Consider the following 144,179-nt stretch of genomic DNA (forward strand, 5'->3'; position numbering starts at 1 on the left):
AGTCTCACGAGAGCTGTTTTGAAGAGGGGGAGAACAACAAGTTATATAAGGGGCATTCTCCCCTCTAACCATCCTCTTCTTTTTCTTGCACTGCACAAGAAAGAGGACTCTGCTTGGCTGGCTTACTATTGATGCGTCACTTCGAGGATTGTCGTGTCAAGATGATGGGAGGGTAGCACTAGCTCCCTCCCATGGTTTTGTTCTCCTTTTAATTTTATTCCTTAGGACAAGTCTCCAATTTCTTTATAATTGCCTAGAGCAAGCTTGTGGGACCGGAGTAGGAGTGGGTGTAGCGGCAGCATGACTGCGCCACCCGCACTTAGGCATGAGCGGGTCTAGGCCAACAGGCAAGCCCTTGTCTAGATCTTTAGTTTTTAAAGTGGTGTGGCAACCCTCCCCCCCCCCCCCACTCATCACTTGCGAAAATGCTCGGCGCGGCTGCAAAGCTTCGGCTTAATACAGAACCACACCCCCCCACATACATTGTTTTTTTTTATCCCTTCCCACTGATAGCTGCATTTCATAACGAAGAAAGCTTGTGGGGAGCGGGCTACTGGCCTAGCTCACCACTTTGAAACTTAAAAAAAAGTAAAAAGTAAAATGTAAATAAAATTAAATAAATAATAGGTTAAAGTAATTTTAATAAATATTATTATTCTAGTTAAAATAACCTTAACATAAACATTGATCGATAGACACAGTGCAGAAGTATATTGATCATAGCCAAGTACTAATTGATAATAGGATTTAAATCATAATTAATTGATAATCAATCAAATAAATAAAATAAACAAATAAAATTAATTAATTAATTAATTAGATTAATGTTAGAGATTATACAATTAAATTAATTATATTAGTAATTTATTAGGGCATTAATTAATTAATTAATTAATTAATTAATTAAATTTTAGCAATTATATCATCAAATTAAGTAAACTGGTAATTAATTAGAGTAAATTGATCTAGTGACTGGATGCCTTAGGGGAATAATTAATTAATTAGGCTAAAATTCATTACATTGTCTGTAATTAATTAATAAACGACAAGTTGTAAGGTCAAATATGATAAGTAAACAATTGCATATTTGAAATTAAAAAGAAGAAAAGGGAAAAAAGCCTATAAGGCACCAAGACTCCACACACATTTATATGGTGTATTTATTCTAGATGCTAGAGGGTGCTTGAGTTACCATTGGTACAATTTTAGTTGTTTTGATAGTTATATTCTACGGTTGTAATTCATTAACATCACACTAATGGCGTCGAGGAACGGCCAGGGCAACAGGAAGGGGAAACAGCCAGCCAGGAAGAGGCCAGCACCACAGTTGTCCCCTCCTCAGTCTTCCTCAGATGAGGAATCCTGTCCTGTATGGCAGGAGCTCCAAGAAGAGATTTCGGCTCTAGAGGCTGAGAGGCTGGCTAAACAAACTCCGCAGCCAGCTGAGATTCAATTGCGTAGATCACCTAGGGAAGCTAAAAGCCACCACAGGGCAAAACTCAAGGCTTTAGCTCATGATTTAATGAATTGGTTTGCTGTTCTTGAGGCGGAGAAGCTACATGAAGGAACCACCAGGAGCGAGACCGAGGGTGTTCTGAGATGGGAGGAAGATTTTGAACTACAGCAATGACTGCATCAACAACCAAATGTCAGGAGGTCCACGAAGATGTGATTGAAGTCTGCCCCTACAGGGTTAGCAACCCTCCTGCAGAAGCATAAGGTGTCACTGAGGGAGCTTCAGCAAATAGCAGGGCATTTGAATTTCATGTGTAGAGCTGTGGTGCTGGGATGCCCTTTCCTCAGACAATTGTGCACTGCTATGCAGGGTCTTCATCGGTCATGACACAGGACTAGAGTCACACAAGGAATGAGGGAAGACTTATTAGTATGGAGTCAGTTTTTTGAAGAATTTAATGGTATCTCCTTTTGGAGAGGGGAATTGGCATTAAAAGCTGGATTCCAAATGCATTCTGACGCAGCGGGATCTTTGGGATTCAGTATCTACTTCGGAGGAAGGTGGTGTGCAGGTACCTGGCCCGAAGAGTGGCAAAAAAAGGTATCACCAGAGATACCTTTTGACTTTTTTAGAATTCTTCCCTATAGTTGGCACGCTCTGGCTATGGGCTGAAGAATGGGCAAATTCTCTGGTCCATTTCCGGTGCGACAATCAAGCAGTTGTTTACATTATAAACAACGTCACATCACATTTGGAACGGGTCATGGCATTGGTTAGGGCATTTACATTGTGGGCATTGCAATTTAATGTCTTGGTGCATGCCCGACACATTCCAGATCTGGAAAATAGGATAGCTGATGCATTGTCGTGCCAACAGATTAAACTGTTCAGGGAGCTAGACCCTGGAGCCAAGGAATTTCCTGAAATACTGTCTCTGGAGGTCTGGCAAATTGGTGTGAGGATGCATCAAGAGTGATAAGTTGGCTTTGGCACCAAGGACAGGGAAGGGTTATCCGGACGTGAGTATGGAGTTTCAGGAATTTAGGGAAGTGTTCGACCTCGAGCCGGTATGGCTGGCTCCGGTGGAACACTTATAACAATTTATGGTACATTTAAATAAGAAAGGGGATGGCACCCGGAACCATTCAGGGCAGGCTGACTGCTCTAGTCTATTATGTGAAAGTCAATGGATTTAAGGATTATTCAGGGGACTATCACATAAGGAAAATGTTTGAAGGGTGGTCTAAGGAGAGAGGTAGGATTCAGGACACGAGAGTCCCTATTTCACCCCAGATATTAGAGTGCATTTGCCATCAGTGGGCGATCTTATGCAGGAATGAATATGAGAAGGCTCTTTTCGAAGTCTTTGTTGATGTTCTTTGGGGCCTTTAGAATTCCTGAGGTTGTTGCATCAGGAAAGCAGGATAAGTCCAGGTTAGCTCTTCAATGGCAGGATGTTAAGGTGGAAGAAGGAAAGGTAAAAATCCTCATTTGGTGATCCAAGGCCGATCAATTAGACAAGGGTACACAATTACATTAGGACAGTGCAACATAAGTAACATATGCCCTGTCAAAGCCACACAGGCATATTTGAGAATCAGAGGATACTATCCAGGATATTTTTTCCAACATACTAATAGGTTGGCCCTGATGAAATATCAGCTTTGGAAATTAACTGACCTAGCCTTAGACAGAGTGGGTATTCAGGGTATGAGATTTGGTACCCACTCTTTTATAATAGGTGCAGCCTCTACCATGGCTGAGATGGGTTACAGTTCAGAAGAAATTAAGAGGCCGGGCCGGTGGTCATCCTCTAGTTATTGTAGATACGTGAGAACATTACCTAACGTATAGTCAGGGGCTTGGTCTGATTATGTCTCCACAGGTCCTTTAAGGTCGGTGAGACGAAGACACATTACAATAATTGGACACAGTTATATTCATTGGACAGGGCTTTATGCCATTGCATCTCCATGGGGAAGCAACCTGGCCCTCGGGGCCGGTGCACAAATTACATGGAAAGGATTGCGAGGCATGCAACAGATCCAACTGTGCAGGTTGGTGGCCTTTGGCCAGTCTCATCCAGATATATTGGTTGTGCACTTTGGCGGTAATGACTTAGCCAGGCATCCCGGTAAGGCTTTGATTTTGGACATCATTGAGGACCTGAATTGGTTGAAGGCCAGGTACCCTGTTATGCATATTGTGTGGTCCATAATCATTCTGCATTTGGTGTGGAGAGATGCCCTGTTTTTCCTCAACATTAACACGGCTCGCAGGAGTGTTAACTATGAGGTCTGCAGAGCAATCTGCAGTGGCCATGGATTGGTGATCAGTCACCAAAGGATCCAGATGGATAGGTCTGAGTTTTTTTGGAACAATGGAGTCTATCTGTCTGATTTGGTTTTGGATGTCATGAACAACCAATTATGGGCACCCACATGTTACCAGCAAGTAGGGCTGAACTGATGGAATAATACCAGATCGTTTCGGCAGCTGGGTAGGGGGTGAAGAAGAGAGAGAAAATCCTGTTATAGGCTTTTTGTTAGCATGACCCTGGATTTAGTACTGAGTCTTTAAAGCATGGAGTAGCTCTTTTCCTTTTCTATTTTTTTAAAGGGGCTCTAAACAATTTTAGATTGTGAAGAAATAACAGAAGTAACAGAATAGGCAGATATAGAGAGACAAACAGACATGGTAATAATTGTGTTTCTGAATGTGCTGTCCTGTGCAGGCAGCACAACATTCTCTGTTCTGCTTTTCAGCATTTGAATTCCACTTCAAAGTCATAATTTAAATTTTTTACAATATGTATATACATACACATACGGTATGGCAATTTGACAGTTGGCTATCTACTCATATTTTATTGGAACTGTCAAAACAAATTAAATATTCTCTAAAAATGTTGCAGAGAAAACTATATGTGTTCAAAGGATATAAATTATAATATTTCCTCTAAGGAAATGATTCCTAGATTTGTTTCATTACTTGAAGCAACCCAATTTCACTTTTAGTTACCACTGACAGAAATGAAATGTTTTGATACTATTATTTCCAAACTGTATTTATTAAACATTCAGGCAATAGAAACCCAGTACATATCCAACAACATTATTAATCCTTGCACTAGCATTATCATCAAAGCTAAGGAATAACTGAGATAGCTAGACTAAGAAAATAAGGAAGGTCTATTTCAAGAAACTCTTAATGACTGTTGGGAACCTGCTCTGTTCTGTTTCATTGGTGAGTGGAGGGGGGAAAAGAAATAGAAAGAATAAAAACATTTTGCTACCTTGGGAATTGTAGACATGGTCTAAATGGGCGGGATATAAATTTAATGAATGAATGAATGAATGAATGAATGAATGAATGATTCCGAAGACAGAGCTTGTTTGAGTAATGTTTTTCCTTCTTCAATATCAGTATCTTCGCACCATCATCCACAATAATAAGAGTAAAATGGCCATGTGCATATGCTCCCTCTTGGTATAAAACACTACATTCTAGGGCAACGTTACTCAACCTAGTATTAACCATCCAACTCCTACCATCATACTGCGAAGCTGGTGGGCATTCTGGCTAGGGATGATAAGAACTGGCAGTCCATCATATCTGGGACCTAAGGTATAAGGCTCATTAAAGAGAGGTTGCTTACCTGTAACTTTGATTCTTCTAGTGGTCCTCTGTGAATTCACACTAATGGGTTTAGTCTGCGCATGTGCAGAGGTCTCGGAATATTCTGGAGCTAAGAAACCCCTTTAGGACGGCCCCCTAACCCCACATGGTCTGCCCTTCCCAGCTGTTACCTTAGTTCCCCAATTCCACTGCTGCCCCAAAGGAGAGACAGACGTGATGGAGAGAGGGGAGGATGGGCAGGAAGTGTGAATTCACAGAGGACGACTCAAAGAAGCAAAGTTACAGGTAAGTAATCCCTCTTTCTTCTTCATGACCTCTGTGAATGCACACTAATGGGTGATTAGCAAGCTTACCTTTGACTGATGAAGGGATGTCACGGTAGTGCAGCAAAAAGAACCACATGTGCAAACCGAGCATCCTCCTTAGCGCGGACATCAAGCCAGTAGTGGAATGCAAACATAGAAGGTGTGGACCAGGTAGCAGCCTTGCAAATGTCCTGTAAAGGGATACCCCACAGGAATGCCGTGGAGGTAGCCACTGCTCTGGTAGAGTGAGCCTTCACCGCGTCCGGAAGGGGCTTGCGGGCCCGTTCGTAAGCTAAGTGAATGGTCTGACAATCCACCTCAAGATGGTCTGAGGGGAGACTTGTTGCCCTTTGTGTGGCAAGTGTGGTGAAATGAAGAGAAGAACATTTATTTTCCAGATCTTGGTGCAGACTTCCCCAGAACCATAGATCTGCCTATTTAATATTTCTTTACTAGATATATTTCTATAATGTTTCTAATGTACATTAGTTCCAACAGAGTTTACAAAACCACTTTAAAAATATATCACTACTATTGGATTCAGTAACTAGTACTTAAAATAAGTAAAGAAAATATCTAGAAGGATCTTAAATAGAAAAAGACATATTTACTTACATTTACAATGTTCAGTTACAAACAGAAGAATAAACAGGATAAAAGGGAAAAAATTGCAGCCTCAACCCTGTGAGAGGCTGAATCCACCATGCTGGTTGTGTGCTCAGAAGTCAGGAGTAGAGAGCTTTCATGTCTGCTCTGGCTCAGAGTCAGAAAGATCATACAAGCAACCAGAAGCAAATAGACAGGAAGATGGGGCAGAGGCTTATCTGGTCTGGGAAAAAAGGACTTTGGTAATTGGTTAGCGACAAAAGACAGCCACCTTGTTGCGAAAAAACTCCTACTTAAATCCAGAGTTAGTGCATGCAAGATTGTTACCATACCAATAAATACAACACTAGAGACAACTCCACCTAGCTCATGGGTGGAAGAATTTCAAGGTTAAACGTTTAGTTTCCAATAAATGCCAAGAACAGACCAGCATTGAAGCCTGATGTATCTCAGAAGGAATATCATTTTGCAGGTTTGGTGTTACCATGGAGAAATCCTACTTTTATGTTGCTGCCAAATAAATCTGTAGCCTGCATCATGGGCCACTATAACTCCCTTTAAAATTATAGTTCTCTGTAAGGGGTGACATTCCCAGAGGTAATCAGGACCCTTGCTGAGTAGGGTTTTGCACAGAAACACCAATCAACAGAGAGGTGGAACAAGTGTAATATATGGCTGGCAAGATATCTTGGGTAGTAACGTAGTTGTTGCACTCTGCATTTGAAGTGGGAGAAGAAGCACCACCTCCTTCACATCCAGTGCTGTCTCTCGCGTTCTTTCTCCTTTTCCCACTACTGCCCTTGTTCTGCCTTGCCTTCAAAGCTGCCTGCCCACCCATCCCTTTAAAAAGGCACCAAACACAACCAGTGGCTGCCTTCCTTCCTGCTTGCTTGCTTCCTTGCCTGCCCTAGAAGGGGGAAGCTCCAGCTGCATAAATCATCCAGAACATTTTTGCACAGGGCCAGTGCTCTGGATACAGATACCAAGTCTGCATAAAGATTCAAGAGGCAATTTATGTGCTGTCTTTTCTCTGCCCTGGGAGAGACAAACAAGTGAGAAGGGAAGTGGTAATGGCACCACAGCAGGAGGCAAGTGAGAGGTTGATGCCCAAGGAAGGAGGGAGATGAGGCAGTGGTGGAACACTGTGTAGCAAGCAGCACAATGTGTAGTTCCCTGTGTCTGCTTGAGGTGGCTACATTACATAGTAAGAGTAGCCCTAGAATTCTGCATTAGCTGCAATAGGGCTTAAGGGTAGCCATGCCTAGAGCACAAGAGGCAGTGTGGGTGCAGTGCATACAGTGGCAGACTAGGACTCTGGAAACCTGGGTTCAAATACCTGCCTAGCCATGTAAACTCACCAGGGTGGTGGTGGCTGGCAGTGGTAAACCACTTCTTGAACATCTTACTCTTCTACCTTGTTTGGCTTACTATAAGTGGGAAGTGACTTGATAGAATGTAAGAACAACCACCTAGAGCACTTTATAGCACCCCAGTCTTACCACCGTGTGGCTAATCACTACTTATTGAAGTCTATCTTTTAATTATTGCAAGCCACCTTGGGCCCTTTTAAAGGAGAAATGTGGATTATAAGTAAGTATGTTTTGGATAATGCTTGCTCCTGAATAATGCATAGACTAATCAGGCAAGCACTAGCTGGATTGCTCAGTAGTTTAGGTGAAGCCAGTAGTTGGGTGTTCAGTGCCCCAGTGTGCCCCCTGGGAGAAGAGCCAGCCTGTGTAGTTACAGGCAAGCTGCACAGTCCCAAGATGCCCCAGAAGGGGGGGGGGAAGTAAACTACTTCTGAGTATTCACTACCTAGAAAAGCCTGAAAAAAATTGCCATAAGTCAGAATCAACTTGAAAGCAAACAATTATTATTATTAATCACGTAACTACTGTGCTTTTTTCTTCCAATGCTTATTATAAGCAACACAATTGTTCTTGAACACAATGGTTCAGCTGAAAAAAAATTCTTGCAGGATGAAGAGAAAATGATTAGGCTGACCTTTGCACTCACACATCGCACCCAGTCATCTATGGAGGCAGGAACCATGGGTAAGCTGAAATTTATGACAGGATATAATGTAAAAGACAGCAACTGGATGGGAGGTATCTAGCAACCAATTGTACATCTCACTTCTTGATGTGACAAGCAAGTTCCCATTTGAAAAACTGGAAGGTCACACTGCAAAGATCAGGAGGCATTCCAGGTCACTCCACAAGCAAACCACATTTATTTTTCTGCTTGTGACACACACAGAGACACCTGATAGTGCAAAAGACATGTCATGTGAAGTGACTGCTTAAGCTGCCTCTCTGCAACACACCTCCCTTTTCCAAGTCACAGTACAGATGAACTGCAGTTGTTCCTATTAAGCAGCCCATTCACCTAGAACCTTCTATGCACCAAAATGCACAAATGGCTGCAGAAATCGCTTATTGGTATGAATTAGCCTTGGAATGGGAGGAATGAACGTGCCTTAACTAATTTGAGTTTCCCTGCATTGCTCCTTAATGATGAGCAGTGTACACCAGGGGTGGACATCATGTACCCTGCAAGACACACTCCAAATACTGTTTGATATTTTTCAAAATCCCTGGAAAATATCCCAGACACTTTTTCACCTTCTCTGTGGCTCTGTTTATTCCAATTTGCTTTAACTAAATCTATGATCAAACATAGTTTACCACCTTCATTTTTACTTAAAACTGTGTTTCTGCAGCATAGCTGCATTAGTTGATTATGGAGGTCTTCATGTGGAGTCATTCTTTCCAGGTTTCTGATAGCCAATTAATCATGAAGGAAGCCAGGAAGTATTTCAAAGAGATATCCTCATGCAATGAGGCCAAGGAACCAAATTTTTGAAACCAAAATAAAAACTGTAAGCAATGTTACATCACCAAATATGTTAAAGTAACAGAGCCAAAGAGAAATCTGGACAGCAGCTTGGAAGCCATGCATCCAATTTTAATTAACCAGATTGCACTGCTAATTTTGGCAGGTTCTTTTGTTTTGTTTTTGGTCAGGGCATATCCTGGGCTGCTAGCCAAACTAGAATTTGGCCCTAATGCAGCTGAGATCCCCTGCCCTTGCTATATATACTTTTTAATAAGTAGTTTTTAATAAGTAGTTTTTAATTATAAACCTGGTGGGTTACCCTCTCTCTTTCTGCTGCTGCTCTGGGCTCATGCAGCTTGCTGAAGGTTGACTCTTCTCCTGGGAGACCAAGTGATAAGTTGAACTCCTGATTCTGGCTCCAACCCATGGAGCTATCCAGCCAGCTATCCGCACTTAATGGGGCTTATTTCTCAGTAAGCATGTGGTCACCGAGACTTGCAATAATCTAGACCACCACTAATGTTAGACCTCTATGCTCAGAGCTGGAAATTCTCATTTGCTCAAGGATCCACAAAGCCAGAAAAATTGAAACTCAAGTTAATGCCCTGACAGAGATACCCTGTGATCAGGAAAGATGGCATGCAATACCAAAAGTGTTTGAATGCAACTTATAATCCATGTACCTGCACCTTGCTTCAGTTTTTCAGGTTCAAATTCAGATGGGGAAGATAGAGTCCATGAGACCAAATACAATCTCATCTTGATCCTGTGTCACACAATGAAGAATCTGAGCCTTAAAATAGGCAAGCCATTGCGGTGACACCCATCAAATCTGTTATATAATACCAGATATTATTTTTTATAATTGTGATTGACGGTGTTTGGTATTTTTTTAAAATAATAATCATCTATCACATTCTGACTTATGGTGACCCTTTTCCAAGAGAAAACCAGCACAAACAACGGAAGCAGTGAAGGTGGTAGCTGAGCCTGTGGTGCCATCCCTACATGTCCTCAGAAACAGTGAAAGTGGACATGGTGGCATTTCTAAAGGCCAGTCCTATGCAAAGATATCAGTGGGCTGGAAGGAGCTTATCTGTATATAGCTCCACGGGCAATATAAGCCTGGGAATGGGGAGCTGGAAAATAGTCTCTGCTCAGGTGATTTTCCAGATAGTACCTTGACTCAGAGGACTCAGTGGAACTACTGTAAGTGTTCAGGTAATTGCTGCCTTTGAAATGACAGCTCCTCAAAGCAGGACAGGCCCTCCTAGAGTGGCAGAAGGTGACTGACATGTTTTTCACTTCTCAGTTCCCCACAGTCTGAGGCAATAGTCTCCCTAGGCCTTATGGCAGGCCCAGTCCTAGATACTATAATAAGTCTGAATGACATGAACATTCAAGTTTCTTATTCTGGATATGGAGAGCAATTTTATGAGTGACAACTAAATCTTCTGTTAGCATGCTGCTAGGCCTTAGCACAAACTGCTCTGTGACTATTTTCATCATTTTAAAATTGCTTGTGTATCAGTGGTAATTGTTTATGTGTCAGTGGCAATATATTGTAAAAGTATAAATTGCTTATTGATCAGTGTCAATTTTTTATCAGATCTGGCTAGAATTTTGCACAATGGTAAGCTTCTTGAAATTGATCATCAGTGCCTATTTTCAAGTTATCAAAAGATGTCACCATTGAGGAAGTCAAATTATAGAAACATGGGGCCTATATTGGCTGGATAGTTCAATGACCTACATTTCTGGTTGTGGAGCCAGAGGTTGGGGGTTCAATTTTCCACTGTGCATTCCTATGTGGCCTTGCCTGTGTGGTGTTAGATAAGATACACAATCCCAAGATGTCTCCCACAAGAAGAGAATGGTAAACTATTTCTGAGTACTCGCTATCTCAAAACCCTGAAAAGGATCACTGTAAGTCAGAATTTATTATTATTCAAAAATACCAGACACAGTCAATCAAACTTATAAAAAATATTATCTGGTATTATATAACAGATACAAGTTTTAACCAAAAAAACCCTAAGTATCCATTAAATATTGGCACAGTATATATGCTATTCCTAATGGTGTATAGCTGTTTTTTTTGTAGGTCTGATGGTGTTTTGAGATCTGCTACTGCTTGTAATACTGTGTGAAATTTCTTGATATTGTTCCCAAACCCCAATGACTACCGGGACCACTAAAGTGTGTTTCATCCACAAGTGAGGTGTTATGATTGCTAGATCTTTGTATTTTCTCAGTTTTTCCAATCATTATTTTCAACTCCGGCATCCCCTGGAATTACAATGTCAACGATCCAGACATTTCTTTGTTCTATTACTACTATGTCTGGTTTAATATGTTCAAGGTGTCTGTCCGTTTGGATCCAGAAATCCCACAAGATTTACTAACACTTTCTTTACCTGATGTTCCTATGGGCTTTTGGAAGCTGGTAAGATTAATAATAATAATAATAATAATAATAATAATAATAATAATAATAATAATAATAATAATAATAATAATAATAATAATAATAATAATAATAATAATAATAATAATAATAATAATAATAATAATAATAATAATAATAATAATATCATCATCATCAATAATAATAATAATAATATTGTTTACGTGACATAAAAATAAATACAACAGCCTTTTCCAAACATAATTTCTCATCTGAAAGTGAGAAAAAAATCTAGTCTTTAAAAAAACCCTGTAAATTACAGCTGTAATTCTCTTTTAACATGAGAATCCTAATGTGATTAAATATGAACAAAGCAAGACTATGAGTGTGCTGTTATTTAGGATTAAAGCAGTATAACGGTTTCAGCGATATAGCTGGTTCTGTATTTACACAAATGATTTCTATATGCAGCTTCTGAAATCTGCTCTTAGCTTTATTATGCAAGCAGTTATGTGCAGTTCTTCATGACTTTTTTCTGATTCTCCTGTGTGGCAACAGTGCCCTCTTGTGTCTATATATATACTTTTCCAGAGATTTTTTCCCCTCTATAACTGACTACCTGTTAAATAGAACAAAGTGTAATGGAATAGTTCACTGAACACTTGGATTGTGGACTCCCTCTGAAGCATTCCGTACATGCAGCACTGATACACATCCCAGTACAGGTGTATTAATCCACGACAAACTGTACATACAAAAAGTTGAGCTTTGCCACCTTAGGCATGAGCAGGTGGAATGGGCAAAACCATCCATGTAGAGAAAGAGGTGCAGTGAATATTTATCTCCCCCTCTGCAGGGGCAATAACTCTCTTACCACTTGGCCCCACAGAGAAAGGAAAAATCAGCTTGAAGGGTTCAGACTAGAACGTTAGATCTAAGCTAAAACCCACTGGCTGAAATCTGGTTGCACAGCTCTTTGTACAAAGTGGTGATGATGTCAGCAGCAGGAAGAAATGGCCACTGATCAAAGGTGATACAAAGTGCATAAAACTTGTAACAATGCAAGAAAGTCACATGCACCCAGGAATCCCAAAAGGAAGCCTCCAGTTGCAACACCTGCTGCTGCTGCTGCTGTCATTGTTGCACACACACTGTGCAACAGGTTTTCAGCCACTATATGGTTCATTTACTTCTGCCTTAGTTCTCTAATTAGAGATATATTTTATTTTTATAAATATCAAATTATCATTCTCAATTTTAGAGCATTTTAACAACACAAAATGCCTCAGAGCAAATATTTATTTATTAAATTTATATCCCGCCCCTCTAGACCCTGTCTAATCGTAATATAATTCAACATATAACAAGATTTGATATTATCTCTAGTACTAGCCGCCTAGAATGGTATCAATCAACTAGATAGGTGGGATATAAATAAATAAATAAATAAATAAATAAATAAATAAATAAATAAATAAATAAATACAAATAAACATGTATAATTTTGGCCAACAATGCTTGTAACGTGACTTATGCCAAGCCTCCTCCAGGAAGTAAAAAGTGATTCAACCTCAAATAAGACCAATCAATCAGTCCAAGTTGGACTGATCCAAAAAATGCCAGAATGAAAAATTGAACATGGGGCTAGCCAATTATACTCCCACACTGCCCTTGTGTCTCCCATTTTGTCAAAACTCATATAGAACAATCTCATCCTCATTGAGTTAACTGACAATAGGGTTGCCAAGTCTCATGATGGCCTGCTTAAGTTTCAAAGAATTGTCATATTTCACTGGGTCCGCTGACAAGGAGACAAATCTCATTGTGAGTGGTACTGGAGGAGAAAATTGGATTGTTGTGTGTGTGAGAGGGCTTGGTGTAAAGCAAGGCATCCATCACTACCCATTTCTCACTTGTTCAATATGAAGTGCTTGTCTGAATGTTGCTGTAGCACAATGTTAGAGCACTAAGATTCAGAAGAAGTCAATGGGTGCTTGTACTTGTGACCACTGTCTCATTTGAAGAAGTTAGAGACCAGAGGGCCAGGTTTGTAACTTCTGAGCTTCCTTATTGCAGTATTTGCAGCTCAGCGCCTGAGGAAAACACTTCCCTGTTGGCTAGTAGTAACTACACAGCCCTACAGAAGTCTAGGACCTGGAGAACGGCTTGACGCCGTGACGAGACAGCAGCAGGACGGAGCTCTGTCCCCTGGGCTGAATTCTGACCTGTTTGGGACACCTCAGGGTGTCAAAACCACCCTGAAGAGGTGGTGAACTGGGGGGGGGGGAGCCTGTTGATCATGGGGGGGGAGTGGCAGGCATCCCCGTTTGATCCAGGAAACTCTCCAAACAGCCAACAGGCAGAAACAAGCAGCTAGGAAGCCTGCTTGCAAGTCGTCGGCAGCCAGCAATAAGAGAAGCAACAATCAGCTATTCAACATCAGTGTTATTATCGGGTGAGATATATTTTTACAACTAATTGCTTAGGATTACCTCTGGAGAAGACAATTCCTATATACAGAAAAAAGAATCCTCTATCAATCTTATCATTCATAGAGTGGCAAAAAAAACCTGGGGAGAGGGATAGTTGATGCAAAGAAAATAATTTAAAGATTAATGGGACATTAACTACTAATTTAAATACATTTAAATATATTTTAAGAATATTTATAATTTGGCGTTATAAATCTTAAGAAACTTTCTCATAAGCTATAGTAGTTAACTCTGGAGTTATCTTCTTATGTTTTGGCTACCTAAAGTCTTTTGGCATAATGCCCAGAACAGTGACCTTGAGCACTCTACTACTGTTTAAAGCTTGGAGACCTGTTTTTATTTCCTTTTGATTTTTTCATGCCTGGCTGGAACATAGACAAATTAACCCTAAAGCGGATCTTTTTAAACTGTACTTTGGGAATCAGCATATTGGACCAAAGTGAACTTTTTGGAAACACCTCCAGGGACTTGGAATTTCAGTTTTGGCCAATGCAGAATTGCAGGAACTAGGCTGCCAGGACATGGATACACTGAATTGGACTGTGAAATTTGGGGGTTTTGAACCTTGGTTCAGGCCTATTTGGCCAAAGTCGATCCTCTGAAATTGCCCCGGGAGCTGGAAGTGTTTGTGTTTGACTAGCTGCCGTAAACCTGTGGAATTAGGCCATCAGGCCACGGATACAACCTTTGCATTGCACCTTGGTACTTTGGGGGTTTAAATTTTGGTTCAGATCTATTTAGCCAAAGCAGACTCTTTGGACTGACTCTGGAGACTTGGAATATCTGTTCAGCTAGCATTAATTTGCCAGGGATCAATTAGGACTGTGAGACTTGGAGGCTTCGAATCTTGGCTTAAGCTCTTGGGCAGCTGGAACAGAATGGCACAACAAGGACAATTTTGGGATGAAACAAAATCTACCCTTCAAACAATCCTAGAAATAGTGAGATCCCACTACCAAGAGGAAAAATTATTCAATGAACATCTGATGAATTATAGTCAACAAGAGACGGGGAATAACAAAAAAGGAAATGAGAGTGTGCCGGATGATGTATGCCAATCGAAAGAGGAGCTGGAGGAAATTAATGGGGAAAACCTAAGAGAAACCACTTCAATCTTCGATCCGAGGGGAGTATTAAGGGAAGACAAAGGGAGAAAATCAGCACAATTAATTTTAAAAAGCCCGGAAGATCTATTGAAAATAGACCAAGTACATAAAGATCTAGTGGAAATTAATCAGATGCACAAAATGGTTTCAAAGGGCATGAAAGATGGCAGAATGCTTAGAGAGACAGAAACAAAAAGTGAAAAAAGAGAAATAAGAGAGGGAATTACTTAGAAATATGAAAAAGGGAAAAATAGGAAGGTGGCCCTTAATGTTGAAAAGCATGTATATACAGTATCTAACTTCGGGAATTGTAAAGGAGCATATCCTTTATATTAAAAAGGAGAATTAAATTGAAATAAGGGATCTCTAACCAGGGTAAAGATGTAATATGGTGGGTTTTCTTTTTAGGTAAATTAAACTAGATATAAGATTGGGGCATGGATCTGGAACTACTTTTATTAAGAATGTTATTAGATCTTGAGAATATTGTACACTATGAAAATAATATGATAGTAGCCAATATTATACACTAAAATATGTACATGAATGGTTTGAATGTCTGAAAGATGTCTGGAATTTGGGGGGGAAACTGGGAAGACAGTGAGATGTAAAAAACAAATAATTGTAGGCAAATCATGCAACAATATGTTTGATAAACACAAATCAAATGTAGATAGAGTGAAAAACTAATAAAATGTATTTAAAAAAGAAGAAGTGTAGGGCCCGTGGGTGCCTGAGGAAACAGGAGCCCCCCCCAATATTTAAAATGTTTTTATTATTGCTGCGCGAAAATGCAGCAATAGATATTGTGCAACAGCTTAATTCAGCATTCTATAAGCAAACTCAAAATATAAGGGTGCTCCAAAACTGGATCTTGGATCTGTGTCAAATTTGTTAAAGTTATAGCAGACAGTCTGTTCTTGCTCTGTGCCAAATCTGGGGATGGCTGGGCAAACAGTTTTCATGTCACAACTTTTTAAAAGTAGAAATGCCCCCTACCATGCAGACACTGGCGACCTCCTGTGTCTGCAGATTTACAAAGATAAAATACATTTAAAAGACCAAACTTGCTCACCTTGAAAATGGTTAGTTCCAGCCCTCTTGTTTATTTGGAAGGAGGCAGCAATATTGATTTTGAAAAAAAGCCATTTACAAGGCAAAAGAATTCTGAGTTTCTGGCCTTCTTATCAACACAAATGTTATAAATACAAGCATTCTTGTAAGACTGAAGGGGAAGGAGATCTGAACTTTTGACTCTGTCAGTCAGGATCAAATTAAATGACTTCCAGTAGAACTTTTTATTTCCTTCCTGGCCAAACAGACATTAAAAAAAATTCTATTCCTGATGTAATTTTTTAAATAGGAAATAAGCTGTGAAATTAATATTTTTTGCTTTGTGGCTGGGGATGGTTTACCTTGATGTTAGTAGAACTTGGGTGCCTATTCTATCCCCCTTGTCCTATATAATTGTTTGGTAATGAAGAAAAAATGTCAAAAAGTAACTTCTGATGTGCGGTGACTGTAGGCCTGTCCAGACTATTTTGTGTGTGTGGAGGATTGGGCTACAAAAGGGCTGTTGAGGTGGGTGGGGAGGAGTGATGTGCCATTTTGTGTGCTCTTCCTGTCCCAACAGTAAATGACTCCTTGTAGCCCAGCCAGCTATCATTTACAAGCTTTCCCTGATCCTTGTGGAGAGACAGGGAAAGTGGGTCTTTTCCTGTGCTACAGATCCATTCAAAGCAAGGTTTAGTCATGAGCTTATTTACTCATGAGTAAGGTGATAGCAGGGATGGCTGCAATGTGAGGACAGAACACTGGAGTGACGATTGAGGAGATAGAAGGGAAATAACTCCCCCTTCCCCTGCCTTTCTCCTGAACGGAGTCTACCAAGTCCCCTACCCAGACTTTTGTCTCAGACCTCATTCAGGGGGCTGGGGTGATTTTCTTTTCTTTTTTTCTTTTTGTCGTTTGTTAAAAACATAAGTGGCATATTAAATGGCAATGCATCAACCTGGCATGGCTTAGCATTTCACTGTGTTGGTTGGGGAATTGTTAAAATAAAAGATGATAATACAGGAGGTTTCTCCACCTTCCCTTTCAATGTCACAAGTCACCTAATACATCACAGGGCTATCTCTCCAGTTAATGCCACTCCCAGTGTCATTTTAGTAAAAGTACACACCTGCAAAGGCTGAACAGTCATTTTACATCTCAATGAATTGTGCCAAATAGATTGCATGTTCTACTCCTGTGCCAGTTTGGTGCGGGACAGTTATTAAAGGGGAAGGACGGACCATTCTAATTAAACACATGCAATTGCTTTCTTTCATGCCAAAGAGTGCCATCAGGCTTCCATATACTGTAACTATATGCCAGTGTGAACAGGCCCACATATTCATAAGATGTTTTTAAAGAATTAAATTTCCTGCCATTTAAAAATGGAAGTTTAAATAAACATACAGTAGACACAAATTCCAATATAAACTTCTCTCATGTAGAATTACCCAGCACTAGAGGATCCCAGAAGATGAGCATGTGATCTATATTATGATTTCTTGGAGAAAACAAAAGTGAGAACAGCTGGGGAATGTGGCTATAGTTCCTATTTTGAAGAGCTGTTTGGGGGTTTAATGAAATGGTGAAATGAAAGTGTGAGTAGGTACAACACATACATTGGAAAACCATACACACTCTTTTCTCGAGTAAACTAATGCTGCCATGTCTGCTCCACAGAATGCAGACTAAAAAGCTATGTTCCAATTTCCATTCTTTTTCCTTGGGACAGGCAAAATGAGGAAGAAAAAGTGTATCAAACCAAAAGCTCTATGAACACGTTGTGCGCGTATATTCCAAAACATATTCCCTTGCCTATTTAAAAAAAAAAAGGAAGTTGGGAGTTAGCAAAGACTATCACTGGAAATCAAGGTCAAAATGATCCATATTATAAGAAAGACTGTGAACAAAAACAGGGACAAAAAGCAACTCATTGAAATGTGGTGTTGGAGAACAGCTGTGCAGATATATATGAAAGACATCCAGAAAAGGAGTGGGTGCTCAATCAAATCCAGTCTGAACTCTTAATAGACCACAAATGAGTCAACTGAAGCTATCCTACCATGCACATATAATGAAAATTGCAAGAAAAAATTTGCAAGAAAAAAACAATATTGCTGCGAAAGGGGGGGGCAAGCAGTAAGAAGTCCTAAGATGAGATTGTCTCAATAAAGTAAGCAACTGTTGTCAGTTTGCAAGAGCAGAAATTAGTGGAAAATACAATTGTGCTGGGGGGACAGTAGGAAGAGAGAACAAGAGCTGCTGTTGGTTTCCAGTATATGAAAAGAGCTGTTAATGATACAACATTTTGGAGGCCATTAACTCACACAGTCACCACACATCGGAAGTGATTTGATGAGACATAACATCTTCAGAATCGCCCTCCCCCTTAGTTAACAAACAAATGTACAGTGGGGGAAATGGGTTTAACCAATACAAGATATTGGTACCAAAACTCTGCTAACATCAAGTATGACTATCCTCAGGAACAAAGCAAACACAGTAATTTCACAGCTTAAACAATGAGGTTCTGAATATTTGTTCTCTATTCTTGTTTAAATATCTTTAAAAATATTTTTACAACCAGACTCAGAATCCCTTTATAATGTGTTTGGCCAGGAAAGTTAAAAAGTTCTCCTTCTGAGAGTCAGCTAATTGGGTACTGACTGACAGGGCCAAAAGTGCAGATTGCCCCAGACCTAGAGATAATTTTTCCTTTGAAGTCTAATATTTTGAACCTGAGATAACATTTACTGAAGGCATTCAGGTCTGGGACAAACACAATTGCTTTGTGCTTTTTATTTATTTAAACTATTTTTCCCTGCTGTTCTCCTTTAAAAGAATCCAAGGCAGCAGAAATACTTTGAATATGCCTTGCAAAATTTCATGCAAATTCCCTGGAACCACATGGCAAAATATCTCTTTCTGAAGGACTGTCACTACATTTTCTTCAAAGCAACCCTGGTTTTTTGTCTCCTTAAAGAAATTCTGTCATTTGACTCCGTCTCTGTGATCTTTCATTGCCCTACATCCTTCCTTGCAGAAAGCTGCAACGATGTATCTACTCTGGAACCCTCCTGCTGGTAACCTTGTGTAACAAAATCAGTTTTTCCTATTTGAAAGGCTTTTTAAAAGGATCAATATTTCAGCCTTTGCAGCCTGGATTCTTTCCAAATTAAAAAAAAAAAGCAGATGGAGTCTCTTTCTCATTCTCTTTCAAAATAAGCCAGGCTAGTCTTTTAAATTTATTTGATCTGTTTGAAATCTAGGGCTGCTTAAGATTGTTTGTTTCTGTGTGGAGAGTACTTTACCGACAACCAGTTTCCTTCATGGATATCACAATAAATTACATTGGAGATGTTTGTGTGCAAAGTATGATAGAGCACATAGCACTATTACTTCATTCATTGTGTAAATTGAAATTACCAGTGTGGCTAACTACAGAAGTCTAAAATGTGAAATATTTAAGTTATGTATTAATTCTATACTGTTACTCAGCTTTAAATCAATTTTTTTCAGGAGGGATGGCTGAGTATGCACACTCCTGCTCATCTCACATAAAAAGAGGTGTGTCAAGCCTATAATATTTCCATCCTTTTCAAATTAATTGAGTATTAGTGATGCAACCATGGCAATATTTGTACTTTGTTTAAGACCAAATTATTATCCAGACCAGCAGTCCAGCCCGTAGAGACATTCTTGCAAAGGTGAAAGTAGAATACAACAGACCCACCTGCTCTTCTTATCCTTGATTATATAGCAATTGGTTACTCTATTTTTATTAGACAAATACACTGAGTACGAATGTAATTTTAATGTTGAAACTTCCTGAAAAACATAACATAACTTAGTCACTAGTATGCTGTTTAAAACTTTTAAAAGAGGAGTTTGAAAACACAGCAAGTCATTAAACAAAATAAGCAATGGGAACAATAGCAGAGTTTTTCTGTGAGCACAAATTCATTAGACATTTTATTGAACTGTAAGAAAAGGTTTGATTTTGATTCAGTTTGGATTTAAGCTTTTATTTCAAAAGTAAATATAAATCCAAGAATGTGAAATAAAGCCACAAACACAAAAGAAACATTACTTCTTTGACATCCCCACCTTAACATAGTGACTATTCATACCTCATCTATTCTCTATTTGAACAAGAGTACAAGAGAATGGGAAACACACATAGAATCATTATTAAAAAACAAACAAAAACACTATCCTGTTTGAAGTTCTATCCTGAAAGACAATTATATAACATTTTGCACTCAGAAGACTGAAAAAATATGTTGAAATTTCAAGTCTAGAAAATACAACTTGAATTTTATAATGCCTAAAACATCATTCCTTTTAATAAAATAAAATTGATGTGCTATATTCAATGCTTCCCACAGATTATCTGTCAAAAGCACTGCAGTAGTTTTACTGTATAGGACAATCTCTACTCCTCGTCAGTTTTTACTTCTGTGAACCAAAGCTGGCACACTTATTTCTAGCCATGAGTGTATTTATTCATTAGTGTAAATTTGCACACATCTGGTTAACAAACCAGAAAAACTATTTTGTTGTAGAGATATATTTTTCATAATCAAGACAAAAAGCTTTAATTTGCATGAAATACAACCTGAAATTATAACCATGTGTTTTAAAGGCATGAGTCCAATAAAATACTTATAATATTGTAGATACCTACAAAAACATGACACTTAGATCAGGTATACTTTAAATGGTTTTCCTCTGTGAATAAAGTATCAGGTTATAAGAATGTATACAGTGTTCTCATGTATCCTGATTTTATTTTGCTTTAATAATTTTTGTTTATTACAATTGTAAATTACACAAGAAGTTTCTCCATAAGGAATGCTTTTGATTGGGCCCTAACATATAAGGTATCCTTAACTCTAACAGTTTTACAGCATATCCTGAACTCTTTCTCACTGATATTTAACATTAAGTATTAATATGATAAGGCTAGTAGAAATTACATATTCCATCATGCAAAAAGATTTTAAAAAAACCAAACAATGTCACTGAATAATGAAAAATGTCAGATGGAACAATATTCGAGCAATGTCTGTTCCCACGCTTGCAATGTAATTGGTTTCCAGAAGGATGAGTATCAACAGCAAATGTAGGAACTACTTGCCTTGCCTTATCTTCATTAAATAAGGAACAGAATCCACTTAAAAGTGCACCTTCTGAAAAAACCCTTAAAATTTACCATTACAACTAAGCAAATAAAGCAATGCAAGCTCAACTTTTTGTTTATTCTACTCTATAAAGTAGTAAATATAACAGTAAAAACCTAAATTACAATCTTTAATATATGAAACAGGTTTTCTGTACCACGAACTTTAAAAAGATTTTTTTTCTGTGAATGCTGGAAAGTTGAGAAATATTTTATAACTATCATAGGCTGGTGTTAAAGAAAATGGGTTGTAGTACATTTTAAAAAGTGTATAGTTGATGCAATGTTTTCTTAAGGCTCTGAGAGAGAAGCACTCATTTTTCTTGAGATCTTTTGGCAAGAGATATAGAAAGAAATATAGTAGGGCCATTTGACATTCCTCAACTTGAATGTTCGTGTTTCATTCAGTGTCTGCACAGTTATTGCACACATGTATTCCTCGGAATACATTCACATCAGCATAGTAACAATGATTGCAATATAGCGATGACAAAATTAAGGGTTCCAATTCAGTATAAAAACAGAACTGTCTGCATGTTCAAGAACTTACATGGATTAATGTAGACAGTCCCTACTGATTTCTCAGCATAGTTGCTCAATTATTCACAATTACAACATTTATCTAACTCTCATCAATACAAATCTGCAATGGAGCAAAAAAGATTTATCATTCAGATTCTTAATTAGTGACATATACTGCTTTGGACTATATTTCTATCAGGGTTAAAAGAGATTTTTTTTGTTTTGGAAAAAAAAAGCATCAAGTGAATTTAAAATAGGAATCTACTACTGTATGCAAGTCGCTGTAGCACAGTTAAGACAAATCATGTTTCATTTCACCACTGCATCTTGCTTGCTTGCTGAAAGACTATGGGTATTTGTCCCTGTATTTCTTTGTAAATGCTACATTTCAAGAATTATGGAACTATCAAGTAGACATTATCATATTCTGTTAAAATTATTTCTGTCTGTAGTATGTCAAGTAGGCTTTCAATGATTCAGGGAGTGGTAAACTCATAATTTTTTCCCTCAACAGATTTCGTGGCGGTTCCTCTGGTTTCAAAGCTTCATTGTGTTCTTTGTCATCCTCTTCTTTGTTGTCTTCTTCCATCTTTTCATCCTCTTCACTATCTAGAGGTTGAGGAATGAGCTGATTGCCTACAAACACATATGTATTAATCCTGCGCCTACGGCATTTTCTGCGCTTACGTTTTGGTGGAAGCTTCTGAGTAATACCCTTGGCTTGCATCTCTTCATTTATATAGTTTCTAAGAGTACGCCTAATGTAGATACGAGCCAAATCTTGTAGATTTCTAACAGCACATGGTGCTAAAAGAAAAAGAAAATCAGGATATTTTTCAAGGTCAAAAACTGAGCTAACATGAACTGTATGTACTTACTGTAAAGTGACATGAAAAGTTCAGAAACAACACATTTTGAAATAAGTTTTATTCGTTTCTTCCAGTTTTAGCCATAATTAAAACAGAATAACTGAAACTAACAGGCCTCAGACATAGCTACTTATTAATAAAGCTAGAATTATTCCAGCAATACTGTAAGAGGTAAAAGAACCACACACTATAAAATATGTCAATATTTAAAGCTTCAGAATTGTTTATTTTGCTAGGATCTAGACAACATTAAAATAATTCAAAAGGCCTACAGGGCATTATCTTTTATTTACAGTAGCTCTGTGTTCTAATATAGAATCAGTTTTGAAAACAGTTTCAATATTAGTTTCTCATATGATACAGAGTTTCGTTGCTTTTTAATGGGGATGGGTGGGTGGGTAGAGATAGAATAATCATGCATAATTGTTCAAAATAGCTTTTAAATCCTAGCTTTTATATGTGGAGTAAATGAACAACTTAAAATGCAAAAACATAAAATTAATTGAGAAAATGTATTATAATAACTTTTAATAGAAAAACAAGAAAATTATATCAAAGGAGGCAGCCCATCTAGCTTATTTCACAGTTTCCTTCAACAGTCTTTCCCCCCTCATGTAGATATCACATTAAACACCTTGTTAATGCAATGTATCTACAGACACATAAACAGATTAATGAAATCTTTCTGGAATTTTCTTCTTGGTACAACATCAATAATGTTTATAACTATATTACATCAATAGCATAAAAAAGGGTTCTGGGAGAACAAAAGTATTAACCATGGTGAAACTATGTACAGATGCATCGGTTTTCATATCCATCACTAAAAGCATCTTTTCTGCCTACTAATGAGCTGTTTGTACTTTCATTTTGAAATGTTTAACACAAAATGTTTAGGTCCAACATAGAATGTAGACTATAAAGTTTCATCTAAATGCTTCCCTCTATGAAAATATTTGTCCACAAAATAATTTTATTTGTTGTCACTTTTTTATTATTTATGTGAAGAAATCAAAGATATTTCTCATTCTCAAAGCATGAAGACAAGTTACACTGCTACACCATACAGGATAAATCCTCAGAAAGATGGACATGATTATGTCAGAAAGAGAAAAAAATACACTTGCATTTAGATTAATCTGTGCAGAAAAAAGACATTTTACGTATAGTTCTTAGAATTCTTATGGAAGCCACAATGTGCTTGCTACTGTAGCCAACACAAATACTGAAACAGTTGTCAACATAAACCTGTCACCAAGCAATGTCACAGAGCTATCATCAGAGAGTGGCTGTTCCTGTTGGCTTTATGGCAAAGGGATGGCTGAGGAAGAGGCAAGTAGGAAGAACTGATTTTGCTCCCACAGCAATGCATGCTAGTATATCTTTAAAATAGGGCCACCAATACAATTCACAGCAAACACTAGCTACAAGGAGAAGGTGCAATAAATGATACTTACGCAATCCCACTGTGTCATTTTTGCTAGAGTCACTCTTGCTTGGTTGCACAAGTGGAGCAAAAGAAACAGCAAGGATGTTTTTGCTTTCCCAAGTATTCTGTCCAGTTCTCAGAATTTGCGTCAGCTGCATGGAATCATTGACACAACTGATTAAATATATGGTGTAATCTACACCTGTACTACTTTTCATGCAGTGTCCTCATTCTGACATAATTATATGCAATAGCTTTTTTTATCTGAATGACCAGGTTTAACCTTTGGGCTTGTAAGCTTTTCCAATCTCCTCCGTTGTGACCACATAGATATCACAAATCTCTCTCTTGCTATCACATGCAGTAGCTCATTTTTCTTCAAAAGGTAGAGAAACTGTGGTTACTTTTAACTATGATTTACTGAAATCAGCTAATCAGAAATCTTGGTTTAGGAAATTTCCTTGTTTCATTAAAAAAGAGGCAGTTCATAGTAGCCCACATCACTTTCCATTCCATCCCAGCTGATAACCTACCAACTGCCACTGCACATAGCCCTCAAAGCTGAAAAGGTTGCCAATCTCTGCAAAAAACTACATGTAACCAAAGTTCTGTATCTACAGATAACACTATTCTCTCGTGAATTAGAAACAGAAATAAAAGCTTCCACTTTCCTTCTCATGGATATACTAAAGAAGAGATGGAGCAGTTGAGAACTTGTACAGACTTATTTATATAACAGTAAACCATACGGTATCATTAAGCCTGTATGAGATCACTAACTACTGAGTCATGTCTCCACCAATGAACTAAAATACAAACACAGCATTTGCCTGTGCACACAGAAGCTTTGTTCTACCTTTTGCTCCCTTTACTGAAAGGAGTAATCAAACTTGGGAGTCTCTGATTACTAATTAGAAATAAGTTGATTAGTAACTGTTGTTTTTTTGGTAACACTTTGTAGTCAATCATATGGCTTCTGTGCCAAACCTCATTCTAGAATGTTGGGACCTCAGCTAATCACATACACAAGGATGAGTAGAAGCGAACTTACCAGAGATGGGAAAGGAGGTTAAAATGCCTTGGGATCAGTGTAGCCCTTCATTTGAAAGGGCCCACTTCGTACTGAATCTGAAGTCTGTGCAGGTTAGGTTTGTGATCCAGACCACAGTACAGCAGAGGCAATTGTCTGAGGAAAGCTGTGGAGGAAATTACTCTTGGTGGAGAGTGCATGGACCTTTCTTGTAACTGATTTTTTGTTTGTTTGTTTAAAGAACAGCTGCATGATCAATGAAATTCAGAGAGTAAACTAGCGAGCAGGAAATAAGAATCCTTTCTTATTAAACATCTGACTACACTGCCTTAAATTTGCTGTTGTGTTTTATCAAAAACAAGAGCCCACTGAATGCAGAAATATTCTTTTAATGGTGAGAAAAGATGGGTATGTTTTGTCCCCAGGTGAGTGAGGGTCACAGGGTCAATCCTGTGAACAGAGCTAGAAAAGTACCTACTTGCAAACCTGAACAGCAGCTGTCCGTCAATGTTAATAATACTGGACAAAATGGACCAATGGCCTGATTCATATGAGACAGCTTCCTATATTGCTAAAAGGCTAGGAAAGCATGTACCCAAATCAAGTCTACAATTATTGTGCACGAAAAAAGAGATAAACAGTACAGAACTGCCCTGTGTCTCTGTAGTACATGACTGGGCAACATTAGGAGGTTTAGGACCAATTTTATCCCACCTCCTTTGCACACAAACTGCCAATACGCTGAACCATGTTCCCCAAATAAAAAGTGAACATAGATAGAAATTCAGTTTCAGTTTTTTTAAAATGTTGTTGCGGTGTGCTAAACAGTGCAAAGGGCTCCAGTGACATATACAAAAGACAAGTTGACACAAAAAGACAAGTTGCCACAAAAGGCAGGTTTGCCTGGGATGCAATTCAGCTATATTGGCTAGAAAAAAAGAAGGTCACTGGGATGGCTGAGAGCTACAAAAGAATCGTGGGACAGGATGTAGCCATAAGGATGCACTTGAACCACCCTTGGATGTAGGGTTAAAATATAAAGGGCTGGCACACAACTTCCCAGCCTTTCATTCAGAGATAATAGAACAAAAACAGCACCAGTTAAGGTAAGACAGAGCACAAGCTACTGAGGGCTTACAAACCTTAGCTAATAACTGTGTACAGTATGAGCAACAGAACATCTTCCTTTTGGGAGGTGTTTTGTGAAAAAGGATGAAGAATAAATGATTCCCTTCAAAAACGTCTTGGCAATAGATGAGTAGACATTATGAACTAATTGTTCACAAGGATGTGAAATGTGCCACAAGGCAGACCTTAAGAAAGAAAACTGCAAATCTCTATATCTGAAACAAGTCTAATACAAAGAAGGCCCACATATTAATTCATTACATTGCTACACATTTTAAGAATCTTGCATGCAAATGACTGACATGGATGTAACACATACAAGCCTGTTCTACCTTCTGGTAGAAGCAGGTGTGGGACCAACGCGATAGGCAGTTGGGAATGTCAAGATGGAGAATACAGCCTTAGTCTCGAAACAGAAGTTCCATTTCATATGGTAACCAAATGCAAACTCAACAGGAGAGTGAGAGCAAGTCTGTTAATCAAGGTGGTTTCAACACCATGAAATGAGCAGGATGCCAACTGCACAATCCTGCTTAAACATGGCCATCATCCTGATGAGTAAGATTAGCACAAATGACCTTGTTCGCAGCATATACTATATATATATATATATGGAAAATTAAAATAGCTTACAGTCCTATAGTGAGCTACTCCCCTACAGCTCTGTTTATGGCAACTATTGACTGAAGGCATGAGTGGCAAAGGGCACCTGGAATAGTATTAACTGTAAGATGATAATCTATCAGAGCCACATTGTTGCATATTACCGTGAGTTTCCCCAAGGAATCCAGAAAATGGAGAAACAATCTCACCAATGTGATACAGAACAATGGTTCCAAAACTAGCTTTTTTGAATTCCATCTGTAGTTATAATCAGGATGCTAACACTCCCCAAAAGGTGATGTACTTAATGATAACCACCTAGAATCAGCAAAGCAATGTGCATCACAAGGCAACAACTGACAGTATCCTTTTGTCAACTTAATGGAATAGTATTCAGCAAGTGGACAAGGGTTATACTCTCTACTTTCTCCTTCTGGATAAATTTCTCCTTTTACTTTCTCCAATTACGCATATATTTTCAACCATCAGTGACTGAACTCAAGTTGCATTTTGTTCAAAACTGAACAACAATGAATCCAAGAGATGGCTTATTTTTGCTATTTCCAAAATGATTTACGTTAGTGACTGCTAGGGTTATTGTAGCTGAGTGTGAAGAGTTCCTACTGAAAGAGATGGCCATTATCAAATGAGCTATCTCATCTCTCTGTTTTTAAGCACATGGACATGAGTGAGACAAGACTAGTTTCAGCACTGATAGAGCAGCCATGGAGATAGGAAACCTAGGGGCCAACATCATGTCAAAAAGTTGAAGTCAGTGATATTGAAAGATCCTCCAAAGTGTGACTAATTCCAATAGCAAGTGGCACTATGGTAAAGCCAGTAGAGACTACAGACTGCTTAGTGACAGCTTGATCTGTAAGATGGCCCATTAGTCCAACAGACAGAGCCATTAACAAACAGAAGGGTCATGGAACAGAAGAGACTTGGCACTGGTATCTCCTTTGAGAAGCAGGGGTTCCCAAAGCAGTTTCCTATGCTGAAATGACTTGTTGGGCCATAGTTTCATGGTAAAGTGCTGAAAATGTTGGCAGGAGCTAACAAGATGCCCTTTTCTGAAGCACAAAATAAGATCTGTGCTCATCACGGAAAGAAAGTTTGCTTCCACAAGAAAAGCTCTTAAGGGATGGTAGTGCTTTCACAGTCAAAGTCTAAAAAGGCCCAGAGTCACATGAAATAACTCAAAACAACAACTAAGACATAAAAACTAAGAGTTAACAGACAAAGAATACACAGGAATTTATTTTCTGGGAAACTAGGGTTATCAGCCTTGGAGCATGTCAACTCTAGAACGTGCTTTATTATCCTGACTTGTCCCAGAATTGACAGAATAAGCAAATGTAGGCTACCAGAAGCTTCCTAATTAGATTGCTCACATGATATAGGGAACAGTGAAGTAGTTTCCTATATAGGCAAAATGCTTGTTCATATTTTAGCTTATTAGGCATAGACAGATATGAATCTCTGATGCAAACAACAGCCTCTACAATTCTCAGCACAGTTACATTATATGGTGAAATCTGATGCATGAAAATCTGTGAATTGCCCAAGGCAACTACTTAAATATATATGATATGTACAGAGGTGCTTCGCTTAACGAGCGCTTCATTTAACGATGAATTCGCTTAGCGATGACTTCGGAGCGATCTTGCGCTCCGTTTAACAATGTTTCCTATGGGCGATTTTTGCATAGCGATGTTTGGGACCATGCTTCGCATAGCGATGACAGTTGGGGTCCCCCTGTTTCGCTTAACAATGGTTTTGACAGCCTCATGTTGGCTGTTTTTAAAATGTTTAAAAATGTTTAAAAATGTTTACAAATGTTTAGAATGCTTGAAATCATAAGTGCACTTAATAAACCTTTTGTTAAACTAATTTGACTTTGTTCCGACTCTTAATTTGTTGTTGAATTTTTTCCCCCATTGAGGTGCATTGAATAGATTTCAATGCATTTCAATAGGAAACCGCGTTTCGCTTAGCGATGTTTTCCCATAGTGACGATTTTTTGGGAACCAATTAAAATCGTTAAGCGAGGCACCACTGTACAATATTTAGAAGTGAAAGATTCATGCCTAGCAGCAGTTGTATGTATAGTTTAAACAAAGGGACACATGTTCACTTTGATGATTTGGGAGTATACACATTTGCTTGGCATGGCTTTCTTTGGAAGTTGCCATTGATGGATAAGGATCAGTTCCAGAAATTTTCTTTTTCCTCACCATTTTAATATATAAGATCTGTTAACTACTCACTCAACTACAGATTCAATTGTCTTTGCAAATACATTAGCTTTCTCTGTGTAGGTCAGTACTTCAACTACAGTGATGCCTCGCAAGACGAAATTAATTAGTTCCGCAAGTCGTGTTGTATTGCAAAATTTTCATTTTGCGAAGTGCGGTACTAAAGGCTGTGCGATTTAAAACAAACCCAAAAAAGGAAAAAAATCATCTTGCGAAGAACAGCCATAGAAAAATTCATCTTGTGAGTCACCAAAAAAATCGCAAAATGCTTTTGTGAGGCATTCGTCTTGCGAGGCATCATTGTACTTATTTTGACATATCCTGCTCCTATTCAATGTACATTCTCTCTCCCCTCGCATGGATAACTCAATCATTATCAGACAAACATAGTATAACGCAAACTTTAAATGTTTAAAAATCATATTATATTAGCATATAATAAAACAAGCTGATAAAAACTGGTTGGTACTTGTGACATTTGAGTGGTCATCTGTTCATTCACATTAATGGGTGCATGCCTGTGCAGAGCACCTCCTTCTAAGCCTTTTAGATGGAGAGAGATAGTTTTGCTGGCAGACCCATGCTATTTATAGCATACATATCAGCATGTATTATCTCAATTCAACATTTGGATAATAGAAAAACAGAGCCAGGAGATGCTGAAGATGGAAGGGTGGGTGCGTTGTGTGAATGCACAAAGACAACTTGAAGAACACACACTACAAAAAGCAACGTGTTATTGTATCTCTCTATGACTTCACACTAATGGGTGAAGACTAGCAAGCTGATTTGTAGAGGAAGGAGGATAGATACCTGCATCTACAGAAAAATGGGAAATGGGTTTGATCTTCCAGAAGAAGCCACCTTCTGAGATCTCTACCCAGATAGAGTGCCAGATAAAAATGAATTGCTGAGAGCAAGCTGTGGCGCCACACAAATCAGGTTAAGGAGGCCTCTTGAAAAGGCAGTAGAAATAGCTACAGGTGGGGTGGAATGGCCTTTAGGGGTGTTAGGCAAAGGAATCATGGCCAACCCTTCAAAATTTCCCCTAAAATGTCAAGAGAACTGCCTGAAAGGTGCTGTTATTTACACAGAAAAAGGTTAATAATTTATTTCACATCAAGAGTATGGGGAGCTTTGTCAGTGTTGAGGAAGATGGGAAAAGAAATAGGTAGTACAATGTCTTGAGAAGGAGGAAATCGGATGCAACCTTGGGGCAAAAAAGAAAAAGAAAGTGGTATTGGGTCACAGTACTATATTGTCTGAATACCAATGAAGGTAAGGCTGGTCCACTCTAAAAAAAGAAACCTCTCCTACTCGAAAATGTAACAGCCACCAGAAAAGTTGTTTTGACAATCATAAACTCCAAAGAGTTTCAGAAAAGACTCAAAAGGAGGTGTTATGAGTTTCATCAGGGAAAGTCTTTCAGGTGGAAGTGGAGGAGATGTAAAAAGAACTCTATGGTTTCTCTACTCCCTCATCCCAAAACGAAACCTTGACACACTTTAGTTTCTGGGACAATATAAAATGAAAGCTGAAGACTATTAGATGGAGTTATAAAAAGGTGAGCTGACAAGGCTTTTACACATTTACAGAAGGGAGACCGACCTTTATCTAACAACATAAGCAAAACTGCACCACATGCGGATTTGTGAATGACCAGACATGTCAACAGACTCTTGAGTAAACAAGCATGAATTTCCTATTTATGAACGTCTTATATCTCTTGCTACAGATCAGTGACATGATTTGTCTCTCCCAGTTTGTGTGCTGCAATCAGAAAGATATTGTACACCAAAAACAAAGCATGACAACCCTAACAGAGTTTTCAAGATAACCGGGATATTTAAAAAGTTCCAACCCCCTAGTGAGTTTCCATGGCTAAGAGGGGATCAAATGCTGTTTGCAAGAATCCTAGTCCATTACTCTATCCACTACACCATATTAGGAATCCCAGTTTGTTTGCTTATATACTACACAGTAAAGGAATCGCTGGTGGCAACCTGCACAACAATGATTTGAACACTGCTATGAATTCCACAAAACTAATGTTATGCCTCTCTGGCTGTCTACTGGCCTTAATGAGTATGTTACTGAATATAACCTTTCCACCCCTAACCTTTGTTGGAAACATCAGCTGAGAAACCTAAATGAAAACTGGGTGGAATGAAAGATGCCTTGGAACATCTGACATGGTTCAGAGAGAAATCTTCAACAGATTTGCTCTTGGCTGGAAACAAAAGTAGGATTGTAGCAGTGTAAAAGCCAGGACTGCAAAAGTATCATGTGCAGCCTGGCAAAATGGAAGATAAGAGACCGGAGAGGCTAAAAGTCGAGTGTAGTGCTGGTAAGATGATCGATGATGATGTGAGATATTGACACAATGCAGTGAGCACTTTCTTCAAGAATCATGGCTACAGCCTGTGGGGAGATTAATCTAGCTCCTATGAACAAGGTATCTCATGTTGGGATCAGGTGTGATTTCTCAATATTGACACACAGGCCTGGATTGTACTGACTGGACAAGATGATATTGAGATGGCACTGAAGTTAAAATTCTATGTGTGTACTAAACAGCTGATCATCAATGAAGGAAAAAGGACAGCTTGCTTACCTATAATTATGTTTCTTTGAATGATCATCTGTAAACCCACACCAATGGAGCTACCATGCTTGGTTCTTGAAGGACAAATCAACCACTTTGTCTTGATCACCTTGTCAAAGAACAGATGACCAGGAATGGTGACTCCTGCTAAAGCTTTTGTAGAACACTTAGCTGCATGGCCAGAATTGATTTACTGCTGAGCCACATTCTTGGCTTCTCCGAAAGAAAGTCCCGTGCCCTGTTTCTTGTCCTCTGGCAGGTGTTCAAAGAAAACAGCCACCTTATTCCACAGGAACAGCTCACACCAATCCAAGTAAGCTGCTGATTTGCTGTACTGAGGCCAAGTGCTGCACTAGAATAGGATCTGCCATCAAGCAGATTTAGGTGTTGTCCCTTTTTATCAGGAGGAGCAGACACTGTTTTCTTTCAATTGGAAGAGACTGCTATTACAGAGTTTGGTAACAGGAATTGAAAAAAGAAAATCATAACCCTTCTCCTGTATTCTATATACATTGTCTGAAAAGGTGGAAAATTTGTGCTACTAAGGGTTTCTGATATACTTTATTTATAGACTTCATCATTGATGAAAGCATGGAAAGGCATACTGGAATTGGGACATGGAACACAGAGAAGACAGGACCATTCTCTGGAGGGTATTGTACAGGTACAAAGATAATTTGAGACATTTGACTAAGTTGATTAGCAGTTCTCAGTGAGATGAAAAGTGCTCTGATAGAGACAGAGGATCATCAGAAATCACTGATGGATCTGGCAATGAGACCTGCATTGTGTTGTAGAGAAGACAAACCTCATCTCATTCAATGGTGGATCCAGAATAAGATGAAGAATGGTCAACAATGGTTTCTCTCCCAAGAGCCCAAAAAACAATGATAGAAGTGGGAAGGAACATGGCTTAGACTAGACTGTTTGGAATTACTTTGGAAACAAAAGACTTCAATGGTGGCTGGATTAGTGTACAAATAAGAATATGGCTGAGTATGGTGGATGACAGAGAAGTGAAGGGATAGAGAAACTGCTGTAGTCAGTGGAAGACTCAGCACAGAAAAAGAAGTTACTTACCTATAACTCTGGTTCTTCAAGTGGTCCTCTGTGAATTCACACTAATGGGTTAATCTGCACTCGAGCAGAGCATCTTCAGAAACTTTCACAGCCTTAAGCACTTAGTGCTTGGACCTCCACTACACCAGCTATATAACTCCACCCCCGGCACTAGTGCCTCAGTTCTAAGAAACCAACCACCGCTGCCCAGTACGCCATGGCACACATGAGCGACAGAGGGGAGGAGGGCGGGATGTGTGAATTCACAGAGGACCACTTGAAGAACCAGAGTTACAGATAAGTAACTTATTTTTCTCCTTCGTGGCCTCTGTGAATACACACTAATGGGTGACTGGCAAGCTGACTAACCAGGAGGAGGGACGTAACGAAAGTGCAGAAGCCAGGATAGCTTGACCTACTGCAACCTCAGCCTTCAGCTGGACATCCAAGTGGTACAGCGAGATGAGGATAGGCGGAGAGGCGCATGTGGCAGCACAGCAGACATCCGTGATGTCCACTCCACGGAAAAAGGCTATTGAGGATGTTACAGCTCTAGTAGAGTGAGCTCTCACTGACTTTGGAAGAGGACTCTCTGCCAAATCATAGGGAAGATGAATGGTCTTGACTAACCATCTAGAGATGGTCTGAGAGGAAGCCGGTGCTCCGAAGGAGGAGCTGGCAAAGGTGACAAAGACGCTGTGAGGCACGAAGTGGTCGTGCTATGCACATAATGTGACAGAGCATGCTTCACATCTAGAGTGTGCAGAGCTGTCTCAAGCAGTGAAGAGGGCGTGGGAAAGAAGACAGGAAGGACAGCTGGCTATTTCAGATGGAAAGCAGAATATACCTTAGACAAGAAGGTAAGGCCTGGCCATGAGGTTTCTTTACAGAAAGGACGACCCGCCCTTAGTGTAGACAGTCCTCCAGTCCTGCAAGCTAAGGTTATTGTCAAGAGAAAGGCAGCAAGCAGAGCAATGCAGACGCCAAGGGCTTGAAGGGAGGCCTCATAAGCCACGAAAGAATTGATTGGAGAGACCACTGAGATGCTAGTGGTCTACAGGCAGGGCACATATTCTCCAGGCCTCCGAGAAACAGCTTGCAGGTACAACGGGCCAGTGCCAGGAAAAACAGGTGAAGGAGAAACTGAAGGAATGCATCCAGAGACATTGGCCTAGTAGGCAAATGTCATCTTGATGCAAAGTGACAAAACACCTATTTATTTATTTATTTATTCTACCACCTTGACCTACTCCATTCTAGGAGTAGGTCAAGGTGGTAGAAGGTTTGCACGCATGATTGAGCATGTCTGTTACAGTCAGGGAAGACTCCATGTGGACAGGTAGGGGGACTCGGGGTCCGAATGAAATATCCAATCCTCGTCCCGAAAAAGCAGATGGGGGACCAGGTGCAGCCTGATGTATTCCACAGCTCAGGGGAGCAGGATCAAGAACCATGGCTAGCGAAGTGACCAAGCATGATGTTTGCTGGACCTGTAGGACAGGGAAGCAAGCGCCTGAAGAAAAAAGAAGCATAAGAAATCAAGCAATTTCACAGACTTGTCTTCAGGGAAGAAAAACCCTGCTTCAAGAAAGCATCCCAAGTCGCATTAATACAATCTACACACTGTGAAGGTTGCAAAGTCTACTTCTCTATGTTGACCTTCAATCCTAACGCTGACAAAGGGACGTCAAGGGCATGTGTTTACCAGCTTGTGACTTGGACTCAGCAACCAGGAGCCAGTTATCCAGCTACAGGTAAACAGTGATTCCCCTAATGAAAACCTGAGAAAATGTTGATGGCCTGACTGGATGCCATCATGAAAACATGCATCCAACCAACTCTCTGGATGTAGATGTGAATAAAAGAGTCTAAGAAAGCCATACGGAATCTACATAGAGTAATAAAAGAATTGAGGCATTCAAAATCAAGGATGAGCCAGAGGCCTCCATTCCTTTTTTTTTGGGGGGGGTGGCCATAATGTGGCCTATGACAGTGGGTATATTGAAGTCAATAGCATAGCCGATAGCTATGATAGAGAGTACCCACGTATTAAGCATGAAGGAACATCAATCGGAAAGACGAGGGGCCAGATGGCCTGACTGGTCAACGACAGAGAAGTCAGGTGCAGTAAAGAAACCGCTCGGTTTTGTGGTCCTGCCTGCAGATCTGTTGGTCAAGGAGTTGCCTGCCGACATGTCTAGGGGGTGGTGGTTGGTAAATTTGGGGTTGAGGCCTTTGATGTTCCCGATATGCTCTGGGCTGGTAGGAGCATCACCAGGTACCCACAGTTGTTACACTGCAAATGACCGTGCCGCCTTCCGGAGCTTGGGCAGGTTATCAAGAATAACATCAGTTTTCTGACTAAAAGCCATACACCAACAAACGGCAGATCCTCAACCCGTCAGTTGTTTGGATGCTGTTTTAAGGCATGTTGAGCAGCAATGCACTCGTGATGTGCCCACCCCATTGCCTCCTAGTAATATGGGAGGCCTTAACTGTAAAGGTGCACAGGAGTTACTCACAGAATTGGCAATGCCAAATTCAATAAGTGATGATGATAAGCACCCATGGCAGAGGACTAGTTGTCTACATGGTGGCCAGAAAATAAAAATGTCCACCAAAGAACTCCTTATCTGTTAATGGTAAAGGAGGGTGACTATCTGCAGCAACTGATATGGGAGCAGGAAGCTTGTTTGGAAGTCTTCCTCCTGTTCTGACTCTTGCGAGTCCCAGCTGAATAAGGTAAGTCCTTCCTAGCATGAGCCACAATACAGTTGCCAGGACAGAGAAGGCTGAAAGAGTTAACAGCGGGTTAGGTCGAACCCGTGGACACTTTGCTGCCAGAGCTGAGTTCGAGGGAGCACTACACCTTTGAGGCATAGGTGGAGGCACAAAGCACTCCTTAGCCTGTGGCTCAGAACAGTGCCAGGTGGAGTGGGGCGGTGGTGGTGGCAGAAAAGGTGGCGGAAAAGGCTCATAGCTCCTGTACCAGATAAAAGGGACTGGTGCTGCATGAACTTGTTGGCATGATAGGACCCTCCTGAGGAAAATTACTCGGGTCTACCTGACAGTAGCAGGGATTTAGGGTTGATTCCTATGAGTCCTTTCCTTATGAGCCTATGCAGGTGCTGGTGGCTAAGGTGGGGCTGCAGGCTACTGTGTGAACGAGCCCATTGATCAAGAGGCTGTTTTGTGCCAAATTACGAGCCAACAAACAAGTGCTACCCCAGACAGGAATATCACTGACAAGTAGGGCTAGCAGTGGGAGCTGCAGCCCCCCCCCCTTTAAAGGCAAAGCTAGGGCTGCCAAATGTTGCCCGAAAGCTCTTGCTTTGGCATCTAGCTGATTTTGGAAATAGCAGCTGTGAGAACAAGCCCATTGATAAATGAGGGCTGTTTTATGCCAAACCACCCAAAGGTGCCACCCTAGTCAGGCATATCACTGACAGGTAGAGCTGGCAGGGGAGCTGAAGGGGGCCTATTCTATCCCCAAAGGCAAAACCAAGGCTTACCATATGTTGCCGGAACATCTACAGCCTCAGCACACAGCTTGCTACAGAATTAGTAGCCGTATGAACAAGCCCATGGAGGGCTGTTCCACGCCAACCTCACACAGAGGTTTTTACTCCATGTCAGGAGAATCACTGACAGGTGGGGAAGGCAGCCGGCACTGCAGGAGGCCCTTTCTTCTCTAAGGGCAGGGCTGCAGACACCCAATTCACTGCAAGTTAAACAGCTGTATGAACGAGCCCCTTGTAGCAAGAGGGCTGTTCCATGCCAACCTCCACGGAGGCTTTACCCCAGTCAGGAGAATCACTGACAGGCAAGGATGACAGCTGGCACTGCAGGGGCCCCTCTCTTCTTCCAAGGTTCCCAACTCTGGAGCTATAGGTGCCGAACTTACCGCAGACTTGACAGCTATATAAACAAGCCCCTTGATGCAAGAGGGCTGTTCCGCACCAACCTCTCAGAGAGGCTTTTATCTCGTGTCAGGAGAATCACTGACAAGCAGGGATAGTGGTCAGAGCTGTAGGCGGCTCTTTCTTCTTCCAAGGGCAAAGCTCAGATGCTGTCCTCTTCTTTTGATAGAAAGAGGAAGATTGCAAACAGGCAGAAAGCTGCTGCTCTCAAGCCTGGGGTAGCCTGATAAAGAAGGTAAAAGAGACCTTATTTCTTTAAGAGAAAAGTCCTGAGGGCTGCAAAGCCGGCTTTGTAAAGCCTCTACAAAGAACAGCTAATGCCGGCTAGTACTTTTCCCCCCAAGCAGTTGTTACAGAAGAAAGAACAAGAGAAGGTCAAAGAAAGGAACAGTTTTTACTTGCGAAGTTCCAAACAAAGCTGCTGCTACAGCGGCAGTCGAAAAAAGAACGGAGGCATTAGTGCCGGGAGAGGAGTTATATAGCTGGTGTAGGGGAGGTCCCAGCACTAAGTGCTTAAAGCTGTGAAAGTTTCCCAAAATACTCTGCTTGAGCACAGATTAACCCATTAGTATGTTTTCACAGAGGCCACGAAGGAGAAAGTGTAGTTACTATCAAGGAGGATGACACCACTGATAATGAAAACAGACGAAGTGTAACATGAAGGTCAAGTGTAACAGGAAGATAAAATTAGTGAGCTGCTAGCGTGGAGATTTCAAATGAGATCCATAGGAATCGTCCCACTGACCCTAACGCTCACAGCACTCCTGTTCTTCTGACCCTCTGGAACAGAAAGAACTGTAAGAAGATAGTGTAATTGCTTGAGGGTACATGAAATAACCAGCAAGGCATATAGAATAGATTACTGGGCCTGAGCCAGTATGAACAGATCTTTGATGGATCCAACTCATTTGACCATGGCATTGGCATTGATGTTGTGTTAAGCTAAGTCAGCTGGTCTGATTGAGATGTTGCAGTGATAGTTGTGACAGAAGCTGCTGGAGTAATCAGGACTTTAAGGACCTCATGAGCTCCCCAGATTTATATATTTGGTGCTGGGGAAGCTGTTGCCAAGAGTACCTTCTTGAAAAAGAGTGATTTCAACTTGGTGCTGTGGTTTCTCCACATTTGAGTGGAGAAAATTTACCAAATTTTACAAGAGGATATTATATGCCTCCACAAACAAATAAAAAAGGCACTTATAGTGATTCCTGTAATAAGGATTGCCCCCTTACACTTTATGCATACAGTGGTGCCTTGCTTAACGAGCGCTTCGTTTAACGATAAATTCGCTTAGCGATGACTTTTTCGGAGCGTTTTTGCGCTCCGTTTAACGATGGTCCCCATGGGCAATTGTCGCTGAGCAGTGTTGGGACCATGCTTCGCATAACAATTAAATTTTTGGGTCCCCTGCTTCGCTTAACGATGGTTTAAACAGCCGCATGTTTGCTGTTTTTTAAATGTTATACAGTTAAAGTTTACTGTTTAAAATGTTTGAAATCATAGAGTGCACTTAATAAACCCTTTGTTAACCAAATTTGACTTTGTTCTGACTCTTTTTAAATTTGTTGTTGAATTTTTCCCCCCACTGAGATGCATTGAATAGATTTCAATGCATTTCAATTGGGGAACTGCATTTCGCTTAGCGATGTTTCTTATGGCGATTTTCGCTTAAGGATGGCAATTCGTTCCTATTGGAACGGATTACCCAGTTTTCAATGCATTTCACTGGGAAACCACGTTTCGCTTAGCAATGTTTTCACTTAGCAACAATTTTTTTTGAACCAATTAAAATCGTTAAGCGAGGCACCATTGTATTAGAAAAAAGTCCCTGGGGTTGCAGACCCTAATGCACAGGTGTCAAAAACAAGGCCCACGGGCCAAATCCGGCCCGCCAGACCTCGACTGATGGCCCGCGGAGCCGCCGCCAGCCTTGCAGCCTCCCCCCCTTTTTTTTCCAATGAATTTACTCCGTGCCTACACGGAGTAAATTCATTGAAAAAATGGCTCAAGTTAACAAGGCTATGTCCTCCTTCCGATTGGCTGTGGCGCTGTCACTCCTTTCCTCTCCCTCCGCTCCCCCTCCCTCCCTCCCGTGCCTGTTCCTCGCTCGCTCTCGGCCTGAGGCGAGAGCCATTCCCAAGGCTGCGCGAGGAGAGGGCTCTGCGCCGCCTCTGTCGCCCCGAGGGGAAGGGAAGGGAAGGGGAGCGGTAGGAGTTCCTGGCCGGGCTCCGAGGCGGAGGGAGGAGATGCTGGGGGGACGCAGGAGGCAGCGGCCAGCGCGGCCCTAAGGAGAGGGAGAGAAGAGGGAACGCGGAGCGATGTGCCGGCCCGGTTGGGTAACGTCGGAGGCGGCCGTTCGACCCAGCTGCGGAGAGAAGGGAGGGAGGGCGGGAGGGCTGGCTGGTTGCTCGCTTCCCTTCCCTTCCCTGACGTTCCATTCTCTCTCTTGCTCGATTGGAATGCCTGAGGATTTGAAAGGACCGAAGAATGCGTTTTTTTGCAAGATCCAAGCAGAGTTGCATATACTAAATAACTCTCTCTCTCTCTCACACACACACACACACACACACACACACACAGACCCCGGCACTTTCCCTTCCTTCACACACACATACGCATTCTCTTCCTTCCTGTAACTCTCTCTGTCTCTCTTTCTCTCACACACACACAGAACCCGGCACTTTCTCTTCCTTCACACACACACACACACACACACACACACACACACACACACACACACACACACACACACACACACACACACTCTTCCTTCCTGTATCTCCTCACACACAGAAACACACACACACACACACACACACACACACACACACACACACATTCTCTTCCTGTATCTCTCTCACACACACACACACACACACACACAGGCGCTTTCTCTTCCTTCACACACACACACACACACTTTCTCTTCCTTCCTTTTCCCACCAAGTCGGATGGGGTCCTTGCAAGGCCATCAGTACAGATACAACCGGCCCTTTGATGGGGACCAAACTGCTGATGCGGCCCCCGATGAATTTGAGTTTGACACCCCTGCCCTAATGGAAAAAAACAAAGTTTTTTTCCCTTCCTACAAAAAATAAGTGAAAAAAACTATACAGTACCTACACAAAAATAATGTGACAAGAGAACGAACCAGATGTTGCAACTCAAGGAAAATTATTTCAATTTATTTCTCCCTCTCAAGAAGTTTTATGAGAATATGGCTGCTGTACTAGATGAACAAAAGTGAAGGGATGTGTGCTGACACATTCATTATGGATAGAGGAGTGGAGGAGTTATTCACAGACCTGTGTGTATATGGAAAGTTCCTAAAAGGTGGCTCTATACAGGCACAAACCTATTACTGTGAATGCTTAGAGAGCATGATGAAGAAAATTTACCATGGCACTTCTTTTACTTATTGGGCACTTCTTACGAATACAGTCATCTTCAGCAAGTCATGTTTCACTATGCCTAAACTTCCCCATCTGTAAAATGGAGATAATTATACTTACCGTAGAAAAGCCCTTTGATATCTATGAATAAAAAATAGGTACTAAGTATTACTGTATCACTAAAAATTTCATGTCTTTTAAAACATTGTATCCCTAATTGGAAAAATATAAAGAAAACTTACATTTTATCTGTACACTGAGCATTTTATATCCATACCAATGTATCTAGATACAGATAACTTGATCTGTCTTGTTTACATTACTTTTAGGGACAAATTCCCATGATACTGGTTATTTTTCAGTTAAATCCTTCTACACTATAAAACTACTAATAACTGAATAATGAAATAATATGAGTCTTCTGATATGACTAGGTAGTTCCATAAAACTCCATTAAATACTACCAGAGCATGCAGGGATCCACTTAGAGAAGCTGTAGCTATACTGCCTGATATAAAACTATATAAATAAGTTGTCTTTGTACAAACACCACAGTCTCCTCTTTGCAATCATTTTTATTTGCTCATGTTATTTTTTTCTTGTTATTTTTTAGAAGGCTAATTTACATAAAATAATTGATCACTTGGCTGCAATTATTGCCATTATTTTTATTCCTAATGGCTCAAGGCATCACTCCTAATGTACCCACATGGGGAGAGGACTCAGAGATACCAAAGATCAGCACTGCATATGGCTTCCCCATCCAGCACTTCTCATACAGCACTAATGAAAAAAGGCACGTGGAAAGCTGGAACTGCAATGTGATCAGCACAATTGCCTGTGTGATGGTGCTATTAATCTATCTCCTAAGCTTAGGAGGTCCATCAGGGGATGCACTGTCAATAAAACCCAGTCCTGGCCCTGAAATTAAGAAAGTCTGTGTCTAAACAAATAGGATATAAAAACCACAAAACACAAGGACAGAAAGTAAAGCAGGCACTAACTGAAAAAGTTTGATTCTTAAATTTGATGAATTGATGCATAATAATGACTTTGCTGTCAGCAAAGAACAGTTAATTTAAAGCTAATTTAAGAACAAAGATTGTCAACTCATTTGAGAATGGGGCAGGACATTATTAATGTTAAACACCTGCCCCCATATGCTTCATTTTGGTAGCAATGTCTGAAAACTTAGTTTATGTGCCCCAATCAATGTTCCCTATAATTTTCTGGAGCACTTTGTGGGTGCCATGCCCCATGTGCGTGGAGATCCTGTTGCAAATGAAAGCAAATGGGTGGTCCCAATCCAGTGTTGTGTGCCCGTGCAGCTTAGGGGGAATGTTGGCCTCAATAATATTTTATAACCAGAGGAGGGACTCGTATCCAAAGTAAAATTGAAAATCTACTCAAAGCTAATTGAGCAGAGAACCATCCTCATAAGTTATACTATACATGAATGAGAACACCTTTGGAGGATGTAGGCACTGGAATGGTATGCTAACCATAGTTTGCCGTATGTTGTCATTCCCCTCTTTAAGGTTTATAAAATATCTTCATGTTTAATGCATGGAAGCATTTGCTATTAAAAGAAAATCAAGAATAAAAACCCATAGACAATACTACATTTTAACAGCTACTGAAACATATAAGAAAAAAATAATAGTCACCTGGTCTTCTATTGGCATAACGAGGATACCTCCAACTTTTAATAAGATTTTCATGTAGTTCTCATGGTCTTTTTGTACACCTGCTCCACAGTAAATCCGATCATACTGATGACTGTCTGATGCTATTTGCAAGCAGTTTCCAACAACAAAAGCTGGTTCACAAAATTCAAATCTGGGAAAGAATAAAAATTTAAGTTGTTTTTTTTTTGTTTGTTTTTTTGTTTTTGGAAGAGCACATTAGAAAAGTGTTAACACTTCCATGAGTTCTGCAGCCAAAATATGTCAGTTGATGGCTAAAATCTTGTTGTGCAGCTCTGCATGCACAACACTGATAACGTGATCAGCAGTGGCAAGGCCTAGCTGACTAAAGGCAATTTCAGCATGCATGTAACTTGTACACAATGTGACAAAATTGTGTGCACCCATATTTTATTTATTTTATTTTATTTATTCTATTTATATCCCGCTTATCTGGTCATTATGGCCACTCTAGGCGGCCATAATTGCCACAGGAAGCTTTTAAAGTAAGGATAGATTGTTTCCTGAATTGCAGTAAAAATGTCACATTTACCAAAACATACCTAAAGGCATATGACTATCCAAATTACTTGCAAAACTGTTCATTAGATGTATCTAGAAAATATGTGGACATGGCATTTAAACTGGAATGCAATAGAAAATAGATTAAAAATAGGTGCAGTAGATGGAAAACAACTTTGCAGTCTCAAAAGAATACATAAAAAAAGTTGGAAGAGCTGCAGTGTCATCTTAGTATACAGACCATCCAAATCTACCATGAAGCTGAAGAATTGATTTGTTTCTTTGGATTTCAGGAACTTTTCAGGTACATATAATCACAAACTTATAAAAAACAGCACATGACTTTTATATTGACGCAATACATCTCTGTAAGTGAATATATTTATTTTTATTTATCTATTAATATGCTGCCTTTCTTCCAAAACTGGGGCCCAAAGCATCTTCTGATACAGTTACAAAATAATTAAATAATTAAATAATTAAAATACACCTCAGTTAAAATGATTAAAATAGAATTAAATTTGTTCTGTCATTAAAATACAATTAAAACTAAAACACAATCACTTAAAACATTAGTATTAGTTTACCTAAAAAGAAAGGAGAACCAGAATATGTGGAAATATTGTACTCTTCAGTACAAGCCTACCCAGCTTTGAATTCTGCTGGAGAGGCACTTTGTATAGTTCTGATGTCTTTAAAAAAACTTACCGTAACTACAAATGGAGAGACAGCGTTCTCTGTGGCAACCCCCAGGCTCTGAAACTCTTTGTCAAGAAAGGCAAGGTTTGACCCTTCTCTGCTGTTCTTTCACTATTAGCACTAGATGTTAAATAACAGTACTTGACAAAATTTGCTTATTATTCTTAGTATACGCTTAAATAGCACAGTCACCTTAAGGCTAACAAATTTTATTTGTACAATGCACTCTACTTGAGCTGTTTCTGGAAAATGTTAGAACACCTCAGTGGCTCCACATTGCTACAGCTTGACTTCTGAATGCAGTTGGCTATAGGTACAATAGAAATTCCTGCTAAATCAGCTGCATAGACTAGCTATCCATTTCTGGGCACAACTAAAAGTGCTTGTTCTCACCTGTACTGCAAAACTAGCATCCAGACAATCTGAAGGGCTGTAATTGTTCTGTTACTTCTATTTTAAAATCTTTGTAAGTTTCTTGGATCCCTCTTGGAAGAAAGATAGCATATAAATTAAGTAAATAAATAAATCATAACTAAAACAACTTATGGACTGCAGCCTACTCCCTCAGATGAATTCTGCTGCCACAGAAGTCGGCTACTGACCATGAAAACATATGGTAGAAAAATAGAAGGGGAAGATATGGAGGCAGTGACAGATTTTACTTTCTTGAGCTCCATGATCATTGCAGATGGAGACAGCACCCACGAAATTAAAAGATACCTGCTTCTTCGGAGGAAAGCAATGACAAACCTAGACAACATCTTAAAAAGCAGAGACATCACCTTGCCGACAAAGGTCTGCATAGTCAAAGCTATGGATTTTCCTGTAGTGATATATGGAAGTGAGAGCTGGACCATAAAGAAAGCTGACCACCAAAGAATTGATGCTTTTGAATTGTGGTGCTGTAGAAGGCTCTTGAGAGACCAAACCTATCCATTCTAAAGGAAATCAACCCTGAGTGCTCAATGGAAGGACATATCCTGAAGCTGAGGCTCCAATACTTTAGCCATCTCATGAGAAGAGAAGACTCCCTGGAAAAGACCCTGGTGTTAGGAAAGTGTGAAGGCAAGAGGAAAAAGGGACGACAGAGGATGAGATGGTTGGACAGTGTCATCGAACCTACCAACATGAATTTGACCCAACTCCAGGAGGCAGTGGAAGACAGGAAGGCCTGGCGTGCTCTGGTCCATGGGGGTCACAAAGAGTTGGACATGTCTAAACGACTAAGAAACAACAACAGTCTCTGTTGTTTTTGCTACCAACAGACTAACATAGCTATCCCCTGGTATGACCTACTTTATTTCGCTAATATAAGATACTTTAGAATTAAATAAGAAAACCTCTGCTCAAATCAAGCTTACAAGCTTAATGCTATGTGTAATGCTAATAGATTTACAACTTTGTCCTTTTATTTTCAAAATGTAACTTTCAACAGCTCTACATTTTGTGGTACCTGTGAAGAATCCAAGGAAATGTATAATACTGCTTTACTACTACAGAAACATTTAAGAAGATCTATCGTTTTGTTGACTATTAAGTTTTAAGGCAACTTCTACTTAAAACTAGGGCTGGAAATTTTCTATACAAAAAATTCAAACAGAACCTTGGCAGTCTAAAAATACATCTGTATAATTTACTCCTAGCACATATAATTTGGGCTACCTGGAAACTTTAGTAACTCCAAAATACACTGGCTGGATTTTAGCCAACATATTCCTTCTAGTATCTCCATAAATTTGGGGAATATTGACTACCAGCATGTGTTCTGTGACATCAAGTCAGAACCGACTTATAAAGACCTCAATAGGGCTTTCAAGGTAAATAAGATATTTAAAGAGTGGTTTTACCACTTCCACTTCCCCACTGAGTTTCCATGGCTATTGTAGTTAAGCAAAACAGATAGGAAGTAGGCAGCGGGATGTCTATTATCAACTCCCATTGTCTTGTAAAATATCAAGGACCAACTCCCTGCCCTTGCATTAAACTCCCCAGTCCAAACAAGAAAGAGAGGAGGGCCTGGCATGCTCTGGTCTATGGGGGTCATGAAGAGTCGGACACGACTGAACAACAAATTTTACATAAACTCTTAATGAAATTTTACTTATAGTTATGACAATGTATTTGCCTTATGATACTGGAGCAAAGGAGGAGCTAGCTGACAAAGAAAAAAGGCACTTGGAATTTGCTCAAGTTATGATTACAGGGCCACATCCTGCCATCTATTTGGCTAGAGAATCTAATAGTGCATGACAAAAGTTAACTTTAGTACACGTGCATTATTTTATTTTGTGAATACAAAATACATAATGCAACCCATTTTCCCTCTGATTATAATTTGTGCAATCTGCAGAAATAATTTGATTGTCTACAGATTCTATAGCATGACACTGTAGAAAAAGAAATGATAATGACAGGATGTACATATCAATTGATTCATCTTAATTTTTTTTTCCAGAGCAAAACATGGGTTTCACTCACAGGTGAATAGGCAGAGGAAGATAAGCTTGCAGGTCAATGTGCAGAATAGCAAGACACATAAGATATCAAAAAGGATAAGAAGTTAGCCAAATGATTAGCATGTTTGACACTCCAGACAGTAAGGTTATAGTGGACTGATCAGATTCAAATACATAGTTTCTGGCAACACTAAAGTCACCCAGAGAAGGCCTTAGCAGTATTCTTTGTTCGAAATTCTAACATGAAACTTCAACTGTTAAGTACCAATGTGCAAGATGACACAAGTTCTCTCTTTTTGTAAGAATTTAAAGAATAATGGAGTTTTCAGGGGAAAGTGAAAAGTCATTCAGAGATGGTGGACATGCCTGTGAGAAGCCCAAGTTCAACTTCACACATGGCCTTGAAATTCATACATTAAATGCAGGTCATCCACTTAAAGCTAGTCTCTCCTATCTCAAAAACTAAACACATTACATAGTGAGCTCTTTGAAAGAGAAGAAAACAAAATAAGGATGAACTAGCCTTCTAGCTCTAGGTAATAATCAACTATAATGATAAGGCTATCAGGGCTCTGCCTCCTCAGTATAGTCAATTGAGAAATGAGGTTTCAGGAGGAACAAAGTTCACATTCCTTCTTCTACTACCCCCTATAAATCTAGCAAAATGATTTCAAGATCCATACTGTTTATGGAGTTATTCCCAAGGCTGAAATAAACTTTCACATAAATAATTTGTTCTGAGCTACACAGTAGGGATGATGGCCATTGGGCACTTAATGAAATGTTGCCTTCGCAGTATAGTAGAACCCCAAAGCATTCTGCTTTTATCACAGCCTCCCTAGAGTTTAGGAACTCATATTTTTAAGATCCCCAAAAGACAATAAGGGATGCCAGATTTGAATCAGCCATTCAATGTGTCTCTTGTAGTGACTAAATATAATTATTTGTATTCTGAATGATGGAAGGAAATTCCATTAAAAGAAAATTTTATCATAGTACTGTTTCTAGATTGCATTATACATTTATGCAGATCGTTTACTTACAATTAAAACAGTCTTTGTCCTGTTATATTTGTAAGCTGTAAACAAAGCAAATTTATTTACATGTAGAGAATAACCTGAATTTTCTTAACACAACAATACAGTCTTCTCTGTATAAGCCACAGCTATATGTTAACAAAAAACACAAAATAAATAAAAATAAGAAAAATTAAATTGAAAATACTTCTATAAAAGGTATCCAGTTATGAAATAAAATAATATTATGTACTAGAAATTAGCCTCTGCTGAGGTATTCATCTCCCATCTTGGAAAATTCAAAATTCCTCATGAAAAGGAACTATCTGTCCTGGCTTATAAAAGCTAAAGAGGGACTGGTTGAGTGGGTCCAAGGAGTACTGAATGCCTGATTGCAGCAGAGTAGGATCCCAGCTTGCTTAAAGGAGGAAGTAGTAAGACCATTATTGAAATGGAGTACTCCCATAATGAGTATTGACTCACTGGCCAGTCTGTAATATCCCATTCTTGGGCAAGACAATGGGGTTGTGGTTTCTCAGTTTCAGGAGTCCTTGGATGAGCCTGATTCAGATCCATTTTAATTTGATTTCAGGCCTAGTTATGGGATGGAGACTGCTTTGGTAGCCTTGGTGGATGACCTACGTCAGGAACTGGACAGACAGTGTGTGTCCCAGTTGGTTCTGCTGGACTTCTCTGTGGCGTTCAACACTTTCAACCATGGTGTCCTTCTGGGTTGTTTCTCTGGGATGGGACCGGGAGGCACTGTTTTACAGTGGCTCCAGTCCTATCTGAAGGGGAGGACCTAGAGGGTGGTGTTGCGGGACTCCTGTTCAACGCATGTGGATGGCACCCAACTCTCTCCTTTCTATCTAAATCCGAGGAAGCGTTTCGGTTCTAGATCAGTGCCTAGCATCAGTAATGGACTAGATGAGGGCAAATAAACTGAAACTTAATCCAGACAAGACAGACGTGTTCCTGGTAAGTCGAAAAGCAGATCAAGGAATAGGGATTCAGCCTGTGCTGAATGGGGTTGCACACCCTCTGAAAACACAGGTGTGCAGCTTGGGGGTGCTCCTGGACTCATCTCTAAACCTGGATGTCCATGTTTTGGTGGTGGCCAGGACCACCTTTTCACAGTTAAAACTAGTATACTAGCTGCACCTGTCTCTTGAGAGCTTTGATTTGCCTATGGTGATACATGCCCTAGTTACATCTCAGTTGGGTTACTGTAACATGCTCTATGTGGGGATGCCTCTGGAAAGTGTTCGTAAACTTCAAAGGCTTGAAAATGTCACAACCAGATTGTTAACTGGGGCTAATAGGGAACATGTTCCACTGGCTGCTGATCTGTTTCTACGCACAATTCAAAGTGCTGGTTTTAACCTATAAAGCCATAAGCAGCTCAGGTCCAAGCTATCTAAAACAGTGGTTCTTAACCTTTTTGAAAGAAACGCCCCCTTGAGCCATTGAGGAAGTTATCATCGCCCCCCTCCCTGAGGTGATGATATCTTACCCACCCACCCACCCACCCACCCACCTAGTCTCCCTCCCCACCCGGGTGCGAGGCAGCACTTCACGGGGCGAGGATGAGGACCCAAGAGACCCTTTCCTTCCACCCGATCCACACAGTGCTCCCCTAAAGAAGAAAGGCGAGACGTGGCAGGTAGAAAGAGCTGGATCATCTGGCGGCAGCAGCAGCACCGGATCTACTGCCAGCACTACGGCTGAGGTCGCCTTCATAGGTTTGGCTCACTCCAGCGCCCCCCTACCGCCCCCCTTCTGTTCTTTTGCCCCCACACAGCCCCTTTTTGTTCTACCGCCCCCCTGAAAAATGAAATCGCCCCCTGGGGGGCATTATTGCCCACGTTAAGAACCACTGATCTAAAAGACTGCATCTCCCTCTATGAGCCTGCCTGGGCATTATGGTTATCAGAGGAGATCTTTTTCTTAGTTCCACCATCCTCACAGGTGCGGTTTTGGTGGGGACTGGGAAGGGCCTTCTCTGTTGATGCTCCTAGACTTTGGAATTCTCTTCCATGGGAAACCAGGCCGGCCCCATCATGGGGCATCCTTGCTGTCCTTCCACAAGTGGGCAAAAATATTTCTCTTCAGACAGGCTTTTCCTTAGTGAATGGCAGTTTGAGAGGGATTTTGTCCTCTATAGCTTTTAAATGTGATTTTAGTATTGATTTTAGTTACTACTTTTAATATGATACTTGTTTAATTCTTCTTAAATATTTGTACACTTTTTAGCTTTGTATATTGTCTCTTTAATTATGTGAGATGCCTTGGTTCCTTACAAGGAGAAAGGCGAGGTAAAAATAGCTTATATAAAGAATAAATATTAAATAACATGCTTGAAATGAACTTACATTTCTATTAAAAACATACAAATTAGCAACATTTGTGCATTGGCTACAACCTCAAGTCTTTCTGACTTTAAAATCTTAAATGATTCAAGTTCAAGAAAGATACTGGTTATCTTTCTCAAGTCAGGGCAAGGCGATTATCAAGATATATAAAGTAATATCCAAAGTGCAGTACAGATAGAACATGAGTTTCTGTTTTGCTACTTGAAACAATATTTTCTACTAAAATCAATTTTTAATGTTTTTCTCAATGTTTCCATTTAAAAGGAGAACTACATTTTTAGGAAACAGATCGGTAAACATGGGAATAAAAGTTATCAGCAGAATATTTTTCTCTGAACAACCTGCCTCTAAAAGATAAACATAGCATTTCAGAAGACATGCATGTCTAAGAAGGTTAATACTAAAGTTGTCTATATTTATAACAACGTTAGTACAGTGGGGTCTTGACTTAAGAACGGCTTGAGTTAAGAACATTTTGACTTAAGAACCACTCTCATAGGAAAATACTGACTTGACTTACATACTTAGATTTGAGTTAAGAACTGAAAAAAAACCATGTGGGAGGCAGGGAAAGTGCAAAATTTGAACTTTCAGTTAACTATTGGCCAGCGAAAAGGGTGCCTGTCTGCTTTCTCACTCCTCCCAGCGTTTAGAGAGTGGATTGGGAGACAGTCTTCGGACTGCCTGGTGCTGTACTGCCTGGACTGTATTTTCCCTGCCTTCCCTGAACCTTTCTTGACCTAAGAAAAAAAAAGAAACAAAATATCCCCCTCTAGTGGTCGAAGGCGGAATAGCAGCTTCCCATTAGTTTCTATGGACGGAAAAGAGCAGATACGGATCAAAAGGTTTTCAATGCATTTCTATGGGAAATGCAGATTTGACCTGAGAACTTTTTGACTTGCGAACTGCCTTCCAATACGGATTAAGTTCTCAAGTCAAGACCCCACTGTATAAAACAGTGGTTCCCAACCTTAAGTAACCCATGTGTTCTTGGACTATAATTCTCAGAAGTCTTAACCGCAGCTATACTGGAGGAGTTTTCCAGAAGTTCCAGTCCAAGAACACCTGGATTACTCAAGGTTGGGAACCACTGGTATAATAGCAAGGAAGTACTGATCTGTTCATCAGTGAAATAATACAGTAATTCATTGGCAGACATAATTTTAACATATGCTTTGACACATCATAGACCAAGCTACTGCTCCAGCACAACATGACATTTTAGAATGTTTGCCATTTACTGGTTAAAGGACTGTCTTAACATTTTTTTATTCTATGAACAAATGTGCTGCTTCTTTGCAAACATTATAATCATGCTATTTCAAGTAACAGAAGTATCGCAATCTAACTGCTGACTAAATCCACAATGTACCCATGGAAAAAATAAAATATGTGCATATAAAGTTGTGCAATCTTCTTTTGAGCAGCACTTCTCTTTTGATTCCTGGGTAAGGCAATAATTTAGCCACAATCCTTACATTTCCCTCTCTTTTTTCCCTTTTCTTTTATTTCTTTCGACTGTCAAATTGAGAATGGTTTTTCCCTTATTAAATAAATCTTTAATTCTATAAATTCCAATTTCTTCCCAGTGTTTAAATTGCACATCCTTATCTTGAAATTTAAAATTAGGATATTCCAGGATAGTATACAGGAGGAAGCAAGATATTCATATATTTACACCATATACAACTTAATTCACAAGTTCTGCATTTTAACCCTATTTCTCAGCAGTTTAACTAGGTATAATAAGAGTTAACATCACATACATCCCCAGCTCCCTCCAGTCGGAGGTCTTACTCATTTGTACAAGCCACGGCTATCTGACAGGCTCCATAATATCTTATTAAATATGGTATAACCAATCCTCCTCTTATGGTTGGCCCATATTTTACACTATTTATAAATGTTAAGGTTTTATCATTCCCTGATATAAACTTTTTTAAAATTACCAGATTTTTTTTAACATTTTGTTGTAAAGGAATATTTTGGAAGAAAAATAAAGATTTTGGTAATATGTGACCTTTTACTATCACAAATCTACGTAATAAAGATAAATTTAATCTATCCCATTTCTTATTTTTCTCCTTTATAGAAATAAACATATTCTTACAATTTCAATATGTTAATTGATTTATATGTTTTGTTAGCCAGATTCTTAGACTAGAATAACAAAAATCTAAGTTAGACATTACCTTACTTTGTTTTTTCTTTCTTTCTTTCTTTTTTTAACTAAAGAAATGTTTATACAGAGTTTAGATTTTTGGTAGTTAATTTTCAATCCTGTATGGCAGTTTTCCCAATATGTATTTTAATATCTCTATATTTTGTAATGGATTCTCAAGTAATGTTGTCAGCATACACATTAATTTTATGCTGTTAAATTTAACTTTTATACCAATAACATCAACATTTTCTCTAATATAAATAGAAAGTGGCCAAAAGAAATATTATAAGAGATAATGGATCCCCTTTTCTTGTTCCCCTATGTACCCCTAGCTTCTCAGATTCTATTCCATTAATCATCACTATGGCACATGGTCCTTAATACAGATTTTTTTAGAACTATAGTATTTCACCCATATTCACCCTCTCCATAAGGTCAAACATATATCTCCATACAAGACGATCAGTTTCAGTAGCAGAAGATTTATTACCAATGATGGTTTGCCAAGGTGCACTTATTTCTTACACTATCATTGCTCTTGTACTTGTAGCTGCTATTTGATTTTGATGGGGAAATGACTAAATGGCAAAGCAAGAACTCAATGAATTGAACCAATCACTCATTTTTGGCAAAATTAATGACTAGACACATATACTCTCAGCCATCCATCTTTTTTTGTGTGTAGTTTTTTATTCACACAGAACAAAAAACAAGACAAATAGAAACAAGAAAAAAAGAAAGGGGGAAAAAAGGAAAAAGAACTAACCTCTAAGACTAACCCCACTCCCCTTTGGAGTCCGAGACTCCAGCTTCGTTAACCCATCTGCTCCCCCAATTTCATTTCCAGTATGTGCTAAGTAGATATACATACATCATAAACTTTGCCCTACACTCCTGTCTTCTTCTGGGCCCAAGAATATATTAGTTCCCAGCTTTGTTTTACATAGTCTCTTGGTTGTTCCCGTCGTGCTTCTGATAGAGTGTCCAGTTCTGCTATACCCCATAACTTCTTTAACAGCTCTTCTATCACTGGAACCTCTTCGGTTTTCAATTTTTGGGCCCAGAGTAGTCTAGCTGCTGTGAGTATATATATAAGACAATGCTTCAATTTATTATCATTAATGCCTGATATGACATTCAATAATGCCATTTTAGATTTTATATCTAATTTCTGCTGGGTAATTTCTTTTGCTACATCCCATACCTGTGTCCAATAATTTTTTCGCATGTCCACCACATATAATAATAAGTTCCTGCATTCTTTTTACACTTCCAGCATATATTGCTGTTAACCTCTGATATTTTTGCTAATCTTACAGGTGTGTAATGCCAACTGTAGAACATTTTAAGGATATTTTCTCTAATATTTGCTGGTTTAAGCATCCTATAGCTTTCTTTCCACATCTTAGTCCAATCATCAAGATCCATACTGTATCCAAATTTTTTTTGCCCATTTTACCATTGTCTCTTTCACCCTCTCATCCTCTAAATCATATTATACTAAGTATGTATACATTTTTTGATTATTCTTTCATCCGTATTTATCCACAATCTATCCACTTGTACTTTACCCTCAAAGAAACCCACCATCCTATCTTTTTTGTATCTTGATTTTAATTTTACCATTGACCACCAATCAACAGCTATACCCATTTGTTCAAGCTCTTGTTTGTCCTTTTTCTTCTGCTCATTAGTTAACAGATTTTCATATGTAGTCAGCATTCCTTTCTGGTTCAGGGCTTTTAATGTATGGGTCCCACCCACAATGGGATTTTCTCGTAAATTTGTGCTTGAAATCAGCCATCCATCTTAATCTGGCATCTGATCTGACTCTCCAATCAAGAGTTCTGTGGTAAGCCTTACTGGCTGGTTTGTTTCAGGAAACAGGCAAGAAAACACTTCCACGGCTCATTATTTTTCTTCTTTTCTACCAGCTTTTAACATTTCATGGTCTACAGATACTTCTGGGCAAGATACAAGGAGACATTCTTTTACAAAAGTTGAACTCCTATTTCACAGGCTGTCCATTAAGTAAAAATGTCCTTTGCCGTCAGTTTATTTTTTAAAAAAAGATATAATCATGAACAACAAAAGCGAATACTCATACTGGACTTACATGTTGGGATCCCCAAAGGATCAATCTTATCTGCCATGTTTTTAAAATATGCCTGAAATCAATAAGGAAATTCAGCTAAAGTTTAAGCTGAGGAAACACATAACATTTTTTTAATTCTTTCCTAATCTAGAAGTAATTGTGAATAACTTTCAGAATGCTAGTGGGCCAGCCATTATCCAGCAAAAGGAAATTGATTTCAGGTAATTGCTAGGGGACAGATAAATTGGAAGGTGGATCAATGTTCTAGAGTTTGGTCTCATGGTGTTTAAAGTATCAGTCTTTCTGATAGGAAACACTGGAAGATAATGAAGTGATGATAGCAATGTTCTGGAATAATTGCTACAAGCTTTTCTTGGTTTACTAGCAATCATATCATATTCACTGCTACTGAGGAAGAGCGGAGGACAAGTACAAGTAGCTCCAGAGCTAATGAAGTGGATGGTCCAAAGCCGAAAGGATGCTCAGCTGCAGATATGTCTGGAAGTGAAAGGAAAGTCCAATGCTGCAAAGAAAAATACTGCATAGGAACCTGGAATGTAAGATCTGTTGGTACTGTGTAGAGCTTCTCCATCTTTGTCTGCAGAGAATATAATCAATCTGATTTTGGTATTGCCTATTTGGTGATGTCCATGTACAGAGTCGCCTCTTGTGTTGTTGGAAAAGAGTATTTGTGATGACCAGCTTGTTCTCTCTTGACAGAACATAATTAACCTTTGCCCTGTTTCATTTTGAACTCAAAGACCAACTTCCCTGTTGTTCCTTTTATTTCTTGACTCCCTGCTTTAGCATTCCAGTCCCCTATAATGAGAAGAACATCTTTCTTTGGTGTCAGTTCTAGACGGCATTGTAAGTCTTCATAGAATTATTTCAGCTCTTCAGCATCGGTGGTTGATGCATAAACTTGGATTACTTTGATGTTGAAAGGTCTGCCTTGGATTTGTATTGAAATCATTCTATCATTTTTGAGATTGTATCCCAGTGCAGCTTATCCCACTGTTTTGTTGACTATGAGGGCTACTCCATTTTTTCTATAGGAGTCTTGCTTACAGTAGTAGATATGATAATTGTCTGAATTGAATTCATCCATTCCTGTCAATTTTACTTCACCAATGTCCAGGATGTCAATGTTTATTCCTGCCATCTCATTTTTCACCACATCCAGCTTACCAATAGAGGGCCTTCTTAAATCAACAGTGCAAAGAAATGGAGAAAATAATAGAAAAGGGGAAAAAACAGATCTGTTCAAGAAAATTGGAGATATCAAATGAACATTTTGTGCAAAGATGGATATGATAAAGGACAAAGATGGGAGGGACCTAACAGAAGCAGAAGACATCAAGAAGAGGTGGCAAAAATAAACAGAGGAATTATACCAGAAAGATTTGGATGTCTCGGACAACCCAGATAGTGTGGTTGCTGACCTTGAGCCAGACATCCTGGAGAGTGAAGTCAAGAGGGCTTTAGAAAGCACGGCTAACAACAAAGCAAGAGGACGTGATGGCATACCAGTCAAACTATTTAAAGTCTTAAAAGATGATGCTGTTAAGGTACTACACTCAATAACCCAGCAAGTTTGGAAAATTCAGCAGTGGCCAGAGGACTGGAAAAGATCGGTCTACATCCCAATCCCAAAGAAGGGTAGTGCCAAAGAATGCTCCAATTACCGTACAATTGCACCCATTTCCCACACTAGCAAGGTTATGCTCAAAATCCTCCAAGGTAGGCTTCAGCAGTATGTGGACTGAATTCCCAGAAATACAAGCTGGATTTCAAAGGGGCAAAGGAACTAGAGACCAAATTGCTAACATGCTCTGGATTATAGAGAAAGCCAGAAAGTTCCAGAAAAACATCTACTTCTGCTTCACTGACTATGCAAATGTCTTTGACTGTGCAGATGACAGCAAACTATGGCAAGTTCTTAAAGAAATGGGAGTGCCTGACCACCTTATCTATCTCCAGAGAAACCTATACTTGGGATCGGAAGCAACAGTTAGAACTGGATATGGAACAACTGATTGGTTCAAGATTGCCGGAAGAAATATCAACAACCTCAGATATGCAGATGATACCACTTTGATGGCAGAAAGTGAGGAGGAATTAAAGAACCTCTTAATGAGGGTGAAAGAGGAGAGCACCAAAATGGTCTGAAGCTCAACATCAAAAAAACTAAGATCATGGCCACTGGTCACATCGCCTCCTGGCAAATAGAAGGGGAAAATATGGAGGCAGTGACAGATTTTGCTTTCTTGGGCCCCATGATCACTGCAGATGGTGACAGCAGCCACAAAATTAAAAGACACCTGCTTCTTGGGAGGAAAGGGCCGGTCTACCCCCTTCAGGAAAGCCTGAAGGCGGCGATTGGCGGCGGCGGGGGACCCCTGGGAAGTCTCCCATGGCGGTGGTTAAGCTCTGGGAGGCCTCCAAAGGCGGTGGCAGGGGACCCCTGAGAGGCCCCCGGCAGTGGTGGGGAAGCCCCGGGAGGCATCTGAAGATGGCGATCTGCGGCGGTGGGGGACCCCCAAGAGGCCTCCCCATGGCAGCGGGCAAAACCTGGGAGGCCTCCAAAGGTGGCGATGGCAGCTGCTTCGGACCCTTGAGAGGCCTCTGGCAACAGCAGAGAAGCCCTGGGAGGTCTTCATAAGCAGCGATGGTAGCGGCACCAGAAGCCTGGGAGGCTGAGCCTCCCTTTCTCTAACCGTTGGGGCAAAAGAAGCACCCTCGGTGACACCAACGGTTAAGTTTTATTTTATTTTCCCACCCTTTTCCCTGACTGTTTCTGTTCATAAGTCAAAGCTCCAGCTGCAAGTCAAAGCAAAATTTTGTGGCTGGAGCTGTTCGTAAGTCAAATTGTTCGTAGGTCAGGGCGTTTGTAAGTCAAGGCACCACTGTATAAACTTTTATGGATACTGTCACTTCTTCAGATGCATGAAATAGGCATGTTTTTCTTTTGTAAAATACAACAGAGCACTTGCTGGCAAATCATGGCCTGCATCACACTGAAAGATGTGATGTATGAATCCTTAATGCTTTGAATAACACTATTATCTTCTGTGTACCTGCAGCAGGTTAACACTGTCATCAACAACATTGGATCTATAGTCTTCCCAATGTGATACTGTGATAGGGTTCGTTGTCAGCATCTGACAGTTCCTTAGTTTTGGCGGGAAATGATAAGAGAGATGTTTCTTTAACATCAAACTCTTTATTAAGAGAACTCTTAGGTTTCTCAACAATAACTTCTCTAAGGTCAACGTGACCAAAGTCTACAGGAAAATCTGTCCTTTATAAAGGTAAATTTCCTCCATAGCTTTCTTTCCTCAACAGGGAGACTGTCCAAATCTCTCCTGATCGGTTGGTTTTCTCAAGCATCCACTCCTCATTGTGCATAAAGCCCTGCAGCAGGGCTGACGAGTCTCCCTCAGGTGACTTCTGATTCAGCTGCAGAGGTCCTGGATGGATTACCTTCCTCCAAGGACCCCAGCCTCGAGGATACACCAGCATGGTCCATTCTTCTGGCCCTAAACCTTCTATTGGTATTTTTACCTCACCCTCTTTTCTATCTGGCACTATACTCTCACACCTTCCATCTCTTGTCTCTTTCTTCTGTGGTATTTTAAACACTTTCGGTCCTTCCTCCTCCTCCTGCCACTCGTCTTCCAAAACCACCACCTTTTTTGTCTCCCCTGATTTTTACCCCTCCTCCGTCATCAAGAATACATCTACCCCCTTCTTCATCTTCTCCAACTCCTCCCCCTTTTCTCCCACCTTCAGCACTTTCAACTGCTCTGTAACCTTCTCTATTTCTGTATCTCCATCCTCTCTATCCCTATCCTTCTCTATAGACATGTGAGGGGATGGCTCACTCTCTCTCTCTCCTGCTCTTTTATTCTGCAGCTCACAGATACACAATCATTTTGCAATATCCAGTATCCAAGATAAAACATAAAGAGATGCAAACAGCACATCAGGAATGACTGTACGTGTAATTAAAAATTAATAGAAGAACATTTCAGTCTCCCATTTGTGACTTCAGATGACCATTTCTGAATAAACGAAGTCCAAGGACAAAAATTACATTCAGACATCTGTTTACAAAATTAAGAGCAGAAATAGGCATCATCCAGCACCCAAGACAATTTTTTCCTGCTTCTAATATGGCCCCATTGCACTATATACTGCCTTCCCCCCAATAAAAAGAAAACGGTGGCATGGTTTTCAAATACCTTTTAGCTAATATATAGCTATTTTTATATATTTTTTTAAATATAAGTTTTAAATGTGTAGCTATTTTAAAGTTAACCTGCCATATTTATATTTATTTAGTAGTCACTATTATTTTCAGCAGTAATTTCTATGTAAATCATAATGTGTTTTGTTTGTTTGTTTGCTTGTTTGGGGTTCTTTTTGCCTTAACTGACCTACTGTATTTGCCGGCGTACAAGATGACTTTTTGGGCCCCCAAAAAATGCCTCCAAGTGGGGGGGTCATCTTGTACACCGGGTGCACTACATTTGGGCTCACTCGCCCGCCACCCGCCTCTTTCCCTTTTCCTCCTCCTCCTGCCGCCCCCTCAGCCTCTTGCCCTCTTCCTCGCCCTCAGCCAGAGCCCACCGCCCCGCGCACGTTGAGCCAGCGGCTCGCTCGCTCGCCCGCCACCCCCGTTTCCCCTCCTCTTATTCCTCCTCCTCCTCCTCCTGGCGCCCCCTCAGCCTCTTGCCCTCTTCCTTGGCCAGAGCCCGCCGCCCCACGTGCGCTGAGCCAGCGGCGCGCACGCTCGCCCGCCACCCCCATTTCCCCTCTTCTTCCTCCTCCTCCTCCTGCCGCCCCCCTCAGCCTCTTGCCCTCTTCCTCGACCTCCCGCTGCTGAGCCAGCGCGCTCGCCCACCTGCCACCCTCCGTTTCCCCTCTTCCTCCTCCTCCTCCTGCCTCCGCCCACCCAGGATCTTCCTGTTGGGGGGGTCATCTTATACAGCCACTCGCCTTGTAGGCTGGCAAATACGGTAACTGATTAAGGAAGCTTTTTGCAGCCAGATATCCAACTCACTAACCTACCTAGCCTTTGTTAATGCATACTGTTCAAATAATTATTAATAAATGTAGTTAGTCGTAATATTTCTATTTTCACTTACTTCACAGATTACAAAGCAGTCACCAGGTGTATCCATCTGACAAATGAGCTAACACTTCATGGATATGATGAAGTAGACAGTTTCCACAAAAGCATCAAGTCCAACAGTTACTCTTTAACAGCGGCCCCAACATTTTTAACCCCATGGACCGTTTGGGGAAGGCAGGCCATGCCCCACACTTGTGCACATGCGTGAAGGAACAGGCACGCTCTCACCAATTAATGGTTACATAATATATGAAGCACTTATAATCTCAACTCATAGACAGGGCATATGTTGGTATTTAGAAGAATCAAAGTTGGAATAACAGAATTTTAGTGATTGCTTTCAAATAAAAATTAGATGGAATCAGGGATGCTTTCAAATGAACAGCTCCAAATGAACAGCTCTTAACATCTCAACCAAAGAGCATTCTGAAGCTTTTCTATCTTCTCCTGTCTGAAAATGTTTCAGAATGACAGTGCAGACTTTTTCAAATAAAAAAATTACTGAAACCATGAAAGAGTTGTTAATATGCTTTTACTTTTACTCCATGTCTAATCACAAAAATAACTTATATAGCCCAATCTGAAATTCAGTGGCAGAGAAATCTAATAATTTCCTCTTAACAGTGAGACTAGATAATTTATCCCATCCACAACATTTGGAAATCTACATCAAAAACATGCAGGACTTAGGTGGGGAAGGATATGGGCGGGGACTGAATGATACCTGTAATCAAGATAACGTGCAGTACATATATTTATGATACTAACAGAATATGTTGAAAGCCTGACCAAGGTTACTGATAAGGAATCTGCCTCTAGCCATTCCAACAAATCATACACAGTGCAAATCAAGTTATCTATTCTCTAATGCTTTGAAAACATTTTAAAATAATAGTACTATTATGGTTGCAGTAATGGACACTGATGCTTTTTGTTTCTTTTTAAAACAGTCAAACCTTTATACAGGTTTTGCCATCTCTAAAAAAAACATTTTATGACCAAAAAGGAAAAGAGAAGAAAAAAGAATCAATACACTTACTTATCAAAACTATCACTATATTTTATGAAGCTCTCCAGTTTTTCCTTGGCATATTCTACTACATCTTGATGAAGTTCAATTCCATGATTTATTCCAAAAGGCCCTGTAAATTAAAAATCAGCAGTATATAAACCTTATATATAAAGCTGGACATAGAATGTGTGTGCTAAATAACATTATGAAAGTGTTTGAAAGCAGAGAAATGGATAACACTCTGTACATGTGTTTCTCATGGGTGAGTTGGGACTAAAGAAAGTTTTTTGGTAAATCAGGAGTTAGGCTCAGGATGATAGATGACCTGTGTGAACATTTTTTGGTCAGGACTCATGGTTTCAAATAAGAGACAAGCTAAAGAATACAAAAGTGTCTATCTGCATGAAAGCGAGTACAGAAAGTTTCATGCTGCTATGAATGGTGGTACTTACTGTAAGACATTCATTAAATACTGGAAGGAGGACATCCTAAAGAGAGGATTATTCCTCTAACTCACTTTGTTAGGCAGGGACTAATCACATGGGTTCAGAATTCTTTCTAGTGTCAGAGACAACACTGACTCAACAGTCCTGTCTCCTTTGCTAGAAACACAGAAAGAAGGCAGGAAGGAAAAAAAACAATCCAGGACTTCTCCCTTAAATAAGATGCTACCATATTCCCCTTTCATATTTTGCAAGGGTGAGCATGGTGTCTTCTTTGCACTACAAAAAATTACAATCTCACAGTAAATAATGTTCCTTTCTCATTTACTGGAGGACATCCTAAAAGTGGAACTTACCTATGACATTATTACCCAGGAAGGAAGGCTCTATCCAAGGAAAGAAATCTACATTATGAGACTGGTGCAGATTTTAATATTATTAATCCAAACTTAGCTGTAATGCAAGTGCAGAACAAAGCAGGTTTTCATTGCATTCATTCATTACATTGTATTCATTAAGAATATCAAAATATTATCTGATGTTGAAAGAAGAAAGTATGTGAAGGTCATACATACATACATACACACATACACACATACACACATACACACATACACACACACACACATACATACATACATACATACATACATACATACATACATACATACATACATACATACATACATACATACATACATACAGTGGTGCCTCACATAGCGACGTTAATCCGTGCAGCAAAAATCGCTGCTAAGCGATTTCGGCGCTATGTGATTTTAAAAAGCCCATAGAAATGCATTAAAACCTGTTTAATGCGTTCCTATGGGCTTAAAACTCAGCTTAAAGCGAAGATCCTCCATACGGCAGCCATTTTCGCTGCCTCTTAAACACGGAATCCGTCCCTACACACAGCGGGCAGGCATTTTTTACCTGGCGGCCATTTCGGAACCGCCGATCAGCTGTTAAAAATCATTGCTTTGTGATGATCGGTTAGCGAAACAGGGAACCAATCATTGCAAAGTGAAAAAAGCCCCATTTAAAACATTGCAATGCAATCACTTTTGCGATCGCAAAAACTTAATCGCTATGCAGTTTCGTCGCTAAACAGAGCGCCCGTTAAGCGAGGCACCACTTAAGAAGATTCAATTATGGGATGGTTTTCTTATTCTCCACATTTTGTTACTCTTCCCGCAACCAGCAGTGATTTTTACAATTGTACAACAGATTACTATTCCTTCTATAGCTGTATCTGCATACAGCCTGCTTTGTGCTTCTTTTATTCAACTGGAGTTTAATGTTAGGGTGAAATAATGTTTATATGAACTTCTCCAATGCGCACCATGAAAGCAAAAGCAAAACAGGACAAAACTCCTTCACAAACACCTAGTAACAAGGCAACAGGAACACAGGTTAGATTCTTGTTTTATATAAAAAAACTATTTTGGAAAGTTATCAATACTTAAATTGGTTGTTGTGGGTTTTTCGGGCTCTTTGGTATACTTAAATTGATTGGTATATTCCAAACACCACAGTTATCCCAGAGCACTTTCTTTAGAAGGCCTTAGAATGAAAATTTTCTCCTCATATGGCTTCATATCAGTGCACCCAATATCTACAGACCACATCAGAAATGTACTGAATACTGCTAGTGCATGCAGGCTTTCAGAATAGCAGAAATTGAATAATAAAACCATCTAAAGCCGTCTTCACATCAGTAGGCACTTGAGATTCTACTTTTTCTATTGGTGGCAAGTGATTAGTGAGAGCTAGTAAAGAAATTGCTTCTAGAAGTGCCTTTAGGATGTCTATATCTACTACACTGAACCACCTACGAAAAAGACAATTCTCCATTGCTATTAAGGAAATGGTAGATGGATTTAAAGTGCAGAAAATACTTGGGAAAATTATCAGAACCTTTATAATGGGAACCTACAATAAAAAAAACTGCACCGTGGAGTGCTGCTGTTCAAAATTCCAATCAATTTCATTCCTCTATTCAATTCTGCTCCACCCAACATCAGTAGGTCAGGTCAGCACTCCATAGACACAAAGCATTATCAGTCTCGGCTGTCTTGTCTACACCAGTTAGAGTTAGGATTCTGATTCCTCTCAATCTTCTAATAATTCCCTCTTTTGTATGGCTGGTACTATTTTGGCTATGTATGCACACTCATAGCCTGAAAATCGGAAACAGAGAGAACTATTACTTGTACAAAGACTATTAAACCACTTTCTCTGGACCGTGTAAGCAAATTGTAGATAAACAATACTATTAATCATCTAACAGTTAATTTCTCCCATCGAAACTGTCAAATACCACACAAGATAATAATTTACACCCCACTAGAGGGAGCAGCAAATCAGCAGCCTTGCTTTTGTTTATTCTAGCAAGAAAATGTGTATTTTCTTTCAGATTTTAGGTGACCCCTAAAATTATACTGTTAAATAATTTAATAACTACATAAAATATTTCTTGCAATTTTAATGTATTTCACCTTTCTCTTAATTTTCAGGAATCAAGGTGGGTTTTTTGAACAAGGGACAAATCTATGTAATATTTATGACTGAATCTCCATATAGATACATGTGATTAAAGGCAGCTGCAGGATTTCCCACTTTGGAAGAGGGCAGAGGTACCATGGAGCAGAGGTGTGCTGCGTCCTCATCAATATCCTCTCCTTTTCATATTGAAAAAGACTGACTGGTCCTTACATAATACAAATGCAGGATCAAGTGATACCTTTATTTGACCCAAGAAACACTGAATAAACAGCTTCTGACATTAAGCCATCTTCTACAGGCTGTGCACCAGTATTTTGTAGATACAGCGGGGGGGGGGGGGAAGGGGATTCTCATTTTTTCCCCTGTCCTATATACAAAATATATATATTCCGAGGTGAATAGACTAAATTAGAAACCTTGTGTTTCAAAATAATGCAATGCTGGGGGCAGGGGGAATGTAGGTTATTTGGTGGGTCTTTGTTTGATGAGTTAAGAGGAGAAATCTAGTCAACTGCTCCCTGGGGTGGAGTTTGAAACCACACCCCCAATGGCATTTGCTGACTGGTTTTAATTAACCTAAAGAAGCTGATAACGCACAATCTGCAATGAATTTTAGGGAATTAGATAGATAGATAGATAGATAGATAGATAGATAGATAGATAGATAGATAGATAGATAGATAGATAGATAGATAGATAGATAGATAGATAGATAGATAGATAGATAGATAGATAGATAGATAGATAGATAGATAGATAGATAGATAGACAGACAGACAGACAGACAGACAGACAGACAGACAGACAGACAGACAGACAGACAGACAGACAGACAGACATCTCCATAATCCACAAAATCATGGTGCACAGACTAAAAAAGGATTAATATCAAAAGTTAGCTGTTTTTTGTTTGTTTGTTTTAGAGGTCTAATAAAGGTGTCACCTGCTCTTTAATTCCCTTTCAAATTGTTATTAAATGCACTGGGAAAAACACAAAGTTACAGATGGCACAGAAAGACTAACTGTAGTTCAGCAAAGTACTGCTATCCAAAATGTTTTATTCTACTCACAGCTGCTTTTAACCAGAAGCACCAAGAAATCTAGTCACAAATCTCTCACATCAGGTGTACGTAGGCCCTAGGCAATTATACATCTAATACCACATTTAGCTCTAATTATTGAAGTAATGAAAACAAACACAAGGCAAAACTTAGAAGTGACCTATATCTGGTAATCTATTTTTTTAAAAAAAAAAGCATAATATTTAAGGAGTCCTAATATATAACACATTAACAACAATTTTTCTGGAAAGTCTGCTCATAAAGTGATATGACCAAGAACTTCACAAGCACATATTCGTAACATTCAGATTACCAGTAAATTTTGTCTGCCATCATAGATTCATTCATTGCAAAATTCAATCATTACCTAATATTAATCCCACCATTGTGCTTAAATAGCCGGTTCCACTACCCAGATTAAGAAAAGACAATCCTGGTTGAAGTTTCAATGCTTCCATGACTTCAGAATAAATGCAAGGTGCTGATAAATGTATATTTCCATGCTTCCAAGCCAAGTCTTTGTATGCATTGTCCCTATAGCCTTCCAAATAGTAATCACCACGATCGATAGCTCTGAAGGCTTGTTCCACTCTCTCAGTGCGTATATACTGTGCTTCTTTTAAGTTATCAATTAAATCATCATTGTCTTCTCCTGCACTCACAGCTCCTCCCATGACGACTTTCTAAAACAATTCAATTAACTTCAGTGATACATTGGTAACTGTTTCGGTGACGTTTCCGTGTAGAAGATCCAATCCTGTCTAGTTCAACGCTTCTTTGCAAATCCTAAAAGATTTTTAAGAGGACATGCTTTTATTTTCACAGAACATAAATATCTCATTTAATGCATAGATCATTGTAGGAAAAGTTCATTTCATTCGTGAAATTTTTAGCATATGTCACAAATTCTCAAGAGTTTCTAACCATGACCTTTAATATGTGAAGTAATCTTAATAGAGTCTGCAAATGGAAGTAGGTAAAAATGAAGTAAGGTTGGAAATTTGCTTCTTATCTTCAAACAGATAACATTGTATTAAACAAATATATATATATGCAAATTTAACATTAAAGAAGATATCTCAGACAGTGGTGTATATACTACCAAGAGAATACTAAAGAAGTTTAATTGGCACACAGGGTTTTCATAACTGGAAAAATTAATAATATATCATTCATTTTTTTCTCTTATTTTTTATCTATCAAAAAACTACCATTCCTCTAATGCCTTGCAGTTCCAATGATTCTTAGCCCCTCCCAGCCACTTCCTGTTTCTTCCTCATGAATAGATAAGCTTATGACAAATAAAAAGCAGTTAGTCTTAATAGATACTACGAGCATCTATTAATGCTCATACAGTCATGACCCGCTTAACGATTACCCTGCATTACGATGAATCTGCTTCACGATGTTTTTGCGATTGCTTTTGCGATCGCAAAACGATGGTCTAAATGGGGGAATTTCATTTAGCGATGATCAGTTCCCTGTTTCGGGAACCGATTTTCGCTTTATGACAATCAAAAACAGCTGATTGTCGGGTTTTCAAAATGGCCACCAGGTGCTTAAAATGGCTTCCCACTGTGCTTAGGGACGGATTCCTTGCTATACAGGCACCGAAAATGGCCGCCATATGGAGGATCTTTGCTGGACGGTGAGTTTTTAGCCCATTGGAACGCACTGAACTGTTTTCAATGTGTTTCAATGTGTTTTTTATTTTTGCTTTACGTTTTCGTTCTACAGCGATTTCGCTGGAATGAATTAACGTCGTTAAGCAAGGCACCACTGTACATGGCTATTCCTGGAATAAATTGTTGCAACAGACTAACAAGACTACCTGTTACATTAGTACTTCAACAAGGAAGTGATTTGCTGCTGGAGGATTCAATGCAACTGAGAAAGATCTGGGCAGGGGAGATCTATGGTGCAGGAGTCAGGTCGTAGCAACTCTTGCACATACTAAATGCACAAGAAGAGATTATCTCTCAAAACATAAAAAAAGTGTTTTATTCATTAAACATCCCAATATATTTTGTAAGTTAGTTATTTTCTCAGCTTTTTTCAGGGGCAACAAATCTTCATTGCCTATAGATATCTGAGATAATCCCTGCTATTCCCCAATCTTTTTTATTTTCATAGCATTGTGAAGCAGCTGACAGTGACAAACTTAGTGAACTTTGTGGCTCAGCAGGAAACTGAACATGTATCTCCCTAACTCTACTTCAACATCTTGCTGTCTCTCATCAAACCTGGGGCTTCTTAACTCTCAACAATTTTTCACTATCCAACTCATATAGTCACAATAGGATGTTCTTACTCAGATACCATAGCTGCTGTTTTTTATCTACCCAGCCTTGATTTTTGGAACTAGATGGTCAGCTCTTATTATTTTTACTTTGCCTATTACATTATCTTCATGTATTTCTCTATAAAACTGTCTCAATTTGAAGATTGTTAGAGATTTTGAAACTTCCATGAACTAAAGTAGTTCTGGGAAAATAATAAATCCTATCTGCTATAGCCTCTGATAATGTGATGTAGAGACACAACAGGAAGAAAAGGTATCTGAAGATATCCAAACTCAAACCTACAACATACTGACATAACTATATGAATTCATTTTCATCTATTTCACACTCACATTCTGAACAACACCTTTTAAAAATATAATGCCTAAGCTGTGTTGAGTACATCACATACAGATAAAATATCTGTTACCCACTATTTCAAGACTTTTGTTAGATGTACAAATTAGGCTTGCATAATTAGATCAGTATTTCTGTTAGCCATGATAAGTATGCCCATAAAATATAAGAACATTTATCTTTGATGGATCAATGCTAGCAGATCCCTCTACTCCAACATCCCATTTCTAATACTAATAAAGCTGATAAGGTGGACGTGAAGAAACACACCCCACTTTCCAGCAACAGCATTCAAAATTACATTACGTATGAAGAACTTCCTTTGCCCACAAATTTTCCTGGAGCAGAAAAACACTCAGATTATATATGTAATTTGGAAATATGATCCAGCTAAGAAACAGCAAATCTGCAACTTTTAAATATTGATGTTTATACATCATGAAAACCCTTAGTTACTAAATTGCTACTATGAACAGGGTTAACTAAGTTTAAAAAAATCATGTGTACTTATATTTATTTAAAATGAATTTTATTTACTACTTTTAAAGATTAGAATATTTTAATATTGTAACATAGAGCAGAACATATATCCCTGTATCTTTAGGATTAGTATTGTTTCATTTATCTATATACAAGACTACATACAACACACAAGGTGGCCTTCTTGTGGCTTCTGCTTTCCCCCTTGTATGCTATATGCAGGGTTCCCTCATATCTGCAGTTTCAGGCATCCACAGTAGATCATGGAACCAATCTCCCAGGGATGCAGCAGTCCTGCTGCACGATTACTACTTGTTTCTTAAAATCCTTTGTATATTGTTTAGAATTCCTCTTAAGAGAATAGTGGGATAAAAACTCATCCTAGTCCATTCAAATCCTATATGACTAGGCAAACGCTTGCAGAGGGCTCAGGGCTTATTAGTTGGAAGTTAAAAAAAAGAACGTGGAAGGAAAATGACAAATATGTACAAATATGGGAGCCTTTGCTCAGTATGGAAAATATGCTACAGTATGTACAGTATATAATTATGCAGAGGTCTCTGGGGCATTTCTTCACTTAAGAGAACTGAAATAATGCTGGCCTTTATGTACCTTCTGACTCTGCTAATGGCATTTTCATCCAGTCTTTGGGAAACAACATTATTCAGGTAATATGAGATTTAAACAATACATTATTGGGCCAGCAGAAAAAATAGGAAGAATGCCTTAGATTTCTCCTTCTCCAGGATTCTTATATTTGTCTGGATAATATATATAGCCTGTCATCTGAAAAGCTGCTGCAGAACAAAATATCATCTTTGTTGGTCTGATGAGTGGGGACTGAGATGCATGCCAAACACCTGTTGATATAAGACAACTAGGCCCCATGAACCACATTCCCTCTAATTCTCCAGAGGTCTGCATGGAAGCTCCACCCCTTGTGCACAGAGTCACAGCTGTAAATGGAAGCAAATGGGTGGATACACTTGTTCTGCTGCACACACCGATGCAGCACCACACAGCTTAGAGGGAACACTGCCCATGAAACTTAGAAGTTCCATTACTGGTGGAACTAACCTTTCAGTGTTTAAGAGGCCACGGCTTCAAACATAATTGCATCCAAGAAATTTTTACTTCTTTAACCATCTCTGTAATGAGTAATAACTAAAAGGCGTATTTGTATAAAAAAATTAACTACCAAGTCAAACAAAAAAGAGAATTCACTTACCTATCAAGAGAATAGTTCTAAGATGAAGATTTCTGATTTATCTTTCCTTGATTTTATTTTTTCTGCAAGTATATTCTTCATCGAAATACTGAAAAATAAGAAAATAGTTATGAAAAAATACTGCAAATATAATTACTAGTTAAGTTTTATTATATGGTCATAGACCCGAAAATGCAAAGATATAAACATTATATAAGATATACAGAATAAGTAAGTTGTTATAACATATCAAGAGTATAAAACTTGAGTCAGGTGGTTGTCTTAATATAACATTTTACAAATTCTTAAAACTGAGAATAAAAATTTAGCCACCGACTGTGTTATTAATTGGTTCTCTCCCGACAGCAGAAACTTCAGGTAGTCTGTGGGAGATATACTAGTACATTTATACATTATTGGGTACAGATGGCAGATACGTTTGAACCTATATAAGCTGCATTCTAGAATGGTGTGTTTCAAGGACTCAACTGTTTCTTCCTCACAGGGGTATATCCTTTCTCCATAGGGAATGTTATTAAAGTGCCCTTTTAACAAGGCTGAGGGAAAGCAATTAAACCTAGCCCCTGAGAAGGCAAAACAATACCTTGGTACTGTAGTTTGGTATAAGCAATTTGCAGACTTGGGACACCTAAAATTTAAACCAAATTATATTGGTGAACAGGTCCTGTCTGCACATGCTAGTGAATACTGGAGGTCTATATCTTTAATACGTTGTACAAGCATTGATTTGGTACTGTCATAAGGCTGACTCAGACAGAAGTCCATAAAGATGTAATTTGTCTGTAAATACCATGAGCTAGTAAAGATTAGTTACTAGTTTTACATGAGACTGGCAACCCCAAAGCCACATATAACAGGAAAGACTACCGTAATTTAAATTCTGAGGAATGTCAATGGCATTCCAATGTCATATTCCCTATGTATGCACATTAACTAATGACTAGAGCAATCCCTACACTTCAGCTTGCAACTATCAGCAGTAAACTTTATGTCAGGATATTGTAATTTTTGTAGGCCTGAACCTGGATTAAATGTGTTATTAATGAACTGCCATTATGAACAGATGTGTCACTGCTGAGTTACTGTGACTGATGAAGAGATGATGCAATGTCTGAAAATGAGAAGACACCCAGGTACAGAAGATGAAGTAATGTGTCCTCTGATTGGACTGAAGAAGCTTTGTAAATGTATATAAGAGAACAGTGTGTACATAACTTTTTCTTCTCTCTCTATTCACTTCCTGCTATCCCCTATGCCAGTTTGTCTGATGATTGCCTGCCACGTTGAAGTGCTGCCAGTCTGTATATTTGTACATTTTGTATAATACACGTGTCTTGCTGAAGAAGAAGAACGTGTCTGTGTCTTCAATTAACTCTGCATATTTTCCTGTCGCTAAACCAGACACTTTATGCTGGCCAACATCTGATGATGTAGCTTACAGAGTGTATATTTGCTAAGTGAGTGTATATTTGCTAAGGGAAACAACTGTAAAATTACAAATTGCTGTTTGGATCACACTCCATGTTCATAAGAAAACTCAACAAGATCACTTAAGCAGATGTGGTCAGAATTCCCTAGGAGCAAGAGATAATGGTCACAGGACAGAACAGCATCTCACTTTTGAGATGGAATTTAAACATTTATGCTGTTTGGTTAGAATATCAAAAGCCATAGCTTGCAAACTAATCAGTGCGATGTCTAATCTACAACATTACATGTATAGTGTTGAACCTGAAGTCACATTTTTGTATTCCTAGCTTATTCTCTTAGATTTATTTATTTATTTATTTATTTATTTATTTATTTATTTGACTTGTATATGAAACAAATATAATCTAGAAAATAACTACTTTGAAAGCAAAATCTACAAGTACTCAGATCGAATTAGGTTAAAAGTATGATGGTATTCAGTATTTATATCCATTAAATATGCCCTTTAGAAGCACTAAATATAATGAAGTTGCCTCGATGTCAAATAAACAATATTTGTTCAGAAAATGCACCTAGGTATTAAACCATTATGTTAAAGATATACAAACAATATTATTCCAAATAATAAAGTTGTCTTATCACTCAAAAATGTTGCAGAAGACTCTTAATTTGTCCACATTGTTTGATCTCTTTTAATAAAAACATCTGTATGGAGATGAGACTATGAATACTGTCATCTGACTAAATTTAAGTTACCAACATTATTCATATTTACTCCAAGGAGGCTATCTATCTATCTATCTATCTATCTATCTATCTATCTATCTATCTATCTATCTATCTATCTATCTATCTATCTATCTATCTATCTATCTATCTATCTATCTATCTATCTATCTATCTATCTATCTATCTAATATGCCGCCCACTCTACCCAAAGGTCTTTGGGTGGCTTACAACAATTAAAATTCAATTAAAATACAATAAAACTCCCCAATCAACCAGTGGGCAGAAACAAGCATCTGAACTAGCTTGCTTGCAAGTCTTCAGCAGCTGGGGGCCGGGGAATGAAGAAATGATAAATCAGCCTAATCAACATCGTGTTGGAAACTGGGTGAGATTTTTTTTTTAACTGCCTTCATTTACTATCCCTGGATGAGACGATTCTTATGGCAGAAATAACGTCTCATAGCTCATCATCACTGAATAATTATAAGCAACCCATGTAACATGATGTTTGATGAGCACAAATTGAATGTAGATAGACTGAAAAATTAATAAAATGTACTAAAAGGAGAGATGGCCCCTCCTGAAAGAGCCATCCCTCAAGGAGGCAAGAGGGATGGCTTGTAGACAAAGGGCCTTTTTGGCAGCTGCCCCCCGACTATGGAATGTCCTCCCGACTGAGATTCGTCTGGCGCCGACGCTGACTATATTTCAGCACCAAGTCAAAACCTTCCTGTTACAGAAGGCTTTTAATTGAAATAATATCAACTGTGGGTCCTGATGGCAATTTTTCAGAGGACTGTACTGTATTTGTAATTGTATTTTAATTGTTTTATCTTTTTACTGTATTTAAATTATTGTAAGCCGCCCAGAGACCTTTGGGTAGTGTGGGTGGCATATAAGTTAAATAAAATAAATAAATAAAAACGATAAATAACTAGTGTTGGCTGGATAGAACAACTACAGTAGAACCTCTACTTACAAAGTACGAACATTTCAACTTACAAACAGCTCCATTCTCAAAGTTTTGCTTCTACTTGCAAACGGAGCTTTGACTTACGAACAGAAAAAATGCAGGGAACGCAGGGAAAGCACCAAATTTGAACTTTCAGTTAACCGTTGGCCAGCGAAGAGGGTGCTTGTCTGCTACCCCACTTGTCCAAGCGGTTAGAGAGTGGATAGGGAGAGAGTCTTCATACTGCCTGGTACTGCCTGGTACTGTACTATACGGACTTTTTTTTTTGGCTTTTCAAAATCTTTTGGATTTTGGACTTTTTCAAAACAGAGAGACTGCCTGTTCTGGGTGAGTACACTGTATTTACTGTACAGGGTTTTTTTGCAGCTTGGGGGGGGAAGGGATAAGTGGGGGGTTATGTTTTTGTGCTCTGATGGGTCTTGCAGTGCAGATTTTAGTTTTAAAATGTGTGTGGTTAAAATGTGGCTCTAAAGTCTGTTCTAAAATCATAAAATATTCTGTGAGGGGCTGTGCTGGTTGTAGATGCAGGCAGCAAGGCAGGCAGGCTTTAAAATGCAGTTTAGACTCAAGTCTCTCTCTCTCCCACCCCATGCTCTCTTTTTGTGATGAGGAGTTCTGTGCTGGAATAATGGTTGCTGATTGTTGGTGCAAGCAGGCTTTAAAATGAAGTTTAGACTCAAGTCTCTACCCTCTTCTTGTTTAGACTCCACAGTCTTTTTTTCTTAAATTCAGAAAATATCTGTGAGGGGCTGTGCTGGCTGTTGATGCATGCAGTCTGTAAAATGCAGTTTAGACTCTCTTTTTGTGATGAGGAGTTCTGTGCTGGAAAAATGATTGCTGGATTCTGTGGCTTTTTTAAAGGTGTTCTGTTTAAAATGTGTTCTCCTGCCTTTTTAAGCTAAAAGGTACTTAGTTTTCTTTAAAAGGTGCTTGTTTTTAAAGGTGTTCTGTTTAGAAAGTGTTCCCTCCCCCCTCCCTCCTTTCCTGCCCTTTTTTTAAACCTAAATTCATATTAAGTCAAAAGAAGAAAAATTCTCCCCCTAGTAGTAGAGGACGGATTAACGGGCTTTGCATTAGTTCCTATGGGAGCTAATGCTTCAACATATGAACGGTGCCTCCACATAAGAACCAAAAACAGCTGGAACGGATTAATCAGTTTTCAATGCATTCCTATGGGAAATTTTTCTTCTACTTACAAACGTTTCAACTAACATCTTTGGGATGGATTAAGTTCGTAAGTAGAGGTTCCACTGTATCAGATGAATACATGGTTGGCTAAAGAATCATACCCAGAGAATGCTTATCAATGGCTCCTTCTCAAACTGGGAAGAGGTAAAAAAAACAAAGTACCGTAAATTTCTGTCTTGGGTCTGGGGTTCTTCAATATTTTTATTAATGATTGGATGAGACTGCGTAGGGAATGCTTACCACACTGCAAATGACACAAAATTGGGTGGAATAGCTCATAGTTGTTGTGGTCTTTCCGGGCTGTTTGGCCATATTTTAAGGTTTTTCTTTCTAACGTTTCACCAGTCTCTGTGGCCAGCATCTTCCAAGGACAGGAGTCAGAACTCTGTCTGTGCTCTGTTGACAGAGTTCTGACTCCTGTCCTCTGAAGATGCCGGCCAGAAACGGGTGAAATGTTAGTAAGAAAAACCTTAAGAACATGGCCAAACAGCCCCAAAAACCCACAACAACCATCAGATATCGGCTGTGAAAGCATTCAGGAATAGCTAATATCCTGGAAGACAGGGAAAAAATCGATAAGTACAAAGGTTTACACTTAGGAAAAAGAAGAAAAATGCACAGTTACAAGATGGAGGCATACCTTGCTCAGCAACACTACATGATCTTGAATCCCAATCTGAATATGAGCTACCTATGTGATGCGGTTAAAAACCCCCCACTACAAATGCTATTTCAGGCTGTTTTAACTTACCGGTAAATACAAATCCCATGAATTACCAATTTCCCTCTATTCAGCATTTTTGGCCTAATCTTGAACACTGTGTCCTATTCCAGATATTTTAAGAAGGATGAAGACAAACTACTGAAACAGGTTCAGAGGAGAGCAATGAGAATGATCAGGGACTGGAAAACAAGCCTTGTGAGAAAACATCTTGTTATGTTTAGTATTGAGAAAAGAAGACTGAGGGAAGATATGATAGCACTCTTCAACTACTTGATTGCTGAGCATATAGAGAAGGGGCAGGATCTGTTTTCAATCATTCCAAAGTTCAGGAAACATAATAATGGGAGTAAGTGACAAGAGGTCGGATTTTGACTGAATATCAGGAAAAACTTCCCAACTCTTAGAGCAGTACAACAAGGAAACCAATTACCTGGGGAGAGGGTAAGTTCTCGAAAACTGGAGGCATTCAAGAGAATGCTAGACAGCAATCCATCAGATTCTTTCTGCTTTAAAAAAGCGTGTCCCGGGACCCTGGACCCTTTTCCCTAGGAAGCTGGGCTGAGGTTGAAGGCCAGGTATGTTTGCATGGATGTTTTGCTGAGCTTTTTTCCTGGGGTTTCTTTTTGTCTCCTCACCACATGGCCTGGGGGGTGGGGACTAGGGGTGGGACTTTCTGCTTTAAAAGAGTGTGTCCCAGGACCCTGGACCCTTTTCCCTAGGAAGCTGGGCTGAGGTTGAAGGCCAGGTATGTTTGCATGGATGTTTTGTTGAGCTTTTTTCCTGGGGTTTCTTTTTGTCTCCTCACCACATGGCCTGGGGGTGGGGCCTAGGGGTTGGGACTTTCTGCTTTAAAAGAGCATGTCTCAGGACCCTGGACCCTTTTCCCTAGGAAGCTGGGCTGAGGGTGAAGGCCAGGTATGTTTGTATGGATGTTTTGCTGAGTTTTTTTCCTGGGGTTTCTTTTTGTCTCCTCACCACATGTCCTGGGGGTGGGACTTTCTGCTTTAAAAGAGCGTGTCCCAGGACACTCAAATTCTATCTCTGGCCTTAATATGGTAAATAGGAAATCCAATTAGATTTGCATAAGCCTGGGAGGCAGGAAAGTTTTAAGGGTTAGATCATACTTCCACACTATTAAAGAGCAGGCCGGGTAGGTGGGGCTCATCAGCCATGGAAGGCAGCCCATCTAGGAAAAGGAAAACTCCAATTTCAAACCTCCACTGCCTTGAGGCTATATCCACTTATGGAAAAGGCTTCAGGAGTTAACCTAGAGGCAAAATCCGGAGCTGGAGTCCCGAAGGCAGCGTTCTGCCAACTCCTGCGACATTGCTGGAACCAGTTGTATTGGCTCTTGCCTTTCCCTTGGATCATTTCAGCAATGTGGAGAGGGGGGATCTGCTGCTTGGGTAACAGCCTATCCTCCATATTACCTTACCCAGGCTTCATGCTCTGGAGAGGACACTCCTCAATTCAGAACATGTCACCATAGTCTCTCGAGACTGAAGGATGCCTATGATATGATATAATCCATCAGATTTACTTTGATTCTTGCATTGATTATGCAGTTGGAGTTGATGGCCTTATGAGCCCCTTCCAATTCCATTGTTCTATTATTATACTGCTTATCAAGAGAATTGTGTAAATAGTACTGTGGACATTATATAGCAAATGAGAATCTTTGTGCTCATGTTAGACATGAAGGTAATTATCTAATATTTTCTATTTCTAAGTAACTGAATAGATCCTGCCATAACCTAAAAATATTATGAGGGTGATTACTTTTAAGAACCAAGAGGAGAAGACAGCTTTGTCTACACAAAATCGAGCACTGCCGAAGTGATTTCAAAATAAAGTTGTGAAAAGACCCAAAAATAAAAAAAAGATGCCCAGTCATCAATCATACAAAGATTCAAATTAGGTGAACTCTAACAAGATATTAAGAAAAGCAAGTGTATGCATGACTCAAAACTTGGGGGGGGATGGAAAAAGCCTCCTCGAAAAATAAAAGGGCTATGAACACATTACGGCATTCTCGGAACAACACGTCAGTTGATCCCTCCACTCCAGAAGCACCATTCAACTACTCAATGAGCCTCTATCAAATAATTGTAAAGTTTTACCCACTTCTACTCAGAAGAAAAACTATTACCATTCTACTAATTAAGATATCAAAAATAGAGGACAGAAATTAACACACTGTATTATCCACTTGTATATACCCCAGAAATTGTCCACTTCTTCAGTTACCCAGCCTAACTCAACAGGGGCATAAAGTCAAATCCTGTCACTATCAATAAGCATCTTCTATAGCTTATCAGAAAATTTGCCCCTCCTAGATCCCATGCCTCAGAGGTAAGCAATAATTTCCCTGAAATTTGTAAGACTTCTATTGCTCTTCTCCAATGTTCACAATAACTCATGTTAGTACACAAGATGCTGCTTCTTTCACAGCTCTCAAGAGCTCTTCAATATGAAACACAATATTGTCCAAGAGCAGGGGTTGTGGGACTTGCTGCCTTCCTTCTGTTTTTGGCCCTCAACTCCCACAGCACCAGTAAGTAAGATTGGGACTTTAGGAGGAATGACCTCTCAGTCCCAAAATTCAGTAGCATGCCCTTGCACAGCTGAATTATGGATTGGGAGCCATCACACAGGAGGAAGAGCAGCCGTCTTAACTCCATGTTAGTTTCATGCCATTTTTGTATCTCTGAAAGGCACCCTGCTACAAGGATGCATGGATAAATGATTCCTTCTGGAGACTGTTTCCATACGGAGGCAGCCACCATAGGGACTTGTTCACTCATGCACCCTTGCAAGTCATAGGGAACCCTTCTGACTTGCAATGGTGCAATAAGGTGCCTTTCAGAGGCAAGAGGGAACAGCCCTGAGTTAGGAGGGCTGCCCTACCTCCTACCACTTAACAGATCCCAGTCCTATAATTCGCCTGGGAAGTTTCTACCAAATTATGGAGCAGGAAGATCTTTTCCCCCCAGAAGTCTCTTTCCTACTAATAATAGGTAATGGTGAATGAAGATGGGTGTTGCAGACCAGCAACAACTGGAGGACCATGCTTTTCTCGCCCCTGAGGATTGGACAACAAGCGGGCATGGCAGGTAATCAGGAGCAGACATCAACTGCTATGGGGAGATGTAAAGTCTTCCTTTCAGCTTCACTAAGTGATTTCTGAGGAAGCAGAAGCAGCCTGTGACTTAATAATACTTGACTATTCAAAAGATGGTAGATTTTGTTTACAGCATCATAGTATGCAGCTGACAACATCTGAAACCTATCGAATATTGCAAGAATTAGATATGAATTCCCATGATGTGTAAGCCTACCTAGCTAATTTCAACCAGTAAGCTTGAACATGACTTTAGATTTATGTCGAATTATTGTATCATAAGATAAAGCAAGTGAGGTTAAGTCTAAAAATAGAAGATGACTACATTCCTGACATCTGAAATTTTATCCTCTAGGTATATATTAACAAACTTTAAAAAGCTTTAGTTGTATTTCCTCATAGCGAAGAATGTACACAATGCTTGTTCCTTTTGTATGAAAAAAGATGACATCATGCCTAACAACATTGATAGAATTTTTAGTACCATTATAAGAAACAGTTCACTGAAACTCCTTGAGTTAGTAAAAAAGAAGCGTTAAAAAGTATTTGCGAGACTGGGTTTTCAGCCAAGTGACATTTTGAAAACCAGTACTAACAACAGCCATCCTCTATCATCAAGTTAGCTAGGCAGGGCTATCATTGCTACTAATTTCTGTTACTGTGCTTGCACAGAGTATTAGTATTGGCATGTTACTTTCATACCAGCAGTACAAAACATTACAAAAATTGCTATATTGACAATACTCACAGAAAAAAAGGTAGAAAGAATTGAGGGATGGCAGTCACAGAGATTAATCCTACTCCTGATGCCTGCACAACTTTATGCCAACAAGATAGATGGTACACATTAAAATGCTCCAAATTCAATATAGGCCAATTTAGCTGCCCATGTCATTTTCCTTTCTACGTACTAATAACATCCGAGAGAAAGACTCTAACCAGTTTGGGTTATGCATCTTTGTGGAATAAACCCTCTATTCAGGGGCAAGATAGAAGAGTCCAATTGAATAGTTACGCAGTAAGTCCAGCAGCACAGATTTCGGTGACAAATTGCCATTGGTTAGAAGTTGGTGTAGATACTTCTTGTCATATGCCAAGTCACATGACTAGCATTCAACAGAAAATACAACTGCCAACTAGTGACAATTTGCCATTGAGATTCACACAAGTGAGTATATTTAATAGGATTCTAGCCAACATTTACTTATCCTACACATAAGGTAAGAAGCATATGGCCTGTATGACTTAATATAACCTGAGCTCTATGATGCAGGTAGTTAGAATACTATAATAACTGTCAGTTATGATTTTCCATTGATAGCCAGGATGGGGTGGTAAGTGGTAACAGATTTACTAAGTATACCCTATGAAGTATTGGCCCCTACGACCCATTGTTTAAGTTATCCAGTTAGTCCACTGAGGCAACATTTCCCCTAACATACGCTCAAATAATGTGCTGTCACTATCTATTAATATGGAGCAGTAGGATTTTCCCTTTTATATACTTGACTGTAGGACTGAAAAGCCAGCATGTGGGCTTCAAGTACTTTATTCCAAGAACCTAAAAGGAGTGTGCTCTTACAAGGTTTTGTACTGTAAATCCAAGAATTCTTCAAGAAATGTACAGGTACTGAGAGTTGCACCTCACCAAAAATATATATAGAGAGAGACTTCTCCAGGTAGATGAGGCTCATCAGCCTTGAAAGGCAGCCCATCTAGGAGAAGCAAGACTCCAATGCCAAACCTCCACTGCCTTGTGGCTATATCCACTGATGGAAAAGGCTTCAGGAGTTAACCTTGAGGCAAAATCCGGAGCCAGAGTCCAGGAGGTAGTTTGTAACACTCTGGCAACCGCTGCGATGTTGCTGGAACCAGTTGTATTGGTTCTTGCCTTTCCATTGGACTATTTCAGTGACGTGGGGGGGGGGATTGGCTGCTTGGGTAGCATCCTATCCTCCTTATTATTTTACCCAGGATTTGTGCTATGGAGAGGACACTCCAGCCTCGCATACAGCATCGAAACAACACAGGAAGTAGCAGTTACTGGTTATAAGTCTTTGCTCGACTGGCATAGAGCATGACGCCAGGGGCTACTTGCGATGGTGGGAGAGGTCATTGTACCTCACTAGGTAGCTACCACCCACCTTAAGCTGGGCAGTCCCCAGTCAGTAAGGTGCTACCTCGCCACGGTCTGTTAACCTCATGGGGTGTGGGGGGCTTCAGGTGAAAGTCAACAAGCAGATCGATAACCCTGCACCATGCAGCAATCATAAGAAAACTTCTGCCCTAAAGTTGGACACCTGGAATGTTTGGACAATGACCCCTGGCTTTTCTGACAACCTGAAGGAAATAGATGACGTGCGCAAGACACCTGTCATCGACATGGAACTGAGTAGACTGGAGACGAACATTGTTGCCCTGCAAGAGATGAGATTGCCAGATATGGGATCTGTCAAAGAAAAAAACTTCTGGCAGGGAAAACCATTGAATGAGACCAGGGAATACATGGTGTTGGTTTTGCGGACAGAAATACTCTGCTGAGATCCATTGTTCCACCTACTATGGGGAGTGAAAGAATCCTGTCACTGCAGCTCCACTCATCAGCGGGATCGATCACACTCATTACTGCATATGCACCAACACTGTCGTCCACAACAGAAGTCAAAGACAAATTCTACGACGATCTAGCAGCTAGTATTAAAAAAATCTCTGAGAGAGAGCCACTGTTCATTCTTGGAGACGTTAACGCTAGAGCTGGTGCTGATCACAATTCTTGGCCCACTTGTCTAGGCCATTTTGGCATTGGGAAGATGAATGAAAATGGCCAGCGCTGGCTGGAGTTTTGCTGTTACTATGGTCTTTGTGTCAGCAACATGTTCTTTAATACAAAGCCTCAACACAGAGTTTCCTGGAGACATCCAAGATTGAAGCATTGACATCAGCTCGATTTGATCCTCACTAGACGTTCTAGCCCTCATAGTATTACGATCACAGGCAGTTACCAGAATGCTGATTGTGTGTGTAGTAAAACTGCGAACAAAGAGATTGTAACACACGAAAAAGGAAGGAAGACCACGTATTGACATCAGCAAGACTTGCAATCAAAGAAAAGTGGAGGAATTTGCCCAAGCGCTTAAGGAAATCCTTCTAGACCCAGCTGAGGCAAATGCACCTGGATGATGGAAACATTTCAAGAATACTGTTTCTAACACCACCCTGTCTACATTTGGCAAGAAGACCAAAAAGACAGCAGACTGGTTTGAAGGCCATTTAGAGGAGTTGATACCAGCCATCGAGAATAAGAGGAGAGCTCTATCAGCATACAAAGCCTGTCCTAGTGAGTACAACTTGCAGGCTCTTCAACTTCCTCGTAGCAAAGTCCAACAGGCTGCCAGGAGATGTTCCAACGATTATTGGCTTCAGCTCTGCTCCCAGATACAGATAGCAGCAGACACAGGTAACATCAAGGGAATGACGATATCAAGCAGGCTTTAGGTCCAATATAGAAGAAATCTGCTCCCTTGAAGTCTGCTCATCCAGGACCAAGCACAGATGGAACACTGGGTGCAGCATTACTCTGAGCTATATTCCAGAGAGAACGTAGTAACCAAAGAAGCACTAAATAACATTGAGTGCCTGCCTGTCTTGGAAGAGTTGGACAGAGAACCAACTTTAGCAGAAATAAAATCAGCCTTGGATTCCCTCACCTCCAGCAAGGCACCTGGGAAGGATAACATCCTTACTGAAGTGCTGTAAAGAAATCATCACCACTGAGCTGTATGAAATCTTTTGTCTTTGCTGGAGGGAAGGTGGAGTACCACAGGACATGAAGGATGCAAATATCATCACATTATATAAGAACAAAGGAGACAGGGGTGACTGCAATAACTATCGTGACATCTCTCTTCTCAGCATTGTAGGGAAGCTGCTTGCCCGTGTGGTGCTGAAGAGACTCCAGGTGCTTGCAGACAGAGTCTATCCAGAATCACATTATGGATTTCGAGCTAATAGGTCCACCATTGACATGGTAGTCTCCCTCCGACAGCTGCAGGAGAAATGTAAAGGTAAAGGTAAAGGTTCCCCTTGACAAATTTTGTCCAATCGTGTTCGACTCTAGGGGGCGGTGCTCATCCCCGTTTCCAAGCCATAGAGCCAGCGTTTCGTCCGAAGACGATCTTCTGTGGTCACGTGGCCAGTGCGACTTAGACACGGAATGCTGTTACCTTCCCACCGAGGTGGTCCCTATTTATCTACTTGCATTTGCATGCTTTCGAACCACTAGGCTGGCGGGAGAAAAGTAGGGAACAACAACAGCCAATTTTTGTGGCCTTCATAGGTCTCAAAAAGGCCTTTGATTTAGGTAGCAGGGACGGCTTTTTTAAAATACTACCCAAGATTGGATGTCTCAACTTCTTAACATCATCAAGTCATTTCATGAGGAAATGAAGGGCACTGTAGTTTTTGATGGCTCAACATCAGATCCCTTTGTGTCCTCACGCCAACCCTGTTTGGGATCTTTTTTGCTGTCATGCTGAAGCATGCCTTTGAAACTGCAACAGAAGGTGTCTATCTCCAGACTAGATCTCTCTATATTGAGAGCGAAGACCAAAGTCCCACTGAAATGCATGCGGGACTTCCTTTTCGCCGATGATTCAGCTGTTGTTGCCCACTCTGCTGATTACCTCCAACAACTCATGAATTGTTTTAACAAGGCCTGCCAAGACTTTGGATTAACAATCAGCCTGAAGGAAATACAAGTCATGGGCCAGGGTGTAGACTCACCTCCCTCTATTACCATCTCCACACAAGAACTGGAGGTTGTTCATGACTTTGTGTACCTTGGCTCAATGATCTCTGACACCCTCTCCCTAAATGCTGAGCTGGATAAATGCATTGGCAAAGCAGCTGTCATGTTCTCTACGCTCACAAAGAGAGTACGGCTTAATAAGAAACTGACAGCATATACCAAGATCCAGGTCTATAGAGCCTGTGTCATGAGTACACTCCTGTACTGCAGTGAGTCCTGGACCCTTTGCGCACGGCAGGAGAGGAAGCTGAACATGTTCCATATGCGTTGCCTCCAACACATTTTTGGTATCACCTGGCAGGACAAAGTTCCAAACAGAGTAGTCCTAGAACAAGCTGGAATTTTTAGCATGTATACATTGCTGAAACAGTGACGTCTATGTTGGCTTGGGCATGTCATGAGAATGGTTGATGGTCAGATTCCAAAAGATCTCCTGTATGGAGAATTAGTGCAGGGAAAGCACCCCAGAGGGAGACCACAGCTGCAATGCAAGGATATCTGCAAGTGGGATCTGAAGGCCTTAGAAATGGACTTCAACAGATGAGAAACCTTGACATCTGAGTGTTCAGCATCGAGGCAGGCGGAGCATCATGGCCTCTCCCATTTTGAAGAGACACTTGTCCAGCAGGCTGAGGCAAAGAGGCAGTCCTGAAACCAGCAAAATCAGGGAGCTGGACAAGGGACAGATTGTACGTCTTCAGTGTGGAAGGGATTGTCACTCTCGAATTGGCCTTCTTACCCACAATAGATGCTGTTCCAAGTCCTCCATACAGAGCACATTACCATAGTCTCTCGAGACTGAAGGATGCCTAATGTGAGGCTTCTAGATTTTGATATCATAAAGAAAGGCTTTAGACTTATTTTTCTATAAAGTTGATTGAATAACTTTATTGTGGTATAAAACCATAGGAATTCATCTAGCGCAGTTACAGGATAATACCCTGGTAACATAAGGAGATATCTACATATAATTCATAATTCTAAGTTTAAAATTTAAACCTTCTAACCAACCCATCTTCTTAATATGAAACCCTGAAGCAAAGCTGATTTCATTTCTTTTCATTCACCTCTTGAAGAACTGTAGCTCTCAGGAAGCACTGTGATTGAACAGGTGAATGAAAAGAAATGAAATCAGCTTTGCTTTAGGGTTTCATATTAAGAACTTGATGACAGTGAGACTACAACTCATAACATCTTCTGTGCCCAGGATGGTTGACTCTCTGTCAGTCACTGATGGAAGTATTTGACTGACCAGGCATGGAAGATGCCTGGAGTCATAGCTTTGCTAACCATTAGGCTCTTTCATCCAGGTACACAGCTGTATCAGGGGATGACAACTCATCTTCTAAACTGGCCTGTGGTGGGGTTGAGGGGGACTCTGTAACAGGATAAAAGAAAGTAGGACCCACTTATCTGCAAGATCAGTATGACCTGATTCACTTATCCATGGTCTGAAAATATTAATAGTATTAGAAGAAAATAATGCGATTCTTTTTCACATCCATTACCAGAACTAGCCATAGAGGGAGCCAGAGACTGTCCTGTGAAGAATACATAGCATGGTATCTGGCTGTTTAAGGCCTGTCCTCTTGCATGCTTTTTCCTGGGCAGCAACAGCGGTTCCTCCTGCCTGCTGGTTTACCCGGAGGTGAACTGGTGGGAGAGTTGCTGGGGGGGGATGCCTGCTCCATCAAGGCATGCCAGGCTGGGTGGGATGCGTCCATCCGTCCTGCCTGCCTTTGCAACTTCTTGCCTTCCCTGACAGGCTTGGTCTCCCCACCTGTGGCTCTGAAGTGAGGTGAAGGCAAAGCGGAGTGGGACAGAGTCCGCTGCTCTGCCAGGCAGCCACTACAGATTGGCTGTGGACACGAGAATGGAGCCAGCTGAGAGGGGCAGGGCAATCCTTCTCCCCCCCCCCCGCTGCCACCGCTCATTTGCTAGGAACCGACCAGGTCAGGGTCCATTGGAAAGCTGCACTGGACCTGGCACCAATGTCACCCTGCAGAGCTGGCAGGCACAGACCAGGACACAGCTGGAAGCACTCCCCCCCAACTTGAAGACCCACAACAGGAAGATAGGCACAGGTGAGGGAGCAGAGCTGAGATACCTGGAATCTTCGCTAGATTGCTGCATGCCCCTTCCACGCTAAAAGTTTGAGACCAGGAAGTGCACCACATCAGTGGGGAAGACAGGAGAGTATGTATGGGGCAAAAGATGGGCTCAGAAGGGATGGGGGAATGAGCAGTGGCGGCAGCAGGTGGGATTGTGGTGAAAAAAAGAGAGAAAGAGCAGAGAAAGAGATAGGAAGAGACCATCTTTGGCCATCAGGCTTGAGGCTGCGCTAATGCCACTACTTTGTCCCAGGGGGTTGCCTTCACTTTCAGTTAGTTGGCAAGGGCAGGGAGGGTGTTTTCTATCTTCCATATTTTTCAGCATCGGGGGGGGGGGGGCTGGAACCAATTGCCTGTGGATATGGGTGCCCGACTGTAGTTTATTTTGTATCACTGTGTATTCTTGTCCTTATGGCTTATTTTGTTCTCCTTTTGAAGAAGTCTTCTCTCTTCAGACACAATTCAGAATGGGATGCCAGTTTGAGTGTCTGGAACTTTCCCTGGAAGTTTCCTGGAGAATGAGTGATGATTTGTAAGTTGTTGACGTTTCAGTTGCCAGGTCATTTTAACCCTTTAAACATGCTTTTATCTGTGTAGGCACTGGACTATTCTAGCTAAGCTGAAGAAAACAACATAGCCTGAGTGACTTGGTATCGTCTGAGATCTGTATTTGAGATAGCTAGAACACATGTTAATTAGCATTTTCCATGCATAATTTATATGAGGTCACAATCAGGAATGAGACATTGACTGCTGGGTGGCAAAAAAAAAAAAAAACCTTACTAGCTACATCATAGTACTTTTAGTGCTACATTGTTTCTCTCAAATCACCACTACTGGAAGACCATAGGATTCCAAATAGTTACCCTGCTATCACCTCTTATATTGGTGTGACACAGCAGCAGTCATGTTAGCCACTAAACTGGACTGAAGAAGCAAGTATTGCGTAAACACATATAAGAATAAAATTATCCCAGAGTATTCGAAAACTATGCAATTTTAGATGTGGGCATTTTTTCAGAAACAAATAAGACATTCAAATGGAACTTCCAGGGAAGTTTTGACTAAGTAGAATAATCCAAAATGGAAGCAGTTTTGTGAAGGAATAGAGCAGAAGTGTCTCTCCTCTTTGGAACCTTCTCTTCTACAATTTTCCTTTTGCTTAGCATAATAAGTCACAACTAGTGTTAGCCCACAGTAAAGCTTTGTTTAGTTTCTAAATGTTTTTAAAATATCTCAGTTTGGGAGCAGGTGATGCATGAACAAGCAATACTTTTTAACTAATCCTTGTATTTACCGAAATACTATTGCAAGAACAGTGTTCTTTTTGGAGAGCAATCATAAAAAACAACCTATTTTCTATTTAAAATGTACTATCTATGGTGTAATGAAGACCATACACAATTCATCACAAGCTAGTGCATGTCTCAAACATTAGCTGAAATCCTGTTCCTTAGTGTAATAGGCCACAACTAGAGTAGGCCCACTGAATCAATGGAACTTTTACAAAAACCTGGTCACCTAATGATTTAATGGGCAAACTCCAGTTGTGACTTACAAAGCTAAGGAAAAGGATTTCAGCCACTAACTCATTAAATAACTAAACTGGGTGAGGTTACTGATACATTCTCAATTTTCTGCCATAAAGTCCTAAGCATCCTATTACCGCAAACTAAGATTTTTACAGCTATATATGTTTAACATCACAGTTCCAATGTACCCTCTAATTTTCAGCCTCACTGGGCAGGGCTCAGCTTCTCTCATGCGCAACTTCGCCCCTGTGTGCATGCACACAGAACTCCACCCCCACATGCAGGGTTCCGTGGTGACCAGAACCTAAGGGGTTGAATGTGATTGCTGCACAGAGGAGGAAGAAAGCTCCAAGGAGGGAGGCAGAGTTGCATGCATGCCTGGCTCAGAGGGAACCTTGATCAGTTGTGAAATAAGTCTTCCTGAGTTCAATGGAGCCTATTCTCAGCTATTTGTATAAAGTATAAATAAGTAAAAATAAGAAATAGCAGTTAATTCACCTTAGAAATTGATATAATTGGAATTTCTGACTGGGAAAATAACTTGAAGTTTTCACTTAGTTTCAGAGACATCACAAAATGAATGTTTGCAGAAACTGAAGTAAATGTCCTACTTCTTTTCATATGTTAGTTTCTTGACAGATGAAGAGAGTAATTCTGTGAAGAAACATATCAATAACATTTGATGCAATACTTTGTGCAAATTACCAGACTGCATTGCTGGATGAACATATATCCAATTGTTCAGTATTGTGCAAATTTTAAGTTGTCTTCCAATATCAATAGTATTTCTTGTTTAGTATTCCAACAGAAACAACCAATGAACATTATTTACCATTATTTTAGTACTTTCAAGACCTTGGTAGTAATATGAACTCACTATGTAATATTATTTATAAACATCACTCTGGATAATATTCTACCCTCTTTTATGAAATACTATCCCTCCCATGAGATCTTCCCCCACCCCCCAGGCCAGCAGCATAGTTCTCTGTTCAGAATATGACAAAGTTCACTAAAACAAGCATACATTTTCCTTGCCTTACATAATATACCAACAGCTACTGAAATTTAATACTAGTGTGGGATGTAACAACAGAATCAGATCACTCTCACATGATCTTATTATTATTAATCTCCTACCACCAGAGACTAGCTGTCATCATGTTTATTCTGACTCTGCATGAAACAGCTCCAAGCAACAATACTGTTCTACATCCAACCTCTACTGTAGGGGCATCATGTGACCGGGATACCTCTATAGTAATGTATGATGAATTGGGCCTCACTAAAATTAGGAACTGTGTTTACTTTGCCCTGTACTGACTAGTACAATGCTAGATGCTTTACTGTGGCACTCCACAGTATAAATTTGCTTGGAGGCACTCAACTACAAGAATGTGAGAGAGGAAAAATGTTTCCATACAAAATGTTTAATACAGGACTTCTTGCCTAGCACATTACCTAAATTTATTCTCCAGCTGTGCTCCAAGACAGTACAGGAGCCTACTATAACAAAAAGCAACAGATATCTCAGCCTGAAAGCCCATTGTCTATTGAAATGGAAACAGGAACTGATTCTCTATCCTTTGAGGTGTAACCTGATAACACTACACAGCAGCCTGAATCTTCAAACTGCAGTCTCTATTTTAGGACTGAAGTAATTACAGTTCCCATAGCTATAAGATTCAGTTAGGACAATGTTTGAACTATTATTTTTCTCCACCATCTCAAGTTCTGTAATTTTCAGTTGGATGAAACACTCTCTAAAGGATTTGAAAGCACAATGATTTTATGATACTTTGATGGCCTAATACAGGCATTACCAACATTGCTTTTAGACCTATAAATGGTTGTTAAAGCTGTCAGAGCAGAAAAATGGATTCTAACTTTCAAAATGGAAAGAGGACTATCAAAGAGCATTCAACCTACAAATTAATGATTCCTACTGTTCTCACTTAATAATCCTTCCTTTGCATTTCCCTTATGCTCAGCACAATGCATTGTAAGCGTCTTCACCTTGATCACACCCACCAGAAAGATCACAGAACCTAGGCCCTACTTGTTTGTTGCCTTTCTGACAAACAGGAAAAGATCCCCCCCCAACCAAAGAGCAAGCGACTGACAGTTCCACAGTATCCAACTGTGCACACAAAGGAAGAAACCAAATGCTTCCCCCAAGAAGAGTATAGCACTAAGCTCCCAAGCCATAGCAGAGAACCTCAGGCAAGCCTCTTTAAACACCATCCAGCTATAGCCGCCCTCCTTCTTCCTGCCAGCCAAAATACAGTACGGACAAGAGCAAACAGCATGAGACTCTTTTGCAGTCAGCCCCATTTCATTCTGCCAAGAGTATTCAATGCAGACGCTTCCATGTAAACAGAAGAAAAATGTGACAAGCTATTCAAAAGGAGCAGTTCTACTCGCTTCAGTCGCAACTATTAAAATGAGTCTTGACGCACCGTTTCAAGGCTAAATACAATATCACAGTACTGTATAGATTTGTGCCATGTCTCGTTTAGCCAGAAGCCTCAAGGCCAAAGGTAACCTGGATACTTTGGGGAAGAAAGAGGAAGATTGGGACGACCTGTGGGAGCAAGTTGGTGATAAGAGAAAGTGCTTCTCTTCACACTTTACCCTCCTCCCAGCTTCCCTACCAAACCTTGTGAGGGAACCCTAGGTGCTCTTTTTCCCTTTGTTGTTGAGTGGCTCCACAGCCTCTTCCTCTTTGGCACCTCTTCAGACACCAGCCAACTGGCGCCCGAAAAGTAGAGCAAGGAAGGAGCAGACGGCAGCGTCGACTCTCCCAACTTGTTTATCCTTCTATAGCCCCAACTACGTACCAAGCCCTCTAGGCAAAAGGGCCCGCCTCGATCGCAGCTAGAGGTAGGGGAGCAGGAAGGGGGGGTAATTTTTTCTCTACCCACTCCCACCCCCGTCCCCGAGCCTTTTCGAACGGTTTCGCCATCTGAAGTGCGCCGGGGTACGTCTGTTTCCCGATCGAAGACAACCACCACCACCTCGCCGTGTCCCTTTGGAAGCGGGGTTATCAGTTGGGCAGAGAAGGCAGAAGATGCCCCTGAAGTTACTTGCGCCGCTCGCTCTTATTCTCCTTCCTTCTCCTCTCATAAACATGGGCCCCGTGGCAGGAAGTCTAAACGTAACAAGCATTCCCAAGTAAAAGCCGTGGGAGGCGTGTGTGTGTGTGTGTGCGGGGCGGCGGGGGTGAGCACAGAACAAGCAGGGCCAACGGTTGGGGCTCCTCCGCGGCCTCCTGAGGGCCACAAGCTAGGACCTTCCGCCGGGGCTCGGCTGCTGCCCCAGGGCCAGGACAGCGACGACGCGTCAACGGCGCAGTTGACGACGCCATAAGTGCCCCCCCCGGACGTCCAACTACTTGTCGCGGTCTCCTACCTCAGCGACTCTCTCTCTCCCGCCGTCCCCCCCCCCACACACACATACTCCGGAGTAACTGCACCTCTCGGGCCCCCAGCTTCCCTTCACGAGGTACTCACCCTTCCGCAGTGTCCTCTAAGTCCCTCAGGTGAAAGGGAAGGGGGCGTGAAGGCTTGGAGCCGGTCGGGGGGGGGGGTAAAGTGGCGTGAGACCAACCAGCGCGGAAAGTGGGGAGGGAGGGAGTGGGGGGGAGAGAGAGAGACTATGTCGGGCTCCTCTCCCACAGTAGGGAAGGAGTTGTTTACCGACGGTGTTAACAACTGCGGCGATTGGGGGGGGGGAAGAAGAGGCCTCTCTCGCGCCCTTCTTCCTTCTTCTGCCGCTCCTCCTGCGCTGCCTGCTCCGCTTCACACGCTCTCGTTGGTTGCGACTGTTTGTGTTGGTGCGAGAAAGACGTTGAGAGGAGGGGGGAGGGGAAACAAGCCCAACAGCTGAGAGGATGTAAACACTAAGGTCACATGACGGCATCCCAGTCAAGAAGAGAGGCTCCGCCTCCCCGCTTTCGGAATGGGTGCCGGGACGTTGAAACTGTGCCGATCCAGAAGCCCCGCCCCCGCAACTCTACGTCCAATGAACGCGAGACTGCCCCGTGTCAACAGGGGCTGCCTTCAAACCAGCCGGCCAATAGCAGTTCCTGGTTCGTCAGCAATTTGTTTTCCTTTTTTTGGGAGGGTTGTTCTGTAAAGCTATGCTTCCTTTGCTCTAAGAGAGATCGAGAACAACAGGCAGTGGAACAACAGGCAGAGGGGAGTTTGTGGCTCAGAAGAAAGAGGGGTCCAATGCACCAGTGCGGATAATACGTTTTTAATACTAATTGTGTATCATCAAATCAATTCAGTCTTATGCAAGAATAGGTGATACCTTTATAGGCCACTAATTAAAAATTAGTGTTGGGAAAGTGTGAAGGCAGGAGGAGAAGGGGACGACAGAGGATGAGATGGCTGGACAGGGTCACCGAAGCTACCAACATGAATTTAACCCAACTCTGGGAGGCAGTGGAGGACAGGAGGGCCTGGCATGGTCTGGTCCATGGGGTCACGAACAGTCGGACATGACTAAACAACAACAACAAAATTAAAAACTGAAAAGCATACACTATGCGAGGTGAGCTTTTCTGGGTAAATCCTACTTTTCAAAGCAAGTACCAAAAAGTCCAAATATTTGTGGCAAGATGGGATTTACCAGGCAGTTATTCTTAGACATACGATGACCTTTTCAGAGTTTTCTGGGTAGAGTACGAGCAGTGGTCCCCAACCTTGGGCCTCCAGATGTTCTTGGACTTCAACTCCCAGAAATCCTGGCCAGCAGAGGTGGCGGCGAAGGCTTCTGGGGGTTGTAGTCCAAGAACATATGGGGGCCCAAGGTTGGGGACCAGTGGAGTACAGTACTCAGAAGTGGTTTACCATTCCTTTTTTCTAGGGGTGCCCAAGGAGTGTGCAGCTTACCCAAAACCACACAAGCTGGCTCTTCTGGGAATTACATTTTAGAGAGGGGGTATTTTAACTTTGACCCCAAAGAAAGGGATGATATTTCCCTATATTCATGAATATGGTTAAATTCTAAAACGAGAAAGAGTTGCTGGTTTTTTACGCACTATGATTTTGTGTTTCTTTAATCCATGTTTTAACAGCAAGATGCCCTAAATGTTATCATAATTGGTGGTTTTGATTATTACTTTCTTTCACTCCATTTTTTTTCTAACCTTGATTCCATGTCTTTTACAGCCTGATATGCAAAAGACACACAGTTGAAGTTTACCCTAGCTATTCACCTCCATGATAGGAAAGAAACCATCCGTTTTATTTAGACTATACTCTTAGGGAAAAGAACAGGGAAAGTTAAGAATCCGAACCTTCACTTTTGTTTAGTACTTCAGTCCAGCGGTCCCCAACTGCTTTGGGATTGTGGACCATTTGCTGGGTGCGGGCTCCGTGCGCAGACCGCTTGGGAGGGGCGTGTCATGCTCATGTCTAAGATACAAAGGTGCTTCTGAGGAGGGATACCTGCTCAATAAAATGCTATGTACAACAACTCTAAGTCAAGTTTTTGTTTGTTTGTTTGTTTTAGACAACATAGCTCAGGGAGGGACACAAACTATATTTTAATTGATAAGGGTGTGAAGGAATGCATTATATGCCAATCATGAGCTGTGTGAATGGGATGACTCTTGAGGCTGAGGGGGCTGGGAAGACACTGACATGGATACAGGCTGGTGCCCTAATCATAAGTCAGGAGGTAGGGGGTGGGCAAGATATCACTGGGATTGATACAAGCTGGCCCCACCAATCATGAGCCAAGAGGCGAGGGTGGGATGGATTCAAATTCCCCCCCCCCAAACTCATGAAACAGGACTTAAGGGGCAGGTGGAATTAACAGTGGTAGGGATTCAAGCTGGCCCTCCAATCATAAGCCACAAATTTAGTATTGTAGAAGGGACCCAAGCTAGTTATCCATTAAGATAGTTAATGGATGCTCATTTGAAGATATTACAGTACTTATCATTTATGAGCTTATAAGAAAAATAAAAACAAAACAGCCCAACAGCAGCCCATGCAGAAGTATTTATGATCCACAGGACAAGACTTTTATTTCACTCTTGCAAGCAGCCTGGTTGGGCTTAACAGTGTGAGAGACATTCAAATAACTATTGACATACCGCTGAGGACATAATGAGAGAATGTGTCACATGACCTCTGAGGTCACATGATTGCTGGAGCAACAGTGCTGTAAGCTCTTGACAGTTGGTCTTTGCCCACTTGCTGCTCTTCCACCTCAACAGCCATTGGGAGCAGAGTGAGTTAGAGAGACCTTGGCTTTTCAAAATTACTTATGTTTACCTTTCATCCGGGCTTAACTGTGGACTTTCTCAGCCATTCAGGTTCATAGTTTGTTTTGTCTATAGCTCTGGAAACTACATTAAGGCATTGCCTGGGTAGAGTTGGTTTAAGGTGGTGAGATCTGGCAGGGCAGTTGATGTGGTACTTTTGAGAGGTTGCTGTTGTTTTTAAATGGAGATAAATGGGTTTGTTAGGGGGCATCAGAGCTCTGTCCTCCTGCTGCTGTCTTGTCGCGGTGTCAAACCGGTCTCCCCCTGGGCACCCCCTTTCTGATGGAGCCGTGGGTGTAGTTGTTGGAAATGAAACAGAAATGTTTCATTTCTGAAACATTTGCCCACTCTGCATGATTAATCTATATATTTCATCCATACCATTCATTAGATTGAATTTGGTTAAGCTCCTTCCTTAATAACCATAAAAAGTTTTTGTTTATGTTGTTCAGAAATGAACAACAGACCTCTTTACATATTGTTTCAGAGTCTGAAGAGTTCCAAAGATTATCGTGTCTGAAATATTTACCCATTTAATGTGTTCATATGCCAGGGTCTATTGACTTGTTCAGCTTAATAGTTCTCTTTCTGGGTTGATTTATGTTGTGTTTATTTCCATAGTCATAGTAATTACTTGCTCAAAATTTAAAGAGATAGTGGTTTGTAAATTTTAATATGTATCACATAACTATCTTCTAGGTAAAACAACATATCTTACGGTTAGGTACTGACCAGGTAAGGGATCAAAACTCAATTTAGATTTATTTATTTTTTACTACCTTCCCTTCTCATACAGGCCAAGACACCAACCAGGTAGGAGATCAAACCTACTTTTGGTTTATTTTTTCCATTTTACCACCTCCCCTCCTTATGCAGGTGAAGACATTGACCAGGTAAGGAATCAAAACCAATTTCTGTTCATTTTTCTTTCTGTTTTAACTGCCTTCCCTCCTTATTCAGGTAAAGACACTGAGAAGGTAAGAGATGAAAACTAATTTTGGTTTATTTTTTGCATTTTTACCACATTCCTTCCTTATACAGGTAACAACACTGACCAGCTAAAAGATCAAAACTAATTTTGGTTTACTTCTTCCTTTTTAACTGCATTTGCTCCTTATACAGGCCAGTGTCTTGGCCTGTATAGTTTGGCGCTTTCCCCGCCTCCTGCTTCCAGTCCGTAGGCTGCCGATCGTGCCTCCGGATGCCTTCCAGGGCTTCTCCGCTTCCATGGGAGGCATCTCAGAGGTCTCCCCCACTGCCGATCGTGCTTCGGAGGCATGATTGTTGTCAGGGGGGACCTCCAAGATGCCTCCCATGGTGGTGGGGAAGCATCAGGAAGTCCACTTCACTGCTGATCATGCCTCTGGAGCTTCTCCGGAGGCACAATCAGTGGCGAGGGGGACCTCCAGAAGCCTTCCAGGGCTTCTCCGCTGCCATGGGAGGCCTCTCGGAGGTCCCCCCCTGCCGATGCAGGCTTTCCCAGGGTGAACCGGGCCTATCAGGGGAGGGCTTCCCCCGGTAGGACCGGTCTACTGCCCGGAAAAGCCTGGTAGACCAGGCCTACCAGGGGAAGCCTCCGGCAGTGATGGGGAAGCCCCTCGGAGGCCTCGGGTAGTGGTGATGAAGGCAGCAAGGGACCTCTGAGAGGCCGGCAGCGGCAGGGAAGCCTTTTAGAGGCCTCAGGCAGTGGCAGTGGTGGCGGCAGGGGATCCCTGGAAGGCTTTGGACCAGTAAGGTGTTCATTTTTTTAAAAAAATTGTGGGGGAGGGGTATTTTTTTTCTTAGGCCATACAGGGTTTTCAATGTATTCCTATGGGAAATGGACCCTCGACCTACAGACTTTTCAACCTGCGGCCACCGTTCCAATATGGATTAATTCCGTAGGTCGAGGGCCTACTATACTGGAAAGTAGCTGGACAACCATTTTGCTGCTGATATATGACAGTGTATCATCTATAGATTGTGGAGAAATGTCGATTGAACATTTTAACTGCTTGGTCTAATAGTACTTGCGCCAACTTGTGACCATAATACATATTTGATTCAATCACTAAATGAACTGTGCTAAGTTTACTGAAAGCGAAGTGTCACAGCAAACAGTCAGTGGATTTTCACCATTTTGGAGTCCTATTTCTAAGCCCTGAAGCTCACAACACTGTGACTGTATCAAGGTTATTTGTCCATTATGTCCTCTTCTTGTTAAAGTAGAATTTGAACAGATTGCAGAAAAAACCCATGGAATTATAATCCACAGAAATATCTGTTGTTTTGCGACATTATGTTATAGATATTAATAGTGTTTTCTTCTTTATATGGTTGGTTCCAGAGCTAGTTTTAGCTGAAATGGCACCAGGACAATGCTGAAATAAATACATAAATAATTACAGGTGAAAAAAAGATTTCTTTCCCTTTGATATTCTGCTGTGCCCATTGTGGTAGTGAGGCAACATCGGCAACAACAGCCTTTTTCACCAAGAGTTTCAAGATCCGGTAATTGCTGATTCCACCTGTCCAATGGAGCCTGTAAGACTGAAGCAAAAGACAAATAGAATGGTAGTTTAATTAATTAATTTAAAATATTAATACCCTACCTTTCTCCTTAAAAAGGGACCTAAGACAGCTTGAATAATTAAAAACAGAAAACTATTCAAAATATTTTAAAAGAATAACATTTTGTTAAAAATGTTAGGCAAAAGCATTGTGTAAACAGATATAGAAGCAACAAAATATAAACCATCCCATTTATTGTCTCCTAGCCATACAGTCATTAAGGAAAAGCCTGCCTGAAGAGAAGGTCTTTGCCTGATTGTGGAAAGACAGTAAACATGGAGACAGCCTGGCTTCCTGTGGGAGGGAATTCCAGAGTCTGGAAGCAACAACAGAGAATGTCGTCTCTCATGGCCCCACCAAGTGTACCTGTGAGGGTGGTGGGAACAAGAAAAAGGCCATTCTTGATGAGCTTAAAACATGAGCAGCCTCATAAAGGGAAATGTGGTATTTGAGATAGCTTGAACCAAATATATTTAGGGCTTCATAGGGAAAAACCAGCACTTTGAATTGTGCCTGGAAATGGATTGGCAGCCAGTGGAGCTGCTGTACTCTGTGATCCCTGTATCTAGCCCTGTTAGCAATCTGGCTGCTGTGTTCTGAACTCACTAGAGTTTCTGAACACTATCCAAAGGCAGCTCCACATAGAATGTGTTACAGTAATCCAGCCAGGATGTAACTAAGGCATATATCACTGTGGCCACATCAGACCTCTACAGGAATGGGTGCAGCTGGTGCTCTTGGCCACTGCTGAAACCTGGGCATCCAGGCTCTGAGATGAATCCTTTGTTTTTAAAGTATACACTACCCCCAGAATGTTTTATTGAAAGATAATATAAAATGGTCTAAACAAGAAAATAAAACATATGGATTATGTGACCACATTGACATATATAGCTTTATGGCAATGATTTATAGGAGTGAAAAGACTGAAAAATGATCCACTAGACTTATACAAATGACTGCCAGGAACCAGTGTCTGTCAATATGCTTTTTCTGGTTCATCCATTACTTGTTCCCTGTAGCAACATCTGAGAATAATCTCCCCAGCAATGCCCATTAAATGGCAGTGACACACATATGAAGCCTAATTCCTCTCTTCAATCATGCCTTCCTTAAATGTTTTGTCAGTATGTCACACCTTTCTTGATATCTTTTCTTTCACCTGCCTTAGAGTCTCTCACAATCTCCCTTTGTCACGTGTCTCATTCCCCCCCCCTTTTTAAAAAAAAAAAGCTGTCTGATGCAACACACAGTCCTAGTTGGTCAGTTTAGTTGTGGTTGGCGCATTGAATTAAGTCATCACTGTCTTTCACTGTTTCTCCTTGCTCTGAAGTGATTTGTTAGTAGCAGATTTTAACCTAATCCCTTTGGATTGTATTGGTCTCTTTGTGTTTGAGGAACCTGCTGTGTTTCAGAGAGCACACTTAGAAACATCAGAGAAGCGAATTCTGACAGGCAAGAGCAAGTCTTGACATAATGCAAGTCTGAGTTCACTAGTAGCCTAAAGATATTGGCAACCTTTCCTTATGTTGAGAAGGTGCCAAGTAACCCGACTCGAGATGTTTATACTCTGCTTCACAATCCATGAAAAGGGACCTGCTGCTTGTTGTTAATTTCTAATCTTACTAATGGGTAGCAAGGGATCAGAATGAGTTCCTTCAGCATCCTCAGATAAACTATACAATTGTCTGGAAATAAAGAAAAAAAAACTCCAAAGATGTTATGTGCTCTGAAGTCACTTCTGATGTGTGCTGACTATGTGAGTTAATGGCTTCCAAAATGGCCTGTTATTAACAGCTCTGCTCAGATCTTGCAAACCAACAGCATTTCATGTTAGGTTGTTCTCGCTTCCTTCTGCTCCCCACCCCCAGTCATGCAATCAAGCCGCTGCACACAATCTGAGTTCAATTCTGACAGATTCAGGCAGCCAACTTAGGGTTGACTCAGCTTTCCACCCTTCTGAGGTCAGTAAAATGAGTACCCAGCTCATTAGGGGACAAAGTGTTCCTTGCATAATTATACTCTCAACCACCCAGAGAGTGCTCTAGCATGATGTGGCAGTATATAAATCAAAATAATGCTGATGATGCCTGTGTTTAACTTAGAAGTAAAACCCACAGTGTTAGTAATGTTTACTCCCATGTAAGTATACGTAGGATTGCAACCTAAGCTAATGCTTGTACTCTTATAACCTTTTAATGGAAAGATTGAGCAGCAGGAATCTAGACAACAATCAATGCAGCTTGCTTTTAACTATCTGAGGATTAAAAATGGAACATCTCTACTTAATTTGTGTGCAATACATAGAGGATAGACTGGTGCCTCATTGAATCATCCCTGCTAGTATGATATCATAGCAATCTGCTTAATGACAATCTTTTTAGCGATTGCGATTGCAAAACGATGGTCTAAATGGGGGAATTTCGCTTTGCAATGATCGGTTCCCTCCTTCGGGAACCGATTCTTCGCAAAACGACGTTTTGCTAACAGCTGATCGGCGGTTTCAAAATGGCCACCGGGTAATTAAAATGGCTCCCCGCTGTGTTTAGGGACGGATTCTGCGCTATACAGGCAGCAAAAATGGCCGCCATATGGAGGATCTTCGCTGGACAGTGAGTTTTTACCCCATTGGAACGGGTTTCAATGTGTTTCAATGGTGTGTTTTTTTTGTGTGTTTTTTTTTGCTTTACAATGTTTTCGCTTAACAGCATTTTTCCTGGAACAGATTATCATCGTTAAGCGAGGCACCACTGTAATCATAACAAATATTATGTTAATCCTAAGTCATCCTAACCACACTGTTATTAATGCTCCATAGCTGAACAACTGAATCATGTACCTTTGACCAGTCAAATATGTTCCTTTCTTGTATGTGTGTGTCTATCTAAAAAACAATGAGATCCTTGTAAAGACTGAAATCACACAGTCTGTGTGAAATTGCCTGACCTTGAGGTGGTAATTAATGTGTCAAGATGAAATGAAGAACAAACATTATTTTAGGGCACATTAAGAAGAGAAATATCACATATGCTTATGTCTTCAAAGAAAACTGTCCAGATCGGCTGGCTTTTCTCTTCCATCCTTCCCTGTTTTCTTCTTCTTCTTCCCCTTTTAGATTTATTAAACTGTGAAGCAGTCTCCTCTCTTAAGCTTTTAATTTCTGTATAGAGTTTTGGAGCTTTGTGTCACCAATATGCAGATGAAACCCCGCACTATCTCTCCTTCGGTCCCTCTGCAGAGGATGCCGTCCTATCCCTTGAGTGCTGCCTGGACTCTGCTGTAGTGGATGAGGGATAATAGACTGAGGCTGAACCCGGGCAAGAGGGAAATCCTGCGGGTGGGTGCCCCTAGTGCTTGTAGTCTGGGTGCTTCCCTCTCCTTTGGGAGCCACTCTTTTCGCAAAGGATTTGGTGTACAGCTTGGGCATACTCCTGGACCCAGCACTGTCAATGGAATCTCAGATAGCGTCTGTGATCCATTCCACCTATTTCCATCTAAGGCAGATTGCCCAGTTGCATCCATACCTTGACATTGGGTCCCTCATCACGCTGTTTCACACAGTGGTAGTCTTGAGATTAGACTATTGTAATGCTGTCTACATGGGGCTGCCCCTGGGGCTGTTACGGGAACTTCGGAAGTTCCAGAACTTGGTGGCCAGATAGTTGAGTGGGGTAAGGAGACACCAACATAACCCCCTACCCCCGGCTGCCCTGCACTGGCTACCTGCTCACTTTCTTGCCAGCTTCAAGGTGATGATGTTAAGGCTTTAAATGGTTTAGGACAGTGATGGTGAACCTATGGCATGCATTCCACACCTGGCATGCAGAGCCCTCTCTGTGGGCACGTAAGCCATAATTTGCTAGATCGCTACCCCCAGCAGCCAAACCTGGGGAGGTGGCTGCAGCTGCAGTGCTAGTGCCCCAACAGGTGGCGGGCCAGGATCCAGAGCAGCTGGCACTGGCATCAGTGGGCCGGCTGAGCTATAGGCAGTGGCATAGTTGTGCACGACTGGAGGCTTATCCAGAGTAGGGTCTGGAGGCACCCCTATGCCCGGGATTCCACTTTCTTCTGCCACATCCACTTCCGCTGCCACCATTCCCACCTGCTGTTTTTCCCCCCCCCCAGTTTGGGCACTCGGACTCAAAAAGGTTTGCCATCACTGGTTTAGGTCCTCAATATCCTTCCAATTAGATCTGCCCATCCTGTAAGTTCTTCCCAGACTGGGCGATTGGGAGCCCTGATCCTGAGAGAGGCCCGAAAAATGATGACCATATATCAGGCCTTCTTGGTGGTCACTCTGCAACTATGGAACAGTCTCACCTGGCCCTTTTATTGGGAACTTTCAAAAAAATCATTAAAAACGTTATTTAGACAGGCCTTCCTGGATTTTAAAAAAATCCTGATAGTGCCTTTAATAACGAACATTCAACCCTCTGCCATGCTCTTATGCTTTTATTATGTTGTTTCTTAGTGTAATTTGTTTTAGTAGCTCTTATATTTTGTTTGGTCATTATTTATTATTTCAGTTTTTTATGTTTTTTTAATTACTTTTTTTGTAAACTGCCCATAGTGGCCTTGGCAGCCAGATGGGCGGTATAAAAATCAAATCAAACAATCAATACATAAATAGTCATTGTTTCATCTTGTAATACAATTTTACGTAGACATATTCCATATAACTATAAATCATTACTTCAAGCACCACTTGAAGCTTTAATTCACATTTAATACAGTTACAATACTTTATTAGGACTGACAGACTGCCACGTACAATAGGATTACTAAGTGTAGATATTGCTGTTGCTTTAGGGGTAGGTACTTTGCTGAAATGTTTTTTTGGAGAAAATGTGTTCAATGATTCTAAAATAGATTTTTTGAACTCATGTTTGCTTTAGGTTGACTGGTTTATTTGGTTACTTACTTACTTACTTACTTACTTACTTACTTACTTACTTACTTACTTACTTACTTACTTACTTACTTGCCACCTTTATGGATGGCATTTTGAAATGTTTCAGCAATCCTACCTAAGAAAGTGCCAAAACACATTGGTCGTGGTGAAGCCTGTGAGTTGTGGATAAATGTTAGTTTCTATTCATTTTCCTCAGTATTGTTTGCCCTCTTTATTGAGATTCTCTTTCATCACCAGTGCTGTTTAGAATTGTAGAACTTCTGTTTAAAAAAATCATTTGCACCAAGCTTACAAAACACAGCTTTTGTTGTTTTATAGTTTCCACTGCAAGTCAAGTGATCTTGGCTTCTTAAATCCAAATAGGAAACCTAGGGTGGACTATCTGCTGTACTTCATGTGCCATCAAATTGCCTTCAACCTAATTAGGTTTCTGAAGTATGTGAGATGTTCAAGGAAATTGTCAACCCTAGTCTGCCGCTCTAATCACTGCACCAAACTGACTTTCTCTATGCATAGTCAAGAAGCTTCTAGGAGATTATAATTTACAAAAGCGTTCATTCACCATTCGTCAGGTGGTTCAGTAGGTTTGCTCTTTCTGGGACTTGCAAATTGATGTAGGCCATAATCTTTAATTTCCTGCCGTATGTTTATATTGCTTCTTGGGACCATGGTTTGAACCTTCCATTGGTTGTAGCATGGTATCTTTTCAGTTTGTTTCAAAAGTTGAAAAGAGGTTACTGTTGAAAATGTCTCTGAGTTCGAACAAGTGCCTTGTAATTGAAATTCAACTACAGTGGTACCTCGATTTAAGAACTTAATCCGTATTGGCACTGCATTCTTAAGTTGAAACATTCTTAAGTCGAAGCACTATTTTCCATATGAATGCATTTAAAACCATTTAATCTGTATCTGCTGTTTTTCGTTCTTAAGTCAAGGCACTGTTATTAAGTCAAAGCATTAGTTCCCATAGGAACTAATGCAGAGCCGGTTAATTCATATCTATCACTAGGGGGTGAATTTTTTTTTTCTTCTTTTGACCTAATGTGAACTTAGGTAAAAAAAAAAAGGGCAGGAAAGGGTTTTTTCCCCCTTTGGTTCTTAAGTCGAGGCTCCGTTCTCAAGCAACTTTTTGCGAACGGAGCCATTCTTAACTTGAATCATTCTTATGTAGGGACATTCTCAGTTCAAGGTACCACTGTATTCTGTTGATGTTGCACAATCAGGGGAGTGAGGATGGCTTCTAAGCAGAGTTGCAGGCAGAGAAAACTTAGTTTTTCATTCAGGAAGCACATCTGCTTAATTTGGAGGAGCTATTTTTAGAAAGTTACTTTTCAAAACGGAAAATTCCTTGAAGTATTCTGAGCAATATATAGTAAGACTAGTTATAATAGGTGTTTTAGTTCAAAGTATTAACAAAGGTTACTGTAGCTGATAAATAAATAAAAAATAATAATATATTTAAAATAAATGTTCTCCTCTTCAAATACATTAATCATTTTTAAGATTCTTTTTCCCACAGTGAAACTCTGTCTTTATTCACAATACCATTTGCTTTTATTTTACAGTGTTAGCCTCTGTGATGTTTGTGCATGAGTGCTTGCCATGTGTATAGAATTAAAACAGTGCCATAGTTACAAAACACATAATTATTCAACTTCAGTTCTTTGTGTACATGAGCATTTCATTCATAACCACATTATTCTAGTATTATTGCCAAATACGTCAGTTTGTGTCTTGCTGGCTTTCTCCCATGTAGAACTGAATATGAAGCTTTCTTCTCAAATTAATAAGGGATTTTATTTTATTTTTCCTAGTAAATTTTGATTTTGTTATCCTTCTTTTCTTTCTTCTGTCCTTGCTTCAGTCAGTATCGTCATCATCATTATCATTATTTCCCATGTGTAAGTGATAGTTCAACCAATCTTATTTTGTTGTGATAGTCACAAATTGCTGCTAAATATCAGGTAAGAGAGGCCATAGAGCTTTCATATTGCAGTACAGTTTGCAGAATTGAGAACACTTGGCCATGTATTAAGTGTGTCATGTGTCAAAGCTCGGTAGGCATCATTTGAAGTCACACTTCAAATAGTAACAGCACATGGTTGTTGTGGGTTTTTCGGGCACACATTGTAGCAGCCAGCCTACAAATAATGGAGGAGAGCTGCGAATTAGATCTCTTGACAATATTTTGTGTACTTAAAAGTAGCCAGTGGGAATGCTGATTTTCATTAAAGCAACAGCATGAGTTTTGGAAATGAACCCCCCCCCACCAATGCCATTTTCCTAAACTAAATCTCACAAGCTACTGTTTGTCTTTATGATTTTCATCCTTATCCAGAGATTGGGGGGTGGGAGAAAACTGCTGCTTTTGAAAGGAAATGAATTTAGCAAAAGTTCCAGTTACAGGTTTCCTGCAAAACATCATTTGCCACATATACTGCTTTTTAAACAATAGTCCTCTACTTGAAGGGCTTTCAAAGGACAGTCCTCTTTTGACAGGGTTGTGGCGTTCGCCCTCATGCTCCTTGCCTGACCCTCCAAACACAGAGCACACGAAGACAAACTACTCCTCCTTTTCACCTGTTGCCACCAGTTGATCACTAAATCAACATTAATTATGGAAAGATGAAGACGCAGGTCCAAACTTCTCTGTCTTTTAAATAATACTTGTTTATTGATTGCAGATGTTATTATTAACCATAGGTAACCTCTATTATCATCAATCTCAACCTTCTATTTGTTATTGCAGTTCTTATTCACTTTTCACTCTAACCACACCTCAGATCTCCCAAATACCACACTCTATCTCCTTCTCCACTCTATGACTCTGACTGACTGTTTCACTCTCTGACTCCGCCTCTTTATTACATATCTTTCGGCTCCGCCTCTCAGCAACATTAGCCAGAAATATGAATATTCATAACTACTTAACATAATAAGGGTGAACGCTACTAGGGTGTCTAATCCAAGTCCAGTTAAAAAGGATAAAATGTCATATAATGAGAGTGCAGGGATTGTGAAACTGATCATCAATGTTTAGCACCTGGCCAGAATATTGAGGAGGAACACAGCTCACACAGTTGCAATATATCTGGTCACTCTGGTAAGATATTTTGTATTTTGATTTGAAAGATAGTTGTTCTAAATTTGCGCCTGTAACTCTACATTAGTTTACGCAGGTGTCATGAAATTATTGTCCCCTTTCTCTTCTGATTCGGAGCATGTCTTTTTTTTTTTTGCCATGTTTTAGTGGTCACTCTACATGCAGTTTAGTCCTCCGTGCATTCTGTACCAATTAATATTGACTTGAACAAGTTTGTAACAGCTGAAACCTGACAGTTTCAAGTGCTTGGCTCCCCTGTGATGGTTGCTGTTACCAAGTAAATGGGGGTGGGGAGGGAACGACTGTAAACATTTATACATATACCTCACCATGTTTGTCAAAAAAATTTCCCAGTCCTGTCAAAACACATGGATTCAATGGAACAGGCTGTGTGGAGCATGGACCTGTTCCATCCTAACTAATTGTCCAGTGTTTTTGGATCAAAGCCTTAACGTGAGGCTGATACATTAGCTCATTTGCCAGCTGCAGGATATCCTGGGAAAATGTGCTTTGTTGGAGGTATCTGTTCACAACTCTGGTTTGATTAATGATCCTTTGGACACTTGGGAGAAACTTTAACCATGGCTAATGGAATCCCTGTTTTGGGTGCATGTCTGACTCTTACACAGGACACATTTTAATCCACTCATACCTTTACAGAAGCACAGACTCACACTGCACACAACTCTGACACAGGGTGTTGTGCTGGCTTCCATGGACAATGTGAGCTGCCAATGGAACTTTCCTTAAAGGATCAGGTTTGCAGTGGACTCAGTTTCACACCTGTAGGCTAAGGTGACAGCTGTAACTAGGAATGGCTTTGCCTGCTTTAGGCCGCTGTTACAAATGTATTCTTTCGTGACAAGGTTGGATCTGGCCATAAACTGGATTATTGAAAAAAAAAAAACCTTTACTTGGCACTACATTTGAAGAATATTCAGAAACTGCAACTCCACAAAGTAGCTGCATTCATGTACACAGTAGATCATAGGTTCTTGGAAACACAGAAAATGGTCTTACACAAGTCAGAACCTTAGTATGCCTGCTCCTTTATTATCAATACTGACTGTCCACAGCTCTCTAGAGTTTCAGACAGGAATTTTTCAGCTAAGTTTGGAAAAGCTGAAAATTGAACCTGGGACTTTCTGTGGGCAAGGTGGCTTTGAACCTTAGAGCTTCTTTGCATGCTATATAGGGCCATCACCACTCCCCCAATGAATTACAGCCCTTCTCCATACCTGTACCCTAACATTTGATAGAGAAGCCTGCTGATGTCCAAAGATCTGGTGGAGAAGGGCTTCTCTGTGTCCTTCCTGTGCTGGAGTCTTAGCTGATGGGTCTAAACATGCCTACTTGGTAGCTAGGTGTATACAGTACTATGGGACTCTGTGGCCCCCTTTCTTGCAGTGTTTTCTCATAGAACAAAGAGATTTTTTTTTAGTGGTAGTCTTCTGTTGTATCAGATACAGCAAAAAGATAGGTCAGATTTGGATCAATGGAATTTGATTGTATTTTATGGTTGTTTTCATTCTCTCACAATCAGAATACGTTTTTATCCACAGATAAGTTGGATTTTTTGAAAATTGTAATCATATTTTATGGTTGGTTTTCATTATCTCACAATCAGATATGTTTTTCTCCATAGGGAAATTGGTGTGTGTGTGTGAGGGGGGTGATTAACTTTCATGCTTGGTTTTCATTGTTGCTAGCTTCCCCAAGTGGTGTGTAAGGATCAGATGGATGAGATATACATTTCCATATAAATAATTAAGCAATAAAATAAAATGGCTAATTCTTCTAGATAAACCTGTTCATCATTACTATTACAGATAAGGAAAATGGAACAGCTAGAAAATGTAGCTGTAACAAACAGTAATAGAAAAAAATACTATGATAACTTGATTGGTATTTCATTTCCCTTTTATGTGTTATCATTTTAATATAAAGGATTAAGTTAAGACTGGGGCAAAGAGAATTTATTGGTGGGTATTTTTAGGCATTATTCACTACAGCTGATTATAGTATACTGCAACTTGATGGCATGGTTTCAGGCCATTCTTGTGCAGAGTTAGTGTGGATTCAGGAAGGAAGAGCAAGTTTCAGGTTGATAGATCTCATGGGGCAGTCAGGCTGGTCTCTTACAATGTAAGTACAGTACATATACCCTAAGTCCAACAACCTCTTGAAGACTGACAGGCCAATTGTGGCATGAGTGTGTACTAGTCTTTGAATGTTTATTCCATAATGAATCTGTTAAGGCTGAATAAGACAGCAAAACACTAAGTTTTAAAATGTTGAAATAGTTCTTTGGGAGAGTAGGTCTTGAACCATGGAAGGGAGAGAATTTAACCTTCTGCCCATGGACTCTACAAAAGTAGCACAGATGTACGTGTCTGTATTAGTCAAAGCCCCAGGTGGAGGAACAAGAAGGTGTGTAATTCGGTTCTATTAATTCAGTACCCCTTCTTTTTCCACCCCTACATTTACTGTGGTGCCTAAAAAACAACAGAAATTCATGTGATCTTTGCACATCATCCAAAACTGCACAAAATCCTCCTGGATTCAGAAGCCTAACCCATTTTTAATATTTAGTTAAATCCTTGTTGAAATAATGAGCCTACTGTCTGAGCAGTTGCAACTGTTTTTTCCTTGTAGAGTCAAAACCCGGGGAAATAACAGCTCATATAATAATCAAAGGTCCAAATTCTGTGTACATGATGGGGGAGTATTATCTTTGAGATCTATAGAACAGCATTTTGATACAAATGGATATGTCTTCTTCTCTGTTTTTGTGGCCCCTACAATCAGCAACAGACTAGTGAAGTGCTAGCAAATGCTCTTTCTGCAGGTGTTCTTTAATACAGAGTCACAGAAACTTATGCACTAGGACCAAGACCAGCTCTCTTGGCTTCCCATTCTGTCCTTCTGGGTTTTCCCATTTCTCTTGGGACTTAGTGGCTGATAGAAGTTTAAATTAAAATATACTAGTACTTCTGGTCTCATCTTTTTTCCTTCTTTGCCCAGCCCATGGCAGGAATGCACTTCCAAGAACTTACCCTAAATAGATTCCTTAGGCTAAAAGAGTTTTCCCACTCATGCTTTTAAAGAATGCTGGCTTCACACTCCTTAAAGCTTCCCAGAAGTCAAATTCAGTTTCAAACAAGGTATATTTCCCATTCTATGGCCTCTTGCATCTTCCACGAGCAAAGGTATCTCAAATGGTCTAATAGATCCAGACGTAACAGTCAAAAACAAGGGATGCTACAACAAGAACTTTAGTTCTAACAACTTAAGGAACTGCAACACAACCATAGCAGGGCCATCAGATAGCCTCTCTAATACCTGATATCTTCTGGTTTACCTTCATTGATCTCTTTTCAGGAGAGTAATTAACTTCATCTTCCCTGGCTGTACTATTATTGTTGTCAATTGAAGCCTCAGATATGCTGCCCAGGATTCTGCCTTTGATGCTGACGCTGGCATTGGTGCCTCCACTTCCTCAGCTGTGTAAACATTGGAGACACTGAGGGGGTCATCTCCAGAACGTTATTGTGGTGGTTCTGAGCCAGAATGTCCCATGGCCAGCAGATACCTGTGGCCCACAGGGCTTGTTTGGATGGCTTTTCCTGGTGAAGGAGTTGGGGGGATGACCAGTAGGAGTTGTCCAAGATGTTCTGGGCAGAGGACCCCCCTGAAGAGGAACCAGAACCCCCCCCCCAGGGGAGTGGGATTAAATTTATAATGAAGACCCCTGGAGTGGGGATTGGTTCAGCTCTGGGTCCCTAAGGGAGAGGGGAAAAAGATGAGAACCTTAAATTCTCTCCAGAACCATCATACTGGGGGGAGAGAAAGAGAAAGATTGAACTGAGGTTGGGTGTGCCCATGCCAACTCAGAGTCAAAACCAGTGGCAAGAGTGTTAGCATGAGCACCAGGACTGAGAAGACACAGGCGGAGAGGAAACTGGGAAACCAAGGCAGTCAAGGATCTCTGGGGGGGGAGAGAGGATTTCTACATACTGGTCCTCATGACAGGCATACTGGCCCTCTCTCTTAGGAACTGCCCTATCTCTGGGGCCACAAGAACTGTGTCTAGCTAGGAGCCTAGTGACATGGACAGACTTAAGCCCAGACAGTGAAGAGAACCAGAAGGGGGAGCGGAGTAAGATACAAAGAATATAGACTGTGACTGGCGAGTGTAACAGGATCAAGGCCTCTCTGACCAAACTGTTCATCTATTGGAGTATCCCCCATCCAAGTTACAATAAATATCATTGAGTTTCATCATTCATGTTGTACTTTTATTGACCAAAGAAGGGGAAAGAGACACTTAGCAGAAGCTGACAGGGCTCACAGTCCTTCAGCATCTGGCCACCCTAACTGTGTAACATGCCCTGACCCGTACCAGGAGCATATAAGGAAATTAATTAAAATGGGCCCCAGGAGTCCATTTAGCGCAGGCATAGCAATAACCTAAATAGTAGGGAGAGGAAGTTGGGCAGGACAGAACCTGCTGGGTGAGTAACAAGACAGCTGCAATCAGCAGAGCAAAGACTAATGAATTATGGCTATGAAAAATTGCAGGTCTCCTAAGGAGTGTAAAATTTTGACAATGATTTCTATAAGCTAGTGCCAGGATACCACGTAGGACCTCATCAAAAATGTAGTGACAAGTTTCAGACTGAGCCTTTTTCATTATAGTAGGTGATCTATTGGAAGCAGCTAGACAAGGGGGAGCAAGGATGCCCCTGTTGGTTATAATGGATGCCTCAGCAGCATTTGTTGCCATTGACCATGCTATTCTTCTGAAATTCCAGGTAGATACGGGTTTGAGGAAGCTCAAATAAGAGGAAGGGAAATATATCTTTAGTCTCAAAATGGTGAATCAAAATTGATGATGTTTTCTTGCACTTCCTGTTCACAGCAAGCCTAGGGACAGTTCATGGTGAAATCTACCATATTTTTCCATGTGTGAGACGCCCTCATGTATAAGATGTGCCCCATTTTTCTAATTCAAAATTAAGAAAACAATATTTTAAACTTAGAACACATTTTTATTTAGTAGTTAGATAACATTTACATACCAGTACATATTATGCATCACACTTTAACTTTACTCAGCCTCTGGACTCAGAACGCTCGGATATTAGGAGTCCCTGTTGCATCTGAACACTATTGCAATTGGTTTGTTCAGCATCAGCTGACATCAGTTACATAAGGCTTGTGATTGGAGGAAGCTAAGCCTCAGTGATTGGAGGCAGCTAAGACTAGGGTTGCCAGATACATGTGTACAAAAGGAGGACACAGAAAGCCCAAAAGGAGGCTTTATTGGGGGGGGGGGCTCTGTGCACAGGGTGGGGGGGGCATGCCGCTTTTGGAATTAGGTATTGGGGATAATAGCTCTTTGTTCATGGGGCAATACCATAACCATTCAACCTACTCAGTCTTGAAAGGTCAAGACTGGGAAAGTTACATTTTTAGGACTACAAAATTCAGAATCCACTGGCCACTGTGTTTTCTTGTTTCAAAAAAAAATGTTTAAAAAATAAAAAATAAAAACAAATCTACATATACACTTACTGGGCTCCCAGGACCATTGGAGACAATCTATTCCTTCCTTTAATGGAGACCTATCCTTCTTGTTTAATTTATTGATTTTTTTTTTATTTTAATAAAAACATAATAAAGTGAAATAAAAAGTTTAAAAAGTTGTGTGACAGATTTGAAACACTTTATAAAAACCAGAAAAAAAATAGAAGGTGTGGATTTCTTTCAGCTTGAGAAATGCAAAGGGTGGATAAAATGGATTTGTAGATACACACACACACACAAAGCCATTTTTTCCACCCTTCACAATTTCTCAAGCTGAGAGAAATCCGCTTGTGTGTGTATGTGTGTGTTCCAGTTCCCACAAGCATGGAGGATAACTGTGCATATGCTCCTGGACCTGGAAACACACACTGCACATGCCCCAGAGTCAGGGGGGTCAGGGCAGAAGGGGGGATAAAAGTGCCTCCTCTTCCCTGGCTTTAGGAGGAAGGAGGGACCAGACAGGCCCCTATTTCCCTGGCTCTGAATCGCCACTCCCCCCAAACCCCAGACCAGCCTCCTCTCCGGCAGGCAAGCAAGTGCACTCACGTCACACCTCTCCTGTCTGTTTCCATCCATCCATCCATCTCTCTTGCACCTTCCTGCCTTATTGAGCTCTGGGCAGAAGCAGCCATCCACAGGCCGGGGATGAATAACCTGGGGCTGTTCTACAGCCCTAAACAATCAAGCCACCTTATCTCTGATCTCTGAAAGAACCAGAGGATTTACAAGTGCCGCAACCAAGGAAGTAACAGGGAGAGGTTCGGCTGCAGGGGGTTGGGGTGTTGGTGGAGATACAAAAGCCGGACATTTTAATTTTTTTTTTAGTTTTGCCTGCTGGACGGAGGACATGATCCTGAAAAGTAGGGCATGTCCTCCTTTTGCCAGATGCCTGGCAACTCTAGCTAAGCCTCATGACTGAAGGAAGCCTTTTGCAGAGGCAAGGTGTGGGCCGTTTTGTTCTCTCCTCAGCTTACTTCCATGTATTAGATGACCCTCAAATTTTAGTCTAACAATTTTAGGAAAAAGTAATATCTTATACACAGTAAAATACGGTAACATCTAATGAATGAGTGCTATTTGACTGCAAAACCTTCTACCTACAGCATCCTAACACATAGTATGTGAATTCTACCACTAACAGCTCCAGATCAGACAAAATAATGAAAAAGTAAAAAATTTACAAAAGCTGGGTGTGTGTGTGGCTTTTTTGCTGGTCTGTTAAGTATACTACTAGATCATGCAGCTTGGGCAGAATGTCATTCCCACTTGTGTGCAGAGAAATTAATTGCTCCCTCTGTTGGTCATGCAGCCATTGGTAGCAGAGATTCTATGTATTTTAAACTTTTTCCCAGATCAAGTGTTAGAAATGTTTTTCGTTATTTTGTTTCGGCAGTAAAGAATGTTTTTGCTGCTGCTTTTAGATTTGTCCTATTGGAATGTCATTCCTCTGAGGCACTCTTTCAGAAACCACACTGATGTGAATAAAACATAATGTTTATGTGTGGAATAAAATAGAAACCAGAGAGAGAGAGAGTACTTTTACATCAATTTATACAATCATACTAGAATAAAAAGATAACAGAAAAGAACAACTTAACTGGTTTTACCAGAATTACTATAGTTACTAATCTCCATACCGTGACTGGACCATCACATTCTTCTTTTTTTCTATGGTTTCCAGTCCATGTTTTGAGTTCAGCTATAAAATCATTCCCGTTTTTTGGGTTCTTTTTGAGATGACCATGTTTCTGCTTTCTTCCAATATTCCCCAAATTGTATCCTAGCTACAGTAATTATGTGTATTATCAAATTCTCATTTCTTTATCTACAATCTTAGGTATAATATTCAGTAAACACAATTCCAGTTTAAATGATATTGTGCAGAATACTTTTTTTCAACATGTTATGTGCTTATCTGCAATAATTTTCTGCTTCCCTACCTGTCCACCCAACATGACTGAAAGTGCCTCCTGTATTTTACATTTACAACACTTATTAAAATATGTCATATATTTTAAAGATATTCTCTCGTTGCTATTTCTTTTTGGGGTTCTTCACAGAACAAGCGAGCTTCATAACCTTTTAATGCCATCAACCAAATGTTAATGGCATAAAAGCCAAGCTTGCTATCTTACAGCTCAGTGGATAGGAAAAAGGTGCTGGGAATTTGAGTCCCCATTCTGCCCCCCCCAGGAGAAGGGGCAGCTGAGATTACCCACAATGTGTGTGGCTGGTGGGGTTATGGGCCCTGCTGTCTGTCTGGGCAAGTGTTATGGTCCCAGAGCACCACCAGAAGGAAGGAAGGATTGGTAAACCACTTCTGAGTATTTTATACCTAGGAAAGAAACCCTGGGAGGGTCACCATAACTCAGTTAACTTGGTGGTGTTGGAAAAAATACAGTCTCTCATGCTTCACCTTTAACACTGGGGCTGTGGGGACTATGCCCTGTATCTGCCGCTAAACTTGGAATTCCACACACCCCCCATGCCTCAGAGCCTTTGCGATTATCCCTTACATCTGTTGCTTCCTTTCGCTTACCTGCCTTTTCTCTCTTCTGCATTTTTTCAGCCATAGATTTGTGAAAATGTATTAGAGAACAAAGCCATGAAATGTAAACATTTTTGTTTTCCTTTGACTCAGAACCATCCTGACTAATTATTGTCCCTTTTCCAAAGGAAAGACAGAGACTGAATAGATCTCCCCATGCTTTTCTCTGCACTAAAAAGGGAATAACCAAATTCCAAATCACACCAACAGACAGCATCTAAGCACTATTTTAATGTTACTGTCTTAGGACTAGGTACTGTATATGATTCCTGACTGGCTGGAGTCACACAAAGAGATATAAAACAGGTGTTCAAATTATCATCAAAAAGACAGCAATGGGGTGACCACAAACAGATACAGAAAAGGTAGGATTAATGGCTTTTTAGGATTAAGGCCCATACCCACCACTACTATCAAGGTGAAAACCAGACCTCCCTTGTAAATTTGGATCTTTTCCTTAGCTGTTTTCCATCCATCAGTTGCCCACTTGTTCAGTGACATCCTCATTAGACTTGTTAGAATTCTTATTGGTTTCTTCAGTATTTCATCTTTGGTTTCCTTTCAAAGAATCTAATGAGGCCAGGCAGTGTTTGTTTTGCGTCTGTGCTAAGCTTCATTACTGCTTGGCAATGGCAAATGCTAAAATATGTGTTCCACAACCTTCAGCCTGCAGGCTTATCCAACAGGGTGCCTTGCAGCCTTGCAAGATGTTGGACTTGTTTATTTGATTTACTCTCATTGGTGCTCACAGGTGGCAATTTCTGATAGTAAAAGCAAAAGTCGGACAAAAACAAGACAAGAAAGTTTAGGTATACACTTCCTTTAAATTTGTTTCCCTTCAGCTTTTACTTTCTGTTACCCTGTATCACTTTTTATTTCAGCATAGATTTATTTATTCATATGTTGATGTGAGGAGGGAGATACCAACACTGGTTACCAGTGAGCCATCTCTCCTGAGCTGGGAGAATTTGAGACCACCAGCTTCCAGTAGACTATCCAAAGAAACTTACAGAACAAGGCTGTGGATGTTAAGGTTATGCCCTGAAGTCCATCTCTGAGCCCCAGCTCACTGAATGAAAGCCAACGTCATATGCTGGCTACAACCAGCAGTACAATCGGCATACTAAGTGGTGGAGTTAATTGTATTGGAATTGGTAGACATTTTAGGTCCCACTCCCAAGTGTTGGGTGAACCATCACCAACCAACCACTTTGGAAGAGGTGGTGTCTCTATTAAAAGCATATTGAAATGCATAAGAGAGTCCAGGCAATCCCTATGCAGGAAAACAGAAAGTCATGTGAGAAAAAGAGCAACTCTCCACTGCCATCAGCCCCTACTCTGCTGGTGCCAGTCCCCATTCAGTCCAGATCTTGACCCACGCAGCCTGGCTTTGGAGTCCTTACTGGCCCACCTTGCTCTTTGGCTTCTCCATCATAACAGAGCTGGGGATCCCACTCCCACCACTAGAATTGATGGATAGCTTAGTGTTTAGGTACAGTGGTGCCTCGCTTAACAGGTGCCCCCCACCCCACCCCCGCCGCACTGATATTACCCAACATGGTATTTTGACATACATCTGTCTTTGAATTTTAGTCCAAGACCATAGTAAAGATTTTCTCAAAATATGATTATTAAATTGTTTGCTTAAAATCATTCACTCTGCTGTACCAAAGAAAGGCATGCCACCCCACTTCAAATCATGACCTTCCAATTTTAACAGTCTTTGATTTTTCAATAAAAGTACCCAGCTTGCTGGGGGGGCAATGTGTAGCCTGTATAATTAAAATTGTAAACCGCCCGGAGAGTGCTTGTAGTGCTATGGGGCGGTATATAAGTCCAATAAATAAATAAATAAATAAATAAAATTCAGTCTTTGATCCACATTAATGAGGCTGGCCTATAAATACAGCAGCCAGTTCGGGAGATCCATTCCTCCTGTTTCCTTTCCTGAAATGCCTTTAATTTTATCCTTGGTTTCTTTGTATATGTTTTCAAAGAATGTCTTTTGGTTGCAGTTTTTTGATTAGCAGTACTTGCTTTTCTTTCTGAACTTCTACCATTAAAATTCTTCCATCTTCAGATGTATGGATTAATTTAGGTTGAAAATTTTCTTTAACAAACATCGCCATTCCCTTCTTTTTCTTCTCTGGGTCAGAAGATAAGAATGTTTGTTTGTCTGTCTGTCTGTCTGTCTGTCTGTCTGTCTGTCTGTCTATCTATCTATCTATCTATCTATCTATCTGTCTATCTGTCTGTCTATCTATCTATCTATCTATTTATTTTATTTAATTTATTCAATTTATTTATAGCCCGCCTATCTGTTCAAAATGACCACTCTAGGCGAATAGCTTTCCCAGACCTTTGTTTTCAATCAGTTTGGAGTCCTGTCTTTTTATATGGATTTCATGGAGACAGATTATAACCATATTCAATTTTCACAAATACTGAAATGCTTTGTCACGCTTTTGAGGTGAATTCAGACCATTGATATTCAAGGAACAAATCTTCCACTTTCCTTTAGACATACAGTATTTTGTTTTTGTTTTTTTAAATTAATTTTATCATCTTTCTGGTTGTTGGTTTTATCTCTTGCTGCCCTCCTGGTCAGTGGTGGTGCTGCCGCTTCCATCAGGTCGTCTTCTGGTTGACATTCTCGATCTTGTAAGTCTATAAGGTTTTCTCCTAGGTCTGACTCTATTTCTGATTTATCCGTATGGTTATCCTTCTCTTCGTCCTCCTTGGTTTTGTCCTTAATTTTTCTTAAGAAGTGATCCGCTTTCATAGTAGAGGTGATGAAGTATCTCTGAGACTGATATGCAATTGTAGGCCCTTCTGGTGTAATCCATCCATAAGGAACTGAGTTTGGTCTGAGGAAGACCATCAGTTTTCCATATTCTTTCCTGTTAACTCTAACTTTCCATGGAATATGGAGCTTTAACATGCCTACTATCTTGCACTAACTATTTATCTTGTATTGCTCTCAGAATTCTGTCTCTAAAAGTTGTTTCGATGAAACAAATATGAAGTTCTTTGGGTAAACGGTTCTTTCTGATATATGCTGAAGACATCCTTTTTGCCGAATTGATATTCTATAATATCTTTTCTGTTCCAGTTCCAGACCATGTGGACAGGAGTTTGCTGGTGGCTTCCAGTAAATCCTCAGATTGTTTCTCAGGGACATTTTGAAGTCTTAAAATATGGTTGCTGTAGGTTTTCGGACTGTTTGGCCATGTTCGGAACATGGCCAAACAGCCCGAAAAACCTACAACAATCATCGGATCCCAGCCGTGAAAGCCTTTGAGAATACATCTTAAGACATGGTTAGCTTTTTGTATTTGTATCTGTATCAAGTTTGCCTCATCCTGTTGTCTGCATCTTTCGCTTTCTTCTAGGGTCTTCTTGACTTCATCTGCTTTTTTATCTGCTTTTTGAGATGTTTTGGTTCCATTATGTATCTCCTTTTTTAATCGTCCACCTTTCTTTTCAACTGGGCTAGCTGCATAGAAATCTCTTTTTGTTGTTTTATTTCCTGTGTCTGCATATTCTGCTGCTGAAAGAAAGTGTTCTGATGGGTCATCATTTTTGAGCATTTTTTGCATGATGTTTTGCATTGTAATTTGCTAGTTTTGAGATTCATGTTATTTCAATTTTGCCAAATTGGAATCTGAGGCAGGGGATGAGCATCCACTTCCTCCTCTGCCCTTAGAAGTCATCTTAAGGGAGCTAGTTAGATTAAAGTGTAAGAAATAATATTTTTCTAACCTAGCTGGGTATAACTAATATCCCATCAAACAATTTGACTCAAATGCATACATGATAGACATAACCAAAATAGGTATAAATATACACACAAACCATTCAATGTCTAAGCAACATTAAAATCATAGTTCATCACTGAAACAATTTCTGTCTTGTAGAGTCTCCCTTTGATATAAGGTCCACTTGTTTGTAGTTTCTTCAGAGTCCGTTCATTTTTATTTATAATCCAGTAAAATCTGTAATCCAAACAGCCTGTCAGCTTGTTCTAGTCCCTCTCTCGTCAGCAACAGAACAGATTTCTACTTGATCACAGTTCAACCAAATAACTATAAGATGGCATTGTAGTTTTCTTACTAAGCAGGTCTTGTCAGAGATCAAATTACCAAAGAGTTATTTTCAGGGTCATTCAGTACTCCCAGAACAGCAGACAAAACAACAGGAGCGACTTTCTATTAATGCTTCCCCCTCCAGAACCAAACCGCAAAGAAACAGAAAGGTGGAGGGACAAAGAGAGCAAAAAGAAACAAAAAGAAACGAAAAGAAACGAAAAGAAAGAATGAAAAAAAGAAAGAAAAAAAGAAAGAAAGAAAGAAAGAAAGAAAGAAAGACAGACAGACAGACAGACAGACAGACAGACAGACCTGTCCAGACTCTAGGACTTTTAAAAGTAGGAAGGAAAAAGAGAGAGAGAGAGAGAGGACCGAGGATCCAAAATGAAGGTAGGTAAGAATTCCTTTCTATTTATTAATCCTTAGCACTCAAAATTGGGTAAATCCTCCACTCAATCTCTGTTGCAAAGATCAGCTCCGCCATAATCCACAAGTATTGAGAGAAACACAGTAGCTGTGTATCAAAATTTCTCTATCACCCTCTCTCAGTACAGTCTATAGTCACAAAAATACTGAGCAAGGCTTCAGCAGCCAGGAGGGGTAATCTTGGGAGAAATTATTGTTAACAACAAAATGAAACCACCTCCAAAGTAAACTCAGTCTCTTTCTTTTGAAATTCAGCTTCATCTCTCCCCTCACCCCCTCTCCTGAGCAGATTTTCACCAAGTAGTTCAAGTAAGTAAGAAGTGCCCTTACTATAGGTATATAAAGTTTAGTTACCTCAATTGTCCACTGGTTTATCTTGTTTCAAATAAGTTCATGTTCTGCTGTTTGCATGGAGCAATCATGACTCAGCGCTATATTTTTCGGCCCCTTCTGAAGGCACTGCCATAAAGGGAGATTTTCCCCGAGCTTTGGAGGTCACCCTCAGATACCTCCTTTATCAGCTCAGGATCTCTTTCTGTTTAGAACCACTAATCTCTCCTGATTGGTGATAAATGCCTTTCAGGGTCACAAAAACTGCAGGGGGAACGGGAGCCCTTTCCAGAGCTGACTGTTCACTGTCATTGGCTCCTCCCCCAATAGGAGGAAAATTCTGACAGAGCCAGACTCTTAATACAGGAAGTAATAGAAATGTGAGAACATCTGAACCTGCTATCAGGGTTAGCTAAAGAGATACAGTGGTGCCTTGACTTACGGCCATCCCTACTTATGGCCATTTCAAGTTACGATCAACTCCGGCCGCAACATTTGGCTTCAACTTGTGGCCAGAGCTTCCACTTATGACCAGGAAAAGGCAGGGGAAATTCAAATGTACTAACTGTTGGTGGCGAAGAGGCTGCTTCTTTGTAGCTCTTTCGCCCCAATGGTTAGGGAAAGGGATGCAGCAACAGGGGGAGGTGGCAGCAGGGGTGTCCCTCGATGCTCCTCACTGCCCTCCATGGGGCCGATCCCACTGCTGCTGCTGGGTCCTGGTCCTTGGCCTTGGTGTGGGGGCGGAGGGGCTTGCAATCCAGCTCCTGGAGGAAGGGTCCTCCCACGTTGCCGCCCTTGGCATGGCGGGGCTGTGCTCAGCCCTTGGCCCCACGGGGGTGGCTCCCCTTCTCTGCCAGTGGGTGGCTCCTGAGCAGCAGGTGGCTCACCCGCCAGTGGTGCCCAATGCCGCTTCCCGTTCTGGCATGGGCACCATTTCCAGGGGCTGCTCACTGGGGCGACCGCATCAGGCACCACCAGCGGACGAGCCACCTGCTGCTCACAGACCCAGCAGCAGCAGTGGCATTGGCCATGCGGAAGGTGGCAAGGAGTGCTGATGCCTGACACAGCCACCCCGGCGAGCAACCGCTGGAGCCAGTGCTGTTGCTGGAGCGGGAGGCAGCATCGGGCACCCCCAGTGGGTGATCCACCTGCTGCTCAGGGACACAGCAGCAGCAGCGGCATCAGCCCCATGGAGGGGTGCCGAAGGAAGCCTGCTAAGTTAAAATGCTGTTTTTTGCTTTTTAAAAACTGTTCTGGGTGGGTTTTACAGGGTGGCCTTGGGATGGAGGGGGGTTATGTTTCTGTGCTGTGTTGTTGTTTGTTTTTAGGTGATTTTTTTGCAGTCCCAGTGCATCCCTATGGGGCTTGCAGTGTTTTATTTTTATTTTATTTTTGGGGTTTTTTGGGGGGGGCAGAATGGATTAATCACTTACGACCATCTTGAGTTACAGTGGTGCCTCACTAAACGATTGCCTCACGAGACGATTAATCTGCAAGACAATTAGTTTTTGTGATCGCTGTTGCACTTCGCAAGATGATGGTTTCCTATGGATGATTTTCGCAAGACAACGATTTTTCCCCATTGGAACACATTAAATGGATTTCAATGCATTCCAATGGGGAACTGCATTCCGCAAGACAATGTTTTCTATGGACGATTTTCGCAAGACAGCAATTTTTCCATTGGAACGCATTAAATGGATTTCAATGCATTCCAGTGGGGAACTGCGTTTTGCAAGACGATGTTTTTGCAAGACAGCATTTTTCACGAAACGAACTAACATCGTCTTGTGAGGCACCACTGTACGTCCTTCTGGAATGGATTATGGTTGTAAGTCGAGGCACCACTGTACTAGGAAAAGCCCAGATGGCACAGAAACAACAATATAATAATGTGCAAACCAGGAGTTTGTCCCTAGATCAGAAAGTGCTGCTGCTGTTGCCATCAGTCTTGGCTGAGTTATTTGCAGAATGGTGCAAGGTAGTGCAAGGTGGTGAGAAGAGTGGGGTAGTGGTCTATGAGATTAGAATGCATGACAGACATAAATCCTTGCTGATCTACCTTGTCAACTTGTTAATAGATTGGCATGATACAAAAACTCTTTTTGGAGATACTGAAGAGACCATCTTAGGGACCTAGGGTTATACTACATTCCTCCATTGATTCAAACGAGCTTACACTGTGAAATTTATGGCAGTGTTGACTCACCATATCCCCACTGATTCAATGGCTCTACTCTAGTGCAGCTTTCTGAATTGGGCAACAGAATTTTATTTATTTATTTATTTTATTTTATTTATTTATTGGACTTATATACCGCCCCATAGCGCTACAAGCACAGTCAAGAGATTAGTACTTTTTAATAAACATCAAAGTACGCTTTTATAAACATATATCCCTTTTATAAACATATATCCCTTTTATATCCCTTTCTTTTGGGAGTGGGGAAGACTGAAAAATTGGGACCTGCTAAAGGAACACACTGTGACAGCTCAACATCCCTGTGGCTGTGATTCCTACACATGGCAATGTATGTGGAAGAAGCAAATATTTTAACAGAAGCATAACCAAATGCGTGTCATCCACAAGTAACTCCCAATCTGTTAATAGTCCTTTAAGAAATAAGGAGAAAATGAAGCTGTTTAATTCACAAGCTGCACTATCCTCCGTTCATTACCTTGTGTACCCAAAAGAATTTGCTAAAGTGCACTCAATGCAAAGACAGGCTCACAAGGACCTCTTTGAGAATAACTTGCCAACAGCTTGAATGAAACTCAAGAAATTTGTAACAGGTGCTCTATAGCTGCAATCAAGTGACAGATGGATTAGATACACAAAACCACCACAACCCCATGGAACAAGAGAGGGAGCAGGAAGGAGGGCAATGACAGGCAGACTCATTAACTATGGAAGAGAGCACAAATAAATGAATGATTAAAGACATTACAAAATACAATGAATGTCCATGCTGCCTGCTCATGTTTACTGTTCCTGAGAGTAGGTACCAACAAGCTAATTGTACACTGAGCTACAGAGAAATGTGGCTGGAAGGGCTCAAAAAGTTATTTCATTCATTATTCTGCAATGTTTTGAAGCTATTCTCTTGCATAGAATCATTTTAGTTTAACAATCTTTATGCACCTTTAAAGTGTTAAGACTCCAGTCATGTAAACATAAGTTATTCTAGGCAGTTTGCAAGAACCTAAGTAAAAACAAGAGATGAGCCCCATGAACGTTGTCTAGTGTTCAGAGGGCCAAACCAGACAATACAGTGGTACCTCGACTTACATTTAATCCGTCCCAGAAGATGTTCATAAATGGAAATGCTTTTAAATCGAAGCACCATTTCCCGTTGAAATGCATGGGGACGGGATTAATCTGTTCCAGCATTTCAAAAAACAAAAGTACAAAAAAAGCAAGCCCCTGGGGCTTCAAAAAAACAACAGAAATCCAAAAATAAACAAACATAACCCACCAGCCCAATTCCACCCTGCAAAAGCCACCCAAAAAAGTAAAAATCTAAAAGCAGCACCTTACCTCCACTGCTGCCATGACTGCAGCCACAGGGAGGCCTCCCGGGCTTCCAGCACTGCCTCCAGAAGGCCTCCCAGGTTTCCACTGCTGCTGCAGGGAGGCCTCCAGGAGTCTGCCCATTACCTCACCATCATGGGGGGGGGGAGGCTGGCCCCTGTCCGGGGACGAGGTCCCACAAGGATGCACAGCTGGCCAAGCGAGGCCCTCTCCTTCCCTCCTCCCTGTCACCCCCATCCCACAGCGGCAAGAGCTCTTCCCCGGGGTTGCCCCGGCCAAGGAGGCCTCCCGCTGGTGGCAGTCATGGCAGTGGTTGAAGCCCAGGAGGCTACGCATGGATGGGATGGTCCAGCAGCTCGCTTCCCGGGAGCGGTGTCAGTGGAAGCCCGGGGGCTGAACCTCCATTTTCCTAACCATTGGGCTGAAAGAACTACAAAGAAGCAGCCTTTTCACCACCAACGGTTTGAATTTCCTGCATTTTCCCCCTGCCTTTTCTGTTCTTACATCAAAGCTCCGCTTGCATGTTAAAGCAAAATTTTGCAAGTGGAGCTGCTTGTAGGTCGAAATGTTCGTAGGTAGGGGCATTCAGAAGTCGAGGCAACACTGTACCCTTAGTTTTGGGATGTGCAAATACCATCTGTTTTGATTTGTTCTGAGTTATTTGTCTTATACATTAAATCACATTGGGTTTGAGCTGACTTGTAGCCTGCCCACTATGGTTCATATCCAAATATTGTAAAACATTTTTATGTATTTGTGTATGTCCAAACAGTGAAAAAAATTATGAAATGTGGACAATAAAGGGCTCTGACCTGAGATGGGGGAGGTGAAACTCAGTGCTATCAACTACTGCTTGACCTCCAGCATACAAACAGTACTGCCACAATTTTCTTGCTTGCTTCTCATGCCACCCCATACTGGGCAGAGTATAAATTAGACAGCTTAGGTCCTCTTCCCAGTACTACTGTGACCTACTGCAGCCCTGCACAAAGGCACACATTTTACTGAATCTGTTAGACTACATCTTTGCAGCTACCTGAAGAAGAAGAAATAACCCTCCAATTCTCTTTTAAAATGAAAAATGGGTGAATGGTAACTGCATGGGTCTCCATGATTAGAGTTTCCAGAAGAAAGTGGACTAGTAGCTGAAGTACTAAAAAGACCAAGTGAAACCTCTTCACCAAATGTCATTGTCCAAAGGCAGCCACTTTCTAGGACATGGTCAATAAGATCTCAATTTGGAAGTGGAGAGTAATTGTCAAATTTCATCTTTGATAGTCAGCGACAAATCCCCTCTGTTAAGCTGTATTAAAAAAGAACATATAAACCATTGTGATTCTGTCCCCACAGTGGTCAGTCAATTGCCACTGGCAAACCCACAAGCAGGCCATGAATGCAGTAACATCCTCATTCTCAAGGATATTCTTTCATGATTATAAAGGAATAGGTTCACCAGTGGCATGTAAGTAAGTAAGTAAGTAAGTAAGTAAGTAAGTAAGTAAGTAAGTAAGTAAGTAAACAAACAAACAAACAAACAAACAAACAAACAAACAAACAAACAAATAAATAAATAAATAAATAAATAAATAAAATAAATTAAATAAATTAAATAAATAAATAAATGAGCAATCTCCCACCAGAGCTTTCAGGGTGAACAACTGAGACCAATGGATAGGTCCTTATGATGCCATAGATGTTGGACCTTGGGATGTCACAGAGGCAGGGTAAGGAAGTTTGAGAGAGAAGGAAGCAATTACCACACACATACAATTGCTTCAATACTGAGGTAGTAGGCCCTGGTACCAACTGGAAATGGATAGAGATGAGCATCCAGGTTTTAAAGCCACCTAATCTGTGGAAAATCAAGATTTCTGTTCCTCCATTGATGATAGCCCTGAGATTTGTTTTGCCACTCAGATAATCATAACAATTACCTTTATCCACCACAAAATATTCCCATAGCATTCTCTGTTTCACACACTGCCTGAAATCCTGTTGCTTAGCACAGTCGGTTGCAGCGAGAGTAGGTTCATTGAATCAGTGGAATTAAAGAAGGAGTTGACTCAACAAATCCACACTGATCCAATGGGCCTACTTTAGTTGTCACATACTAAGTAACAGAATGTCACCCAGTGTCTTTCTCTCATGCACACACACATGCACAAAAGTACGCATATTAAAGGTCTTGGGATAGCAAGACCTTTACAGAAAAGCTGTTCTCCCATTACTTAATCTAAACCCCTTTCAATATCAAAACCTGCTTATTTGGATTAGCTCCAAGTCAGATCTGTACTGTCAGAGTCTTAAGATGGAACAGGATTGGACAGGGACACCACACTTTCAAATCAGCATGTATCTGGTGATGCCATGGTTTCAGATTCTACAAGGAACTGCATCTGAAATTGTTGAAAATAAGAAAAGTTTGATCCCATTTCTTAAACATATAAAATATAGCCGTTGCCCAGAAGTATTTCCAGCTTAGGAAAACATTTCGGCTTCTTGTTTAGTCTCCTTTTTTGTCAGCAAAGCTAGAGGTAATTGTTCTCTCTGTCAATACAGCCAACTTTTTAAAAAACTAATGTTTACCATTGCTTGGCTAATATTTTTATGGGAGGATTATCATGCATGAATTCCAGCAGAGGGCAGTAGAACACAGAGATGCATAGCAGCACATATTTTTACACATTCTCCTTTCGCCATTCATGGTTTTGGAAAACTGATGCTTACATGTGTCTCTGTAGTCTGCCGCCACAGAAAAAATGTACAGAGGTTTGGGGTGTGTAGGCTTATTCAGTGCTGTGGAAGGAGTGTTCTGTGGTTCAGCTGCTGACTTCTGCTTTGTCTCATGTTGTTGACTCCTGCTCTGCTGATGTATTGAGGCAACACTGAGGTGGAAAATGTGTTTTATATACCAGAAGCTAGCAGTTCATAATATTCAGGTGTCTCTTTAAATAATGGAAGTAGAAGTCACTTAGATTTGTTTTTGGAAACATCAAGTTAAAGAGTTTCTTTTAAAAAATTTACAACTATCACAGCAGCAAGCTAACGGGGGGTGAGATTAATTATTATAACAAATTACTTCTTTAAAACAAATTCCCAAGTCTGTCTCGACCATAGTTCTTAACCCAATCAGTTCAACTCTTTTCTTCTCAGTTTAGCACAGATATTAGAACTTTATAGATCTTTAAAAGATAAAGAAAATACATGACTCGGTGAGGTTGTGGCTACAATAGCGTTCCCCAGAGTTTTTTGACAACTACAACCATCTATCTTAGCTGTCATATCCAATGGTTAGGAATAATAGGAACTATAATCCTAAAATATCTGGAGGGCATCTGGTTGATAGATCTTTTGTCATAACATTAAGCATTTTCAAATTTTTATATCCAGAAACCCCTATTGTTAAGGTCCACAGAGTCTTTTCTCACATGTCACTAAAACCGCTTTTAGTTGAATATGAGTGACAACCCAAAACAAATCCTGGCCAAAGTGTTCATTTTTCACTGAAAATACATTTCCTCTTTCATAGGAAGTATCCCTCATTACCAACAATCACATTCAAATAAGTAGCAGAAGAGGGAGCAGATTTAACAATGACTAACTAGGGAAATAATTAAACCAGTCCTCTTCCAAATCATTCCTTTCCCCTGGTTGCCTTTTGAGGAAGGCATACCGAAAAGAAAAGCCCCTTCTGCAGACACATGGAAACATCCTCAAGCAATGTTGTGGTAAATGTAGAAATACAGAAGCTCAAAATACACACAGACACACATACAATGTCAGCAATACATAATCATTGATTTACTAGGATCTGCACAGTTACCTGGGAGCAAGATCCATTAATTTCAGCTGCTCTTACCTTGGGCCATGATCTGATAGAGTTGTTCCTCTGACAGAGCTACTGCTTTCAGAAGAAAAAGAAGTTACTTACTTGTAATTCTGGTTGTTCAAGTGGTCCTCTGTGAATTCACACTAATGGGTTAATCTGCGCTCGAGCAGAGCAGTTTCAGAAACTTTCACAGCTTTAAGCACTTAGTGCTGGGACCTCCCCTACACCAGCTATATAACTCTGCCCCCGGCATCCAGTGCCTCAGTTCTAAGGAACCGACTGCCGCTGCCCAGCATGCTATGGCACATGTGACAGACAGCGGGGAGGAGGGTGGAATGTGTGAATTCACAGAGGACCACTTGAAGAACCAGAGTTACAGGTAAGTAACATCTTTTTCTCCTTTGTGGTCTCTGTGAATACACACTAATAGGTGACTGGCAAGCTGACTAACCAGGAGGAGGGATGTCACAAAAGTGCAGATGCCAGGACAGCTCAACCTACCACAGCCACTCCACTCCACTCCACGGAGAAAGGCTGTAGATGATGCCACAGCTGTAGCAAAGCGAGGTCTCACTGACTTTGGAAGAGGAGTCTCTGCCAAATCATAGGGAAGATGGATGGTCTTGACTAACCATCTAGAGATGGTCTGAGAGGAAGGAGGAGCCAGCAAAGGTGACAAAGAGACGCTGTGAGGCACGAAAAGTGGTCGTGCTATGCACATAATGCGACAGAGCACGCTTCACATTTAGAGCATGCGGAGCTGTGTCAAGCAGTGAGGACAGCTGGCTGGTTCTGATGGAAGGCAGAAAATACCTTTAGGCAAGAAAGTAAGGCCTGTCCATGAGATTACAGAAAGGAGGACCTGCCCTTAGTGTAGACAGTCCTCCAGTCCTGCAAGCTAAGGTTATTGCCAGGAGAAAGGCAGCAAGCGGATCGATGCAGATGCCAAGGGCTTGAAGGGAGGCCTCATAAGCCGCCAAAGAATTGATTGGAGAGACCACTGAGGTTAGTGGTCTATAGGCAGGGCGCATATTCTCCAGGCCTTGGAGAAACAGCTTGCAGGTAGAACAGGCCAGTCCCTGGCAAAACAGGTGGAGGAGAAACCAAAGGAATGCGTCTAGAGACATTGGTCTAGTAGGCAGATGTTGTCTTGATGCAAAGTGAGAGAACACCAACCCATCATAGGTGTAGGTCAAGCCGGTAGAAGGTTTGCAAGCATGATTGAGCATGTCTGTTACAGTTGGGGAAGACTCCATGTGGACAGGTGGGGAACTCAGGGTCGGATGACATATCCAATTCTCATCCTGAGATAGCAGATGAGGGACCAGGTGCAGCCAGATGTATTCCACAGCTCAGGGGAGCAGGATCAAAAAACATGGCTAGCGAGGCAACCAAGAAAGACGCTTGCATACCCATGGTGGACACAAACAACAGTCCTTTGAAGAAGGGGGAAAGGTGGAAACCTGTAAAGGAGGCCCCATGACCAATTCGTCAGGAAGGTGTCCCCTAGGGAGCTGCAACTGATGCCAGCTTGGGAGCCGAACATGGCACACTTCTTGTTTAATCAGGATGCAAAATGTCTAAGTCTGGAGTCCCCCATCGATGACAGAGGCAACGAAAGATGCCATCAGTTATGCATCAAGTTCTGGAGTCACCTGGAGCAATATGGATGGGTGGTCGCAAGACATCTGAAAAAGTGAGAGAAACCAGACTTGAAGGGACCACATCCTCAGTTGAGCATGCCATCCCATGGCTGTGGTAGATGCCATTAGCCCCAGGAGTTGCTGGACCTGTAGGACAGGGAAGCAAGCACCTGAAGAAAAAAGGAGCATAAAAAATCAAACATTTTCACAGACTTGTCATCAGGGAAGAAAAACCCTGCGTCAAGAAAGCATCCCAAGTCTCATTAATACAATATGCACACTGTGTAGGCTGCAAAGTCGACTTCTCTATGTTGACCTTCAGTCCTAACACCGACAAAGGGAGAGTGTCAAGGACGTATGTTTACCAGCTTGTGACTTGGACTCAGTGGCCAGGAGCCAGTTATCCAGCTACAGGTAAACAGTGATTCCCCTGCTGAAAACCTGAGAAAATGTTGATGGCCTCACTGGATGCCATCATGAAAACAAGCATCCAACCAACTATCTGGACGTAACATGAATAAAAGAGTCCAAGAAAGCCATATGGCATCTACGTAGAGTAATAGAAGAATTCAATCATTTTATCTTTTATTGTATTTTAATTGAATTTTAATTGTTGCAAGCCGCTCAGAGACCTTTGGATAGAGTGGGTGGCATATAAGTTAAATAAATAAATAAATAAGAATTCAGGCCTCCAAAATCAAGGGGCCTCCATCCCTTTTCTTTGGGGGCGGGACACCAATTGGAAAGATGAGGGGCCAGACGGCCTGACTGGTCAATGACAGAGAAGTCAGGTGCAGTAAAGAGACCACTCGGTTTTGCGGTCCTGCCTGCAGATCTGCTGGTCAGGGCGCTGCCTGCCCACATGTCTAGGGGGTGGCAGCTGGTAACTTTGGCATTGAGGCCTTTGACGTTCCCGGAATGCCTTAGGCTGGTAGGAGCATCACCAGGTACTTGTAATTGTTACACCGCAAATGACCGTGGCGCCTTCTGGAGCGTGGGCAGGATATTAAGAATAACATCAGTTTTCTGTCTAAAAGCCGCACACCAACAAATGGCAGATCCTCAACCCGTCAGTTGTTTGGATGCTGGTTTGAGGTATGTCAAGCAGCAATGCGATTGTGACATGCCCGCCCCATTGCCTCCTAGTGCTATGGGAGGCCTTAACTGTAAAGCTACACAGGAATTACACACAGAATTGGCAATGCCAAATTCAGTAAGTGGTGATGATAAGTACCCATGGCAGAGGAGTAGTTGGCTACATGGCAGCCAGAAAATAAAAACGCTGACCAAAGAACTCCTTATTTGTTAACTGTAAAGGAGGGTGACTAACTGTAGCAACTGGTAAGGGAGTAGGAAGATTCGTTGGAAGTCTTCCTCCCCTTCCAACTCTTGTGAGTCCCAGTTGCCGGGACAGAGAAGGCTGAAAGGGTTAACAGTGGTTTAGGTTGAACCCGCAAATACTTTGCTGCCGGAGCCGAGTTCGAGGGAGCACTACACCTGTGAAGCGTATGTGGAGGCACAAAGCACTTCATAGCCTGTGGCTCAGAATGCCAGGTGGAGCAGGGTGATGGTGATGGCAGCAAAGCTCATAGCTCCTATACTGGATAAAAGGGACTGGTCCTGCATGAACGTATCAGCGTGATAGGACCTTCCTGAGGAAAATTACCCGGGTGTACCCGACAGTGGTAGGGTTCTTGAGTTGACTCCTATGAGTCCTTTTCCTATGAGCCTATGCTGGCACCAGCAGCTGAGGCGGGGCTGCAGGCTACTATGTGAACAAGCCCGTTGATAAAAGGGCACTGTTTTGCACCAACTTATCAGCTACCAAACAGGTGCTACCCAAGCCAGGGATATCACTGACTAGCAGTGGGAGTTGCAGCCCCCCTTTTCAAAGGCAAAGCTAGGGCTGCCAGATGTTGCCAGAAAGCTCTCGCTTTGGTACTTAGCTGATTTTGGAAATAGCAGCTGTGTGAACAAGCCCCTTGATAAATGGCTGTTTTGTGCCAAACCACCCAAGGGTGTCACCCCAGTCAGGCATATCACTGACAGGTAGGGCTGGCAGGGGAGCTGAAGGGGGCCTATTCTAACCCCAAAGGCAAAACCAAGGCTTACTGTATGTTGCCAGAACATCTACACAGCTCTCTCCGGAATGAACAGAGGCATGAATGAGCCCATGAAGGAGGGCTGTTCTGCGCCAACCACACACAGAGGCTTTTACACCATGTCAGGAGAATCACTGACAGGCGGGGAAGGCGACCGGCGCTGCAGGAGGCCCTTTCTTCTCCAAGGGACAGGGTGACAGAGCCCTAACTCACTGCAGGGTCAACAGCTGTATGAACGGGCCCCTTGAAACAAGAGGGCTGTTCCACGCCAACCTCCAAAGAGGTGTCGCCCCACTGACAAGCGGGGAAGGCGGACAGAGCTGTAGGTGGCTCTTTCTTCCAAGGGCAAAGCTCAGATGCTGTCCTCTTCTAGTCTGCTAGGAAGAGGAAGATTGCAAACAGGCAGAAAGCTGTTGCTCTCAAGCCTGGGGCAGCCTTATAAAGAAGGTAAAAGAGACCTTATTTCTTTAAGAGAAAAGTCCTGAGGGCTGCAATGCTGGCTTTGTAAAGGCTCTACAAAGAACAGCTAATGGAGGCTAGTACTTTATCCCCCGGGGCAAAAGAAACAACTTGTTACAAAAGAAAGAACAAGGGAGGTCGAAGAAAGGAAAGGAATTGTTTCTATTTGTGAAGTTCCAATGAAGCTTCTGTTACAGCCCCGGTGGAAAAAAGAACTGAGGCACTGGGTGCTGGGGGTGGAGTTATATAGCTGGTGTAGGGGAGGTCCCAGCACTGTGCTTAAAGCTGTGAAAGTTTCCAAATCTGCTTTGCTCTTGCTCGAGCACAGATTAACCCATTAGTGTGTATTCACAGAGGACATGAAGGAGAAATAAACCCTCCCTTCCAGCTGTAGCACTGCCCATAGATACTAGAAATGTGCTCCAAAAGGATAGCAAAATTCTTTGGGCAGGTTTTCAGATAGTATGGCAGCCTTCATGGGAAGGGAAGGGCAACCCCCCCCCCCCCGGTAATACTAGTGTAGGGCCACTAGAGCATACAGGATTTGGGGTATGATTTGACTGCATAGGGTCAGCTAGTTAAAAACAATCTGAACAATAGTAAACTTAAAAGACTTGTTATAATTGCAAAAAGATGCTGTCAGTCACCTGACCTTCTGCCAGATGATGTCAATGGTTTTGTTTTTGGGAGGGGAGATTCTTGTGCTGCTTTTTCATTGGATTCCCACTTCACTGTCATGTGACAATCTAAGCACTGATTTGTCTCCAGTTTGTTCTCCAAGTAAAACAATTAACCATACAAGAAACATTTCTATATTATGGCTATTTACTGACTACAAGGTGTGACTATTGTACACATAAGTCTTGTTTTCTAGAGTATTGCAACATGAAAAGATGATTGTCTAAATGAACAGGAAAATCCAAAGGCAATACAAAGAAATTTCTTGTCACGGATACACTTGTCAGCCAGTGTTGCCCTTCTGACCCCTTAATTCTCCTATTCTATAATACCTTATTAAATGAATGAGGTTGATCAACTTGGAAATTATTTGTTCTCCCCCCACATACTTTATGCAGACAAAGTAAATTGTTTTTCCGTGCTCAGGCATGATTAAAAATGCTTTGTCAAGAACCCCATTTGATGCATAATAACTCTGGCACTAATAGAGGAGAGAACATATGCTTCATACATGCCTCTGTGGTTTTGCCTCCTCTGTAACACACACTGTGATTATCATTATGAAGACAATTTTTGCCTCTGTTCTCATCTCCACCCAGCTGGTTGTGGGTGAAACGGAAGTTGCTATGTGAAGGCTCATCTACTGCTCACTCTAACTTCTGCCACAAGATGCCAACAATCATATGTCACTACTGATCCAAGAGCAGATTCATCTCTAGCTGCCTTCATCCAGATCCCTCAAAGAGCAGTTTACTTGTAGAAAGTGGCATGTATACATTAGCTAGCCTTTTGTGGTGCAATCCTGCACAAACAAATACGTCTGAGAAGATACACATGAATTTTTATCTTCTGCCTTCCACAAATAGCTGGTGCCGGTGACTTGTGTCCTATGTCCTGTGTTCTGCGCCATGGAAAAGTGACATATAAATTAATCAACTAACTGACAAACTCACTAACTAGCCTCCCCTTTGCCTCAAACAAATAAATAGCATCATGCCAGATTCCAGTCATAGAATGTCAAGATTATTATGTACAGGATGGGTAGGCAAAATGTGACCCAGGGCCTACAAGTAGCCTGACAAGGCTGCCCCGTCAGACTCCTCCATTTCCCAATGGGGCAGTTTTTCTACAAAGTCAAATTGTCTCCAGGAACATCAGTAGGTTGTAGCCTTCAGTCTCTCCTCTCTCTCTCTCTCTCTCTCGCTCGCTCGCTCGCTCGCTCACACACACACACACACACACACACACGTTTATTCACACTTTTTCTTCTTAAAAACAATTTCATGACTCTGAGTTTGTGTTTAAATGATAGTTTCCATAATCCACAGCTGGTTGGGTTGATGGCTCTCCTGGCTGGGATAATCTGGGAGTTGTACTTCAGAAAGCTGATTCTCAAGTTTAGTTCCAAATCTATTTAGAAGTAGAAAACAATTAAATTGGACCACATGGGCTTGTTACAGAGCCATCATCAGATACAGTGAAGAAGCCATTTTGAACAGTAGATGTTGGGAGTTGGAAGCAACAGTGGCAGCCCCCTGCCTCAGCCATTTCTCATGAGCCACCAAGCCATCTCTGCTGAAGGACCTAGCTATGTATGTGGCATAGCCAGCCCCTGCGCCTGTTCAACTGCCTATTGGCAGTCCAGTAAGTTTCTATATACAGAATGAGCAGTGGTGAAATTCCTTATTTCACATGCCAAAATGTCTTGAGGAAGCCCAGACTTGTCATTACTTGATTAGTTATAGCATAAGTACGTACTCAATGAAAAAGGAGCAGCCTAAATGTTAACTTGCCCTTGGATTTTTTTCCCCAGCTAGTGGGTGCAATTGGAAAGGTACCTAGTGTGCAGTGATAATAAACTGTCCTGCTAATTATATATCTTGCTGATTAAGTATCCTATATCCCTATTTGGGGACACACAGGGCTCAAGGGTGGGGAATGTTGACTTAATGCTAGATAGAGCTGAACTTATACTTTCTTGGGTATAACAGTTCAATTCTACTCAACACTTTTTGTTTCTTTCACAACCAAAAAAAATATATTCCTATTTTCCAGATTCGTTTATTCACCTACTGAAGTTAATAGCTCCACTATACACTATTCTGTTCTCTTTGGGACTAGAGAAAAGCCAAAACACAACAGAATGAGCTGAAGTAGTCACTTTGTAATAAAATATGATACTAAAATTACTGGGATGTCATGGACACACATCAGAACAATATTTTATACTTCAAACCTGATTAAAAGCTACTTTTCCGCTTACCCTTTATTGTCCAAAACTCCATCAAAACTGAACACAATGAGCCAGAGGACAGTGACATCTAGATAAACCAACCAAATTCAAAATACACGTGCGACTAGATGAGAGTGATGCAGCAAGACACAAACCATAATCAGGAACAATGTTCTTGTACCCTTCTGAGCAGGAAAGTGACACTGTGAAACACAGCCTAGAATGGGAATATTTGAGTAGGACAGCCTAATGAAACTCAGCCATCCCATCTATCTATAGAAGACTAATTTAACCAACCATAAAATGTCCCAAGGAACGACATTCCAATATTCATTCCAGATATGAAATTCATATTGCGAAAAATAGCCTGGTACAACAACTTCCAAGTAAAATGGAAGCAATAAAACAAAGCAGGTAATTGTTTCAAAAGAAGCACATTCTTGTGACAGCAGCATTAATGGCACTTTTAGCAGATAACAGACTCTTCTGAAATGAATACCGACTTCGATGGGAATTCCATATAAAAAGAAGTCCAGGCTGCCTTCTTTCTCTCCTTTTGACTTGAAGCCCAACGTTGAAGGTTCATCTTCAGACTGAAGCCTGGACTGGTAATCATAATCCATTTAGAGAAACAAAAGTGCAAGAGCTGTGTGGGGGGTGGGGGTGGCAGTGACAACAACAGCTCATTGTTGGTCTTGCTTCCTTTCCTCCCCACCCTTGTCCATTTGAGGATCACCTTCATTCTTTGTTTACCTTTGGTCACAATAAAGAAATCACTGTTATGGCTTGAGAAAGGCCAAAGAGCCTCTTCCCCTTGTCAATGCTGCTCTCTTTTGCCTCAATAAACTACAAGAGAAATAAATTATGGCACTGGGGGGGGGGGAAGTGCGAGAAAAGCTGTTTTAAGATAACTAGCTCAAATTATGTTCTCCTGTACCTTCTCTTCTCCTGGCTTCCAATGGTTGTATTATTGAGCTGCATTTCCTCCCCTTCCTTTTCCAGCTTTCATGATCTATATAATTTTTCATCTTCTCTTCCTTTCCTTCATGCAATATTAAAACGCCTCAATTCCAGCTCTGTAACTTTAATGTCAGCAGGGACTTGAAAGTTATGCTGGCAGCGCTGTTTTCTCCTGGCTACTCCAGCTGTGTCTGCTTATCCCTTCTATCTCCAACTTGCTTGTTTGCAACCTTCCTCCTTCCCACTCCCTCCCTTTTAAATTGCCCAGTCACTTTGAGAGGGAGAGAAGTGGGAAGGAGGGGAGCAAACAGCTCTTGGAGTTTTGTCCAAAAATGGACATTTTTTTTAAAAAAGCCAACATGGGCTATATTTTTGCATCAGTGGAGTCCTCACAGAAGCAAGGACTCTGCAAAATTCCTTGTTATTCTCACAGGCAAGAAGAGGAAACCTGCTATTTCTTGTCTTTCCCTAGAGACTCAAGATGAGCAGTGGCTCACTCCTATATAAAACACATTTATCCCTGTTCGGTTTAAGGTTCGCAGCTGTAACATTATTCATGTTCCTTTTAGGTCTATGTGGCCTACATGCCATCAAGTTTTATCTGCCTTACAACAACCCTAGAGGGGTTTCTAAGATATCTGAGATGTTGAAGGAATAATTTTATTCACCCTAGTGAGTTTCCATGGCTGAGCAGAAATTTGAACCGAGGTCTCCAGAGTCCTAGTCTAACAGTCCATTCCCCTGGCTTTATTTTGTAGACTTTTTGCTTTCGAAAAAATGAATTTGCAAATCAGGTCATGACTTCCTCTTCCTATTTTGGGCCTATTGAGCAAACATTTATAATCCTTTTCAGACAGAATGTTAATGTGGGCACTGATACATACTTTAAATTCACTTTCAAAATAAAGATCCACCTCCCCCCTTGTCAGTCCTTTTTTAAATAAATTTCTGCTGTATCAATGTAAACTTCCCGCTCTAAAGTGTCTTTGACACTCTTCACCTGACTTTGTGGATCTTAATTGCCATTACTTTCCAAAGAGATTTATGCTTCCCACAGCTATGAGGGAGTTTTCCAAATGTTTAGGACATACTTCGCTCCACAACTTTGGCCTGCTTGCCTTTTTTGCATCCTTACCGCTGCTATGTGTGAGGAATGTGTTTTTGTACAAGTGTCCATACAGAACATGTTACCACAGTCTCTCGAAACTGAAGGATGCCTACTACAAGTGTGCAGAGTTGTGTTTTTGGACAACAACTCCCAGAATCTCTCAGGCAGCTATCCAAAAAACACAAACGTGCATACCTCTGGTGTTTTCCCTTTTGAGATTGGCTTGTTTGTATTCTGTCCCTTCACCTAAGCATGCACATAACTTCCATGTGACTTCAGGCTTTTGGCAGACATTTCCATAGTTTCTGAGGCCCTGCAAATCTGGAGAGCTTTGCCTAGGGGCTGACCTGCTTCATGTAGCAACCATTTTCCAGGGACATTTTCCTCTCTCTTTGCCAGAGACCTTTCAAGTTACTAACATCTGAATCTTTACTCAACTTTAACTCATATTGAACATAGCTTGACTTGCTTCTTGTGTTCACATTTGAAAAAAGCTTATGTAAAAGTTTCATCCTTTTTTATGCATGCAGTAATCTCCAAATTTACAAAGTATTGGTTTCAGTTGCATATTCTGCCCAGGAGCAAATTCAGAGTTATTCCAAATGTCCAGAACTTAATCTATTACCACATGAAGAAACAACAAGGATTTTATATAATCAGTTTTCTCTTCTGCTTCTCTTGCTGCCAGATAGAGTTCCAATCTTCCTTTAAACTTTTTCCAGTTCTCCACATTGTCATCTGACAACTGTAGCCTATGATACCTGAGTTTACAAAACTCCCTCTGTTTAAGAGATCTCCAATGGCCTTGTGCCTTGCTCCATGCATGGCTGCTGTGGTAGTATGTACCTGCTTCTATTCATCCACCTTTCTCTACATGGTGTATGCCACCACCAAAACAATAAGTATTCCCAAACCAGCACTAATTTAGGGGTCCCTAGTAATTAGGAACCTCTTCCTTCTGCCAAATGAGGCAAACAGAGTTCCCTTTCCACTGCTACTTAAACACTGCCACAGCTAAGGGCTGAATTTACACTGACCTTTTAAGAACAATAAGAATGCTTTTGGTGATATACATATAGTGTATGTTATGTTGGTGATACAACCTTAACTATATGTCCCAGAGTTGGCCAGATAATGCAAGGTGTAACATCTTGTGACTGCTATTTTTACAAATAATAATTAGCAGTTTTAAACCAAAAGAAGTTTTTTTAAAAAACACACACAAAGGAATGAAGGTTTCAGAGTTACAATCCAGTAGGATGTTGTTGTTTTTAAATCAGGGTGTCAAAATCTCTCTTCCTGTTCCTTCCCATTTTACAGTTTAAGCACATTCAACTCTTTAAATCCATTTGTATGCTTGTTTTCACACAAGTTCCAACAAGAACATACATTAGACTTCACAACTTCTTCACACAGACACCTCTGCTCTTTCTAAAAACACCCTTTCTTACTAAATAACTCTTGGTAAGTTATCTCACAGTATTGTATGTCTGTGTAAAACAGCATCTCTACAGCTAGTGGCATGCCAGGCAATCATCACATGGGTCCATTCACATACTGTACATTCTATCTCGCTCCAACTGTTCTTATGGACTGTTTTGGCACAAATCCAACTTTCCACTACCAGTCAAAACCTAATCATTCACTATGGAAACCAATGCAGATACATATAGTGTATTGCCAGAGCTGCTACAGCTATTTCCCTTCTTCTTCTTTGAGCTACATAAACTGCTGCCTGTTAATTCATAGGACTCCTTCTTCTCCACTTCTAACACCGTAAACAAAATCCTCTTCTGTAGTTATTTCAGCATAACACAAATGATGTAACTTTTGGAGACAAACTGCAAGTCATGTGACCCAGCACACAATACTTAATGTCTACAGATTTCTTAACCAGAGGCGGTTTACCTCAATTTATGCCATTTGTGTAACTATACAAAATGATACCCCCCCACACACACACACTTTCAAAGCTTTAAAAATATAGCTAGAAGAAAGGGGAGCAGACCAAAGTAACTACCTTTATTCTGCAGAGACCTTATAAGACTTTCCTGTATAAGAACAATTACACAGTTTTGTAGCTAGTGCTCATATGCTCTATCTTTAATAGTGGGCTGCTTATGCGTGCAGTTTTTAATGTTTTCTGCACCTGCTGAAATTTCCTCTTCCACACAACTATTAAAGGTACAAGCAAGCTCCTTAACACTAAGGGAATGCGTACAAATTATGAAAGCTGTCATTACACTGTTCAGAGCTGTATGCCCACAACATGTTTGTCCAGCAGCTTGTTGGCCTTTATGTTGAAAAGGGTCCTCCAGCTGTGCAATAAATAATGTCAAAAATAATATATATTATTTATGACATTATTATGTATTACATATATATATATAGTTGTCTAATGCAAACTCTATGCAGAAGGGTTGTGCTGGGTGAAACAGTGGCTCTGCCAACATTATGACCACCAGTCCAAAGCGTCTTCAATAAGCTTAGGGTGGTTGTTTAACTTGTAACAGTAACCCATTGCCCTGGAATATCTCTTTTATCAAACTCAGCCAACAGTCAGTGTCCCTTTTCCACTGCTCTCCACCACAAAGGGCTGAGTTTGCACCATTTTGTTTTGTTTTGTTTGTTTTTAAGAGAATGAGAACACTTTTGGTGAGATACAGACAGCCTGTTCCTTGGGTGACATAATCTTGACTATGTTCCTCAACACTGGCCAGTGGTTTGTGTGGTAAAATATATATTGTGGCTGCTGTTTTCAAAAAAATAATACACGGGATTTGTAAAAGAATTTTATTTGAAACACACACACACAAAATAATAAGAACATGCTATATTACATGCCATCAAGTCCTGAGAGGGAGAAAGAGAGAGGGAGAGGCTTGTTTTTACACAAGTTCCAAGAAAACACTTTATTTTCCCACCGCTTCTTTTCAGAGAGCTCAGCTCTTAACTGCCTGACAGCTCTCTTTCCCCTCATTGTCTCTGATCCAGGGCCTGTCCAGACAGGGAAATTTGGAGTGCTTTGGTTTACAGTTAAAATGTTCTTATCTTTAGTGTGATCTGTTTTATTTCTCACTTGACCGACACTTCCATTCACACTGAAGATGTTTATTCTCTTGTGAGAAGGGTTCACAGAAGTCTTTCGATTGCTGATTTACTCACAAGTAACTTTAGCCAGCTTAATCACAAGTAAGGAAACAGCAGTAGTGGTGTTTGTGCAAGGAGAAAACATTGGGGTTAAAGCTGGGAAGATGGAAAGTAGGTAATCCCCTTTCCCTCCACCCCACTTTCTCCTCAGCCGGGGCTCTGTTTGGGCTTGGAGGGATGGAGGCCATGGAGTCAACAAGCCCCTTTCCCCACCTTTTCACATGGCTGTCATCGAGTGGCTGTTGTGATGTTCCTTTTTGTTGTCATTGTTAAATAAACTAAGTGGCATATCGAAACAGCAATGCATAAATCTAGACTGGTATTACAATTTTGCTGCATCCATTAGGGCAATATGAAGAAGAAGAAGAAGAAGAAGAAGAAGAAGAAGAAGAAGAAGAAGAAGAAGAAGAAGAAGAAGAAGAAGAAGAAGAAGAAGAAGAAGAAGAAGAAGAAGAAGAAGAAGAAGAAGAAGAAGAAGAAGAAGAAGAAGAAGAAGAAGAAGAAGAAGAAGAAGAAGAAGAAGAAGAAGAAGAAGAAGAAGAAGAAGAAGAAGAAGAAGAAGAAGAAGAAGAAGAAGAAGAAGAAGAAGAAGAAGAAGAAGAAGAAGAAGAAGAAGAAGAAGAAGAAGAAGAAGAAGAAGAAGAAGAAGAAGAAGAAGAAGAAGAAGAAGAAGAAGAAGAAGAAGAAGAAGAAGAAGAAGAAGAAGAAGAAGAAGTGATTTCTCAGCCCTCCCTTTTAATGTCACAACCACCACTGCAGCATTGTCACCTCAGGTAAAGCTGCCCACAGCTCCATTTGGGTGCAGAATAACTATCCCTATGAGCAAACAATGTGATAGTTAGGAATGCACTGGGGAAAAACAACAACAGAACCCACTAACATTGTACCAGAAAGGATAGCTCTTAAAGGGCCGAATCTAAGTAGAATCACATGCTGACAACGTACGTAATTTGGTTCAAACCAAACCACACGAACAGTGATCCAAATACCGATCTATATATCTGTCTAGACCGGCCCTTAGACTCCGACTTCACTCAAACAGCTTCACACCTGAACCAATTTTCTGTTTCTAATTCAAACTCTAAATTAACTGCTAAAGAACTAAGCTAAACTCAAGTGCTCATTCTCTCTCACACACTCCTTATATATATATAAAACAACATCTCTACAGCCAGGCGCATACAATTAGCATGATATGCACACAAAAAGTGTTCAAGAGGCTAAAATGTGATATTGTTGATCTTGAAGTAAAAGTGCACTACTAATAATTAAAACTGGCTACTTTACCTGAAGGTTATAATGTAACATTGATATCTAAACAAGAATTTGTAAGGAGAAAACAAACACACAAACAAATTATCAGAACAGCCCTCTCCCCCCCCCCCATGAAAAGATGCAAAAGGAGGCAATGTTTTCCTCTTCAGATTGGCTGAAACTACACAATCTGGGGAAACAAATGGGTGGGATTTGACACAAACTCTACTGTGGTTTTGCCATGGTATCTAATCGGCATTTTTAAAAACTGCAGTAGGGTTTCCATAGTCCCTCAACCAAGGGATATTGAGGTAGCCAAGAAGCTGTCCAGTACTGGCTAGCCAATGATATTGTTCTTGCCCACACAGAAAGCTCCAGAGGAAGCTCTGTTTTAGCAGCGTCTTGAATGGGCAAGAACTCTCAATGGCTGTCCTGACTCTGACACTGTCAATAGCCAAGAAGCCTCCCAAGTAATGGCTGGCAAGTGACAGACTTCTTTAATGCGAGGAATCACATTAAAGAAGGATATGCATTGCAAGTAGAATGATCCACAAAAATGGTTGTTCATGGTTTGTGGATAGCCACGTGCTGTCCAAACTTTTTTTTTAAAAAAATGAGCCATTAACTTTTTTATTTAAAAAAAGAAAGCTCCTGCCTTTCTAAGAGGAAACCAATCCCCCCACCCCTTCTTACTGCCCCTGTCACCTCCCTACCTTCTCCTGCCACTTCTGCCCCTGCCCCTGCCCCTGCCGCCACCCGGAGAGACAGCAGCCTGGCTTCCTTTCTGAGAGCTAAGCCGGCTGTCTCTCAAGATGGAGGCAGTGGCAGAGGTGGCAGAACAAGGCAGGGGAGGCGACGGGGGCAGTAAGAAGGGGTGGGGGCAGACCTTCGGGGCAGGGGGAACCAGTAAGGAAATGCTAAAGAAGTTCATGGTTCGGTTTAGTCCGGGTTTTCCGGTTTGGACAAACCCAAACTGACCTGAATCAATGAACCTGCGGTTTCCCACAAACTACCTGGTAGTTTGTTTTTTTGATTTGTGCCCATCTCTATTTTTAAGTGGGTTTGTGTCTGTTTACAGCTAAACCACAGTGGATATCTTTGTTGTGGATTATTGCAAGCACGTCGTTTCAGCCACTGTCGTTTTCATATGTTGAAAGTGATGAGGAAGGTGGATCGGGACTAGTATGCTCTGCATTGTTTATGAATGCCTGGATAATGCTGACGTATCTCACAAAAGCTGCTGAGTAAACTTAGCAATCACAGCTTCAGAAGACAGATGGTCTGATGTGCTCTAAACGGGGAGCTTACCAACCCTCAAAAGTGATGGGACGAGGCACACATCTGACTCAGACCATGGTGCACTGGTAATAGAAGTCACTGGTTGCAGAATAAAAGTCAAGGGTGGAAAAACCAATGCAAGAGAAATAAGCAGAGAAGTTAGAAAATGCTTGTTTCAGGATCAGTGCTAATGAACTTTCAGAACTAATATGGAATGTCTTGTCATCAATGAAGCAGGCAAAAGAAACAGTGGTAGTTCATTACTCAGAATGAGAAAACCCCCAGAAGACTGAGAAAAACTCTAAAGAGAATTTTTCAAACCCTGTGAATAGTGAATATGTCAGTTTGCCAGCCTGCCAATAGGTTAGTGTAATTCAGTAATGTACATCATTGTGTTCTGAGGTCAAAGACTGGGAGAGTGCTAAAAAGTGACTTTTTAGGATGACACAAACGGAATTTAAGACAAAATGTTTCCGTCTCCCTTCATCTACTACTATGAATGCTCCTGTTCAGTGTACCAGTTAGCCATAACCACCTCTAGGATCTTGCTTGATGAAGAGATCTGATGATCGCAAAAGCTGGCACACTTTTATTGTGCCCTTTTTTTTGCTTGGCATAATAAAGATATCGCTGCAATGTGGCTTTAGAGGAGCAGCATGTTTGCCACAAAAAGCAGATAAAATGTATGGCTATCTTAGAGTTTGTAGACATATTTCGCAACATACAAGCAGAGTGTCTATTCAAGCAGTCAAAGAACTTGCAGAACCTGTTTCAGTATCAATTTTATTTCCTACCATACACCAATTGTACAGCACAGAACACAGCTTTGTTGTTTCTGATGTAAGAAATATTAATTGTATGAAGAAACAGTGTACAAACTACTCCAAAATAAAAAAAATGCATACATCATTGCTGTTTACAAAAGGTCTAATTTACAGGATAGCTCATCAATGCAAATTAATGCCGGAAAGAAAATGAAACAGAAAGGAAGGGGAAAAAGGGTTGTGTCTGTCACAGTACATCTTAGAAAACATCAAGTACAAAGAAGATAAATTAATATGAAGATACATCCTGAGCAAACAACCAAACACAGATAAAATAACTTAAGCCATAGTAAATCATAGTAATAAATAGGTCAGCAAGAGAATGCTTGTATGAAATTAAATTAAATTAAATATATTAAATAATTAAATTAAACATATAACTAATTTCTCAAAATATTTAGTAAATTGACTGTTAGTCTCTGTGGTGAGTGAATTTGTTTTTGTATGCATTAAACAGGTATAGCAAATGTCTTTTTTTAAAAAACAGGTACAATAATTTAATAGGAATTTGGTGTTCTGTGTTATATTAGCACATAACATAATTTCTGTCAAATTGTTTTCTTTAAAAAATAAATACAGCTTCTAAGAACATACACCTCTCCTGTCTATATACTAAAGTTTCGGGTGAAATCTAACCCCCCCATATGAACAGCAAGCCCCACCTAATGCATAACAGCAACCACAAGTGTATGAAGGTTGGATGACCTTGAAGTACTCCGGGAGAGAAACACTATAATATCACTGAATGAGGGATGCCGGTGAATGCTGTCATACCCAACTGAGACCCTAAAGTAGGCAATTAAAAATAGACACTTTCATTGTAGCACAGAAAAATTGAAACACATGAATACATTTTACACTGAGGCACATATGCACAGGAGACGTGTGCATACAAATAAAAAGGCAGTTCCGCTGGTTCTTTATAACTTCTTTTAAAACAACAATGTTAAAATTATGGGGCCAGGGCAAGATTTTATTACTCATACTCCCTAAAATAGACATTTGATTTCTGCTTTTAAGTGCTAAGAAAAAGAGGGTGAAGACAGATAATCAAGAAATCCACTTGGGGTGTGCATGTCTGTATTTCTGAATGGGTGTCTTAGGACTGCAGCACTTGTTAGGAGACCTACTGGTAGGAAAAGGTGGGGGAAAGGTGACCCTCCAGAAATTGTCGGATTCAGCTCCCACAATCCTTCACCATTGGCCGTGTTGGCGAAGACGGATGGGAGATGCAGTCCAGTGATATGTGGAGGGCCAAAGGCTTCCAATTCCATCCTATCCCTGTCTTAAGGAATGGCAACCAATGGAATCTGAGGCCATCCTCAGCCACAGCTCCAAGCATCTGTAGTACCGTAACCCAAAGCTATACAGGGCTCTGATACGCACACAGGTCTCTTCTGTAAACAGAAGCTTATGGCACTGCTCTGTGAATACAGTAAAGATGCACAGATGGGAGGGAGGGGCTGGACTCAGTAGTGGGCAGCTTCCGGAGGTCAAGGGGCCAAACATGGCAATCCTTCGCACAGCCATCCACTCTCTATTGGCCCTGGAGGGTGCTAGAAAGTCTTGAGCATCACACAATTGTCCAAATGTCACGTTTTGTGAGCCTCACTTTTCTCTTTTTGGAGTGTGGATATTGGGGAGGCCCCAGGAGTGCTCGTAAGGGCTTCCTTCAAGCCCCTGTAGGCTACATATGGCCTTTGAATGCCATATGTGGCCACCCAGATGTCATGGTCTACCCCTCCCATTAGCCACAACCATTGGGTGATAGGTCTTGTAGCCCAAGAGACTGGATGGCAACAGCTTGGAGGAAGTGATTAGAAACAGTAAGCTGTCACTTTGTGACACAACATGTGCTTTGTATGTAGAAGGTTCCAATTTCAACCCTTGGTATCACCTGATAGGGCTCAAATAGACACCTATTTGTATGGATAGTGCTGAGCTAGATTTACCAATGGTCTTGGCATACTCAGAGTGCAATTAGATTGGCATTTGTCCAGCAGTTTAGTCCTGGCTGAGGATGAGCCATTTTGCTTCTTTTCCTGGTCACCACCCAACATACATCCCATTGTAAACTAGCCATCCCTGATCGATGCCTACTCACACCTTTTCAGGCCACTGTTGGGCTATTCCGTCCCAGCATGTCTGACTGTTCGGACACGATCAAGTTAAGCTGTCTCTTTGCTTAAGCCACTTGATGATCTTGATAAATGGAAAGCCACAATTAAAAAGAAATAGAAAGCTCCATTCCCTTTCTCCTCTGCAGGGGAGCAGGAAGGAAGCTTTACACTTCTCAAGATTGTTAAGGAAGCTCAGAGGAGGAGACAGGGATGGCGTTTTTTTGTTTCTGTTTCTGTTCTTTCCCTTTAAAAGGAAAGAAGATTGCTCTAGACTGTGCTAAACAGGGCCAACAAAGGTGCAATGTGGTTAATTCGTACATGTGGAAGGTTCATCCCAAATGACACACTGCATCTCAAGGCAACCCTGTTTAGCACAATCTAAACCAATCTAGACCAGAATAACTGGGCCTTCTAGTTGCACCCTGTGATGGAGCTACTACAGTGGGCCTGTTTTCTTGTATATCAAGTGCTATTAATTGTAATGGAATTTATTTTGAGCATTAAATGAATGATAGGGCTAAAACTATTCAGTGCATCGCTACAGTCCATAGTTGTGATCACCATACATTGTTGCTGCTGTGCAGCTTCAGTTCACTGCAGTGGGGCCTACTCCCCATCTCCCACAATCAAAACAGAAAAGCAACTGTAGGCTTCTCTGTTCCTTTCATTCAAATTAATACAATAGCTGCCACTTCAGAGAAGATGATCTTGGCTTCATTGCATGTACAAAATCATCAGTTTGGGATTCATTTTTTTCCAATATGAAATTATATTGCTATTGGTCAATTGACCAATGTTTTTACAAGGCTCTGTGCCAAAAAGCTACAAGTCATTCAAAAGCTTGTCACATTGAAGGGGATTAAATGTGTGTGTTTTCATTCCATGAATGAACCTGAATCAGAAAAAGAAAGAAAGAAAGAAAGAAAGAAAGAAACCTTAAATCAGTCTGATCTTCACTTGAATGGTTTCGAACAATCTTTTTCTGTAGGCTAAGACACCCATCCAAGTCCAAAGCATTGCTGATTGCTATATTTCATTATTGCTAAAAATCTTGAACTTTTACAACATGCTGTACTCACGTTCATCCAGCAGAGGGCACCATTCACCTTTGTATCCATGGTATCTCATGCAATTGCAACCATTTCTTATTTCATTATTTTAAAAAAAAAGCTGTTATAAAAAAGCAGGATGCAGTGAAAATAAAACTAGAATCACAGTTCTGTTATTTAGTTTCTTTCATAGCTTCCCCCCTTCCTCCTGTACAAACCCAGTGAATTATTTAATTTACAGTATAACTTTCAATCTATTTAAAATCCCATCAGAAAATAAATTAACAAACACGTTTGTAAAAATATGGCAGGCTGCAAGAAATGCTGTTAAAAGATTAAAAACACCCACACACGAGTCTTTGATTGAAAATAAATTAAAAAATGTAAAAAAATAGTTACACACACTTTTTATATTCACTTTACAAAATGAAAAGAGTGCAAAACAACAAGTGATGAACAACAAAAAGGATTTGTACAGAAATAAATATACTCTGTGATTTGAGTCATTGCTGTTAATACAATAGTCCGTTATGTTTTTTTTTTCTGTCCTTTTTATGACAGCTGGAAAAAAAAATAGTGCAATGTTGTAGTTGGAAATGCAGCACAGCAATCAGGACTCCTGAGCAGTTCCGGTGCTCTTCACAGATCCATCTGGAGCTTTTCGGCTGCGTAACTCCTGCTGCCCGGCAATTTCACCACCCTACACGTGGATACCCTTCACAGCTTGTTTGATGCTTTCCAGAAGAGCCTTGCAGTCCGGGGAATAGTCCCGTTCCAGATTGCTGTACATATCTGTGAGTGTATTTACATATGCTTCAAAATTCTGCTCACTGATTGGGCCCTAAGTGAAGACAAAACATGGGGGTAGGGTGTCAAATAGCAATGAAGTCATTGTCAAGAGGGGGGAAAAGGAAGCTGTGCATTCCTTAAAGATATGGATCTAATGCAGGAGTTCCAACCTTGGGTCCCCTGAAGTTCTTGGACTGCTACTCCCAGAAATCCCGGACAGCACAGCAAGCGGTGAAGGCTTCTGGGAGTTTTAGTCCATGAACATCTGGGGGCCCAAGACTGGGAACCACTGCTCTAGTGCATTTATGTGATGAGAAATAGGTTTTCGCTGGAGATGGGCATGAAGCGGTTCATTCCAGTTCGTAAAGGTGCAGCAGAAGTGCTATTGCTCCCCTTCCCTGTCTCCTCAGCTAATTCAGCCACTCACCAGGCCAAGATTGCTTGCTTTTTCCACCTCCTTCACTAATCTCCCAGTCATAAGCAAGAGCACAGACCGAGTGGGGAATCAGCCACAGAAGCCTGAGTTGTTGCCAGGACCGGAAGAGCAGTTGAAGAGGTGCAGGAAGCTACCATATTGGGATTGTTCACTGACTGACTGAGCCAGAAGAGGTGGGGGAGGGGAGTAGCTGCCACCTTTATGTATTGGGATGAACTGGGACAAACTGGTGAAGCCCATCTCTAGTTTTCACCCATTGGAGGAGCCTGTAAGTGGAAGAGTATCAAGTCTTTAAGCTAGGGACGGGGAACTTTATTCCTATCCAGAGTTCCATGCCTGTGGGGTGAGTACAGGCACAGCCAAAGAAGGTAGGGCACCCTTTGCCCCTCTGTCTCTGCCACACACATATACCCCCACCTGCCCTCCAATCTCTATTCCTTCTGGCACAGCATACTGGCAGATTGTCTAGAAGTCTCAACTTATTGCTTGGAGAGGGCTTCTGACAAACAGAGCTCTTACAGTTGAGAGGAGGGCAGCAGGTTGCCTACCTCTGTTTTAAGAGCTTGCGTATTGTTGGGATTCTGGCAGCCATTTAATGGCCTGATCACCATCTACCCAGTATGGGAATTTTGAGAATTGTAGTCCAAAAAAGTGGTGCTTCTAAGCTATGAGGAGGTGTGGAGGAGATCAAATAGATACTGAACTGTGTGGAAGAAGAATTCTCTGTAAGTAGAATTCTCTGTAACTATCTTTGATTTTGGCATTCACATAAATCCAGTCCCTAAATATCTCCACTACCTGGGAGTAAATTAGACCATCACAGTTGACACAGATACGCAACTTGCTTCCAAGTGGTGGGGATTTTCAAGGGGTGCACCTTACTTGTTGAACCATCTGAAGCAGAATCTCTAAGTCATCTGAACACACCGGACAGGACTCTCACGAGTGGAAGCCCTGCCTTATCAGAACTTCCAGTCACAAGATCTGTCTATGAATCTGGACTGACTGACCTCCTGGTGAGGTGGAGGGGATGCTTGGGGGTGCATCTTAGGTATTCTCCCCACCAAAAAAACACAAAGAAACACCACAATCTTCATGCCTGAACAAGGCTGATTTGGGTCCTTATTTCCTTAGTTTAGTGATTGATGGATTATGCTGAATCATTGTGCACCTTGAAACATTCCCTCTGCACCGTCCTGTAATTTTACATCTTAGAAATTGCTCGGTTCCTAGCCACAGACCTACCATTTGTGGAAGCTGAATGTCGGCAAGACTGGAGATGAGGGCTTGGCTTAGGCCTGCCAGTTCCTTTAACAGGCTCTCGTTGTTCTGTTCTATAAGTTTGTTCTCTTCTTCTATTGTTTTCAGATTGCTTTCCATGGACGTTATCTGAAATCAGGAAGCAAAAAGCCGCAGGGTGAACTGTAGGAACTCTTGACCTAAAAGACAGCTACCTCCTGCCTTCCCCGAGAAGAGGCCGTCTATAACAACAGAAACTGTCTCTGCCAAAGGGAAGCCCTCAAATACAGTCAGTTACATGCACATCAGTGTCACAAGGCACACTCCTAATTGGGGCAAGTCATATTATTTCCAAACCAGTGGCTTCCACTGTTATTCCATAAGAGAAACATGTTGAAATGAAGCCCCAAGACAGTGGCCACGCTGGATGAAAAGAGCATTGTTTGTGGGAAGTGAATTCACAAATGGGTGGAACAGATGAAAAGCTGCAGGCCTTAGGCCAACAAAGATGGGAGGAGGGTCACCAGCAGGTTAAAAAATGAAGAGCTTTGCCTTTAGGCATGGAGGAGAAGAAGTGTGTTGGCAGCGGGGGCGGCGATGGTGGCACAGCCTTTTTATGTGTCTGCCTTTTCCTTATAGCATCCCTGCTGAGTCACTCCAATAGCAGCTGCCCTGGTCTTAGCTTTTGAACTACTTTCCTGGGGTAGGTGATGTTGTAGAATGACTGGGATTAGAGGCAGGGCAGAGTGAAAGATTTGGAAATAAATGAAAGAGATTTTTAAAAAAAAGAGCTCATTTTGCAACAGGTCATTGTGTTACACGTCTGGCATAAATTGGTTAAAACAAATGCACACACATCAAAACAGACATTAAATGAAAACAGAAGCTTGGGGCTGGGAAATATCTATTTTGTAGACATTATATCATGTATCTCGAGACTACTATGTTGATAAAATAAAAGGCAAAGTGAGGTAGGCCCGTATGTTAACTTACAGTGGTGCCTCGCACAACGAGCGCCCTGTAGAGCGATGAATTTGCTCTACGGGGACGTTTTTTCGATCGCTAATGCGATCGCAGAGTGACGGCCCCAATGGGCGAAAATCGCAGAGTGAAGGTCGGTAAGCAACCTTCACTTTGCGCCCCGCCGATCAGCTGTTCCGTGGCTTCAAAATGGCCGCCGGAAGCGTTTTCGTGCCCTCGTTAAGCGAGGGGAGGGCGCGAAAATGGCTGCCGGCCATAGAGGAACATCGCTGAACGGTGAGTAAAGGAGCCTTTTGGAACGCATTAAACACTGTTTAATGCGTTCCAATGGGCTTTTCTGTCCCGCTCAGTGATGTTTTCTCACAGCGAGGGTTAATCCGGAATGGATTAACCTCGCTGTGCGAGGCCCCACTGTACTTGTAAAAAGGAAAGACAATGTTTTTACAGATGAAAACTGTTAATAAGCAATAAGGAAATAGAGGTCAAAATATGGGAAAATACTACATATCAGTAAGCAGGATTTTCTAGAATTAAAGAAAGAAAGATGGGTGAAATACTGTGCTAAATAAATTGTGATCTGCTCATGTTTATTTGACTTATATTTAGCAAAAACAACAAAATAAAATTATGCCATGTTCATTTTACATAATGTATACATGGTTG

General features: G+C 40.9%; 2 protein-coding genes and 2 long non-coding RNA genes across 14 annotated transcripts in view; 2 read left to right on the forward strand and 2 right to left on the reverse strand.

The window, feature by feature from the left end:
• Positions 1 to 19,843: 19,843 nt before the first annotated feature.
• Positions 19,844 to 87,980, reverse strand: PCMTD1 (protein-L-isoaspartate (D-aspartate) O-methyltransferase domain containing 1). Of its 6 annotated transcripts, none has more exons than XM_078393735.1 (8): positions 87,539 to 87,921; positions 67,411 to 67,498; positions 63,431 to 63,849; positions 59,085 to 59,187; positions 41,567 to 41,738; positions 40,020 to 40,040; positions 23,933 to 24,056; positions 19,844 to 22,413 (listed from the first exon to the last, which is right to left on the reverse strand). In XM_078393735.1, the coding sequence occupies exons 3-8, from the start codon at positions 63,735 to 63,737 to the stop codon at positions 22,043 to 22,045; spliced, it is 1,098 nt and encodes a 365-aa protein (XP_078249861.1). In that variant the 5' UTR covers positions 63,738 to 63,849; positions 67,411 to 67,498; positions 87,539 to 87,921; the 3' UTR covers positions 19,844 to 22,042. The 6 variants fall into 6 exon arrangements, with proteins under 6 accessions (XP_078249861.1, XP_072855022.1, XP_078249862.1 ...); XM_072998921.2 differs by having other exon boundaries at positions 67,411 to 67,485; positions 87,539 to 87,836; XM_078393736.1 differs by having other exon boundaries at positions 87,438 to 87,539.
• A 43-nt stretch (positions 87,981 to 88,023) lies between these two features.
• Positions 88,024 to 92,711, forward strand: LOC144589324 (uncharacterized). The gene is made up of 3 exons (XR_013545386.1): positions 88,024 to 88,116; positions 91,103 to 91,199; positions 92,633 to 92,711. It is a non-coding gene; the product is annotated as an uncharacterized LOC144589324 (long non-coding RNA).
• Positions 92,712 to 134,120: 41,409 nt separating this feature from the next.
• Positions 134,121 to 143,312, forward strand: LOC140706937 (uncharacterized). Its single transcript, XR_012086874.2, has 3 exons — positions 134,121 to 134,319; positions 140,633 to 140,865; positions 142,665 to 143,312. It is a non-coding gene; the product is annotated as an uncharacterized LOC140706937 (long non-coding RNA).
• ST18 (ST18 C2H2C-type zinc finger transcription factor) overlaps positions 136,845 to 144,179 on the reverse strand; it is a 254,977-nt gene continuing 247,642 nt past the window's right edge. For all 6 annotated transcript variants that reach the window (XR_013545387.1, XM_078393742.1, XM_078393743.1 and 3 more), the window contains 2 exons: positions 142,542 to 142,685; positions 136,845 to 140,912 (listed from right to left, as the gene is read on the reverse strand). Coding sequence is in view for 5 of the 6 variants with exons in the window: in XM_078393742.1 (XP_078249868.1) it covers positions 140,772 to 140,912; positions 142,542 to 142,685 (285 nt within the window). In the remaining variant the exon portion in view is untranslated. The remainder of the gene's footprint in view (positions 140,913 to 142,541; positions 142,686 to 144,179) is intronic.

The sequence above is a fragment of the Pogona vitticeps genome, chromosome 4, assembly GCF_051106095.1.
Source record: "Pogona vitticeps strain Pit_001003342236 chromosome 4, PviZW2.1, whole genome shotgun sequence".
Taxonomy (NCBI): Eukaryota; Metazoa; Chordata; class Lepidosauria; order Squamata; family Agamidae; genus Pogona; species Pogona vitticeps.

What these genes read in the sequence shown, in the direction of transcription:
- PCMTD1 (XM_078393735.1), bottom strand. Translation starts at nt 63,737, where the DNA reads ATGGGAGGAGCTGTGAGTGCAGGAGAAGACAATGATGATTTAATTGAT. An exon ending in TTATGCCAATAGAAGACCAG is followed by an intron (nt 40,041 to 41,566) that starts GTGACTATTATT and finishes TTTTATTCATAG; the next exon opens with ATATCAAAGGGCTTTTCTAC. An exon ending in AAATGACACAGTGGGATTGC is followed by an intron (nt 22,414 to 23,932) that starts GTAAGTATCATT and finishes TTTTTCTTTTAG; the next exon opens with CACCATGTGCTGTTAGAAAT.